The 143,632-nt window shown below is 48.0% G+C and overlaps 1 protein-coding gene across 6 annotated transcripts; it reads right to left on the reverse strand.

Moving 5' to 3' along the window:
* Nucleotides 1–4,498: 4,498 nt before the first annotated feature.
* On the reverse strand, nt 4,499–114,536 carry LOC106563448 (spectrin beta chain, non-erythrocytic 1). 6 transcript variants are annotated; one of them, XM_082958234.1, is made up of 39 exons: nt 114,136–114,536; nt 76,755–76,942; nt 35,838–35,989; nt 35,366–35,539; nt 34,853–34,944; nt 34,593–34,673; nt 33,720–33,835; nt 32,484–32,596; nt 32,179–32,366; nt 31,934–32,051; nt 31,609–31,767; nt 30,884–31,186; nt 24,411–24,564; nt 23,858–24,252; nt 23,442–23,705; nt 22,947–23,158; nt 22,513–22,650; nt 22,169–22,388; nt 21,438–21,974; nt 21,053–21,346; nt 20,746–20,892; nt 20,370–20,633; nt 19,981–20,211; nt 19,776–19,865; nt 19,385–19,675; nt 19,083–19,213; nt 17,394–17,598; nt 15,766–16,140; nt 15,268–15,512; nt 14,974–15,112; nt 14,686–14,770; nt 13,018–13,214; nt 11,892–12,007; nt 11,705–11,780; nt 7,929–8,018; nt 6,779–6,954; nt 6,287–6,460; nt 6,113–6,155; nt 4,499–6,022 (listed from the first exon to the last, which is right to left on the reverse strand). In XM_082958234.1, exons 2-39 carry the CDS (start codon nt 76,909–76,911, stop codon nt 5,804–5,806), a joined length of 7,161 nt encoding a protein of 2,386 aa, XP_082814360.1. In that variant the 5' UTR covers nt 76,912–76,942; nt 114,136–114,536; the 3' UTR covers nt 4,499–5,803. The 6 variants fall into 6 exon arrangements, with proteins under 6 accessions (XP_082814360.1, XP_082814359.1, XP_045546007.1 ...); XM_082958233.1 differs by having other exon boundaries at nt 6,287–6,481; XM_045690051.2 differs by lacking the exon at nt 7,929–8,018.
* Between the last annotated feature and the right edge of the window lie 29,096 nt (nt 114,537–143,632).

The raw sequence follows: 143,632 nt of genomic DNA on the forward strand, positions 1-143,632 counted from the left end.
TGTGGCTTTTACTGAGGTGTTGCTTCTGTCTGGCTACTCTACCATAAATGCCTGATTGGTGGAGTGCTGCAGAGATGGTTGTCTTTCTGGAAGGTTCCCCCATCTCCACAGAGGAACTCTGGAGCTCTGTCAGAGTGACCATCGGATTCTTGGTTACCTCCCTGACCAATGCCCTTCTCCCCTGATTGCTCAGTTTGGCCGGGCGGCCAGCTCTAGGAAGAGTCTTGGTGGTTCCAAACCTCTTCCATTTAAGAATGATGGAGGTCACTGTGTTCTTGGGGACCTTCAATGCTGCAGAATTTTTTTGGTACCCTTCCCCAGATCTGTGCCTCAACACAATCCTCTCTCGGAGTTCCACGGCAATTCCTTTGACCTCATGGCTTGGTTTTTGCTCTGACATGCACTGTCAACTGTGGGACCTTTATATAGACAGGTGTGTGGCTTTCCAAATCATGTCCAATAAATGTAATATACCACAGGTGGACTCCAATCAAATTGTAGAAACAACAAGGATGATCAATGGAAACAGGATGCACCTGAGCTCAATTGAGTGTCATAGCAAAGGGTCTGAATACTTATGCAAATAAGGTGTTTTTATTTTGAATAAATGTGTAAGAATTTATAAAAACCTGTTCTCGCTTTGTCATTATGGGGTACTATCTGTAGATTGATGAGGAAAATGTTTAATTTAATCAATTTTAGAATAATGCTATAACGTTACAAAATGTGGAAAAAGGGAAGGGGTCTGAATACTTTCTGAATGCACTGTATGTTTGATGTGTTTGATATTGTTCCATATATTCCATTCCAGCCACTACAATGAGCATGTCCTCCTATAGGTCCTGCCACCAGCCTCCTCTGCACATTGACCTGGTACTGTTACTCCCTGTATATAACTCCACATTGACCTGGTACTGTTACTCCCTGTATATAGCTCCACATTGATCTGGTACTGATACTCCCTGTATATAGCTCCACATTGATCTGGTACTGGTACTCCCTGTATATAGCTCCACATTGATCTGGTACTGGTACTCCCTGTATATAGCTCCACATTGATCTGGTACTGGTACTCCCTGTATATAGCTCCACATTGATCTGGTACTGGTTCTCCCTGTATATAGCTCCACATTGATCTGGTACTGGTACTCCCTGTATATAGCTCCACATTGATCTGGTACTGGTACTCCCTGTATATAGCTCCACATTGATCTGGTACTGGTACTCCCTGTATATAACTCCACATTAATCTGGTACTGGTACTCCCTGTATATAGCTCCATTCTTGTTCATTTTATTCCTCGTGTTACTATTGTATTTTAATTTAAAGCAAGCGTTTCAAGATAAACTCTACACCAGTTGTATTTGGTGCATGTGACAAATTTGATTTGATTAATAATGAAAGTCCTGTAAGGTAACCTGGGCCTCTGACATGCATTAAAATTGATCTGAGTGCCTAAGACACCACTTTAAGAGTACAGAGAGCAGGGCAAGTACAGCCAAGTAAAAAAATAAAAAAATTAAGAACAAGAAGTGTGTTTGTTCCAGGCCAGCCAACGTGAGACAGGATATATCGAAAATCCCTTTCCTCCATCAGCTCTCTGCGTCAGCATGCTGTGAACTTGAGGATATGACTGTATTTTCCCAAGTCTGCACCTTGAAAGTACATGGACAACTTTGCTTTTACCAGTGCTCAATCAGGAAGGATTCTGTATGCAGGAATGGTCTAAGATCCCTCGCAGTGTGTTCTCCAACTCATAAATCATTTTAGAAAAAGGCTCAGTATCCTCGCAAGTTGAGGTATTGAAAGGTATTGAAAAGTGGGTTGTTAATCATTTTGACCGCTACCTTTCTGACAAATATAATTAATACTTGTTAAACAAAATCTCCTTCGGACATCAACAGTAAAGTATAAAGCACAGAATGCACACATCAAAAAGTACTAGTGTTTCAGTGATGAAAGTTCATCCTCGCCTGGACAAGTTCATCCTCGTTAGACATGCTCGCCACTGATGTCAGGACTTAACCTCCAGGAACATACACACCCTGATAAATGCTTTAGTGATAACACAGTTCTTGTTTTCCTTTAAACCATGTTTTATTATTCCTAATATTAGATGTAGATACACAAGTCAACAAACATTTTCGATCTGTAATGAAAATGCTCCACAGCACACTGACATCTTGTGGAAGGGTCTGGTATTACAGACACATACCTGAAAATGGACAGCAGTTATAGTTGTAGTAACAAGTATGTTGCAGTAGTAACAGTAGTAGTAGTAACAGTAGCAATAATAATAATTAATCATAGTAGTGGTATTCACAACTCGCAATTAGTTAAGTCACAGAAGATGGAAGTGACATTATTAAAAAAAAGGAAATGGCAGTCGGTGGAAAGGTTTATCAAATGCTGCAAAACAGATCAGACCACTGGATGAGAAAATACAAGAACCCCGTGAGACAGCACATCTCCTGTCTAACTCTAGAAAATGGAAGCTCAAATTTGCCATCAGTCCTCTGGATAATGTATACTGTGTTTCTTTTTCCTCTTCACATAAGAGACCAAGAAACCTTTTTAGGTGTTCAACTTTAACTTTTTAAACCAAAATGCTCAAAACCCTCTTTGGCTCTCTCTCACCATCAATAATACAGTCTACCCTTTTACGGTCAACGCTCACCAGTAGCACACAGACTGAACAACATCAACCCAAATCTGGCACCAAATCTTTCTGCTTGACTGGAAGGCCAGGGTCATTCCACCTTGGTATATCTGTGTGTGGATATGTGTGAGTGTGTGAGAGTGAGAGAGAGTGAAAGAGAGAGAGGAGAAAGCAAGAGAGAGGTAGTGTGCAGGTGAAATATGTGAAATACTGTCTCCAAGTAACACGTATGTCCATCACATGACCAATTTGTCCAACCCATCTTAAGAGCCGTTAACATGAATAAGAATTCATAGTGGAGTGGGCCTGAGGATCCTGCTCATGTCTGTGTATAACCTGCCCAGGACTTGAACTGGGTCACTGTGGGAGCAGTTCAGCCAGTAGAGGACAACACAAGCTACTTTTAGAAGTGCTATGGCCGATCTGGCACCAACTGCCCCTGATAGTAGTTTTTCACAGTGAATACCACAGAGCGAGGCTCGCTCAGCTCTACTCTTGAGCATCGCAGACTTTGTTGCCTCATTTAACAGGTCAGTGGGGTTCGAACTGTGACTTGGGAGCCGAGGGTCAGCTCAGTACATTAGGCTGAGATCAGGCTCACAGCTGGGATACAAACCACGGCAGACAAAGTAGTCTACAGCCTCTTGTATGGCTTTACTGCTGCTTATTTACCCCAAATCATATGAACTGAACTGAAAGGGCAATAGTCCAATAGTCTTGCCTGTTGAAAAGCTGCACATTTCTGACATTTATTCACTGTGGTTCTTTCCCTCTCTGGTTTAGGGTGAGCCATCTCAGTCAAACAATAACCTAACTGGGCTTTGATATGCCACACCCTTGCCCCAGATAAGCCTACCACCGAGTAACAGATACCATTGGCTACAAGAAATTAGGATTTTTCTGTGTTTTGAGCAGTTTCTTGTACAGAAACCTTCCACTCATCTCGGACACTAAAATAAATCACTCACTGTGCCAGGACCCAACGTCGGTATCAATGTCATCTTTACTTTACTATTATTTGATATAATTTAATCATTTTCTTTTTGCCCAATGTGAATTCTTTCCAAACTGCTAAAGGGGTACTAATGATACACCTGGGCATTCTGGTGTAATACACCACCTTCCACAGCATGGGCCTCATGGTATCATGGGCTTCATGGTATCATGGGTTCATGGTATCATGGGCTTCATGGTATCATGCCATGCTGTACATCGCGTACGGGTGAATCTCATGTACCAAGAACATCAAAGTAGAAGAGAATTGGCAACAACAACGAGACACATACAAGTACAATCCTACATGAAGTCATGCCACATATGGAGGAGCTCAAAGCCCTCCAGAAAAACAATTTAAGACTATTCTCTCGGTCACTATCAAGTGAGGAAAGCTCTCCATGGTTACGCCTCTTCCAATCCAACACAGCTATGCTAGCATTTCACTTCCTTCAACTGCTGATGCGGGTGAGCCTGTCCGTATGTGCTCAATGGAACCTGGGTACAGAATCCATATACATACACTGAGTCACTGCCAAGGGGCACATATTAAACATTCTTCTGAGATTTGTTTTGTGAGTGATAAAGCCTCCTTTGTGATTAAGCACTATTCAAATAGATAGAATCCCAGCCCTCAGCGTCCAACCATCCCCCATCTGAAATTAACCCTCCACCCTCCTCTTCCTACTAGCCAACCTCTGCAACCCCATGCCACATGGATGTGCTTCTGCTTACAATCCTCACTAGTGTTTGGCAATGGCAGTGGTAACCAACAGTGTTAACCTGCCCCAGCCTTCCCATTACAAAACAACAGAGGACCAGGAGGAAGTATGTGAAGTCTGAAGATCATCTAGGAGGAATGTTTAATTCATTAATTAGCATTGTCATCTACATATTCAAAACAAAAAACAAAAAAAAAATAATCCTTAAAGAAAGCCATCCCAACAACTTCTTTGAGCGTGTGTGTGTGTGTGTGTGTGTGTGTGTGTGTGTATGTATGTATATATGGTGAGTGTGTGCGTGTAAGTTAAGTCAGAAATGCAGCATCCAACTGGACGCTTCGGATTTAGAATAAAAAAAAAAAACACATGCAAAACCCACATCACCATAACTCCCACTCTCACCCTTACTAGAAAGCAAACTCTCTCTGGTTTGAAAAGAAACAACAAAATTCTAAATCAGAAATAATCCCTCAGAAGAACGAAATCAAATACAGGCAAGATCCAAGTTAAAATAAAACCACTTTAAATATATATAATTTCCCACTGGTGAAAATCACTTACTGCACACTGCTCAAATTTACTGAGCTTTCTTTTTTTAAACACCTCAATAATGGTCTTTCCTCAACAAAAGAAACAGCAACATGGTCCCGTAGATCAAACTCTTGTTTTGCTCTGCAACATGACTCAAGAAATCTACTGACATACTCTTTAAATCATTTATTTTAATCCCCCCCCCTCAAAACCTGCAACAGCAAAAAGATAAATAATAATAACACCAATACCAAAAAAAAGGAAAAGATATGGGGCTTCCCAAGGAGCACGATAGAGAAAAGGAGAGACTGGAAGAGGGGACCTGGGGACAGCACTCTTTATAACAGTTTCTCTGTTATTGGTAAAACAGCATTCAAATATTTTGCTTGTCTAAAGATTGGTTGAGCCAGGACTAATTTAAACCAACAAATTATCCAGTGTGGGTGAATGAAAGAGAATTGACTGAGGGTCCTCTTAGCCTCTCAGTTCTGCTAATGCTAACCACCCCCTGCCCTCTCCTCTCCCAACAAACCCCTTGGTTTCCCCCGATGATGAGGTCAAAGAGAGTTCTTATTAGTGACTCTGATCAACAAACCCTGCGTATCGGCTGAAAATGCAACTAAAGCTATGGACAAGGGCTTACATTGGTAGGATGAAGCCAAACGTGAGAGATGGAGAAGGCAAGAGAGATACGAAAGAGAAAGAGATGACAAATTAAAAAAGAGAGGAGAGCGAGAAAGAGCAAGCTCTGTGTGAGCCAGAAATTAGACAAACCACTCAGGACCCCGGCCAACAGCGATGCGTTTATGCGACAAGAGTGCTTTCATTTCTGCCTGTTTCAGTTTGTTGGAATTTTGAGGAATATAATTTTCCTTGATGTTGTTGTTTTACAAATGTTTTATTTCTTCTTTCCAAAGAAGCTGAACCTCTTCTCACGGTCCCTCTCCTTGCCCTCCTTGTTGCGCATGGTGACTCCGGCAGCGTCTGCTGAGCTGGGGGAGATGGGGGGCATAGTCATGGCTCGGCTCAGGGCCCTGGGGCCTCCGGGGGAGAGGTCTCCTGACCCCCCTGCTGGGATGGAGCTATGAATGGAGTGGATCCACGAGGCCATCTCCGTCTGGGACAGACAACGCAGGGTTAGTCCTCAGTAGACCACATGCATCAGAGGAGCATCAGAATCTTGTTTGGTTTGAAATGTGACACTCACCTCATCTTTAGCTTGGAACAGGAACTCCTTACCGTCACCTAGCCTGCAGACACACAATGTAGAACAGACAACCTGGGTCAGTATAGATGCACATCACACTCCCTTGCTTTTTAGTTAAGTTTACAAGACTATTCTCTATTCAAACCGTCCAGTTCCCCCTCCCTCTCCTCTCACCGTAACTTGAAGACGTGTTTCCTCTTCTTGTAGTCGTGTGCCACCTCACACACAGCCTCTCCCAGGCTGATGGGGACTTCTCCGTGGTAGGGGATCCCGCTGGAGGCGCTCTTCTGGTCCTTGTAGAAGCCAAGGCTGCCCTTACGCAGAACACAGTACACATTCTGCCAGGACCTATGGGAAGAGAGAGAGAAGCTGTTGGCGGAAGGCATGCAGGCATGCGCCTGAAAAGGTTAGGGACATCACCAAAGAGTTCATGGCGACACACCACATACAAAATGTAATTTTCTGAAACAAAAGCATGTACATTTCATAAATTCTATTTCCATTTAACTTAATCTTAAACTGATATTGCATTTGCTTAAATTAATCCCATCCTTCAACAGAAGTCTATATGAACTAGGGCTCTCCATTTACCCTTCAGGGAACTCCCACTCTCCCTCCAAGACGGCCCTCTATGCCCCCGGCCCCACTCCCCTCCTGATGTCTTACCTGCTAGCTGCCTTCTTGGCGTGGGACTCCATCTCCTGCTTGCGGTAGAGCATGCCCTCCATGGCATCTGTGCCAGGGTCAGCTCTCTTGCTGGGTAGTGTGGCAGACGGGTCGAGGCGTGAAGACGCCAGCCCGCTGTCTCTCCCCGGACCATTCACAGAGTCAGAGTCAGAACCCTGTTGTCCAAGATGGAAGACACATGGCAGTCAGAACAAAACCATTCCAAACTATAAGCCTGTAATTCCAGTCATTAACTGTCGGTCTGTAGTTGACAAAATTATCAATGCTTTAGGGACACCAGCAAAATGGCCATATTCATATGGTAGCTTTGAACATGGTGTAGAAAACATACAGGACTACACAAAGACTGACAGAAACACACCAACAGACACATGGAGAACAGAACAGCTACAAGCCCACAGATGGAGGTCAACCTTCATCTGGACGTCATATCCTGCCTTACAGGGCAACTGAGAAAAATGTTGAAATATATGTTTACATTTTTACAATCCAGACTTGGAACATGACAAAGGCAGCACAACGTGTTCCAATAGTGTTGCTATGATATGCTCAAATGTTTAAAGGGGGTGTGGCATTGTTATCTTCATTTCCTGGCACACAACATCAAATTCATTTTGAAAGGAAATCAACATTTCCTCTCGTCAAAAAACCTTTTCCTACTAACACCGCTTTCAAAAACACCCAACCAAGCTAGGCCCACACCACCCAAGGACCTGTTATGTAGGAAACAGCATATGGTTTCCAATTTAGGACAACACGCATCACATCGTACTAACAATAGCTTGGTGCTGAAACTACTACAGCAACTAACTGCTCTTACAAACACTCATGTCCTGGTCCTTTTGAAGATGGGCACAAACGGAACAGCACCCAGAAAGGCTTGAGAGCCTAAGATTCCTTCATTGAGACATAATGACATCATTATTATAATCTGTGTAAGGCATGGAGGCCTGAACAGCAATGGGACTGTGTGCTTGTTCACAATCAAATAAAGCAAAATGGTACAGCAGTGACAGACTGATGGCGCCCTCTATTCGGCCATGCTGAGGTACTGCAGTAGACCAGGAGCTGAGTGAAGGCAGTGATGGGGGGATGAGGAAGCTTGGCTAGGGCTAGGATAGGTACTCACACGCGGCGGATGCTTTGGCTTAGACACAGGTTTAGAGACAGGTTCACATTTCTCTTTCTTTCCCACTGACACTGATGATACTGATAAAGACTGCAGGTAAAGATGCAACAAGACATTGTTAAGAAGTCCTTGTGCTTGAAAATAGCATGCTACACTATGCTAACGTGTTTGAAAGAGACCCTGACACACACACATACACACACAAATAGATATTACAATGTGACGCACACTTATATGATAAATAGACAAACAGTGACTCACGTCTAACGTACAGTACCTGTCAAAGGTTTGGACACACCTACTCATTCAAAGGTTTTGCTTGATTTTTACAATTTTCTACATTGTAGAATAACATCAAAACTATGAAATAACACATATGGAGTCATGTAGTAACCCAAAAACGTGTTAAACAAATCAAAATATATTTTATATTTGCGATTCTTCAAAGTAGCCACCCTTTCCCTTGATGACAGCTTTGCTCCCTCTTGGCATTCTCTAAACCAGCTTCACCTGGAATGCTTTTCCAACAGCCTTGGGGCCCCAAGCGGCAGTCTGCCCACACAGCCTGAAGGTGCGTTAGGTCATTGTCCTGTTGAAAAACAAATGATAGTCCCACTAAGCGCAAACCACATGGGATGGTGTATCGCTGCAGAATGCTGTGGTAGCCATGCTGGTTAAGTTGTGCCTTGAATTGTAAATAAAATTGGCAGCAGTGTCACCAGCAAAGCACCCCCACACATCACACCTCCTCCTCCATGCTTCACGGTGGGAACCACACCTGCGGAGATCATCCGTTCACCTACTCTGCGTCTCACAAAGACACTGCGGTTCGAACCAAAAATCTAATTTGGACTCATCAGACCAAAGACAGATTTCCAGGGGTCTAATGTTCATTGCTCGTGTTTCTTGGCCCAAGCAATTCTCTTCTTCTTATTGGTGTCCATAATTATTGGTGTCCTTAAGTAGTGGTTTCTTTGCAGAAATTCAACCATGAAGGCCTGATTCACGCATTCTCCTTTGAACAGTTGATGTTGAGATGTGTCTGTTACTTGAACTCTGTGACGCATTTATTTGGGCTGCAATTTCTGAGGCTGGTAACTCTAATGAACTTATCCTCTGCAGCAGAGGTAACTCTGGGTCTTCCTTTTATGTGGCGGTCCTCAAAAGAGCCAGGTAATGACGTAGGCAGTGATATCACTAAGGCTGGACTTCGGGCTTAATAAAATAACTTGGACCCTTTACTATTTTGCAGAACTTACTAGGAAACATGTGTGCTATGTTGCCGTTGTCAACTTCTATCTGCAATTCCATTAATAAGTGAATAATTCATTTACTTAAAGATATTGTCTGAATGCTAATTTCCCCAATAAGCAAATGATTGACAAGGAACAAGGAACGAACCCCAACAATGGTTTTTGTAACTGCACGTGAAGAAACTTTCAATGTTCTTGACATTTTCCAGATTGACTGACCTTCATGTTTCTCTTTGCTTATTTGAGCTGTTCTTGCCATAATATGGACTTGGTCTTTTACCAAATAGGACTATCTTCTGTATACCACCCCTACCTTGTCACAACACAACTGATTGGCTCAAACGCATTAAGAAATGCGGACACCTCACAGGTAAGGAAAGAAATTGCACAAATTAACTTTTAAAGAGGCACACCTGTTAATTGAAATGCATTCCAAGTGACTACCTCATGAAGCTGGTTGAGAGAATGCCAAGTGTGTGCAATGCTGTCATCAAGGCAAAGGGCGGGTACTTTGAGAAATCTCAAATATAATATATTTTTTGGTTACTACATGATTCCATATGTGTTATTTCATAGTTTTGATGTCTTCACTATTATTCTACAATGTAGAAAATAGTAATAAAAAATAAAAAAAAACCTTGACTGAGTAGGTGTGGCCAAACTTTTGACTGGTACTGTATACTTAAAGGTTTGGATCCAGTTATCCACATGAGTTATACTAAATACATTCTCTCACACACAGACCATAAAAAAATCTTTCATTCAATTTTTTTTCAAAACATATGGACCAGACAATATGAAGAGGAACAAGACATAAAACAACACTTTATGGACTTACAGTGCATTCGGAAAGTATTCAGAACCCTTGAATCTTTCCACATTTTATTATGCTAAAGCCTTATTCTAAAATGGATTAAATAGTTTTCCCCCCCCCACATCAACCTACACACAATACCCCATAATGACAAAGCAAAAACTGTTTTTTGTAAATGTTTGCAAATGTATTAAAATAAAAAAAACAGAAATATCACATTTACATAAGTATTCAGACCCTTTCTTAATACTTTGTTGAAGCACCTTTGGCAGCGATTACAGCCTCGAGTCTTCTTGGGTATGACGCTACAAGCTTGGCACACCTGTATTTGGAGAATTTCTCCATTCTTCTCTGCAGATCCCCTCAAGCTCTGTGAGGTTGGATGGGGAGCGTCGCTGCATAGCTATTTTCAGGTCTCTCCAGACATGTTTGATCAGGCTCAAGTCTAGGTTCTGGCTGGGTCACTCAAGGACATTCAGAAACTTGTCCTGAAGCCACTCCTGCGTTGTCTTGGCTGAGTGCTTACGGTCATTGTCCTGTTGGAAGGTGAACCTTCTCCCCAGTCGGATGCCTGTGCGCTCTGGAGCAGGTTTCCATCAAGGATCTCTCTGTACTTTGCTCTGTTCATCTTTCCATTCATCTTTCCCTCGAAAAAATATTACCACAGCATGATGCTGCCACCACCATGCTTCACCGTAGGGATGGTGCCAGGTTTCTTCCAGATGTGACGCTTGGCATTCAGGACAAAGAGTTCAATCTTGGTTTCATCAGACCAGAGAATCTTGTTTCTCAGGGTCTGAGAGTCCTTTAGGCGCCTTTTGGCAAACTCCAAGCGGGCTGTTATGGGCCTTTTACTGAGGAGTGGCTTCCGTCTGGCCACTCTACCATAAAGGACTGATTGGTGGAGTGCTGGAGAGATGGTTGTCCTTCTGGAAGGTTCTCTCATCTCCACAGAGGAACTCTGGAGCTCTGTCAGACTGACCATCAGGTTCTTGGTCTCCTCCCTGACCAAGGCCCTTCACCCCCGATTGCTCAGTTTGGCCGGGCGGCCAGCTCTAGGAAGAGTCTTGGTGGTTCTAATCTTCTTCCATTTATGAATGATGCAAGCCACTGTGTCCTTGGGGACCTTCAATGCTGCAGAAATGTTTTGGTACGCTTCCCCAGATCTGTGCCTCGACACAAGCCTCTCTCGGACCTCATGGCTTGGTTTTTGCTCTGACATGTACTGTCAACTGTGGGTCCTTATTTATATAGACAGGTGTGTGCCTTTCCAAATCATGTCCAATCAATTGAATTTACCACAGGTGGACTCCAATCAAGTTGTAGAAACATCTCAAGGATGCACCTGAGCTCAATTTCACGTCTCATAGCAAAGGGTCTGAACTTATGTAAATAATGTATTTCTGTTATTTAAAAAAAATTGTGTTTACAAGATGTCAAAAAACTGTTTTCGCTTTGTCATTATGGGGTATTGAGTGTAGACTGATGAGGACATTTTTTTATTTAATCCATTTTAGAATTAGGCTGTAACGTAACAAATCGTGGAAAAGGGGAATGGGTCTGAATACTTTCTGTATGCACTGTATAATGTGGTGAAAATCTGGAATATTTAAATATGGAGTTTAATGGGGGGCTTTTAATTGTTTAATTTGAGTATATTAAACAGGAGGTAAGAATCTTTGTCTAGATTTCTCAATGTACTCTCTCACCTGTGAGGTGTCCTGGTCGCTGTGGATTCCATTCACTGATACTGACTGGTTCAGTGTGGTCTGGTCCAGGCTGGTCCTGGGTTACACAGGAGGAGGAAAGGGAGTGAGAACGTCATCTAGCAGGAAAATATGAAGAAGTAAAAAAGCATCAAATATCTCTGGTTACTAGGAGTTCCTCCGGTCTTACCTGGCATCATGTGTTTCAGCCTCAGACGGGGCCACCTCTTCTGTAGGTGGTGGTGTAGGGGGTCGCCTCGCCCTCTCCTCCTCCTCTCTCTGCCTCTGGATCTCCTGCTCCTCTAGCTGAAAGAGAAGCCCAGGTTAATGGCTGTTAGAGAAGACACTACACTACCTTCCTAACAATGCCAAGCCCATGAATCCTCCCAACTCCTGCCCTGGTCCACCTCACCATCATCCCATTTACCACCTCTTAATTAACCTTGACCCATTTTCTCCTGCCCCCTGTCCCCCTCTTCCCTCCAATCCTGCCCCCTGTTCCCCTCCTCCCTCCAATCCTGCCCCTTGTCCTCCTCCTCCCTCCAATCCTGTCCCTTGTCCCCCTCCTCCTTCCAGTCCTGCCCCGTCCCCCTCCTCCCTCCAATCCTGCCCCCCTTCCCCCTCCTCCTTCCAGTCCTGCCCCATCCCCCTCCTCCCTCCAATCCTGCCCCCTGTCCCCCTCCTCCCTCTAATCCTGCTCCCTGTCCCCCTCCTCCCTCCAATCCTGCCCCCTGTCCCCCTCCCCCCTCCAGTCCTGCCCCCACCCCGTCCCCCTCCTCCCTCCAGTCCTGCCCCCCGTCCCCCTCCTCCCTCCAGTCCTGCCCCCCCGTCCCCCTCCTCCCTCCAGTCCTGCCCCCCGTCCCCCTCCTCCCTCCAGTCCTGACCCCCGTCCCCCTCCAGTCCTGCCCCCCGTCCCCCTCCAGTCCTGCCCCCCGTCCCCCTCCTCCCTCCAGTCCTGCCCCCCTGTCCCCCTCCTCCCTCCAATCCTGCCCCTTGTCCTCCTCCTCCCTCCAATCCCGCCCCCCTGTCCTCCTCCTCCCTCCAGTCCTGCCCCCTGTCCCCCTCCTCCCTCCAATCCTGTCCCTTGTCCCCCTCCTCCTTCCAGTCCTGCCCCGTCCCCCTCCTCCCTCCAATCCTGCCCCCTGTCCCCCTCCTCCTTCCAGTCCTGCCCCCCTCCAGTCCTGCCCCCCGCCCCCCTCCAGTCCTGCCCCCCATCCCCCTCCTCCCTCCAGTCCTGTCCCCCTCCTCCCTCCAGTCCTGCCCCCTGTCCCCCTCCTCCCTCCAGTCCTGCCCCCACCCCATCCCCCTCCTCTCACCGTAGTAAGTTTCTCCAGCAGGGTGAAGCGCTCCTCCCAGCCGGCGGCTAGCTTCTCAAAGGCCTCGTGGCGTTTGATCAGGCTCTCCACCTCGTCCACGTTAGAGCCCAGCTCGGCCCCCCGCACCAGGGGCTCCTGGCCTGCCAGCCAAGTCTCTGCCACATATGCATCCCGGCCAAACTGCAGCACCTCCAGAACTGAGACAGAGGGACAGGAGAAAAAAATGAGTAAGCATGAAAGGACCTCTCCCTCTCTCCCCACAAACACAGCTGAAACACAAACATGCAAACACACGCACTAACACACACGCGCTAACACACATGCACTAACACACACCCAAACACACACGCGCTAACACACATGCACTAACACACACCCAAACACACACGCGCTAACACACATGCACTAACACACACCCCAAACACACACCCAAACACACACACACTAACACACACGCGCTAACACACATGCACTAACACATGCACTAACACACACGCGCTAACACACATGCACTAACACACACCCAAACACACATGCACTAACACACACCCAAACACACACGCACTAACACACACGCACTAACACACACCCAAACACACACGCGCTAACACACATGCACTAACACACACCCAAACACACACGCGCTAACACACATGCACTAACACACACCCAAACACACACGCGCTAACACACACGCACTAACACACATGCGCTAACACACATGCGCTAACACACACGCGCTAACACACACGCGCTAACACACACGCGCTACACACACGCACTAACACACGCACTAACACACGCACTAACACACACACTAACACACACACACACACACACACACACACACGCACTAACACACACGCACTAACACACACCCAAACACACACGCGCTAACACACATGCACTAACACACACCCAAACACACACGCGCTAACACACATGCACTAACACACACCCAAACACACACCCAAACACACACCCAAACACACACCCAAACACACACCCAAACACACACCCAAACACACACCCAAACACACACGCGCTAACACACATGCACTAACACACACCCAAACACACACGCGCTAACACACATGCACTAACACACACCCAAACACACACCCAAACACACATGCACTAACACACACCCAAACACACACCCAAACACACATGCACTAACACACACCCAAACACACATGCACTAACACACACCCAAACACACACGCACTAACACACACGCACTAACACACACGCACTAACACACACCCAAACACACACCCAAACACACACCCAAACACACACCCAAACACACACGCACTAACACACACGCACTAACACACACGCACTAACACACACCCAAACACACACCCAAACACACACCCAAACACACACCCAAACACACACCCAAACACACACCCAAACACACACCCAAACACACACGCACTAACACACACGCACTAACACACACGCACTAACACACACCCAAACACACACCCAAACACACACCCAAACACACACCCAAACACACACCCAAACACACACCCAAACACACACCCAAACACACTTGTAAGTCACATCTGCTAAATGACTAAAATTCAAACATTTAAAATGGAATACAAACACAAACAAATGAAGAAACACCAGCACCACAGCCTGACGTACACATACCTATCTGAAGGTGGTCCATCTTGTCCTGCCACTTGTTGTTGATCTCATCCCTCTTGCCTTGGAGCTGGTCCAGTTTCTCCCGGATCTGAATTGAGGCAGGTCAATAACACCACATGAACAAGCTGCACAATACACACAGGTACAATACAAACCCCACTCACACATTGCATAAACACACCTTTGACATTGGATTTTGTCCTAATCCCTTGACTAAATTCTAGTGTGTGAATTGATGGTAGTGTGTACTGTAGTGTATGTGGTGTAATGGTGACATGCCCAGGCCCATACCTCATCAGCTGCATAGTGGTTGTTGTTGATGAGAGAGTGTCCCATCTCATTGCAGGCGGTGAAGCTGTCTGCCCGGGTCTCGATCTCAGACTTGATGTCCTGATGGTTGGCTATAACCAGCCCTGCAGAGGACACGTCCCTGAGAGAGAGAGAGGATGGGAGGGTGGGGCGGGGAGCGGGGAGCGGAATACATTGGTGAAAGGGATTTTACATCGGGGCCCTAACCATTGACCTTAATAAAACCAACATTGGAGAACAACAATGACACACAACAGAGAGATGATCAGGTCTGACCTGGGGCTGTCGTGGGCGTCGATCTGCAGGTTTACCCCGTCCATCCACAGCATGAGGTCACGCACCATGTTGAAGAAGCGGAACTTCTCCACGGTGTCCAGCAGGAGGTGACGGCGAGCCTGGCCGGCCCCCAGCAGACCCTCCCAGGCCTCAGTGACAGAGCGCTCACTCCGGTGGATCTCCTCAGCCTTCTCCCCAGCGTAGGCCTTCTGCAGCCGCGCTGCGTCGTCCTGCACCTGGTTCACCTGGGGACAGAGAGGGACGGGGCAGACGGGAGCTTAAAAACCATGAACCTTTTTCTCTGACAAATTTCTAATATCATGTAGTGTCTGCATTAAATCTAATATTTTAGTGTGTTCAGAGTGTGTGTAATGACTTGTGTTCCTGTAAGTATCCCTGTACTCCCGTTGTATGGTGCCAAATTAATTCAATGCAACTTCTTTATTGTCCCTGAAGGGAAATTCATGGTGCAGTCAACAGTTAAAAGCAGCAGCCTACCTGTCCACTGAGGGCCTGGATGTCGTGCTCATAGGCATTGTGCTGTCGGTGGAGGTGCTGGACGGTGTTGAGGTCACGGCCCAGGTCAGAGGGCAGCGCCTCCTTCTTCTCCCGGACCCTCCCCATGGCCTCGCGGGCGTCCTGGTGGAAGCGGTGCAGCTCGTAGGAGGCGGCCAGCATCTGGGTGCGCGTGTCGATCAGCTCCAGCAGGTCGGCCCATGCCTCGTTCAGCCCGTCCTTCCACTCTGCCACGCTGGCGTTCTCAGGGTGACCCGACTCAATGAGGTCATCGGCCTGAGCGTTAACGGCGTCCACGCGCTCTTGGCCAATGGTGCTGGTGTCCCGAGCAAACTCCCGGAACTTGTCCCGCAGCATCTAAGGAGAGAGGGGGATTACATACGGATGAACATCATACTGACAAAGAACAAAAGGTTGTTGGTGAGCAATCAGTGCCTGTGTGTGTTGTGTTCCTGGGTGTGTGTTGTGTTCCTGGGTGTGTGTTGTGTTCCTGGGTGTGTGTTGTGTTCCTGGGTGTGTGTTGTGTTCCTGGGTGTGTGTTGTGTTCCTGGGTGTGTGTTGTGTTCCTGGGTGTGTGTTGTGTTCCTGGGTGTGTGTTGTGTTCCTGGGTGTGTGTTGTGTTCCTAGGTGTGTGTTGTGTTCCTAGGTGTGTGTTGTGTTCCTAGGTGTGTGTTGTGTTCCTGGGTGTGTGTTGTGTTCCTGGGTGTGTGTTGTGTTCCTGGGTGTGTGTTGTGTTCCTGGGTGTGTGTTGTGTTCCTGGGTGTGTGTTGTGTTCCTGGGTGTGTGTTGTGTTCCTGGGTGTGTGTTGTGTTCCTGGGTGTGTGTTGTGTTCCTAGGTGTGTGTTGTGTTCCTAGGTGTGTGTTGTGTTCCTGGGTGTGTGTTGTGTTCCTGGGTGTGTGTTGTGTTCCTGGGTGTGTGTTGTGTTCCTGGGTGTGTGTTGTGTTCCTGGGTGTGTGTTGTGTTCCTGGGTGTGTGTTGTGTTCCTGGGTGTGTGTTGTGTTCCTAGGTGTGTGTTGTGTTCCTAGGTGTGTGTTGTGTTCCTAGGTGTGTGTTGTGTTCCTAGGTGTGTGTTGTGTTCCTAGGTGTGTGTTGTGTTCCTGGGTGTGTGTTGTGTTCCTGGGTGTGTGTTGTGTTCCTGGGTGTGTGTTGTGTTCCTGGGTGTGTGTTGTGTTCCTGGGTGTGTGTTGTGTTCCTGGGTGTGTGTTGTGTTCCTGGGTGTGTGTTGTGTTCCTGGGTGTGTGTTGTGTTCCTGGGTGTGTGTTGTGTTCCTAAGTGTGTGTTGTGTTCCTAGGTGTGTGTTGTGTTCCTAGGTGTGTGTTGTGTTCCTAGGTGTGTGTTGTGTTCCTAGGTGTGTGTGTGTACTAAGTAATTGAAGGTCACACGTTATTTGGACAGTCAGGATAGTCCGGATAGATGCTCTACAGATGGTCATACTAACAAACTATCAGTTGATAAGAAGCTTCTTGCTAAGGTTACAGTTAGGGTTAGAATAAGGGTTAAGGTTAGTGCTGGGGTTAGGATAAAGGTTAAGTTCAGGGTTAGGGCTAGTAGATAGTTGAAATGTTACTGATAGTCTGTAGAGCATCTACAGTAGAAAAGTGTTACTCACGGTGACATGTTCGTAGTCCTGTCCCAGCTCATGGGATCCAGCCACCACCTCCCTCTCAGCGATCCACTGCTCCAGGTCGTCCACCTCTCTCTTCAGCTGGGTCAGCCTCAGCCTCTCCTGCAGACGCCCACGACGCTCCTCAGCCAGGTCCTTCAGCCCTGCGTACAGCTTGTCCACCTGGGCTTGCCGTAGGTTGATACGCTCGCTAATAGTAGTGGCGAATAAGAGAGAGAGTCAGGCCAGTTGTCATGAGAGAGTCAGGCCAGTTGTCATGAGAGAGTCAGGCCAGTTGTCATGAGAGAGTCAGGCCAGTTGTCATGAGAGAGTCAGGCCAGTTGTCATGAGAGAGTCAGGCCAGTTGTCATGAGAGAGTCAGGCCAGTTGTCATGAGAGAGTCAGGCCAGTTGTAATGAGAGTCAGGCCAGTTGTAATGAGAGAGTCAGGCCAGTTGTAATGAGAGAGTCAGGCCAGTTGTAATGAGAGAGTCAGGCCAGTTGTAATGAGAGAGTCAGGCCAGTTGTAATGAGAGAGTCAGGCCAGTTGTAATGAGAGAGTCAGGCCAGTTGTAATGAGAGAGTCAGGCCAGTTGTAATGAGAGAGTCAGGCCAGTTGTAATGAGAGAGTCAGGCCAGTTGTCATGAGAGAGTCAGGCCAGTTGTCATGAGAGAGTCAGGCCAGTTGTCATGAGAGAGTCAGGCCAGTTGTCATGAGAGAGTCAGGCCAGTTGTCATGAGAGAGTCAGGCCAGTTGTCATGAGAGAGTCAGGCCAGTTGTCATGAGAGAGTCAGGCCAGTTGTCATGAGAGAGTCAGGCCAGTTGTCATGAGAGAGTCAGGCCAGTTGTCATGAGAGAGTCAGGCCAGTTGTCATGAGAGAGTCAGGCCAGTTGTCATGAGAGAGTCAGGCCAGTTGTCATGAGAGAGTCAGGCCAGTTGTCATGAGAGAGTCAGGCCAGTTGTCATGAGAGAGTCAGGCCAGTTGTCATGAGAGAGTCAGGCCAGTTGTCATGAGAGAGTCAGGCCAGTTGTCATGAGAGAGTCAGGCCAGTTGTCATGAGAGAGTCAGGCCAGTTGTCATGAGAGAGTCAGGCCAGTTGTCATGAGAGAGTCAGGCCAGTTGTAATGAGAGTCAGGCCAGTTGTAATGAGAGAGTCAGGCCAGTTGTAATGAGAGTCAGGCCAGTTGTAATGACAGGGACATTGTGACTGTAGTTAAATCATATTGTAAACTTTTAGCTCTACGTATTGAGCTATTAAAGCAGTTTTTTTTAATTGTCACACAGACCGTATATGTGCAGTGAAATGCATTGTTTTACAAGGTCAGCCATAGGCGCAAATTAGGATTAAGTGTCTTGCTCAAGGGCACAGACAGATTTTTCACCGTGTCGGCTCAGGTATTTGTACTAGCAACCTGCCGGTTACTGGCCCAATGCTTACTTGGCTACTGGCCCAACGCTTACTTGGCTACTGGCCCAACGCTTACTTGGCTACTGGCCCAACGCTTACTTGGCTACTGGCCCAACGCTTACTTGGCTACTGGCCCAACGCTTACTTGGCTACTGGCCCAACGCTTACTTGGCTACTGGCCCAACGCTTACTTGGCTACTGGCCCAACGCTTACTTGGCTACTGGCCCAACGCTTACTTGGTTACTGGCCCAACCCCACATTATTAACCTGTTGTGTTCTCTCACCTCTCTGGGTGTTCGCTGGTCATCATGGTGCGACTGCTGTTGGCCAGCTGGTGGATGGTCTGGGCGTAGTCCTCCAGGGCCTGTTCTAGTGTCTGGTGCTTCTTCACCATCACCAGAGCACTCTGCTCATCCTGGGTCACACACATCACAGACACACACATCACAGATATGGAGTCAGCATCATTAAGCAAAGGATAAACAAAGCAATCGAGTGTGCAGAATGGACATCATTAGCATCATCATTAACACAGAAAGCTCTTTAACTACAGCCCGTCTTTGCTACAGCCCGTCTCTCCACTCACCTTGGCCTTGTCCTCTGACATCATGTGTAGCTCCTGCTCTCCCATCCAGGCCTCGGCCTCGGCAGCGTCTGTGTAGAACTGCTGGGCGCGGTTAGCTTCCACTAGCCGGGCGTGGCGCTCATCTGTCTCAGCGATGAGCTGGGCCCAGGAGTCCCGGAGCTCCACCAGACGTTGCTCCAGAGCAGACTGCCACTCCCCATCCACCTCCTCCTTCCCTGGGGACATACCCCGGTGGTGGGTCTGGATGTCATCAATACGGGGCTGGTGGCCCTGGATCTCCTTCTGCAAAGTCTGGGAGACAAAACAAAGGTTTAGCCAAATGCAACATCTCCTCTCCAACACTGTCCTTTCACTCTGATAGAAGTCCAGACTTCCTCCCTCATCGGTGCACCTGGTTCTTCTTGATGAGCAGCTGTACACTGGGCAGGTCCTTGCCATGGTCTGTGGAGGTGGCCAGGGGCATCCTCTCCTTCACCCACAGCTAAGTGACGGAAGAAAGTAAACAAGAATTACAAACAGGAGAAAACTGTGCAAACAACACCCATGATGATTCAGTATTAAAATCTCTGAATTTAGAGTTAGGTGGTCCCACTCACAATCTCATCCTCCAGGTCTCTGTTGAACTGGTGGGCCTCCTTGGATGCCAGCAGTTGCTGCCTCCTCTGGTTGAGGGGGTCCTGGAGCTGGGAGAAGCTGTCAGTGACTCTCCTCTGCTGGCTGTCCACCTCCACCACCGCCACACCAGCATCGTCCTGGGAGAGCGCCAGCGCCTGGGACTGCAGCGACTGCACCTCCTTCTCACGCACCTCCATCTGGTGCTCTAGCATCTACACAGAGACACGGGGAGAAGGAGAGCATGTTTGTTATTACCCTCTTTTATATTGAAGTGACACTTATCCATTCAAATGGTCACAAAGGAGTATGACAACGGAGGACTTGAAGTGGTAAAGATGATGCTTGCATTGGACAGTATAATGTCACCCACCTGGTGCTTCTTGAGCAGGATGTTGACGGATGTCAGATCCTTTCCGAAGTCGTCACTCTGCAGCTGTCCTGACAGGTTCTTCAGCCAAATGTCCAGGGCAGAGCAGCTCTGGGTGAAAAGCTCCGCCCTGTTGGCATCGAAGAGGCACTGTGCCTTGGCGCGCGTAGTGCTCTCTAGTTCCTCCCACTGGCTCTGCAGGCCTTCAAGAGTCTGTTGGACAACAGGCTGCAGCTCCGGCTTCTCTGTCACCAGCACTTGGCCCTCCTAACGGGGGAGAGGGGGTCAGACAGTAAAATACTGGCACACACACCTTTTCTGATTTATTTTTTCCACTTTTCCTCTCTTGAATATTCAATCCTTCATAGTCATACTGTACCTTGTCGATCTTGTCCAGCCAGTCCTTGTTGGAGGCCAGCTCAGCCATGAAGGCCTGGTGTTTCTGCCACTTGCTGTGGAGGTTCCTGGCCTCGTCATATGACATGTCCTGAGCTGTCAGCATCTTCTCATTGATCCACAGAGTCAGCTGCAGAGGGAAAGGAGAATGATATTACTCAATGACCTGTACTTCAGGTTAATTACTTTGACTACTGATTTGTCAGATTTCTGAATACAGGACAAACAGCATCTCAATAAAATGTATCACACCACCGAGATTATAGTAAGAGTTAGATGATGGTTTGTACCTCCTGTCCGTCCTGCAGGAAGTGCTGAAGTTCGCGGTTGTCCTTCAGTTTAGAAAGGAGTTCATTTGCAGCTTCCCTATTCTTCTGATGTCTCTCCTGGATGGAGTCGGCCTTCTCCTGGATCTTGTCGGAGTTGGCGTTGAGGTCATTGACCAGGCGGCGTCCAGCCTCCACCACGCCCGTGATCTTCTCCTCGCTGGCCTCCATGGTGGTCAGGAAGTCCTCGTGCTTCTTGATGGCCTCCTCTGCTCCCTGCAGGCTGGAGGGCATCTCAGTGTGGGACAGCACATACTCCTACAGAGGGAGAGAGAACTATTAGTAACTTCACCAAGATAAACACTAAATTTGTATGTTTCTTCTCCTTCCCTGGTGTCCCGGTCCTCACCTGGCTGTTGAGGAAGCCCTCAGCCTGCTTGACGTCTCTCAGGAAGGTCTGGAAGTCAAAAGCTTGGGCCAGCAGGCTGTGGCGGTTCTCCCACATGCGGCGCAGATCTTGCCAGCCGGTGTCCAGAGCCTGCAGCCTCTGGGCCAGGAACATGTACTGGGCGTCCGTCTGGCCCTGGGTCACTTCGTCACCCACCGCCCGCATCTTCTCATAGTCCTCCTTGTAGTTGTCCCATTCATTCTTGATGCTCTCGTGCTGGGAGAGCAGGCGCTCAGCCTCTGGCAGCGAGGTGGGGATGTCCTCGGACGCCACGGCGGTCTGCGTGCGGGACAGCCAGGACTGGAAGTCATCCAGGTCCCGGAGGAATCCCTGCAGCTTACTGGCTTCGCCCAGAGACTCCTCACGACGCTTCATGGTGGCGTTGAGCTCCTCCCACACCTCCTGGATCCCCCCCAGGTGGGCATGGATCTCCTCGGCCTGGTCCGGGTGCTCCTCAGCCAGCTTCTCTGCCTCATTTCTCAGGTCGTCCAACTTACCCTGAAAAGATATGGAAAATATACCTGGTTGTCACCAACATCATCTGACATAAAATTATACAAAGTATTGATGATCTCATTAACAGTTAATGACTCAACAATACTGATCATCTCTTTAAAATGATCTGTTGCTGTGGTTTCATTAGGTTTACCCTAAGTCTTTGTCCACCTCCATAACCGTTGACCCTGCCGTACCTGAATGGCCTCCAGGTCTCTCTCCATGCCGGTGAGTTTGCGCTGCAGGGCCATGACACCAGCCAGGTCGTTGCCCAGGCTCTCGGTGGACTCGATCACCTTGGTCTTCTCTCTCATCCAGCTCTGGATCTCGTTACACTCCAGGTGATAGTTCTGGATGTTGAGGGCCGACTCCAGGGCATGTTTCCTCTGGTCTGCCAGACGCTGGAACTCCTTCCACCTGGGGACCAGAGCAAGGGGAAGTCTCAATACCTGTTCCCAGTGCTAACTTTATACAGAGTATTGGCTGTGTATCAGATGGTATGTGTGTTTTTCATGTCTGAGACATGTCGTGTACCACTAACCTGTTGTTAAGCCGGTCTTGTGTCTGGTGGATCTGCTCTTTGCTGCGGTTGTCTGATCCCAGGAGCTGCTGGGCCACCTGGTTGACATCAGAGATACGAGTCCCCAGGTTGTTCATCTCAGGCTCCAGGGTCTCGAACCTGCGGACACACAGATACATCAGACAGTCTCATTTCGCGTCACTCATATTTCCATTGCTTTGTCTCTACAATGGAGACTAAAGGTGAAATATTATCATACTCAAATGTTGTTTTGATGTTAAAAAGAAGAAACAGATTCAGTTTGATATCCGCTTCATTTACAGGAGCACAGTGATCAGTATGCAGATCGATATCGATCAAGGAAAGGCCATTTAAATCATTGCCTACAGATAATTACTTCCTTCTTATAACATCATTCTAACACTCTTCCCTTATTCCTCCCTTCCCCAGCTCACCTCTGCTGCACCACCTCCAGGTCTTCCAGTTTAGTGGGGATCATTATGCCGTCCAGCCACTGTTCCTTCTCCCCCACCCACAGCTGGCAGGCGCCCGCCTCGCTGTACATGCGGTAGAGGGCCAGTGCCCCCTCCAGGGCCTGACGCCGCGATGCAGACAGAGACTCCAGCTCCTCATAGCGCTGCTCAATAGCAGGCAGACGCCCCTCCACCTACACAGACAGCAACAATCAGTCAGCTAGAAGATGCTCCTCTTACCAGTGTCAATAACAACCAGAAGACGCTCCTTTGACCAGAGTCAATAACAAGTCAAGGAATACAGAATGGGAACGATAAATAAAATATGTCTCACTTAAGCGGAGACATTGAGAGTCTGTATGTAATATGTATGGGCCAGTGTCTGTATATATCAGAGAGAGAGCGAAACAGCGGGAGAGTGTGCAGTAGTGTAGAAAGTGTGAGTTGGTTTGGTATACTGTTCCAGGGGTAACTGACCTGAGGGGAGTTTGCATGGACCGGGGGCAGGCCGAGGGCCTGCTCATGCAGGGAGTCGATGAGGGTGCGGTGGCTCTGGATCTCCTCCTCCACCTCTCTCTGCTTGCGGGCTAGGGTCTGGGTGGAGAACTCGTCGTGGCCCACCTCCTGGCTGGACACCTGGCGCAGCGTCTCCAAGATCCAGGCCTCCATGTCATTGGCGTCAGTCTGGAACTGGTGCAGGGCCACCGCCTCCTTCAGCTGCACTTCCCTCAGCTGGGATGTCTGGGGACGCAGGGAGAGAGAAGGAATCAGAATACAAACAGAGGAAATACATCAACTTCTGAAATACTATATAGTCTATATATTCATTTCGCTAGTGGACTGACTACTCTCCAGACTTGTCCATCTCCTTTTCCTTTCCCCTGCCCACTGACCTCCTCCAGGTGTGCCCACTGAGCACGTACGTCCCTGATCCTCTCAGTGCACTCTGGGGCTCCAAAGTGTCCCTCCTCCACCAGGGTCTGTCCGGCGGCGATGCTGTGGCCCAGAGGACCGTAGCGGGCTGCCATCTCGTCCCTGAAGGCCTCGTGCTTACTGAGGAGGTGCAGGGCGGAGGTGAGGTCGCGGCCACAGTCTCCTCCTGACAGGATCTGCTCCTGCTCTCTGATCCAGGCCGCCTCTTCTCCCATCTCCCACAGGAACTGCCAGAGGCGCCGTGAGGCCTCCAGGCGCTCCCTCCGCTCCCCAGCCAGCTGGCCCAGATCCTCATAGGCCCGGCCCAGCAGAGACACCTTCTCTCCCACCAGTGCCGGCTCACACGGCTTGTAGACTGAGAGAGAAAGATGGAGGAAAAATAGCTAGTTATTTAGTTAGCAGTGGAGGGGCATCCAAACAAATGTTGCATAGTAGTCGAATGTTATCTTTATCATAATTACTCAAACAGTAACAATGTGTGTATAAAACTTGTGTGCATGTCTGTAGTCTCACCCTGTTGGTCGGAGGTGAAGCGCTGAGCAGCTCTCTGGACCCCGCGGACCCTCTCTGCCTGGGCTGAGATGTCTGCCTCCACCAGGTTGTGAGTCTGCAGCAGGTCCTCCACATCATGCAGATGCTTCCCACTGTCCTGGGACTGCAGACGACCCTGGGAGAGCACATGGCAGGAAGACATGTTAGAAACACAGTCATTCACCATGTCTGGACTATGTAGGCCTATAGTATAGTTCTGTCTGTTATCTCAGTACAGAACCTTTATATTATCATTTACATGCATGTAGCTCTGTCCTTGAGCTGTTCTTGTCTATCAATGTTCTGTGTGGACCGCAGGAAGAGTAGCTACTGCATTAGAAGCAGCTAATGGGGATCCAAATAAAATACTAAATTCTCTACATAGTGAAGACATGCTCCTAATAAGATGGTAATGGGAGAGAGAATTGGTAAGACATTATGGTTCCAGCAGTCACTGAGAGTTATAGATTAAGCAAAGCTGTCAATATCGTAAATGAGGGGCCAGCTTTCTTGGTGACTGATAAGCGAGACTTTATCTTGAGAAAACAGAGTGCTCATTAGGTATTGACGAGGCAAGGCTCCCTGAATCACAATATAATCACAATAACATGAATCTGTTAAAGGGCAATTCTACCACTTTTCAATTTCATTATCTCTAGCACAATACCAGTGTCTACATATGTGAAAACTGCACATTTCTAAAAAAAATAAAAATGAAATGAAATAAATATAAAGTTAAAAAGTTCTACCTGACGACATCATCAAAAATTAACCCTTTCCACTCACAGTCCCTGTAATCCCATATAAGGGTTGAAAATGGCACATTTTGTCATTGATACAGTAAGTGCCTAAATTGGACCAGAGTGGCTATACAGTAACATGCTATACATGATGTCAGAGCTCAGGTTCTCTGCTTCACTACGCTGTATGGCTTTTGACTGACAGTCATTATAAACTTGAGCACCGCGTGCGACAGGAAGATGTCCCCATCCCTTCCGCTACTTTTGTACATTTGTTGTCTGAGTGAGGGAAATGCTGTGAATCGAAAGGACTTAATGTGTTCTGAAAGACGAGACATTGAAGATTATAATGAATACCGCTTTGACGTCGTACAAGGAAACCACACAGCCATGAGTCCAAATGTGCACTTCACATTTCCATATTATAATATATATATTTTTTTAAATGTACAGTATCAACGTTTATGATCGCTATGTTAGATCCACAGTTAGAAGGCTGACATGAGTTATATCCTGCGTTGTCCTGAAAAGAATGAGCCTGTTTGTCGAATTGTGAAGAAAATGATTGCAACAGAACACTCACTTGGATGACTCCATTCTATGCATAACAATATTACGATCTGATTGTCTGAAGTGTCTTTTGAAAGCCTAACACTAAGATTTGTATAACTTAGCTAGCCACGTTGGTACTAGAATAATCTTCCAAAATGATGCACACCTAACCCAGATTGCAATTTATAATGGAACATTTTTGGATTGCGTGTGAGGGCTGTGCTTGCTTCAGTTCCTCAATGGCAAAGCTAGGAGAGCTCAAATAGCACTTTATAGTTCTTTCCTTGAGTCATAAAAGTGCATTGAAATGACTTAGGAACTGGAGAGGTGTGGCCACTTGGAGACACCAGTTAGTCCTCTCACTCACTCAATCTTTTTTATTATCTTGCACCTACTCCAAATTTCAATTAATATTCTTATTATGTTACTGAATGTATCCAGAGTATTTTCAGATTTCGGTATTGACAAATGAAAAGTACAGTAAATGAAATGCACATAAAATCAAGAGTGTCATGTTTAGATTCAGTCTTGTGTCAGGTGAACTGTTGTCCTCCCCTTTGTTCTGATAATTTCCCCATAAATCTCCAAAGTGTTCTTCAATTGCTACCATGGTCATGCATATGCTTTTTGTAGTTCTGTTAGAAGCATATCCATTTGGCCCTATGCATATAAGCCAATTTCCACAAGTGTAAGGGATTAAAACATTTTAAAAACAGTTCTTTTCAAACACTGAGATTCACGGTGACGTGGGGAGCAAGAAAATACCCTCACCCTGGCTAGAAACTCATTGCAGGTTTTGAAAATCACTGGTTTTCTTATTTTTAATCCTGCCCTGTGATGTCACAGAGAAACATTTTTTTAGGACCTTTCTTCTTATCTTTTTAACCACAGGTCATACAAACACGCCATGTTCTTCAAGGGATGCGCATCTTTACCTTTCAAAATGATTGGATACGTATCTAGATACATGGGATCCGATACAGGAACAATACGTTTTAGTTTGAAATGATTCGGTGTGATTTGGTTTGATATCAGAATGAATCAATGCGTTTCGGTGCGATTCCATGCACTAACATTTATCGCATAAACACATTTTCTATTCTAAATTCAAATCTGCTGCTGATGGAACTCATGAGCTGGGCCTCTTGGAGCTGGATCTGTCTGAGCCGACTTCTGGGTTTGTGTGTGTGTAAATGATTCATGGCTATGGTGTATGTACTATGTAGGCACCTGAGCTGAGCCATAAGGGAGACTAGGCATCTAGGCATCTACCAATATCAGATAAAGGAGGGGCGATGTAGCGTATGTTTTTTTGTCCCAGACTTTGCTTCTGAAATCACCATCACCCACTAATTAACCTCTCTGGGGTATGTGGGACGCTAGCGTCATAATTCTAATTTCTCAAACATGCAACTATTATATCCCATTTTAAAGATACACTTCTCGTTAATCCAACCACATTGTCCGATTTCAAAAAGGCTTTACGGCGAAAGCATAACATTAGATTATGTTAGGACAGCGCCGAGACAAGAAAAACCACACAGCCATTTTCCAAGCAAGGAGAGGCGTCACAAAAAACAGAAATACAGCTAAAATGAATCACTAACCTTTGATGATCTTCATCAGATGGCACTCATAAGACTTCATGTTACACAATACATGTATGTTTTGCTCGATAAAGTTCATATTTATATCCAAAAACCCCATTTTACATTGGCGTGTAACGTTCAGAAATGTTTTGCCTCCCAAAACTTCCGGTGAATGAGCACACCAATTTACAGAAATACTCCTCATAAACGTTGATAAAATATTCAACAGTTATTCAAAGAATTATAGATACACTTCTCCTTAATGCAACCGCTGTGTCAGATTTCAAAAAAGCTTTACGGCGAAAGCAAATATTGCAATAATCTGAGTACAGCGCTCAGATATCAAAACAAGCCATACAGATACCCGCCATTTTGGAGTCAACAGAAATGACAAAAATTACATTATAAATATTCACTTACCTTTGATGATCTTCATCGGAATGCACTCCCAGGAATCCCAGTTCCAGAATAAATGTTTGTTTTGTTCGATAAAGTTAATCTTTATGTCCAAATACCTTCATTTTGTTCACGCGTTAGGTTCACTATTCCAAATGTAAGGCACGCGCTTACTAAGTCCAGACGAAAAGTCAAAAAAGTTATACTACAGTTTGAAGAAACATGTCAAACGATGTATAGAATCAATCTTTAGGATGTTTTTATCATAAATCTTCCATAATATTCCAACCGGACGATTCCTTTGTCTTCAAAAAAGAAAAGGAACACAGCTAACGCTCAGTGAGCGCGCGCCACTGAGCTCATGTCATTTTCTCACTCATCTACTTCCAAGAGCTCTTATTCTCTCCCTATTCACAGTAGAAGCATGAAACAATGTTCTAACGACTGTTGACATCTAGTGGAAGCCTTAGGAAGTGCAAAATGAACCCTAAGTCACTGTATACTGTATAGGCAATCACTTCAAAAACTACAAACCTCAGATTTCCACACTTCCTGGTTGGATTTTTCTCAGGTTTTTGCTGCCATATGAGTTCTGTTATACTCACAGACATCATTCAAACAGTTTTAGAAACTTCAGAGTGTTTGCTATCCAAATCTACTAATAATATTCATATCCTACCTTCTGAGCCTGAGTAGCAGGCAGTTTACTACGGGCAGGCCTTTCATCCGGACGTCAAAATACTGCCCCCTACCCTAGAGAAGTTAACTTGATATTTTTGCAGATGAAGTGTTTGTGCTAGTAATGTATCAATATTTGTGGTTTACAAATCAGCGGACAGTTTATTAGGTACACCATCCCATTCACAGAAATGGTTGCTCCTACAGACAGTGGGTCATGTGGCTGTGGCTTGCTATATAAAACAGTCAGACAGGCATTGAGTTAAAGTTCGATTGAATGTTAGAATGGGCAAAACAAATGGCCTAAGTGACATTGAGCGTGGTATGATCGTTGGCGCCAGGTGCGCCAGTTCCAGCATCTCAGAAACGTCCGGCTTCCTGGGCTTTTCATGCAAGACAGTGTCTGGGGTTTACAGAGAATGGTGTGACAAACAAAACAAAAAACATCCAGTCAGCAGCAGTCCTGTGGGTGAAAACAACTCGTTGATGAGAGGTCAAAGGAGAATGGCCAAAATCGTGCAAGCTAACAGGCGGCCACAAACAGGCACATAACACCACAGTACAACAGTGGTGTGCAGAACGCCATCTCGGAACACACAACTCGTCGGTCCTGGTCACAGATGGGCTATTGCAGCAGACGACCACACCGGGTTCCACTCCTATCAGCTAAAAACAACAAGAAGCAGCTCACCAACACTGGACAATTGAAGAATAGAAAAACATTGCCTGATCCGACGAATCCGGTTCCTGTTTCATCATCCTAATGGCAGAGTCAGGATTTGGAGTAAGCAGCAGGAGTCCATGGCCCCATCCTGCCTGGTGTCAACAGTATAGGCAGGTGGCAATGGTGTAATGGTGTGGGGAAAGTTTTCCTCGAACACGTTAGGTCCCTTGATACCAATTGCACAATGTTTCCATGCCACAAATAAGTCTGTTCTGGAGGCAAAGAGGGGTCTGACCCGGTACTAGATGAGTGTACCTAATAAACTGGCCATGCGTGTATAGCACAACTTTGTATTTCACCCTCATCTCTAAATCATTTTTTACATTTTAGTCATTTAGCAGACGCTCTTATCCAGAGCGACTTACAGTAGTGAATGCATACATTTCATTTCATGCATTTTCTTTTTGTTTTTGTACTGGCCCCCCGTGGGAATCGAACCCACAACCCTGGCGTTGCACACACCATGCTGGCGTTGCAAACAATCAAAATCCAATCAAAAGCCAATCAAAATCAAATGGTTTTGACCGGTTGGAAGTTTTTACGGAGTGATCATCTCTTCTCCTCTCGATTCGGCCATGCCGTGCGCCTCGCAAAAGTGATTGCTGTCCTCGTTATGAAATTATCAACTTTACCATGTATATAAAAAAATTACTATATATATATACACATTGACTATTTAAAGAAAAACTACCAAAACTACTGCTGATGGTGATCCTGAACAATCTAAATGAAATCTATTGTAAGCAGGTATAGCAGATGAGAGTTGTCTCCAATAGCTTACTTTTATTCCGCTATAACACCATCTTCAACAGCGCAGAGATAACAATAACCTAGCAAATTACATAGGTTATCACTCAACTAATAAAGCCTACTATCACACAATACATATCTGAAGGTGCTGCGCAGATGTGCAAGGTCAGGAACAGGCTGTATACCTCACATTTGTCAACGCACTAAGCTGGGCATAGTGTGCAGTCCGTCAAGGCCTGGGGTTTTTTCGGCATGCAAAATGACTTGCAGATCAATGACTGTGAACACAGTTACATGCAGTTGGACACTGAAAGAGAGGACACGAGCTGTCACAAAAGATGAGGTCTTTTCGGAAGGTAGAAAGAATGTACTAGGAGCAAGACATTTTTGGGAACCGGCGATTCGTAACGTTTGAATTGATTTTCTGACCGATGCATGCTACATTTGGATCGGTTTGGGGTCCGCGGACCGATGCATGCTACATTTGGATCGGTTTGGGGTCCGCGGACCGATGCATGCTACATTTGGATCGGTTTGGGGTCCGCGGACCGATGCATGCTACATTTGGATCGGTTTGGGGTCCGCGGACCGATGCATGCTACATTTGGATCGGTTTGGGGTCCGCGGACCGATGCACTTGTATCTTAAACATCTGAATCAGCGACAGACGTGTATCGGTGAATTGTTACATCCCTAATTTTCACCTAAATGTATATACACTGGTATGGTGCTGGAGATAATGAATACAGGGTTGAAAAGTGGCGGATTTTAAGGTAGTCAGGGGAAAAGGAATCAGCTGAGGCCAAGAGCTAAGAATACACTCAGACAGACGCATTTCACCCAGTCAACCTCTGTAAACCCATTACACCCAGGAGTAGTAACCATTTTGAAAGGAGTACTAGCATGCAGGGTTGATACTGTGAAATGTACAGGATTACAGAAGGTTGTTAATGACCAAGAGTACATATTCTACACTGGGAGAATATATAGTGTGTGCAGAGTTGACATGTTGATATGTTCCAGTACCTTCATATCTCCCATCCAGTCCATGATGTATCTCATCTCCTCCAGCAGTCTCTGCAGGTCTCGGTGTGCGTGGAGTCTCTCCCTGCGAGCGGCTAACAGCTCCTTCAGATACTCCCACAGCCGCAGCACGTTGTCCCTCCTCGCCAGCACGCGACGCACGTCATGGTAGTTCTCTGCCTCCAGCTCCCTGGCCACCGCCTCCACGGCCGCCACACGCTCCCCGTACGCCCCGATGTCCGTCTCGATGGCCTCGTGTTTACGGGTGGCGGCCTCCACCGCTCCCAGGTCCACGCCAAAGTTGTCCTGAGGGACAAGAGGACAGATTGAGGTTAGAAGCGGGAGAGGTCAGTCTGTACATTGGTCATAAACGTATATGTGATAGAAAGAGTAAATGTGTTCAAATGCATACAAGGGTATTAAATTGTCTATTAAATTGCTAAATCCACTCTCACTTCTAGAAATGACAGTGATAGCAAATTATAGTTGTAAATGCCATTAAAATGGAGATCAGCTAGCTACAGTGTGTCTGTAGTCATTTATCACTCCCCTCCACCTTACTAGATAATTAGATTGGCTGGTCTGCAGTAAACATGTCTCGTCAAAATAATGTAATCACAACCATCACTTATGATTACTGTTATCTCTGGTCTGTGGACACCTGGGAGACAAATATAACCGCCCTCCTCCTCATTGTGAATACATTACCAGGTCTCGGCCGGTGTTACCTGAGAGACGAGCCGCTGGTTCTCGCTCAGCCAGGTCTCCCTCATGGCGGCCTTGCGGTCGAAGCGAGCCGCAAGCATCTCCAGCTTCTCCTGTCGAATCAGCTCGTTCCTCAGCGCCAGCTCCCGCTCGTGCTCTGCCTTCTCCAGACGCTCCCACGCCTGCAGAGCCAATCAGAACACAGCTAGTCAGAGAGGTCCCTTAATTAAACCAGGGGTGTTATTCACGATCTTAAACACCTGCAGGGTTAACTGTTGTTTATTGAAGCTCTACTCAGGACAAGTAATGCATTTAAACAGCGAGTAACTGGAGCCCTGTGGGTGATACCTTGTTGATGTCAGAGATGAGCTTTCCCTCCCTGGGAATGTACACCTTCTGGTTGTTGGCTCTCATCTTGCTCTGGATGGTGAACAGCAGCACCTCCAGGTTGCCTTTCTCTGTGAACCTGAGGAACACCAACACAGCCAGGTCAGACACCTAACATGGAATATGTGAAGTTATGATTCCAACCTGCTAGAACATCACTCGTTCTTAAATTCTAAATTTCCCCCCAGCGTGTCTCCCCATCTTACTTTGGGGGTTTCTCCACTGTGCGGTAGGTGTTGAAGGCCTGCAGCTGGTTCTGCACACCGTTTAGGGAGTTGGCCAGCTGCCGGTCATTCAGAGTGAGGATGGTCTGCTCAATCCACTGCAGCAGCTCTGAAGCCAGGCTCTCATAGTTCCCTACCAGCTGGTCAGCCTCAATGGCATAGTCCAACACCTGGGTGGATGGGAGGGAGAAAGAGAGGGGTTAGACAAGCTCCAAAGACAGTGACAGGAAGAGACGCACACACGCACACACACACAAACAAATAGTTAAACAGCCATTGCACCCCACCTTGCCAACCCTCTTGCCCTCCACAGCCAGGGCCTTCATCTTGGAGAAGTAGTGGTAGTAGGTGGCCACATAGGTGATGATGGACTTCTCATCTGGCTGGTCAACGTTGACATCTGGAAAGAGAGACATTTGATCCACATCTCCTCTCCACACACAATCACACACATACTGAGACACATACCCACACAATCACACACATACTGAGACACATACCCACACAGTCAGACACACACTGAGACACATACCCACAGTCAGACACGTACTGAGACACATACCCACACAGTCAGACACACACTGAGACACATACCCACACAATCACACACATACTGAGACACACACCCACACAGTCAGACACATACTGAGACACATACCCACACAGTCACACACATACTGAGACACATACCCACACAGTCAGACACACACTGAGACACATACCCACACAGTCACACACATACTGAGACACATACCCACACAGTCACACACATACTGAGACACATACCCACACAATCACACACATACCCACACACATCACACACATACTGAGACACATACCCACACAGTCAGACACATACTGAGACACATACCCACACAGTCACACACATACTGAGACACATACCCACACAGTCACACACATACTGAGACACATACCCACACAGTCACACACATACTGAGACACATACCCACACAGTCACACACATACTGAGACACATACCCACACATACTGAGACACATACCCACACAGTCAGACACACACTGACACAAACATGCACACACACAAACTTCCAATCCCAGTCGCACACACACACACACTTCCACACACAGTCGCACACACACACTTCCACACACAGTCGCACACACACACTTCCACACACAGTCGAACACACACGCCCACAGAAACTGTCTCCCATCTTAACCCAGTCAATTCAACTTAAACACACATGGTGCTCGTCTCTAAATGTGCCCTGATTGATGGCCCCAGAGCGTTGCCAACCCCTCACCATGTATGGACTTCCTCTGTGATGTCAGAGGGCATCATTAAGCCCTGCCCCATGGCCACATAGGCCCTATTCTCACTTAAGTTGTAATTCATTCCAGTAATCCTCCTCCCACACCCCATCCAGCTCGCCTGGTACAGGACAGGAGCACTGTGTTGGTGACAACTAGCCAGAGGGCAAGGGCAGAGGCCACATACAATCCAACACTCGTCCAGTCTGAGCTCTGACCTCCCTGACTCACCTTCTGGGTCGAGGAGTTTGGTGAGGCCTAGCTTATTCTCTGCTGTGTTGAAGGCATTCTGGAGGTTATAGTGGGCGTTGGACCGCTTCAGGGTGTCAAATTCAATCACATCCGGTCTGGATGGGGAAAACAGGTGTTGCTTTTAATGAAAGGAATCTCATGTATAAGGCGTAAAGACAGCATCCTAACCACTACAGGTTGAGTTTATCAACACGTCACCATGATTTGTACATTCTAAGATGTGTAGGCAAAGTCAACTTCAACATTGTTCCACTTATTCAGAGCGACCCCATTCTAATCAGATAAGGAAAATGGCAGTGACAGAATGTACATGATTGCCTTGTAGCTCATTCAGTCCACATTTCAAACTACTCGTACTTTGAGTCTCAAGTGAGCAATATACACTAGTTGCAGGCATACATTCAAATGTGCCAGTATTTGACTGATGAGCATCATCCATGGGCTTCCATTTGTTACAGTTGTTGTCATGTTAAAAATCAGACACTCTAGGTGTCTGAGTCCCACCGTAATGCAGTAGGAGTCACCAGCAGAGGGAAATGGTGAGTCACCAGGCATGGCCTTGCATGCAAAACGAGTTGGTTTTATTCATTATCTAGGTCAACTAACTCCCATTTTATTTTCATCAATTTATGGGGATACAGACCCCCCCCCGTCAACAGGCCTATTCCTCAACGGCACTGCAAGGACAACAGGCCAAGGTACTGGACATCTAGTCACGGACAGAATGAATATATCACTTCACACGGACAGAGTGCCAGGTGAAGGACAATGTCAGGGCCTACAGTTAACATGAGTGACTAACACATTTCATAGTGTGACAGGCAACATGGACAAAGGGGGAAGGTCATTGACCTGTGTTTGTGCACGATGGCGTTGAATGCCAGGCCATCTCTCCAGCTGGTGGTAAAGTTGTGAACGTTGACGTTGGGGTACCTGCAGAGTCAAGATAACAGCTCATTAATCATCAACTCAGTACCCAGGCTCTTTTGGTGTTGACAGACACTGGAAATTATTAAAATAAAATAACTCATCATTTCACATATCTTCATCATACATTCACATGACTGGACACATCCTAGAATCTCTCCCTCTCTCCCTCTCCCCCTTCTCACCCAGCGGTCTTCATCTGGCACCAGAGCAGCAGAGCCTCTTTGGCTGACTTCTTCTCCTTGTTATCCTCAGTCTCCACACTGATGTCCTGGATCTGTTAAGCAGAGCAGCCTCTCAGTCAGACACACTGCCTACATAATCTCTCTCTCTCATTAAGACCTCCCTGAAATCATCGGTCTTACATACAGCTCTTTGTTAAGTTTGATGATGAAGCACATCCGTCTAACAGGAGAGCAGAGATTTGCTTGTCATGAAAATATGTAATTGTCATGAAAAGAAGATGGGAAAAAAGAACACTGAAATCTCATTAGAATATTAACATTCTCTGAAAAGAAAATGGCCCCAGAAAACCATTCCCATTAGTTTTGAACTAGGCAGGGTGGGGTTGACCCAGGTGAGGGTGGTGAATGGGACACAAGTGGGCTGGGATGTGTAATATTCACTTGCGCCCTCTACTCTCTAGGAAGGCCCATAGAAAGACATTGTACAGAACATTACAAGGAGTCACACGGTACCTGGAAGCGAAGGATGATGGTCCAGATGAGACCCAGGGTGAGGCGGTGGTTCCCGTCCACGATGTCGTGGGAGCCCATGTTCTCCAGGTGGACCTTCTGCTCCTTGAGGAACTGCAGGGCCTTGTCCACGTTCTCCAGGCAGTGGATACGCATACGCCCCTTAGTGGGCTTCGGCTGGACAGAGACAAGAGAGAGAAGGGGGAGAGAAGGGGGAAATTCAGGATTGTGTGTGATCGTGATGGAAAGTGGCAAAGAAAACAGAAAGGGAGAGGAAGAGGGTATAAGAATGAAAATAGATTTCATGTTAAGCAGAATGGAGCACAGTGAGAGAAAAATAACGAGAGGACAAGAGAATACAGGAATGAGAGAGGGTTAGTTCAGGACAAACAAGGTGAGCCATGAGTGATTGGTCAGGGTTAAGGTTAGGGTCAGGGTTAGGAGGACAGATAAAGAGGGATTGTGAGTTACTGACCAGCTGTTCTCCTGACAGCACCTCCAGCAGGCGGATGAGCATGCGTCCATCTCTCAGGTCAGTGTACAGGTCCCCGATGCGGCACGTCACACGGCCCAGGTGAGAGTTCACCCACTTAGTAAAGGTCTTCTTCTGCACTGCTTCACGCTCATCTGGAGAGGGGAGGGGAGGAGGGTGGGTTGATGTTAAACCAATCATCTGGAGAGCAGAGGAGGGCGGGTTGATGCGAGGGTAAACCAATCAGAAACCAGCTCATAGGGACTGTCAAAAAGTGTGAAGTCATTCATTGCTTTGTAATAACCTATCCCATGTCCAATACTCCAATACTGTCAACAAAATAAATATTTTGAGGGGGATGCAATTTTGTTGGAGAAAAACACTTATGTAGTCTTATACAGCCATTAAAATGCCTGAATCACCCCTCAGACTGAGACTGATGCCAGTGAATCATGGGGACCTGAGCTCCGCTACGCAGCACTTCATTTCACAGATGAGCTGCGCCATTAGGTCGTTGGGATTACTGCGTTGACAGACAGCTTAGTAGAGGGTTCTTTAGGCCTCTAACTTAACCTAAGTGACTGGGCTGCTGACGGGGCGTCCGCCAGTCGCCTGAGACTGCACCATCTGAATAGAAGGCCAGTCTTGAATAGCGACGCTAACGGTTCACAATGACGCTAACCAACACATAAGTGAAGGACCGAGAAATCAATGATGCAGTATTGCAGGAACGAGCACAGAATTGTGTTGGGGTCTGAAGAGAACAGTTCCCTATAATGTTACAGGAAGATAAAGGGGACACAATGAATTAAACAGTAGCAGAGGCAGCACAGACATATGCAGCAGAGTAAGATACTAAACATGCCTCCAAACAAGGTGACCTCAATTCTAGGTCACATGGTCTTGGTCTCTGTGAGTTAGATCTAGAGCAGAAAATAGCATTACAGTCTAGTAGCTAGAGGCCCACACATAAGAAATTAACTGTGAAAATAAACTACAATTGTAATACAATGGAATTAAAATCAGATGAGCTATGAGGTAAGAAAGCAGTGAGGTAAAAGAGCAGATCATTTGTGAAACTGTGTGATGTTAACTGTAGTAAAGATCAGAGCATCTCCAAATCCTATCAGAAAAAGGTCATGGCTTCAATCTTTAAATTCCTGGTTGGTTTCATTGTGTTAAGGAAAGCTTCCTGCTATCTCTAAGACACAGTGAAATGGTTCTCCATGTGAGAGAGAATTAGTGTGTGTGAGATCCATGGAACTCCTGGTGAGATGTGCCATGTGACACAGACGGTGATGGACAGGAGCAATAGGTCATGCTCTGCTTGAAAGAAACACAGCTATTTAGTAGCTGTACTGTGACATACAGCTAAGTTTACATACACCTTAGCCAAATACATTTAAACTCCGTTTTTCACAATTCCTGACATTTAATCCAAGTAAAAATTCCCTGTCTTAGGTCAGTTAGGATCACCACTTTATTTTAAGAATGTGAAAAGTCAGAATAATAGTATTATTTATTTCAGCTTTCATTTCTTTCATCACATTCCCAGTGGGTCAGAAGCTTACATACACTCAATTAGTATTTGGTAGCATTGCCTTTAAATTGTTTAACTTGGGTCAAACGTTTCGGGTTGCCTTCCACAAGCTTCCCACAATAAGGGGGAATCAATAGTTACATATCGGGATATTATCTGACGATATGTTGTATCATATTGTATCGTTTTGACAATATCACCAAATTATTTTTCAGCACTTCTATTTCCATGACTGATCAAAACTCTCATGGCTCACTCTGCAGCAGACATATGGGGAACCATACGTTTGGAACATTGAAACACAAAATCACAGTATCGAATCACAATACATGTAGAATCGTGAGAATCACAATACATGTAGAATCGTGAGAATCACAATACATGTAGAATCGTGAGAATCACAATACATATAGAATCGTGAGAATCACAATACATATAGAATCGTGAGAATCACAATACATGTAGAATCGTGAGAATCACAATACATGTAGAATCGTGAGAATCACAATACATATAGAATTGTGAGAATCACAATACATATAGAATCATGAGAATCACAATACAAATGTATTTCTCATGATTCTATATGTATTGTATTTCTCATGATTCTAATACATATAGAATCATGAGTACCACAATACATATCGGCACCTAAGTATAGTGATAATATTGTATCGTGACGTCCCTGGCAATTCCCAGCCCTAGCTAACAGATCCCATGCTGGGGCAGGGGACAGGGACAGAGACAGGCAGCACCCCACCCCACCCGGTGCCCTGTCCGATGACAGGCCCGGGGAGCAGCTGGCTGGGTAGCAGAACGGTGGTAATCCTGAGGTGATTTATGGCAGAACTTGAAGGATTAGGGGGCCACTTTACAAGGTTTAAAGAAGCCCATTCTCCATGCTGAGGATCATTTCAATCAAACACTAATGGGTTTGTTCAGGAGAAGAGAGAGGTAGAGGGGGAGGGACAGTGACGGGCAGGCAGCCAGGTCAGGCAGGCAGGCGGTCAGCCAGAGAGGTCTCAGAGGTCTGGAGAGGGCCAGCAGCAGCTCACTCCGAGATCACCGCCTGCAGACTTCCCAGCTCTCTTTGGGTGACACTAGGATGGAGTGAGGCATGAGGAGGAATAGTATTGGTGTGCATCCCTTGCTTTAACATGGGTGTAACCTATCAGGGAGGGAGGAGGGTTTTCAACTTCAAACACTCCACAGTGCATTCCAAAAGTATTCAGACACAATGAATTTCACATTTTGTTACGTTACAGCCTTATTCGAAAATTGATTAAATTGTGTTTTTTAATCGTCAATCTACACACAATACCACATAATGACGAAGCAAAAACAGGTTTTTAGAAATTTGTGCAGATTTATTGAAAAATAAACTGAAATATTAAATTGACATAAGTATTCAGACCCTTTACTCAGTACTTTGTTGAAGCACCTTTGGCAGTGATTACAGCCTCAAGTCTTCTTGGGCATGACACTACAAGCTTGGCACACCTGTATTTGGGGAGTTTCTCCCATTCTTCTCAGCAGATCCTCTCAAGCTCTGTCAGGTTGCTGGTCATTGTCCTGTTGGAGGGTGAACCTTCGCCGTAGGTTTTCATCAAGGATCTCTCTGTACTTTGCTCCGTTCATTTTTCCCTCGATCCTAACTAGTCTCCCAGTCAATGCCGCTGAAAAACATCCCCACAGCATGATGCTGCCACCACCATGCTTCACCGTAGGGATGGAGCCAGGTTTCCTCCAGATTTGCCAAAGAATTCAAACTTGGTTTCATCAGACCAGAGAATCTTGTTTCTCATGGTCTGATAGTCTTTAGGTGCCTTATGGCAAACTCCAAGCGGGCTGTCATGTGCCTTTTACTGAGGAGTGGCTTCTGTCTGGCCACTGCACAATAAAGGCCTGATTGAAGGAGTGCTGCAGAGATGGTTGTCCTTCTGGAAGGTTCTCCCATCTCCACAGAGAAACTCTGAAGCTCTGTTAGAGTGACCATCCGGTTCTTGACCACCTCCAATGCCCTTCGCCCTTGATTGCTCAGTTTGGTCGGGCGGCCAGTTCTAGGAAGAGTCTCGGTGGTTCCAAACTTCTTCCATTTAAGAATGATGGAGGCCACTGTTCTTGGGGACCCTAAATGCTGCAAACATTTTTGGATACCCTTCCCCAGATCTGTGCCTCAACACAATCCTATCTCGGAGCTCTGCGGAAAATTCCTTTGACCTCATGACTTGGTTTTTGCTCTGACATGCACTGTCAACTGTGGGACCTTTATACAGACATTTTATTTAACTAGGCAAGTCAAATCAGAACTAATTCTTATTTACAAATGACGGCTTACCAGAAGGCAAAAGGTCCCCTGTGGGGATGGGGGCTGGGAAATAAAAAATTAAATACAGCGGAAGTTGGAAGTTTACATACACTTAGGTTGGGGTCATTAAAACTAGTTTTTAAACCACTCTACAAATGTCCTGTTAACAAACTATAGTTTTGGCAAGTCGGTTAGGACATCTACTTTGTGAATGACAAGTAATTTTTCCAACAATTGTTTACAGACAGGTTATTTCACTTATAATTCACTGTATCACAATTCCAGTGGGTCAGAAGTTTACATACACTAAATTGACTGTGCCTTTAAACAGCTTGGAATATTCCAGAAAATTATGTCATGGCTTTAGAAGCTTCTGATAGGCTAATTGACATAATTTTGAGTCAATTGGAGGTGTACCTCTGGATGTATTTCAAGTGCCTCTTTGCTTGACATCATGGGAAAATCAAAAGAAATCAGCCAAGACCTCAGAAAAACAATTGTAGACCTCCACAAGTCTGGTTCATCCTTGGGAGCAATTTCCAAACGCCTGAAGGTACCACGTTAATCTGTACAAACAATAGTACGCAAGTATAAAAACACCATGGGACCACGCAGCCGTCATACCACTCAGGAAGGAGACGCGTTCTGTCTCCTAGAGATGAACGTACTTTGGTGCGAAAAGTGCAAATCAATCCCAGAACAACAGCAAAGGACCTTGTGAAGATGCTGGAAGAAACAGGTACAAAACTATCTATATTCGCAGTAAAACGAGTTTGATATCGACATAACCTGAAAGGCCGCTCAGCAAGGAAGAAGCCACTGCTCCAAAACTGCCAGAAAAAAGTCAGACTACGGTTTGCAACTGCACATGGGGACAAAGATCGTACTTTTTGGAGAAATGTCTCTGGTCTGATGAAGAAGAAAAAAAAATAGAACTGTTTGGCCATAATGACCATTGTTATGTTTGTATGCTTGCAAGCCGAAGAACACCCTCCCAACCGTGAAGCACGGGGGTGGCAGCATCATGTTGTGGGGGTGCTTTGCTGCAGGAGGGACTGGTGTACTTCACAAAATAGATGGCATCATGAGGGAAGAACATGATGTGGATATATTGAAGCAACATCTCAAGACATCAGTCAGGAAGTTAAATCTTGGTCGCACATGGGTCTTCCAAATGGACAATGACCCCAAGCATACTTCCAAAGTTGTGGCAAAATGGCTTAAGGACAACAAAGTCAAGGTATTGGAGTGGCCATCACAAAGCCCTGACCTCAATCTCATAGAAAATTTGTGAGCAGAACTGAAAAAGCATGTGCGAGCAAGGAGGCCTACAAACCTGACTCAGTTACACCAACTCTGTCAGGAGGAATGGGTCAACATTTCCCCAACTTATTGTGGGAAGCTTGTGGAAGGCTACCCAAAACGTTTGATCCAAGTTAAACAATTTAAAGGCAATGATACCAAATACTAATTGAGTGTATGTAAGCTTCTGACCCACTGGGAATGTGATGAAAGAAATGAAAGCTGAAATAAATAATTCTCTCTACTATTATTCTGACATTTCACATTCTTAAAATAAAGTGGTGATCCTAACTGAAATAAAACAGATAATTTTTACTATGATTAAATGTCGGGAATTGTGAAAAAACTGAGTTTAAATGTATTTGGCTAAGGTGTATGTAAACTTCCGACTTCAACTGTATAGAACAAAACACACATCACGACAAGAGACACCACAACACTAGATAAAGAGAGACCTAAGACAACAATAGAGCATGGCAGCAACACATGACAACACAGCATGGTAGCAACACAACATGACAACAACATGGTAGCAACACAACATGGCAGCAGCACAACATGGTAGAGCACAAAACATGGTACGAACATTATTGGCCACACACAACAGCACAAAGGGCAATAAGGTAGACAACAATATAGACTGGTGTGTGCCTTTCCAAATCATGTCCAATCAATTGAATTTACCAAAGGTGGACTCTAATCAAGTTGTAGAAACATCTCAAGGATGATCAATGGAAACAAGATGCACCTGAGCTCAATTTCGAGTCTTATAGCAAAGGGTCTGAATACTTATGAAAATAAGGTATTTCTGTTTTATTTTTAATATATTTGTAAAAAAAATTCAAAAAAGTTGTTGCTTTGCCATTATGGGGTATTTATTGTGTGTAGATTAAAGAGGATTAAAAATAATGTGGAAAAAGTCAAGGGGTCTGAATACTTTTCGAATGCATTGTATAATAGTATAAACTCAGAATACCTCTTCCATAATGCAACTTTGTGTACAGTATAAGAACAACTACTCATGGCGTGGAACAACTACTCATGGCGTGGAACAACTACTCATGGCGTGGAACAACTAACTACTCATGGCGTGGAACAACTAACTACTCATGGCGTGGAACAACTAACTACTCATGGCGTGGAACAACTAACTACTCATGGCGTGGAACAACTAACTACTCATGGCGTGGAACAACTAACTACTCATGGCGTGGAACAACTAACTACTCATGGCGTGGAACAACTAACTACTCATGGCGTGGCAACAACTACTCATGGCGTGGAACAACTAACTACTCATGGCGTGGAACAACTAACTACTCATGGCGTGGAACAACTACTCATGGCGTGGAACAACTACTCATGGCGTGGAACAACTACTCATAGCGTGGAACAACTACTCATAGCGTGGAACAACTACTCATAGCGTGGAACAACTACTCATGGCATGGAACAACTACTCATGGTATGGAACAACTACTCATAGCGTGGAACAACTACTCATGGCATGGAACAACTAACTACTCATGGCGTGGAACAACTAACTACTCATGGCGTGGAACAACTAACTACTCATGCGCGTGGAACAACTACTCATGGTGTGGAACAACTACTCATGGTATGGAACAACTACTCATGGTATGGAACAACTACTCATGGTATGGAACAACTACTCATGGTATGGAACAACTACTCATAGCATGTAATAACTAAATAAAATAAAATGGATCCTTCAATTCATTTCCATCTAGTTATCTAAAAGGGATTGGACAGGTTTAAGCAAGCTTACCATTCACTGAGTGCGTGGTAGGTTGGGTTTTGTAATAACTACTCATAGCATGTAATAACTACTCATAGCATGTAATAACTACTCATAGCATGCAATAACTTCTCATAAGTGTCATCTTATCCCTTCACAAATTGTGCATAAAAAAAATATTTTATCAATTTAAGAATAAGGCTGTAATGTAACAAAATGTGGAAAAGGTGAAGGGGTCTGAATACTTTCCCAAGGCACTGTATATGTATTCATCAAAGACCAAGTCAGAGACTGGCTGTGGCAGGTGTTTTATTTGAAGTGTGGGGTCTGGGAGGACCCTTCATAATGAGTTAGGCTCGGCTAACTATGTTAACTCTATACACATCTTTTTATTGCAGGGCCTCTACTGCTAGACCAGAACAGACAACACACAAACTCACACCAGAAAAGTCCACACATCCCAAACGTTTCTTTTAAACCATGTTACAGTAGCGCTATATAGTTACTGTGTATGATGCCTGAAGGCTCTATTGTGGAGCATATAAGCTCCTTGCAGGCCTTCACAAACTATTGTTGTAAAGCAGGATTACTTCGAATGAGATAACCTCAGTCTATCAGACCAGATACAGAAATGCACAGAAGATAATGGAGGACCATTAAATCTAACTGAACCCCTATTTACTGAGCACGTCCCATGACGACATGCTAAATGTCTTATCTGATAGCTCAGACAGAAACCAGTTCAGCGAGTTGTCGCCCTGTAGTCAAGCTCGTATGGCAACCCAAATGACTGAAACGTCTGCTGTCCCATAAACAACTTTAACCCAGATACCAAATAAAAATGTACTCATTCTGGATAATCAGAAACCACCAGCGTGACTACTCTGCTTGTTGGTTGTTGGCGAGAAAATCTGCTCAAGCCCATCCCAATTAAATCCCCCCCAAACTGTGCTTGACCCTTTGAAGCAGCTCTGACAACTCCTATACCCCACAACTACGACCCCTGACTGGGAGGACTGGAATGTTATTTATCCCTCTAGAAACTGTGCTAAGGGGTACAAGGGATGCACTGTAGTTGGTCACTATTTGGCAGGCTGGGATTATAATGGGATGTTTGACATCCATATAAATTCTTAAACATTAAATAAAGATAGCAATGAACAAATAAATGGAATTCAATGGCTGTGAATCTGGCTGCTCATGCATGGGGTTTAGCAACAGAATACTTGACCCGGTTATCTGGGATTCATGGAGGTCTTAGGGAGGTGGTGGGCTCGAGTGTGTTCTTGTGTGTGTTCTTGTGGGTGTGTGTGTGTGTGTGCCATCATAACCTCACCCCTCCTGGACAGAGTCTAGGCCTGGATCTGGCAACCTTGACTAGTGGAGTGGAGTGGAGTGGAGTGGAGTGGAGTGGAGTGGACAGGACAGGACAGGACAAGACAAGACAAGACAAGACAAGACAAGACAAGACAAGACAAGACAAGACAAGACAAGACAAGACAAGACAAGACAAGACAAGACAAGACAAGACAAGACAAGACAAGACAAGACAAGACAAGACAAGACAAGACAAGACAAGACAAGACAAGACAAGACAAGACAAGACAAGACAAGACAAGACAAGACAAGACAAGACCAGACAAGACCAGACCGACAGACAGACAGACAGACAGACAGACAGACAGACAGACAGACAAGCAGACAAGCAGACAAGCAGACAAGCAGACAAGCAGACAAGCAGAGTGGCCTGAACTTCACCTCTGTACATCATCAGCTGTTCCAAGTGCCATTCCTATTAGTCTCTATGATATGTTTTGATAGCGCCAACAATCCACAGCTCAGCAGTTGAAAACTTGGCTGGGGGAAACGAATGCACCCTGCAGAGAGATCTAGACAGAAACAGGTCACTGTGAAATGCAACGGTCAGATGGGCCACAGAAAACAGTCAAGAGTCAGAGCACAGATAGAGAGAAGGGCCAAGTGTGCGGTGCAGTGGTGACCCATTTTATCAGGACAGGGCTGCTTTGCCATGCAAATGGTGTGTGACTGTCAGCAGCTAGAAACTGGGACAGTACTACTCACAGTCAGACGGACCAATCAGTCAAAAGAAATGGTCCTCGTTTGCCAATAACCTCCAAACAAAGGTCGGAAGAGAGATTTTTCACAGTTTAATCAGTTATTCACAGGAGTGTTCCAGTAGAATGGTCATCGTAAGTTAATATGTTCCATGGTTAGGGTAGGTAATATACTACTGTCTAACTGTAATAAATATGTCATATTCAAACTTGTTAAAAAAGTAAATGTGCTGTCCTGAGGTGTGCTGCAGTGAAGTGAGGTGGTAACTGAATGTTCTAAAGTGTTCTAGAACATTCTGACCACAGCGGGGGGGAAAGCCGACACATTCTGCCCCACAGAATTCCAGCTCTGCTCAGGGGGATGGATGGGGGGGGGGGGGGGGGGGGTCTGGGACAATGACTGTCTGAATAACAGGCAACACAACACAAAGGACGGTCACTCCATCTGGCCTTCAGTACACTGCAGGGCTATTATTAATTACACAGCAAACATACCTAGAGACACACCTGTATACAAACATTTGTGGACATACAGCTACATCTGTGCCATGATCCTAGGGATTACTAGATGCAGCCCTATTCTCGTTCCTAACCTAAAAGGGACCTCTTGCTGTCACCAATTAGGTTCTTCACAAGGCTCTGTGCTGAATGAACCATGGGCAGCAGCAGAAACCGTTGCTGTTGCAGAGGAAATTGCACTTCTTCTTGCGTTACAGACTTTGCATTAAAAAAGGGACAACGACAGAAATCATGTGTCATCATCATCTCCCAACAAACAGTAGTTTCCTCCAGTTTACACAATACAGACACTTAAAATAAATAGCCAGACAGTACAGAGCATAAACACACATGCAAATAAGGGACTCTGTTGCTTCAGTGACAGCCACACCCTTTAGCCTAGATTGCAATGAAAAATTATAGGTGTTTCACGGTGTTGAGCACATCCCCCCCCTAAAAAAATATTTGGTGGTGAATGCATCTCTACACTTTAAGTATTATACAGTATCCAGACAGAACAACTACGATGAGTAACAGGAGTCTAGATGAAAAGCTTTTTTTTAATACAGGTCATCACATCCCAAGCCTCCCTATCTCCCTGGGCACACGAAGCAGAGGAAAAGACAGAGGAACGACATGCAGGCAGACAGACAGCAGGCAGACAGGCACGCACGCAGGCAGGCACACAGACAGGCAGGTACACAGACAGGCAGGCACACAGACAGGCAGGCACACAGACAGGCAGGCACACAGACAGGCAGGCAGGCAGACAGGCAGGCAGGCAGGCAGACAGCAGGCAGACAGGCACGCACGCAGGCAAGCACACAGACAGGCAGGCAGACAGGCAGACAGATTGGCAGCAGGCAGGCACAGGCACAAAGACAGCCGGCAGGCAGACTGAGACAAGTCCACGGCTACACGGTAGTCTATAACCCGGTCGTCACTAGTTACCACCGCCAAAAAGTCATAATGGCGAAGGTGCATAAAGATGGCAGCCTCCATGTACTTATCACAAACGCCTCATCTGCTAAGTCTGCCAAATTGTGAAGTGCTCTGTTACACTTTTTGGGGGATTGGCATTAGCACAGTATACAGGATCCCAATTCTAGCTCCAAGACAGCGTCAATTTGAAAAAAAGAAATAGTCAATTGTGCCGATTTATACTGTAGGCATATTGGAACATGTTGTGCGCCGTAGTTTAAAAAGTCTGGATAGTGCTCAAAAGGAAAATGTTATATCTGAATTCCTCCATCTTTATGCACCATTATGTTTAAACCACGGCTATTTCAACTATTTCTCATCTTAAATTCCCATTTTAAACCTAACCCTAAACACACTGCTAACCTTATATTTTTGTCTTGATGAATTTTTACTATATAGCCAATGTTGACTCTGCGGCTGTGGTAACTAGCGACAAGCCTATTATAGGTGTTTCACGGTGTTGAGCACATCCCCCCCTAAAAAAATATTTGGTGGTGAATGCATCTCTACACTTTAAGTATTATACAGTATCCAGACAGAACAACTACGATGAGTAACAGGAGTCTAGATGAAAAGCTTTTTTTTAATACAGGTCATCACATCCCAAGCCTCCCTATCTCCCTGGGCACACGAAGCAGAGGAAAAGACAGAGGAACGACATGCAGGCAGACAGACAGCAGGCAGACAGGCACGCACGCAGGCAGGCAGCCAGGCAGACACACAGACAGCAGGCACGCAGACAGTGGCGGCTGTACCTCACTGTAATTCAAGTGTGAATCATGACATTTCGAGGTGACCTTTTCAAGCAGCAAAAGCGTTTGTCTTTCCTTTTTTTAACCCTTAAGTCCCTCCCTCTCCCTCTTATTTGTGCGTTTGCCTCAAGGCTTGGCCAGAGAGGAGTAGGACAGGTAGGCTCACAGCAGCAGTACATCAAAACACAGATGATTATCTGCAGCTTAAGGATTGTTATCAGGGGCATCATGCACCCCCAAAATCTGAGGGGGGCACAAAGTATGTGAGGATGGCTGGGCGGGTGGTCTGGACGGGGGCTATGCCCCCTTGTCTATAAGTTGGAGAATTTTCATTTTTAATACACCTGAAACAGCTTTTTCTGCAATCTAGAGCCATAATCATTATGCTTAATTCTATGTAAAAAAATAAATATATATTTTTCTGGATATCAAAGCTTACCTCTTGAGCCATCTGTATCCCCCTGACTGGGGGTTATTTTCTTAACCTGTTGGGGATAGGGGGCAGTATTTGCACGGCCGGATAAAAAACGTACCCGATTTAACCTGGTTACTACTCCTGCCCAGTAACTAGAATATGCATATAATTGTTTGATTTGGATAGAAAACACCCTAAAGTTTCTAAAACTGTTTGAATGGTGTCTGTGAGTATAACAGAACTCATTTGGCAGGCCAAAACCTGAGAAGATTCCAAACAGGAAGCGCTCTCTGACTATTTCTTGGCCTTCTTGATCATCTCTATCCAAAACAGGGGATCTCTGGCATAACGTGACATTTTCTAACGCTACCATAGGCTCTCAGAAGGCGCCAGAACGTTGAATGATGACTTTGCAGGCCATGGCTGAAAAACAGTAGCGCATTTGGTTAGTGGTCGATCTGAGAACAATGAGACTGGGGGCGCGTGCACGAGACGACTCATGTTTTTATTTTTTCGTCTTTGAACGAAAACAGGGTTTCCCGGTCGGAATATTATCGCTTTTTTACGAGAAAAATCGCATAAAAATTGATTTTAAACAGCGTTTGACATGCTTCGAAGTACGGTAATGGAATATTTTGATTTGTTTTGTCACGAAACGCGCCGGGCGCGTCACCCTTCGTCACCCTTTGGATAGTGTCTTGAACGCACGAACAAAACGCCGCTATTTGGATATAACTATGGATTATTTGGAACCAAACCAACATTTGTTATTGAAGTAGAAGTCCTGGGAGTGCGTTCTGACGAAGAACAGCAAAGGTAATCCAATTTTTCTTATAGTAAATCTGAGTTTGGTGAGTACCACACTTGGTGGGTGTCAAAATAGCTAGCCTGTGATGGCCGGGCTATCTACTCAGAATATTGCAAAATGTGCTTTCACCGAAAAGCTATTTTAAAATCGGACACCGCGATTGCATAAAGGAGTTCTGTATCTATAATTCTTAAAATAATTATGTTTTTTGTGAACGTTTATCGTGAGTAATTTAGTAAATTCACCGGAAGTGTTCGGTGGGAATGCTAGTCACATGCTAATGTAAAAAGCTGGTTTTTGATATAAATATGAACTTGATTGAACAAAACATGCATGTATTGTATAACATAATGTCCTAGGAGTGTCATCTGATGAAGATCGTCAAAGGTTAGTGCTGCATTTAGCTGTGGTTTTGGTTTTTGTGACATTATATGCTAGCTTGAAAAATGGGTGTCTGATTATTTCTGTCTGGGTACTCTGCTGACATAATCTAATGTTTTGCTTTCGTTGTAAAGCCTTTTTGAAATCGGACAGTGTGGTTAGATTAACGAGAGTCTTGTCTTTAAAATGGTGTAAAATAGTCATATGTTTGAGAAATTGAAGTAATAGCATTTCTAAGGTATTTGAATATCGCGCCACGGGATTCCACTGGCTGTTGAGTACCTAGCCCATAGAGGTTAAAATAAACTAAATATGCTTCTCTGCATCTCTGGGTAAAAGATTGAAAGGAATGTGAGTCTTATTCAGTACATTTAGTAATTGCTTTTTCGTCTACCAACCTTGCCAGCAGGCATGCCAGCTAAGTTAGTTAGACAAGCTAGCTACCCTAACTTGATCGATAGCCTGAAATGACTTCTTGGTAGCTAGTTATGAGGTTGAGAAATGTTAAACCTATTATTATTATCTTTTTTTTACAGGACAAATCTGATGGGGCATGAAGCCAATGACTGCTATGACTTGACTTGACACAAAAGTACACACAAACACGGAACTTGAATTGAATAGAGAAACACTAAAAGACCCACCCATGTACTTTATCTCACTGTTCTCTGACCACAGACAGCTAGGGTCAAACTCAAGGAAACAGATAAGGTTGATTAGATACTAGCCGTACTTGGAGACTTGGGACAGAAAGCTGTGGGGCCTGGTATCAGAGCACAGGAGTCAGGAATAGTGAAGTCTTCTCAAGGCCCTGCCACAAGGTTCGTAGCCGCCACCGTTGTCATAGACACACAGACTTACTCTTGCCTGTCCTGCTCTCAAGGTAGACACTGTGATAGGATGGAATAATATGCTACTGAGATACAATAATGGATGCAGAGGCCAGGGAGGTTGTGTGTACTACACAAGGCGGAGGGCACTGTTGTTGTTTGTCCTGGGTCTTTGTTAGAACATCTGCCATGTCACACATAGGGTTGCAAAGGGTCGGAAACGTTCCAGTAAATTTCCTGAATTTTCCATGGGAAGTTAAGCCCCGAAATTTGGGGAATTTTGCTAAAATTCATCAAAAAAAGTTAGCTTATAACAGTGAACCTTTTTTGTGGGACACACAAGGCAATTCTAGGTCTTGTGGCATATTTTGGTTAAACTATCCTCAATTCAATGGAATCGCAACCCTCTGCATGCACAGTGCATTTTTCCATCACATGTGCAATGCACTCTTCGATCACATGTACAGCTGATTCTCAAGATCTTGCACACTAATGAGATGCTATTGAGCTCACACTACTACACTGTCTGAGCCAAGGACTACATGTTTTCTGGTAAGTTTTGATTACAATACTGGGTGGGGTGAATATATTTTATATGACATACATTACTTTTTGTTAACTAGTAAATAGTAGCCTACAGCAAAGTGTGTTTAAATCATTTCTAACATGTTAATTTCTGCTAGTTAGTTTTTGCTACCATGTGAGTTTTAGCTTGCTAGAGCATGCTAACTGATGAGTGTTAATTCACCTGTTTCCATACATGTTTCATTTTAAAACATTTGTCTTACAAAGGAGTTGTTTAATCTAACTGCTTAACTATTTATCTGTACATGGAATTGTATTTGTTGGTTTTTTTACTCATTTTTTCTAATCTTTACAGGAAAATGCCACGGGCACTATCTGATGTGTGGAGACATTTCACTGCAGCTAATATAGAAGAAAAAGCTGAGTACATTTGCAAATACTGTCCCAAATCATATGTGAAGAATGCAACAAAGATGCAGAATCATCTGGCCAAGTGCATAAAGTTCCTTCAGCACTCACAAAAAGCAACCTCTGACAAAAGTCCCTCTACTTCTATTCGAGGTGAAAATGTTGAATCAGACACCTTATCGATAGCAACAGCTCATGGTCCTCCTGGAATCCGAAGTTTTTTTGGACTCAATGGAGGAACGTGTCCGAGAAATTCTGATGAATGTCTTGCTCGAGCTGTGTGTGCGCAACTGGTTCACCTCTGATGCTCACAGGCAATGTGTATTGGAAGAGATTTCTGAATGTTCTTCGCCCAGCATACACCCCTCCAACCAGACATGCTTTATCTACTAATTTGCTGGATGCAGAGTTCAACAGAGTTCAAGTGAAGGTCAAGCAGGTCCATCTCTGATGGGGGTTGAATGTTCGAGGGCAAGGAATAATTAACTACATCATCTCCACACCTCAACCAGTATTCTACAAGAGCACAGACACAAGGGACAACAGACACACCGGTCTCTACATTGCAGATGAGCTGAAGGCAGTCATCAATGACCTTGGACCACAGAAGGAATTTGCACTGGTGACGGACAATGCTGTGAACATGACGGCTGCTTGGTCTAAAGTGGAGGAGTCCTACCCTCACATCACACCCATTGGCTGTGCTGCTCAAGCATTGAATCTGCTCCTCAAGGACAACATGGCACTGAAAACAATGGATACACTCTACAAGAGAGCCAAGGAAATGCTTAGGTATGTGAAGGATCATCAAGTTATAGCAGCAATCTACCTCATCAAGCAAAATGAGAAGAATAAGAGCACCACATTGAAGCTGCCCAGCAACACCCCTTGGGGTGGTGTCATCATGTTTGACAGTCTCCCGGAGGGGAAGGAGTCTCTCCAAGAAATGGCCATATCTGCCGATATGGACAGCCCCATCAAGAGAATCCTCCTGGATTATGTATTTTGGGAGAGAGTGGTAAGCAGCCTGAAACCTATAGCAGTAGCCATTGCACGGATTCAGGAGACAATGCCATCCTGTCTGATGTTCAGAGTCTGCCCATTTCACTGTTGCTCCAAGCAGAGGAAATTGCAGTTCTGAAATACATCAAAAAGTGAAGACTTCTGCCTGAAGCCCATACATGTCCCAGTGTACATGTTGGACCCCAAGTATGCTGGCAAGAGCATCCTATCTGGTGCAGAGATCAACAAGGCCTATGGTGTCAACACTACCGTGTCTCGCCACCTTGGCCTGGATGAGGGCAAGGTTCTTGGCAGTCTGAAGAAGTACACTTCCAAGCAAGGGCTTTGGGATGGAGATGCAATATGGCAGTCGTGCCAACATATCTCATCAGCCACCTGGTGGAAGGGACTTTGTGGATCTGAGGCTCTTTCCCCTGTTGCCTCCATCATCCTCCAAATCCCACCAACATCAGCCGCCTCAGAGCGCAACTGGTCCTTGTTTGGGCCCCCCCCCCCCCCCCCCCCCACACACCACACACACACACACACACACACACACACACACACACACACACACACACACACACACACACACACACACACACACAAAAGCACGCAACAGGCTGACCAATACAAGGGTTGAAAAATTGGTGGCCATCCTCAACAAGGTTGGAAAGTGACATTTAAGATGAGGCCTCAGAATCTGATGTTCAAGAAGTGGACATTGATGAGGTCCAGGAAGAAGACATGGAAGCCTGAGAGGAAGACAACCAAAGCTTTAGTTTCTAGACTAATCATTTTACAGATGTATGTTGAAAATGTTTTTGGCAGATGCGATGGATCATTGGGGATCATTCAATATTCCCTTTATTTTGTTGTTCAGTGAAATCATCCCATGTGAAGAGTCAACTCACTTAATTAAAGTTCAATTCGTAACTAAACAGTTTTTTTTTTTAATTCTATTGGAAGGATTTAACCATTTGCAATTATATTACATATGATAAGGCAAAAGGTATATGTTTCTGTCTCTATATGAAATGGTAAATATAGCCAATGCAAAAAAACATCTACATTTAAATGGTATCAATATTAGTTTGCATATATTCCCATTAATTCCCACAGAAAGTTTCCAGCTCTGAATATTCCCCAAAATGTGCAACCCTAGTCACACACCTAGGAGTTCTGGGAAACCAGGGAATTTATTGAAAGTTCCCAGAATTTTGCAACTCTACACACACCTAGCCCCTCCCCTCGGCATCATACCTGCCCTGGCGCTCCCAAAAAGTGCTCTGGTAATAATAGCTTCTCTCTCACACAATAAGCGTCACACAATAGCATGTGGGTTTCCGTCTGAGCTGAGCGTGCGGTTACCTTTTCAGAAGTAGGGTGGGGAGCTGTAGGTGCAACCTTGTCAATGAGCCACTGGAGGTGGATTACACTGCTGCTGAGAGGCTGTGGGGTGGAGGGGGATTACACTGCTGCTGGGAGGCTGTGGGGTGGAGGGGGATTACACTGCTGCTGGGAGGCTGTGGGGTGGAGGTGGATTACACTGCTGCTGGGAGGCTGTGGGGCGGAGGGGGATTACACTGCTGCTGGGAGGCTGTGGGGTGGAGGTGGATTACAGTGCTGCTGGGAGGCTGTGGGGTGGAGGGGGATTACACTGCGAGGGATTACACTGCTGCTGGGTGGCTGTGGGGTGGAGGGGGATTACACTGCTGCTGGGAGGCTGCGGGATTACACTGCTGCTGGGAGGCTGTGGGGTGGAGGTGGATTACAGTGCTGCTGGGAGGCTGTGGGGTGGAGGGGAATTACACTGCTGCTGGGAGGCTGTGGGGTGGAGGTGGATTACACTGCTGCTGGGAGGCTGTGGGGTGGAGGTGCTGCTGGGAGGCTGTGGGCACATTCCTCCAGACACCGGTCATGTTGTGACAGCACCCAGAGGAGGTGGTGGCGGTAGTATCAGGGGGCTAACAGAAACCAGGCCAATTGTCTAGCTGCTCCACTTCTCCTAATAATAGGACCAGTCATAGAGGATACACACATACCACATATCTCTGTTGCATTTTCCATTTTTTTTTACCTTTATTGAACTAGGCAAGTTAATTAAGAACAAATTCTTATTTTCCATGACGGCCTAGGAACAGTGGGTTAACTGCCTTGTTCAGGGGGCAGAACAACAGATGTTTTACCTTGTCAGCTCAGGGATTCGATCTTGCAACCTTTCGTTTACTAGTCCAACGCTCTAACCACTAGTCTACCTGCTGCCTCATATCACTAAGAACACACAAACCCTTCATCAGCTGTGTTTTAGAACAAACTGTACCACTGTCATGTCATAATGACTCAAAATCACCTGTTTTCAAAGGGTATTTGTGCGACGTGTGTGTGGTATTCACATGCATTCTAGGGTGTGTATGTATAGGCTAGAGGTCGACCGATTATGATTTTAACGCCGATACCGATTATTGGAGGACCCGAAAAAGCCGATACCAATTAATCGGCCGATTTTTTAGATGTATTTATTTATTTGTAATAATAACAATTACAACAATACTGAATGAACACTTTTATTTTAACTTAATATAATACATCAATAAAATCAATTTAGCCTCAAATAAATAATGAAACATGTTCAAGTTGGTTTAAATGCAAAAACAAAGTGTTGGAGAAGCAAGTAAAAGTGCAATATGTGCCATGTAAGAAAGCTAACGTTTAAGTTCCTTGCTCAGAACATTAGAACATATGAAAGCTGGTGGTTCCTTTTAACATGAGTCTTCAATATTCCCAGGTAAGAAGTTTTAGGTTGTAGTTATTATAGGAATTATAGGACTATTTCTCTATACGATTTGTATTTCATATACCTTTGACTATTGGATGTTCTTATAGGCACTTTAGTATTGCCAGTGTAACAATATAGCTTCCGTCCCTCTCCTCGCCCCTACCTGGGCTCGAACCAGAAACACATCGATAACAGCCACTCTCGAAGCATCGTTACCCATCGCTCCACAAAAGCCACAGTCCTTGCAGAGTAAGGGGAACAACTACTTCAAGGTCTCAGAGCGAGTGACGTTACCGACTGAAACGCTATTAGCGTGTACCCCGCTAACTAGCTAGCCATTTCACATCGGTTACACCAGCCTAATCTCGGGAGTTGATAGGCTTGAAGTCATAAACAGCTCAATGCTTGAAACACAGCGAAGAGCTGCTGGCAAACGCACGAAAGTGCTGTTTGAATGAATGCTTACGAGCCTGCTGCCGCCTACCACCACAGTCAGACTGCTCTATCAAATCATAGACTTAATTCTAACATAACACACAGAAATATGAGCCTTAGGTCATTAATATGGTCAAATCCGAAAACTATCATTTCGAAAATAAAACGTTTATTCTTTCAGTGAAATACAGAACCGTTCCGTATTTTATCTAAAGGGTGGCATCCCTAAGTCTAAATATTGCTGTTACATTGCACAACCGTCAATGTTATGTCATGATTATGCACAATTCTGGTCTTTGTTAGGAATAAATGGTCTTCACACAGTTCGCAACGAGCCAGGCGGCCCAAACTGCTGTATATATCCTAACTCTGTTGCACGGAACGCAAGAGAAGTGACACAATTTCCCTAGTTAAAAGAAATTCATGTTAGCAGACAATATTAACTAAATATGCAGGTTTAAAAATATATACTTGTGTATTGATTTTAAAGAAAGGAATTGATGTTTGTGGTTAGGTACACATTGGTGCAACGACAGTGCTTTTTTCGCGAATGCGCTTGTTAAATCATCACCCGTTTGGCGAAGTAGGCTGTGATTCGATGAGAAATTAACAGGCACTGCATCGATTATATGCAACGCAGGACAAGCTAGATAAACTAGTAATATCATCAACCATATGTAGTTAACTAGTGATTATGTTAAGATTGATTGTTTTTATAAGATAAGTTTAATGCTAGCTAGCAACTTACCTTGGCTTCTTGCTGCACCCACGTAACAGGTGGTCAGCCTGCCACGCAGTCTCCTCGTGGAGTGCAACGTAATCGGCCACAATCGGTGTCCAAAAAATGGCGATTACCGATTGTTATGAAAACTTGAATTCGGCCCTAATTAATCGGCCATTCCGATTAATCGGTCGATCTCAAGTATAGGCACCTTGGTGGTGTTTGTGTCAGGCAGGCAGATATAAGTATTTGCCCTCGCTCCAGGCTATAAATGTTACACAATGGTACCTTGTGTGGTGTCCACTGCATAGTAATACTGCCTGAGTCAGACTTGCTACCCTCATAATTTAACTCCCCAAAAAACTGATGGTATCTGTATTGCAATACTGATGATAATAATAATGGTGATCCGGAGATAATCCAGGCAGAAATGCCGCCAATATTAATCCTGTGTCTGTGAGGCCCATACAGCCTGAGCCTGGAGCCTAGGCTGGAGCCTTCAGTTCAGATGGGCAGATAATGAACCTCCCTGGTAGGTAGCTACAGTAGTACATTGTAACATGTAGTCCACATAATACAGTTTGACTCCTTTGACTATACCCTGAAATCTGACTACTGTATGCCATCTACTGTCAGAGCAATGGTGGAAGAATAATGACAAGCCGTAAAATAATAATAAATAATAATTTGTTGGGTGCTTATATTTGTCCTGTTTCAAATAGAAATTAGTTTCTGTGTATCCCAACTCCCCGAGACACCCTTGGAGAGTGGAGTCACGACCATTGTCAGCCATTATCAACCGTGTGGACGATTATAGATGAAGGCAAAGGGGACCTTCATCATCTGAAGTTGAGGAAGTGAGTCCACTTGAAAAAAACATGATGCTTGACTGCCCTGATATGGTTTATAATTTCAGAGATCACTTCCCTGCCCTTAATAAGTCCTCTGCTACCTGGTTCCTTGGCATGGTCTCAACAGGGTATTACTTGTTCAGAACACAAAGATGTCTGTCTTTAGGAACGCCTCCACTTGGCTTCATGGAGCCTGACATGTTAGATCTCGCTGCTTGACAGCAGCTTTAGTAACTAACTCATCTCTAGAATCTTCATAACCTTAAAGCCTGCTACACCGTCGTATACGGTCAGTTCCAAAAATTCAGTGCCACAAAAGTACATAGAACTACACTGAACAAAAATTTAAATGCAACATGCAACAATTTCAAAGATTTTTGTTACAGTTCATATAAGGAAATCAGTCGATTGAAATAAATTCATTAGGTCCTAGTCTATGGATTTCACGACTGGGAATACAGATATGCATTTGTTGGTCACAGAGGACATGGATCAGAAAACCAGTCAGTATGTGGTGTGACCACCATTTGCCTCATGCAGCGCGACATCTTCGCATAGAGTTGATCAGGCTGTTGATTGAGGCCTGTGGATTCTTTTTTTTCCACCTTTATTTAACCAGGTAGGCCAGTTGAGAACAAGTTCTCATTTACAACTGCAACCTGGCCAAGATAAAGCAAAGCAGTGTGACAAACACAGAGTTACACATGTGATAAACAAATGTACAGTCAATAACACAATAGCAAAATCTATATACAGTGTGTGCAAATGTAGTAAGATTTGGGAGGTAAGGCAATAAATAGGCCATAGTGGCAAAATAACTACAATTTAGCAAATAAACACTGGAGTGATAGATGTGTAGAAGATGAATGTGCAAGTAGAGATACTGGGGTGCAAAGGAGAAAAAAAAGAACAATATGGGGATGAGGTAGTTAGGTGGTCCAATTACAGATGGGCTGTGTACGGGTGCAATGATCAGTAAGCTGCTCTTACAACTAATGCTTAAAGCTAGAGAGGGAGATATAAGACTGCAGCTTCAGTGATTTTTGCAATTCGTTCCAGTCATTTGCAGCAGAGAACTGGAAGGAAAGGCGGCCAAAGGAGGAGTTGGCTTTGGGGATGACCAGTTAAATATACCTGGAGCGCGTGCTACAGGTGGGTGCTGCTATGGTGACCAGTGAGCTGAGATAAGGCGGGGCTTTACCTAGCAAAGACTTATAGATGACCTGGAGCCAGTGGGTTTGGCGACGAATATGAAGCGAGGTCCAGCAAGTTATTTTGTAAATGACATCGCCGAAGTCAAGGATCGGTAGGATAGTCAGTTTTACGAGGGTATGTTTGGCAACATGAGTGAAGGATGCTTTGTTACGAAATAGGAAGCCGATTCTAGATTTCATTTTGGATTGGAGTTGCTTAAAATGGTGTAAAATAGTCATATGTTTGAAAAATTGAAGTTTTTGCATTTTTGAGGAATTTGAATAACGCGCCACGGGATTACACTGGCTGTTGAGTAGGTGGAACGCAAGCATCCCACCTAGCCCATAGAGGTTAATGTGAGTCTGGAAGGAGAGTTTACAGTCTAACCAGACACCTAGGTATTTGTAGTGTCCACATATTCTAAGTCAGAACCGTCCAGAGTAGTGATGCTAGACGGGCGGGTGGGTGCGGGCAACGATCGGAAGAAAAGTATGCATTTAGTTTTACTTGCATTGAAGAACAGTTGGAGGCCACGGAAGGAGTGTTGTATGGCATTGAAGCTCGTCTGGAAGTTTGTTAACACAGTGTCCAAAGAAGGGCCAGAAGTTTACAGAATGGTGTCGTATGCGTAGAGGTGGATCAGAGAATCACCAGCAGCAAGAGCAACATCATTGATGTATACAGAGAAAAGTCAGCTACAGGATGAAAAAGCTAGCCTTTGCTTTCCTAACTACCTGTGTATATTGGTTCCTAACTTCCCTGAAAAGCTGGGCTATTCGATGCTAATGCAGTATGCCACAGGGTGTTTTTGTGCTGGTCAAGGGCAGTCAAGTCTGGAGTGAACCAAGGGCTATATCTATTCTTAGTTCAAATTTTTTTGAATGGGGAATGCTTACTTAAGATGGCGAGGAAAGCACTTTTAAAGAATAACCAGGTATCCTCTACTGACGGAATGAGGTCAATAGCCTTCCAGGATACCCGGGCCAGGTCGATTAGAAAGGCCTGCTCGCTGAAGTGTTTTAGGGAGCGTTTGACAGTGATGAGGGGTGGTCGTTTGACCGCAGACCCATTACGGACAATGAGGCAGTGATCGCTGAGATCCTGGTTGAAGACAGCAGAGGTGTATTTAGAGGGCAGGTTGGTCAGGATGATATCTATGAGGGTGTCCATGTTTACGGATTTAGGGTTGTACCTGGTAGGTTCCTTGATCATTTGTGTGAGATTGAGGGCATCTAGCTTAGATTGTAGGATGGCCGGGGTGTTAAACATATCCCAGTTTAGGTCACCTAACAGTACAAACTCTGAAGATAAATCGGAGGCAATTAATTCACATATGGTGTCCAGGGCACAGCTGGGGGCTGAGGGGGGTCTATAACAAGCGACAACAGTGAGAGACTTATTTCTGGAAAGGTGGATTTTTAAAAGTAGAAGCTCAAACTGTTTGGGCACAGACCTGGATAGCAAGACAGAACTCTGCAGGCTGTATCTGCAGTAGATTGAAACTCCACCCCCTTTGGCAGTTCTATCTTGACGGAAAATGTTGTAGTTGGGGATGGAAATTTCAGAATTGTTGGTGGCCTTCCTAAGCCAGGATTCAGACACGGCTAGGACATCAGGGTTGGTGGAGCGTGCTAAAGCAGTGAATAAAACAAACAGAGAGGAGGCTTCTGATGTTAACATGCATGAAACCAAGGCTTTTACGGTTACAGAAGTCAACAAATTATAGCGCCTGGGGAATAGGAGTGGAACTGGGGGCTACAGGGCCTGGGTTAACCTCTACATCACCAGAGGAACAGAGGAGGAGTAGGATAAGGGTATAAGAACTGGTCGTCTAGTCCGTTGGGGAGAGAGAATGAAAGGAGCAGATTTCTGGGCGTGGTAGAATATATTCAGGGCATAATGTACAGACAATGGCATGGTAGGATGTGAGTACAGTGGAGGTAAACCTAGGCGTTGAGTGACGATGTGAGAGGTTTCGTCTCTGGAGGCACCAGTTAAGCCAGGTGAGGTCTCCATATGTGTGTGGGGTGGGACATACGAGCTATCTAAGGCATTGTGAGCGGGACTGAGGGCTCTACAGTGAAATAAAACAATAAGAACTAGCCAAGACAGCAGTAGACATGGCATAATGACATTAGAGAGAGGCATAAAGCAATCACAGGTGTTGATCAGGAGAGCTAAGACAACGGGTAAATGCCGATGAATGGGCTGAGCGGGTCAGTTCGGTACATACAGGACCTGAGTTCAAGGTTGGGGCCGACGGGTAAACAAAATTAGGTACTGTGTTATTGAAACAGTCCAGGGGGAATCAGCTGTGTAGCCGAGTGATCATAGGGTCGAAAGAGCAGCAATAGGGGAGTCAGGGTGCTGTTCGGTAGTCACTACTATGCTAGGCGAGCTGGGGACACAGCGTTCAGAAAAGCTAGCGGGCCGGGGCTAGTAGATGGTTCTTTGGCGACATCGTAACAGAATAGCCTGTTGAGACCACGTTGGGCGATCACGTCGGCAGTCCAGTCGTGATGGATCAGTTGGGCTCCGTGTACCAATTGGCAAAGGAGGTATTGTAGCCCTAGAATTAGCTGGCATATGTTCCTAATTCAAGGCTAGGTCAAAGCTAGCTGTTGCTTGCTTTGGGACAGAGGCGTTAGCTAACAGTAGCCACTTGTTTGCAGCTAGCTAGCTGCGATGATCCTGTGTAATGATCCAGAGCGGAAGGAATCCGGTGATGTGGTAGAGAGAAGCAGTCCGATATGCTCTGGGTTGATATCACGATGTGCAGACTGGCAGGTGTTGTCCGAGCTAAGGCTGGCTGGTGAACAAGAAAAAGGTGAAGACCGCTAGCCGTGGCTAACAAAGACTAGTAGCTAGTTAGCTGGCGAGCTCCTGATGGAAGTTCAAGTTATAAGGAATATAAAAGCAGATCCCTACCACATTGGGTGAGGTGGGTTGCAGGAAAGTATATTTAGTTTGTAGATAGAAAGTGAGATGAAGATAAATACAAAAAAAGACTGGCTATTTACACGGGATAAGACAAAGACAAACACACGTCCTACTGCTACGCCATCTTGAATGTTGTCCCGCTTCTCTTCAATGGCTGTGTGAAGTTGCTGGATATTGGCGGGAACTGGAACACACTGTGGTACATGTCAATCCATAGCATCCCAAACATGCTCAATGGGTGACATGTCTGGTGAGTATGCATGATGAAACATGAGGTGATGGCGATGGATGAATGGCATGACAATGGGCATCAGGATCTCGTCACAGTATCTCTGTGCATTCAAAATAAAACGCAATTGTGTTTGTTGTTCGTAGCTTATGCCTGCCCACACCATAACCCCACCATGAGGCACTCTGTTCACAACGTTGACATCAGCAAACCACTCACCCACACAACGCCATACACGCTGTCTGCCATCTGCCCGGTACAGTTGAAACTGGGATTCATCCATGAAGAGCACACTTCTCCAGTGTGTCAGTGGCCATCGAAAGCGAGCATTTGCCCACTGAAGTCAGTTACGATGCCGAACTGCAGTCAGGTCAAGACCCTGATGAGGACGACGAGTACTCAGATGAGGTTGCCTGAGATGGTTTCTGACAGTTTGTGCAGAAATTCTTTGGTTGTGCAAACCAACAGTTATATCAGCTGTCCGGGTGGCTGGTCTCAGACGATCCCGCAGGTGAAGAAGCCGGATGTGGAGGTCCAGCGCTGGTGTGGTTACACGTGGTCTTTGGTTGTGAGGGCGGTTGGACGTACTACCATTGGAGGCGGCTTATGGTAGAGAAATTAACATTCAATTCTCTGGCAACAGCAGTGATGGACATTCCTGCAGTTGGCATGCCATTTGCAAACTGTGGCATTGTGTTGTGTGACAACTGCACATTTTAGAGTGGCCTGTTATTGTCCCCACCACAAGGTGCACCTGTGTAATGATCATGCTGTTTAATCGGGTTCCTGATATGCCACACCTGTTAGGTGGATGGATTTTCTTGGCAAAGCAGAAATGCTGACTAATAGGGATGTAAACAAATTTGTTTACAACATTTGAGAGAAATACGCTTTTTGTGTGTATGGAACATTTCTGGGATCTTTTATTTTAGCTCATGAAACATGGGACCAACACTTTACATGTTGCGTTTATATTTTTGATCAGTATACGTAGAACTACGCTCCGTCGCTCAGTTCGCGTAGTGTCTAGAGCCCTTTAGGGTCTGTTATTCTCATGACTGTCTAAGACGAATGGTGTCATTTTGAAATGGTCTTCTTTACACCATATTGACAACCAACTTGTTGATGCGCTGTACAGACAACACGCTCTCTGTGGCCCAACACAATATGTCAGAACAGTCCTTCAGCCATGTGCCAGTACTGATGAGTACATCATGTCTACCAGAGACACAGCGAGAGATGATTGATGGGTTTTATTCCCTCCAACAGTCAGAAAGTCTAGTGCCTCTAATTGAACATTTACATCTTTGCCACTTCTTACAGCTTCTACAGTATTCTACAGTCAGCTCCATGTCATGGCTTATCAGTTGTATTCTGTCCAGCCCGTCTGTCATGCCGTGGCAGGTGCAACAGAACCTATAGTGGTGCTGGTGCTGTAACCATCCCGTACGGTGCCAGGTGGCTCTGCTGACTGATCTAAACAAGCAGGAGGGCATCCCTCAGCGCTCCAGGCCTGGCACCTCTCACCAGTCCAATGGTCCCACAGGGCTGCCTTGAGGACAGAGGACAGGGCACACAGTGGACTTAGTAATCTTACCCCTCCCTCAGTCCTAAGGCAGTGCAATAGATATCTAGGTACAATTGATATTAGGAGCAATTGATTAGAACTCAACACGTCCTGTGTGTGTGTTTCCTTAGTACTGTTTTCCTACTACCACTGACCAGTGAATTGGTTCACAACATTACCCAGCACACATAATCACAACAAGCATCTAGCCAGCCTGCCTGGTATTGGCTCTCTGCTAATCATTAATCTCCTGAGTCCTCTCCTTCTCCTTTCATCTCTCTATCACCCTTCAGTGTTCCTTCCTACCCAGTACTTCATCCCTACTGCCAAAACCGGCACGCAAGTGATTCAAAATATATAATAATAATAATAATAATAATAATAAAGATTGGATTTTTTGGTTATATAAATAAATTCTGGAAATCTGTTCCCAAGTATTCCTACAAATAAAGAGAGATACATATGTGATCGTGTCTCAATGTAATCAAGGTATGAAATTATTGTTATTTTCAAATACAATCTCGTTGGGTTAATTTGTGTTCAATTTGATAGGTACAAATTTGTATAAGTATGTTCCCGGCCTCCCTCCGCTCAGACAGAAATTGGACCGTGGTTGAATCTAGTTGCCTAACCCTGCCCTACCTCCCTCGTATTACTACTACTGGGCTGCCTGCTTGTTTAACCAGTACCAGCACCTCCGGTCAAAAGGAAACTACCAGCATCAATCAGTCAGTCAGCTTTTACGGCCATCTGTCACACACTCCACACTGATATTATGGGGATTCTGCCTAAGGCCCAAGGGCACTACGGAGGCCCTCGCCCCCAGCCCTAGTCTGACAGCCCTCGCTGACCCTGGCCTTATAAATTCCTCTCTAGTGCCTGGAGAGAAAGAATCTGGCTATTATTTATGGAGACAGGTAAGACCACATCATTACGTTAGACTGAAGACATCTGTTTACTACAGGCTTTATTCTGGCGGCATTCATTTGAATTCTAATAAATGATTTCAATTCTGTTCATTGTAATTCTGTTCTGTGTAGTGACATTTAGCTTTCTGATGTGTTTGCTTGTTATTCTGTATTCATGTGAATGTGAATGTGAATGTTCTGGAAAAAAGGGTGCCTTGACTTGTAATCCTTGGTAAATTTAAATGGGGTATAAAAGTGATGAATGCTGGGCTAGAAGTATGCATGTGTTAGAGGAATATGCAGCGTGCTGATAGGCCTACTGTATGATCATTTGTTTATTAGTGTCAAATCAAATCAAATTGTATTGGTCACATACACATATTTAGCGAAATGCCTGTGTGTGTGTGTGTGTGTGTGTGTAGGTACCCCCCCCATCAGAAGAGCAGAATTAGTGCAGTCAGATGCTGATCCTCCAGCTCTGTAATTGAACCCTTAACTGGGCTGAAGGATCCATTTTTCAGCCAGCTCCCTCCAGCTGCTGCCATGCAGCCTGTGATTAGAGGCTAGAGCCAGGGTACTCATTAAACACACACACACACACACACACACACACACACACACACACACACACACACACACACACACACACACACACACACACACACACACACACAAGATATGATCAAACATAAAACAGATACACATATAGAAATCCGTCATGTATGATGGCACCAACACACTAGGTTCTGGGAGGAATTTTATTTTGTCTCTCACTACCTTATATAACAGAGGACGTAACAAATGCTTTTTTTGTCATTATAATGATGCACCTATAAAAACATGGAAAGTAAACATGGGAAGGAGAAAAAAAAAAGGGAAAAAAAAGACTGAAGTGGAAAACACGTTTGAAAATGCAGTTAGGTCGAGCAACGGTTTGATTCACATAACCAGTTTAGGCAATAAAGGCATCACAGGAAATGTTGCATCCAACCAGGTCCCTCTATGTATGATACCTGGGTTGTAGAAAAATCGATGGAGACAAACCCACCTAGAGGAAGTGAGGGAAAAGCAGGCAACCACCACACCCTCATGTCAGCACTAACCGCTTCAACTGTCACTACCCAAGCAGATATCTGAGATCAAAGGCAGCCTAAACCACACACACACACCACTTCCTCACACACACACACACACACACACACACACACACACACACACACACACACACACACACACACACACACACACACACACACACACACACAGCTTCCTCACACAGGCTCCACCAAAACACTGAGTCTCTGAGCAAGACTAATGTGGCAACAGCTGTGGTTGTAACATATCCAAAAGCCTTAGAATTGGTACAGGGATCAATTTAACTGATGGCATTTTTCTTCAGCAACCATTTATAGTCCCCTGATAGTACAATGCTACATCTTTGTTAGCCACGGCTCACCTGTCCTCTGTGGGTTAGCCAAGGACAGTACAGCAAGATGGCTGGATGAACAGGCACAGTGTGCTACTGTCATATTCACTGTACTAGCGCCAGGGCAAGGACTTCTCCTGAAATTCACATTATAGCATGACAGCAGACTAAAGATGTCTGTAAAAGGATAGCATGCTGAAGGACAAACGCAGAAGGACACAAAAACACACCTCCTCCCTTCTACAATAACATAACCGCCCATAGTGCTGAAGACTTCAGAGAGTAGGGCTGCTCCACCACAGACTAGCCACGTGTGACGGCGGTTATTTTTAATCCTTTACAGTTTGTGAGCACAGGCATAAAAACAAATGGAGCGTGTCGCCTGATCTGGTGCCAGCTCTGTCCACGTAAACCCCAATAAAACACTGAATGCGAGAAACAGAGAGGGCAATTTAGAGTAAGAGGTAAAATCTTTCTTGACTTAGTAGGCCAGTCTTATGGTGACTGGGGAAGGTGGAGCTATGGACCATGCCCAGGTCAAGGCTTCTCTCTCTGCCATGTGCAGCTGTTCCTGATAGTGGGGAGAGAAGGGGCAGCTAGTGGGGAGAGAAGGGGCTGCTAGTGGGGAGAGAAGGGGCTGCTAGTGGGGAGAGAAGGGGCTGCTAGTGGGGAGAGAAGGGGCTGCTAGTGGGGAGAGAAGGGGCTGCTAGTGGGGAGAGATGGGGCAGCTAGTGGGGAGAGAAGGGGCAGCTAGTGGGGAGAGAAGGGGCAGCTAGTGGGGAGAGAAGGGGCTGCTAGTGGGGAGAGAAGGGGCTGCTAGTGGGGAGAGAAGGGGCTGCTAGTGGGGAGAGAAGGGGCTGCTAGTGGGGAGAGAAGGGGCTGCTAGTGGGGAGAGAAGGGGCTGCTAGTGGGGAGAGAAGGGGCTGCTAGTGGGGAGAGAAGGGGCTGCTAGTGGGGAGAGAAGGGGCTGCTAGTGGGGAGAGAAGGGGCTGCTAGTGGGGAGAGAAGGGGCTGCTAGTGGGGAGAGAAGGGGCTGCTAGTGGGGAGAGATGGGGCAGCTAGTGGGGAGAGAAGGGGCAGCTAGTGGGGAGAGAAGGGGCTGCTAGTGGGGAGAGAAGGGGCTGCTAGTGGGGAGAGAAGGGGCTGCTAGTAGGGAGAGAAGGGGCTGCTAGTGGGGAGAGAAGGGGCTGCTAGTGGGGAGAGAAGGGGCTGCTAGTGGGGAGAGAAGGGGCTGCTAGTGGGGAGAGAAGGGGCTGCTAGTGGGGAGAGAAGGGGCTGCTAGTGGGGAGAGAAGGGGCTGCTAGAGGGGAGAGAAGGGGCTGCTAGTGGGGAGAGAAGGGGCTGCTAGTGGGGAGAGAAGGGGCTGCTAGTGGGGAGAGAAGGGGCTGCTAGTGGGGAGAGAAGGGGCGGCCAAGGCCAGTCCCGTAGGATGAAGGCAGAGCAGAGGCATCCCTCAGTCATAACAACATCTGGACACAAAATGGGCATCAACCAGCAGGCAGGGAGCAGCTAAATGCCCTCAAGCCCCACAAAACGTCATTCTTCTACTTTCTCAAGTAGGAAACAGTAAATAAAAATACAACTGTGTCAACAAAAGCGTTCTTGTCGATAAGGTATCATGTGTGTGTAGGGTATATCCTAACCTTGGAAATGTGACTGTGAGCTGGAGGCCTCTAGCTGGAGCTGCCTTCACTAGGAGGTTTAGTCATCTAGAGTTACTATAGAGTCTATGGATGGCCTGCTACTACATCTGTAATGTGACCCTAGTATGGGACATGGATCTCCTTAAGTGCCTATTCACTTCTTAAATAAAGTAAAGGAACAAAATGCTGAGAAAATGGAGCCTAAGCGTGCCAATGGCCTGAGGAAGTCTCATAATCCCTTAACATTTACGTAGACTCCACAGGGCTTAAATGCTCCAAATGGGCACAATCGCGATTAGGTGACAAGAACTTAATCTGTATCTACATAAGTAGCCTACACTACTACAGTGCATCAGGTTGCCTGAGACCAAAGTTAGCCACAATGATGGCCTCTCTCTGCTCGACCAACTCCAGTCACACTAACACAGCCAATCTGGTCTGAAGAGGATTCAAAAAGCCCCTGTGCTGTGACCCTTGGTTTGACAGCTCTTTTCACTTAGTCAAATATCTCTATGGACCATGCTATCAGTTTAACCATTACATTCTATCCTACAGGAACTAGCATTCCACTGTTATCACATAGATCACACTCCAACCTCACACTTATGTAAGATGTGACAGTGCAAGATCATTCTTTTCAAATCAATTCCACAAGGTGCGTAATGACTGTTGGAATGACCCTTATCCCCAGTCAAAGAAACGGACATTCTCTGACCTCTTATCTGGTCAACAGCAGGATTGAATCAATGCTTTTATGGTCCTAAGTGTGTTTCAATCAGGTAGACCAGCTCCACCCTTTAGTTGTACGTGTTGAAGGTACGATCGGCAGACGAACGCGAGATCCACATTTGGTGCGATGTGTGCGAGCCTTTAGTGACACTGGACTAAAACATTGTTCCCTGGACTAAAACATTCCTGAAAACGTTGGTACCAAATTATATATCCTTTGACAAGCTCCCGAACACAACAACTGTGTTTTGCTCTGTAAAAATGAGTGTATCTATTCCTGTCCTTTCGTTCTGTTTGAATAGAGCCACACTCCTACCGGCTACTGAGCTGTCCCTCCTGAAGCCCACGTCAGAGTTTACTCAGACAGTGGTGGAGGCAGAGGTGACTGGCACCAGAGATAGTGACCCTTTACATCATGACACACTATCGAACCAAATTCACCATGCCTATCACCTTGGCACTCAATATCTTTAACGCTTTATTAAAACCAACATTGGGTCGGTTAAAGTGAAGATTGTATCACTTACTGTAGCAGGTGTGTTGTCTGTGTTGAGGCACTAGGTCACCAGACTGGTATGGGTTGGTTTTGTTTACCATGTTAAACAAGAAGTGTTTTTCATGTAAAACAACCAGGGCTCCTTTCTCATCTTATTATGATGAACACACAGCTGATATGATCTGTACTGTGGTGCTGGGGGCAGCATTCTCCCAAGAAACAACAAACACTCCTCAACAATACTTTCAACCGTTACACATTCACCCAGTGTTGGTGGTTAATTCTTTACCATGTTGAGTATGTTTTGCCAATGGGAAAAATGTATTTCACATTCTTGACGGTCAAGATTGACATGTCATTGATCTCAAGACAGTCATTGTGGGTAGAGGGCTGCATTCCCGCAGGATGCCCGAGGGACCAGCGGGTCACAACAGAGATTATTGCAGCGCGGTCTGCATTTTTCATGCTGCGGGAGGGAGCGGGTGGTCAGACAGACAACTTGGGGATGAAAATATTTGTTGGTCCCGCAGATGATTTGGAAACAGTCATCGTTCTGCTTTGCCATTTTATCTCCACCTAAGCCATCGTGTAGCCCCTGTCTGTAACTACAGCTACGCATGGGTACATCAGCCCCTATCAGGAGATGGAATGGGTGTGTCACTCACACACACACACACAAATGTTGACTTTCTATTGAATACATGGGAAGTGACAGATAGGATCTCAAGTGAGGGGTTTATCACGGAGAAAGATCATGCTGACTGGTAAAGGGGAGGGGATCTCACACACAGACACACAGGACTGAACTGTGGTCAGAGGAGGGGGAGTCAAGGCGGTTATACAACTTTGGGAATTTAAAGGAGTAAATCAATCCCGAACTCCATCTTAGGGCTCAGAAACACCAATAGAGTTTGCTGGCCGAGAGTACTTAGCACCTTGAACGTAATTTGCGAACCAATTTTCCATGTAGAATCGTGTGAAAAATGTCAGACGTCTATATCCAATCATAAGTTATTTGTCACATGCTTGGTAAACAACAGGTGTAGACTAACAGTGAAATGCTGACTTACGGGTGCTTTTCCAACAACGTAGAGTTAAAGATAAATATAAAATAAAAATACAAAATAGTAACGAGGAATAAATAATGAATTACAATAACGACTAAAGTGGGTGGTCCCTAAAACACAGTGTGCTGAGCGATCGGCAGAAGAACGCTAGATCCACATTCGGTGCCATGTGTTTGAGCCTTTAGTGACACTGGACTGATTGCCCAATCCAGGAGGTGAAATATCATTAGAGCACACAAAGAATGTCAAACATAGGGTGTGTGTTGACTTGCCCTACAAGTCAACTCTTTGAACACGCTCAATTCCAGAAGACATTTCTTAAATCTTTACGACAACGAGAGAGGAGGCAGAGAAAACTGGCACAATGTTGTGATCTTCAGTGATTGCTTCATTGATTGACTGCATAACACTCTAAACCTGCCAATCTAAACCTGCCTAATGGCCCATGACTAGGGAGTAGTGCAGCTCATAGGAACCAGGCACACCTGGTCACACACAACCCAGATAGACGAATTAAACACAACAACACACACCTACACTACACTGTTCCTTACTGCTAGTCTGCTATAGCACCTCAACCCTATTATGGCCATCTTGAAAAAGGGGATTACCATATTTGCATAAGGGGATAAGCCCTAAATGAATCACCAAGTGCATGGGTAAATCTACCCCTTTGCCACAAAATATGGCAAAACCTTAGCCTCCAAGGCTAGATGTTAGTCAGCTATTGACTTGTATTCGTCTGACGGTGTGCCTGCGTTACTACAGTCACGGGGATGGCGTAGGCCAGGGCTGTAATTGGATATGGAAGGCCAGGTGGCCTGGTGATCAGGTGGAGCTGATCTGTCGGCCAGCCAGTCAGTGTCTCTAACTGACCTGAAGACGCTAGACCTGGGACAGGAACCTGGAACTACCCTCTGAAACACAGCCCACAAAAACAGGGACACTCTCCAGGAGTGGGGCAGTGGTTACCACGCACACCAGGAATAAAGGAGACACATTGGGGACACATTTCTTCACTCTCCATCTCTCTGAACTGGTGAATATTGGATGGACTTTCTGCACTCTAGCCCGGCATAATATATAATACATCAGGAGCCAAAAAGCTCTTAACATCTTTCTTTCATTTCTTATTCAAGCAGGTTTAGGAGATTCCAGAATAGGTGTTAATCCAGCCTAGTATAGCAGTTGGCTCTTACCTTGCAGCTGTTTAAACCTCCCCTCCAGGATGTTGGAGTACTGCACCTGGTTAACAAACGCTGCCGGGGAGAGACAGGGCTCCTTTGCTCTCTGGTGGTCCAGCTCCATGTTGGAGCTCTCCCTTGCTCTTTCTCAGCCTAAATCACCTCCTCAGGTATGGAGCTCTGTAGCGTGCCTGGGCCAGTGGGCTCTCCAGCATAGCACAAGGCCAGCAGGGCTGTCCCCAGGACAGGAGCTAGCTATCTACCCGTAGATTCTAGTCAATAATCTATAGGTTTCAGTTGAAGAAAATGATGTGAAATCCCAAACCAACTTTTTATGGACACAGTTTTCCCTCCTAAAATCCCAGTCCTTCTTCTCTACCAGAGTGTAAAGGCAGAGCACGCCATCCTATCTTCCACTTTCAAAATATTATTCCTCCTTTGTTTTCTTCCCCCTCTCACTTCTTCACTGAAAAAGCAGTAGCATGTGCAAGGGTGGAGAAGTTGTATTTACTAAGAACAAAATGTTCTCTTCTCTTCTTTTCACCTCCTGTTCTGAAGTCTTTGCCACACTCCTCTCAGCAAAGTAGAAACCTTTAGGGCAGCACAGGTTCTCTTCACATTCACACTAACACACACTGGCTCTGCGGTTCCTCCTAACTTTGAGCGCGCATTCAGCCTCACACACACACCTTGTTTTCAGCACAGCAGGAGAACCGGCTGCTGTCGGACGGCTGTGTAAACACAGCCTGCTGCTCTCTGAAAGCTGGGGCATTAGCATAAGGTGTGTTTTAGGGAGGAGCCTGAAGGAAGAGCAGGCAGAAGGCTGGATCAGTGGAGGAGGGGCGACAGGAGGAGTGGAGAGGTGGATTAAACCATTCTGCAATGTACAATAGGGTGAGGCAGAAGGTATATCATTCCAATCCTTTTAAATACCAAGTAGGTAGTGTAGGAGGTGTGGTCAGCCAGTGAGGTGTATCACAGTAGCCATACCTGTGTTGTTCTCTCATTCTCTCCATCTCTGTTTTACATCTGATCTCTCTAGTCCTCTTTCTGCTCCACTGCATGGGACTAAAATAAGGTGTTAAGACAGGAAGGAAGTAGTTGAGAAACTGTCAGCAGCAGCAACAATCTCTTTCCTGCCCGAGCAGGGGAGAGAGAGAGAATGTATGTGTTTGTATACGCGTGTGTGGTTTCTCTGAGCAATCACAGTCCACTGAGACCCACCTAATCAAAACCTCTCAGCATTGATTTCCAACATGTCTTTTTACACAAACAATGATTTAATGCTACTAAAATAAAAATGTCAATACACTCCTCAGAAATAATAGTCTAGATAACAGGTGTGTGCATTGCTCTCATTTTGCTGCAGCAGCAGAATGTCCTCTAGTGATCTGGATATGACACACCAGAGCCGTGTTGTTCAGTAGAAACAAACAGGACAAAATTAAATGAGCTTTCTTACAGCAAAGGTTTGGGTAAACCTGTTTCGCAGAGGTCAGAGCCAGTGTCTGTGCTATTCATACAGGAGCCCCTAGGGTGTAGGCCTACAGCCTGCCCTGCCCTATCCAGGGAGCACTGGTCTTCAGATCCGTTGTTTTATAGGCTGTGTTTGGCCTGCTTTGTGTTAAGTCTGTTAAGACGGTAGAGTACAGGGGACATGTGGACTGCAGAAGATCTAGGGGCCAGGGACTTCAGAGTGACCAGGACTTTATAGAAGGAAGTGGCCTAATGAGTCCCAGAGAACAGACGCAGGGCTCTCACTGGGGGGTGAGGGGTTCTGTCACAGTCGCCAGGGGTGATGAGAAGAGCACAGAGCTCAGTGACGGACGCATCGCAGCCCAGACCATATATCAAACATCCCTGTTAACATGCAGGCCTGTAATGAGGAGGGCAGGTCTCTCTGTGTGTGTGTGTGTGTGCGTGCTCATGCCTTGGGATAAAGAGGCTTCCTTCCTCTATAAACAGCTTGTCCGCTTGCTGTGCAGATGGCTGGATAAACAACCAGGGATAAACAACAATTTTCTGCAACTTTTGAAAACAAAGGGGGGAAAAGTATTCAAGCAACCATTTGGCAGGAGCTCCTGTATGAAGCACACTGCAATTACAGATAATGATCTGGCCTACGGATATGAGTGAGACAGTGGAGCAGAGAACAGGAGGGGAGAGAAGTGAACCATATGACAGGGGAACAGAGGAGAGGAGGGATCCACCCCCAGGAGCGAAGATATTGGAGGAGGATCTACATAGTGTCTCTCACATAGGCCTCTACTGTACACTGTGATGCTGTTAGGGCCTCTACTGTACACTGTGATGCTGTTAGGGCCTCTACTGTACACTGTGATGCTGTTAGGGCCTCTACTGTACACTGTGATGCTGTTAGGGCCTCTACTGTACACTCTGATGCTGTTAGGGCCTCTACTCGATTAGTCTTCTGCACATTCCTCTCAGCCCAAGAACACAGAACAGACTGAACACTTAGGGATTCCAGTCAGTGAGGAGATGTGGAGAGAAAGAGAGAGAGATAAAGATGTCTGTTACGGCCACCACAGGAGTGAAACAACCACACTCTGCAGGTCAATAAGAGGCATCATGGTCGAGTTGAGGCTGTCAGTGTTCAGGCTCCACACTGAGGGCCATTACCTGCACTTTCATACCCTCCACGTTTTCCTCTCCCCGTCCCTCCGATGGCTCTCTCTGCCCGAGTCTCTCAGTCTGTCATGTTTTACCTTGGCCCTTACCTGCCATGTTACCTTCCAGGCATTTCACACTCCACAGCTTCCCCATGGCCAAGATACACCAGTCAGGTGTGTGAAGACATCCCGGGACGTCAGATATTATTAGGCCACGCACACAGTTGGATGAATCACACCAACACACACACAAACAGAAGCCGGAAGCATTTAAATGAACACCTGAGGGAAGGAGGCACAACTAGGTCATGACAGGAAAAAAGGCAGGTAACCAGGGAGCTTCTGATCGAAGTCACAGTTCTAATAGCTCGTAGAGTAATGAACCTTAGAGGCTATACATAATATATAGGGATCTGTCCTCAGACTACAGAAGTCTAGATAGGACATTTAGAGATAGCTGTGCATAGAGAGTCCACAAATTGAGAGCCAAATCCATGCAAATGAGCCTGGGCCCAGAAGATGATATTAGCTCCTTCACTGTGTAGGGCGAGCAGAGGATGAAAAGAGAGTTGAGACAGATGGACTGAGCATAGATCCTGTGACCGATAGACTGATCATAGATCCCGTGACCGATGGACTGATCATATATCCTGTGACCGATAGACTGATCATAGATCCCGTAACAGATGGACTGATCATAGATCCCGTGACCGATGGACTGATCATAGATCCCGTGACCGATGGACTGATCATAGATCCCGTGACCGATGGACTGATCATAGATCCCGTGACCGATGGACTGATCATAGATCCCGTGACCGATGGACTGATCATAGATCCCGTGACCGATGGACTGATCATAGATCCCGTGACCGATGGACTGATCATAGATCCCGTAACAGATGGACTGATCATAGATCCCGTAACAGATGGACTGATCATAGATCCCGTAACAGATGGACTGATCATATATCCTGTGACCGATAGACTGATCATAGATCCCGTGACCGATGGACTGATCATAGATCCCGTGACCGATGGACTGATCATATATCCTGTGACCGATAGACTGATCATAGATCCCGTAACAGATGGACTGATCATAGATCCCGTAACAGATGGACTGATCATATATCCTGTGACCGATAGACTGATCATAGATCCTGTGACCGATAGACTGATCATAGATCCAGTAACAGATGGACTGATCATAGATCCCGTAACAGATGGACTGATCATATATCCTGTGACCGATAGACTGATCATAGATCCGGTGACCGATAGACTGATCATAGATCCCGTAACAGATGGACTGATCATAGATCCCGTGACCGATGGACTGATCATATATCCTGTGACCGATAGACTGATCATAGATCCCGTAACAGATGGACTGATCATAGATCCCGTAACAGATGGACTGATCATATATCCTGTGACCGATAGACTGATCATAGATCCTGTGACCGATAGACTGATCATAGATCCCGTAACAGATGGACTGATCATAGATCCCATGACCGATGGACTGATCATAGATCCCGTAACGGATGGACTGATCATAGATCCCGTAACAGATGGACTGATCATAGATCTTGTGGGCTAAGGCTGTTTCTCCTAGGACTGTCCCCAACAACAACAAAAATATTAGTCAATCGATTCATCTCAATGTATTTTTCATATATAGACACACCCTATGTGTTTTAATAAAATCAACTATGTGTACTGAAATTGTCTGATGCTTTAAGCACGCTGTTTGATTAAATAAGACTATTTTCGTGGAACAGTTTCATTTATAATAATCTTTACCTCAAAATCATTGTCTGTGGTTATCATTCTATTTAAATTAAAATGATACAAATCTAAAAGTAACTTTTATTGCCATTGACAACTATGTAAAAATAGCCTACAGTAGCCAACAAATAAAAACATTGCAGCCTGCAGGTAGAAAATATCCCGATTAAAAAATAAACATGCTATAAAATCACATTGGCTATGCATGGCCAGTCTACAACGAAATTGAAACATTGTATCAACTATCAACTGGGTCGGCCCGAAACGCACACTAGCTAACTTGCAACATTGCATAAAATATCTGTGCCAGTGAATTCTGGACAGACACAGCTGTAGGCTATTGGTGCAAGGGATAAGAGGTAATCAGGTATTTTATGAAGTCTCCACTGGATCAGAGCATTACATTTTTCCCTTTCATGCCGAGTGGTTATCGAAAGGGAGAGAGTTGGAAATATTTTTCTAATACTTTGAGGAACTATTGTCATTCTCAATTGATTCTAAAAACAGACTTTGTTTACTTGCTGTTTGTGGTGAAGAAAAAATTATTTTGATAAGCTCCACAGCTAATTAGTGGTGGTGAGTTAAGACAATCAGAAATAGTAATCAGACATCCTCAAATAGGCACATTTATAGGCCTACATTTGCATTCAGGCCAGGTAGACTCGTCCTACTTCTGTATGAGTAATCTGGTGCGCGTCCTTACTCAACACTGACAGGAGCATTTCAAACAAGACGATTAATAAATTGACAAAACTCATAAATGGAATTACATTTTAAAAAACTTGTTTCTCACAAGTGTAGCATAGGTTGTGAGTTCTGCAAACAACGTGTCCACTCCGACAATGACAACGGTAAACAACTGTAATAATATATTGAATGCATTAACAGAAATGACCGTAACCAAACAAACATTGTAGATTAGAAATTATGGGAACTAATGGTAAATGTAGGTTACTACTGGTGATATATGTAAAAGGGAATTGATAGACAGCAAACAATGCACACAATGAACTTATGAAACAATGAATATGCACGAAATAGCGGGAGAGAGTGCATTCTGAAGAGTGACGTGCCTTGTGCAGCTTAGCCACACTCCACTTTTTCTTGGACCGTGGCACCCCCGTGGCCTCCTCAATGGATTAGTCCACTGAGACAGGCGCAAATCAGACAGGTCTCTTGTGTGCCACGAAAAATAATAATCTATTTGCCACTGCTCGACTAAAAAAGATCTTGGTCAACCAACAACCTATCGACCAGTCGACTAAACGGGGCCAGCCCTAGTTTCCCCTATATGGATTTAGTGGCGGCTGGGGGGGGGGGGGTGGTAAAACGGTTTCAGTGTAAACTTAAACTAAAACCAGATATAAAGTACGTATGTAAAAAAGATAATGGAGCTATATATTTTTTAAATAAGATCATCATGGAGAAGTAACAAGCACCAGAATAAAAACTAGACAGTCAGGGAGAATGTAAAATTCAAATTCACCAAATTAGCTTTGAAACTGCAATTTTTCTCTCAGACCCATGACAAAATGTGTAGAATTGCAGGGAACTAGTTTTAAAACTACAACATTTTCTCCACCCCATGGCAAAATGTGTAGAATTGCAGGGAACTAGTTTTAAAACTACAACATTTTCTCCACCCCATGGCAAAATGTGTAGAATTGCAGGGAACTAGTTTTAAAACTACAACATTTTCTCCACCCCATGGCAAAATGTGTAGAATTGCAGGGAACTAGTTTTGAAACTACAACATTTTCTCCACCCCATGGCAAAATGTGTAGAATTGCATGAAACTTGCTTTAAAACAGCAAGAGAAGGGCCTCTAAAACTGCGCCATTTGCCACACCCACCCAAGCTAACCTTGCAACCGCACCATTGGCCACACCCTCCCCACCCTGCCAACTTTGCCACCGCTGCCCAAAAAAATCCTAGGGGAAACACTGAAAAAGTGTAGAAGAAATGCAGGGTGCTGTGGGGAGGGGGAGCTACTGTAGCTGTTGCAAAGTGTCAAAGAATGTGCACATCAAGCCCCTACTTGTCAAAAGGAGACATGTCAGCAGCATTTCCAGGGAGTAAAGAGCACACACACACACACACACACACACACACACACACACACACACACACACACACACACACACACACACACACACACACACACACACACACACACACACACACACACACACACACACACACAGCTCCTCTAACCACACACCCACACAACACACTATTACAGCTCTGTTCTCCTTTCCATAACCGATCCATAAGGCATTTGGTTAGTGGTTAAACATCTACATACATTAACATACATATGACATTATGATGGTGACAGGGTCTGAACGGGTCTGTTACCACAGAGAGAGTGGTTGCTTTTCAATGTGTGATGAGGCTAACCTTTTAACAGTATACTAGTATCAGTGTACTATCATGTACTCACAGTCTGGAGTTGTGGTGTCAGTTGTTTTTCCTCCAGTGTGGTGTGTCTGTGAAGGGTGGGTGTGTTTGAGACTGTGACTACCACAGAGAGATCAGTATTTTGCAAAACAGAGGTGCCTGATGCTGCTGCCTCTGGTTGCCTGTTGCTCCCTCTGCTGGGCCCTCCACACTACTGCAACCTGCATGGCTGGTCATGTTCCAGCACAGGAGGGTGTACTAGGAACACACATCTGGTCCTATACCTTGACACACATCACATGTATGCACAATACACACGCGCTAACACATTGGGTTGTCCCACCTGCCAGAGCTTTGATGCGCGAGCGCTCAAAGAGGCGTGCCGAGCTGTTCTCATTGTCCCAGTTGGTCTCTGCGGCCAGGTCCCAGCGGTTGTTGATGTCATTGTACTGCTGCTGGATCTCCAGGCTGTCGAAATCGGTGGGAGAGATGGTGCTCATGGTGACCGGGGCTGGGGGAAAACCATCCAACCTGCAGGGGAACAGAGAGAGATGGTAATCATGGTGACCGGGGCTGGGGGAAAACCATCCAACCTGCAGGGGAACAGAGAGAGATGGTAATCATGGTGACCGGGGCTGGGGGAAAACCATCCAACCTGCAGGGGAACAGAGAGAGATGGTAATCATGGTGACCGGGGCTGGGGGAAAACCATCCAACCTGCAGGGGAACATAGAGAGATGGTAATCATGGTGACCGGGGCTGGGGCTGGGGGAAAACCATCCAACCTGCAGGGGAACAGAGAGAGATGGTAATCATGGTGACCGGGGCTGGGGGAAAACCATCCAACCTGCAGGGGAACAGAGAGAGATGGTAATCATGGTGACCGGGGCTGGGGGAAAACCATCCAACCTGCAGGGGAACAGAGAGAGATGGTAATCATGGTGACCGGGGCTGGGGGAAAACCATCCAACCTGCAGGGGAACAGAGAGAGATGGTAATCATGGTGACCGGGGCTGGGGCTGGGGGAAAACCATCCAACCTGCAGGGGAACAGAGAGAGATGGTAATCATGGTGACCGGGGCTGGGGCTGGGGGAAAACCATCCAACCTGCAGGGGAACAGAGAGAGATGGTAATCATGGTGACCGGGGCTGGGGGAAAACCATCCAACCTGCAGGGGAACAGAGAGAGATGGTAATCATGGTGACCGGGGCTGGGGCTGGGGGAAAACCATCCAACCTGCAGGGGAACAGAGAGAGATGGTAATCATGGTGACCGGGGCTGGGGGAAAACCATCCAACCTGCAGGGGAACAGAGAGAGATGGTAATCATGGTGACCGGGGCTGGGGGGAAAACCATCCAACCTGCAGGGGAACAGAGAGAGATGGTAATCATGGTGACCGGGGCTGGGGGAAAACCATCCAACCTGCAGGGGAACAGAGAGAGATGGTAATCATGGTGACCGGGGCTGGGGCTGGGGGAAAACCATCCAACCTGCAGGGGAACAGAGAGCGACGCCAGCGGTGAGAGTGTGAGTTTTTAAACCGTGTGGAGTTACTTTCAGAGCCTAACAAATGCTTTTTAGATGTGTTCTTTCCTAATAGCCCAAAGATGACTTTGGAGAACCCCACATTCTATTTCTAACATCTCCCGCAGTCTAATAGGCTCACACTTTAACTTGGCACATTTTCTAGCATGATATGACAAGGTCGATGCAAATACTAGCACGAACAGATATGGTCGGTACAAATGAGGCTGAGGCTGAGAGTGGGAGGGAGAAAGGTGAGGGAGGGAATGGTACAATACCTGTAGTTTAGCTTCTCTAGTATACGAGTGTAATATTTAGCTTAGTAAACGGCCAGTTGCATGGCAATTCATTTCATTCATATGCAAACTTGGCAAGGGGAGTAGACCTATGGTTTCAATTGCACACGAAAGTTAACACACACCCACACACGTACGCAAATGGATGACGTGAGCAGCAGATACTTATATAACCATAACGTCTCACGGTAAAATCTGTTTGAAGGACGCAGGCAAAACTGCTTCATTAAAGGACGCACACGCCTCGCAAACAAACACACACATCAATTTCTCAATCCACTCTGGCCTGGTGCCTGGGGTCAATGTCACCTGACCTGACCTGTCCAATCTTCCTCCACAGAACATAAATATCTGGCCATCACCAACAGCTTTTGAACCTGACCCCTGTGGAAAAACTGCTCTTAACTTCCTGGATCATGTCCCTTGCTGTTTTTGAATGGGATTCAAGAGTATATCATCAAATTCATGAAAACGCGGTCATTTAAGATACACTACCATTCAAAAGTTTGGGGTCACTTAGAAATGTCCTTGTTTCTGAAAGAAAAGCACATTTTTTGTCCATTAAAATAACATGAAATTGATCAGAAATACAGTGTAGAAATTGTTAATGTTGTGAATGACTATTGTAGCTGGCTGATTTTTAATGGAATATCTACGTAAGCGTACAGAGGCCCATTATCAGCAACCATCACTCCTGTGTTCCAATGGCACATTGTGTTAGCTAAACCAAGTTTATCGTTTTAAAAGGCGAATTTATCATTAAAAAAATATTTTGTAATTATGTTAGCACAGCTGAAAACTGTTGTCCTGATTAAAGAAGCAATAAAACTGGCCTTCTTTAGACTAGTTGAGTATCTGGAGCATCAGCATTTGTCGGTTCGATAACAGGCTCAAACTAGCCAGAAACAAATAACTTTCTTCTGAAACTCGTCAGTCTATTCTTGATTTGAGAAATGAAGGCTATTCAATGCGAGAAATTGCCAAGAAACTGAAGATCTCATACAACGCTGTGTACTACTCCCTTCACAGAACAGCGCAAACTGTCGCTAAACAGAATAGAAAGAGGAGTGGGAGGCCCCGGTGCACAACTGAGCAAGAGGACAAGTACATTAGAGTGTCTAGTTTGAGAAACAGATGCCTCACAAGTTCTCAACTGGCAGCTTCATTAAATAGTACCCGCTAAACACCAGTCTCAACGTCAACAGTGAAGAGGCGACTCCGGGATGCTGGCCTTCTAGGCAGAGTTGCAAAGAAAAAGCCATATCTCAGACTGGCCAATAAAAAGAAAAGATTAAGATGGGCAAAAGAACACAGACACTGTACAGTGGAACTCTGCCTAGACAGCATTTAGCCGTGGTATTGGCCATATACCACACCCCCTCGGGCCTTATTGCTTAAATATGTATTCAATGACTGCATTTTCATGAATTTGATGATATACTCTTGAATCCTATTCAAAAACCGCATCGGACATGATCCAGGCAGTAGGCAAGACTTTCATAGCATCTAGAGGGATTTGAAATCTAGACATCAAATCCTGCTGTTTAATACATGGAGATGGGTGTGGGTCTGGGGAGGGGTGTTGGTGTGTGGTGGGGAGGGGTGTTGGTATTGGGTGGGGTGTGGGGTGTGGGGAGGGGAGAGGGTGTTGGTGTGGGGTGGGGAGGGGAGGGGGTGTTGGTGTTGGGTGGGGTGTGGGTGTGGGTGTTGGTGTGGGGTGGGGAGGGGAGGGGTGTTGGTGTGGGGTGGGGAGGGGAGGGGTGTTGGGTGGGGGTGTGGGGTGGGGAGAGGTGTTGGTGTTGGGTGGGGTGTGGGTGTGGGTGTTGGTGTGGGTGTGGGGAGGTGGGGAGAGGTGTTGGTGTGGGGTGGGGTGTGGGTGTTGGTGTGGGGAGGTGGGGTGGGGAGAGGTGTTGGTGTGGGGTGTGGGTGTGGGTGTTGGTGTGGGTGTGGGGAGGTGGGGAGGTGGGTGTTGGTGTGGGGTGGGGTGTGGGTGTGGGGAGAGGTGTTGGGGTGGGGTGGGGTGTGGGTGTAGGTGTTGGTGTGGGGAGGTGGGGTGGGGAGGTGGGTGTTGGTGTGGGGTGTGGGTGTGGGTGTTGGTGTGGGTGTGGGGAGGTGGGGTGTGGGTGTTGGTGTGGGTGTGGGGAGGTGGGGTGTGGGTGTTGGGAGGTGGGGTGGGGAGAGGTGTTGCTGTGGGGTGTGGGTGTGGGGAGGTGGGGTGGGGAGAGGTGTTGGTGTGGGGTGGGGTGTGGGTGTTGGTGTGGGTGTGGGGTGGGGTACCCTAGACTAACTCCTCAATGTCGTCCTGGCCAGAGACAGATCCCAGGGGAAAAGACTGAACTCCGATCAGGAGAGACTGCTGATGAATATTTCAGAGCAGAGCAGCCAGGAGAGGAGACAGACACACCATGGCCATGCACTGCTCCTGTCCAGAACCTCTTCCCATCCACTCCCCTGTGGTCTGACTGAGCTGTGGCATGGTCAGAGTTAAGGCCCTAGCACCATGGGGAAGGTGGTCCCTCTCACCTCCCCTCCCGTAAGGGATCTATCCAGATTAAAACCCCCAGGCAGTCAGTTAACTAAAAGGCCCATTAGCTGACAGAGCATGTTTGTTTAAGGGGTCAGATAACAGATTGGATCTGTCTATTGTCTGTTGATCAGGCCTGTTTATTTGTTTGTTCTATTGTGTCTGTCGTAAGTCTCTCAGTGGGATCCGGGGGTGGGGGTGGTGTGATAGGGCTGCTGGGGGTCTTTAGGGCAGAGCGACGGTGAGGCTGCTCCCCCTGTCCTCCTGCTGCAGGCTCCATGCTCTCTCTTCCTGCCCTGCGGGAAACTGTCTTAATCCAGAGGATTGGGCCAGAGTATGCTGCCTCCCTCTCTCCACCAGGATAGACAGCTCCATCAGTCACTGTTCTGCTACTCCATGTTCTGCTATAGGACACCACTCGTCCCCTAAGCTAGTGGCAGCACTACTCTACCACATCTACTAGGAAACATGGAAGAGGTGACATGCCAGGGGACAGTTTACCTGCTACCAGAGCCATTTTAAAATACTGGTAAATATGCATGGAGGTAAGTACGCACACACATTGACTCATCCCCTAATTCAGACATAAAAATTAGGACTAGCTAAATCCGTACTCCAACAATGAGTCCCCTTTAATACACAGACGCCGAGATGCACAGGCGGATCTGTGTCTGAGCAACCGTGAGGGGAAAAACAGAGGAACTTCAGGCTCATATACTCGGCAGATACAGCAGAATGTGAAGCCTTGCAGACAGTGAGCATCCACCGTCTCACATTGAGTATTCACAGTCTCTTCTCCTGGGTCTGTCTTCCCCCAGCTCAATTCCCTCTAATATAAGCAGGAAGCATAATGGTGAGAAATGTGGGCATTATTCCAATGAAAGAACATTTGTCCTTCCCAGTCCCTCCTCTAAATGAACTGACAACAGACAAAGGCCACGGGTGATGGGGAGAACGGAGAGTTCATGAGGGGACACCGTGGAGGATGACGGGAGGATAGCGGGAGGATGGAGTGTTAAAACTAGTCTGGAGGGGGTGAGAGGTGTGGAAGGAGTCTGTGACAGGGAGAGCCAGGAAAGCTTCAGACAAAACTCCTAGTGAGGTGGCGAAGGAACAAATTGTGTCCGAGAGCAGTGGTTCACAAACTGTAGCTCGGCAGGGGGGGCGGGGATCCCTCCCACCGAAAAAATAAGATTGATGTAATGTCAGTGCATACAGGGCCTAAAAATGTACAGATTTTGGCATTGCCGGGTAAGATTTTTATTTCACCAGCCACGGTTGGTGTGGTCAGGACTCCACATTGCAAGCATTTCACTCGCATTTGTGAATAGAAATTGGCAAGTATGATCACATTTAAAGTAAAATAAATGCTGCAGTAGCTGTTTTCAAAGTATTTCCACTGTTTTGTTTTATAGATGGTAAATTAAATCGCACAAAGTCAGGGCTGTGCGCATGTGAAGAGCTGAGTGAAAAATACATTTTCAGAAGCACTGCACACAGGCATAAAAGTTGGTCTAATTTACTTGAAACTTGAGACTTTGTCCTTGTGTTTCTTGGCTATTTACATTGTTTTGTTCACAAGCTAGTTTGTTTTTCAATGTTTGAGTTTAAACTGCTAGGAAGAGAAGACTACGCTTCTACTAGTCAGACTCAATCTCACAGGCACAAACACGACTCAAGTCCAGCTACCACAGGTAGCCTTAAATGGACAGGTGAACATTTTTGTCTCATTTGTGATATTTTGGTTAAAAGACTCAGGTAATTAAACAATATACCACATTACTTGTTACTAGTATTGTTTTAGAAACATAAAGCATGCTCATCTGTTTTTTGTCTGTGTAATTTTTGTGTGAAAAAATATTTTGGGCTGGTAATTTTTTTTAAGTGGCTAGTAGATATTTTTACATCTACCTGCCACAGTGGCTGGTGGACCAAAACATTAATTTGATGCCCTGACTGCATACCTTAGAGAGTTATTTATAACTTGACAAAAATGTCCAGATCAACTAGCCCATGTCAGCTCACATTTATTTAGCTAGGTTTTTAAGCCCTTAGATTTTGTTGTAATGTTCAAGTCACTCAAATATCACATCAATACACATTAGACATGACAAAATGTGTAGAATTGCAGGAAATACGCTTTAAACCTGCAACATTTTCTCTCCACCAACAAGAGGGGTGTGAACAGTTTGTGTCATGAACAGTGCCTGTGACCATAGAAATAGACATGGAGTGCATGCGCGGGGGGGGGGGCAGGATGTTCCCCAATGCTGGAAGGGGGGCCTGAGTGAAAAAGTGTGGGAACCCCTGTCCTAGAGGGCCAGACAATACAGTCCATGGATTCATTTGATAGGACTGTAGCTAGCTACCTGGTGATGCCATATAATAGGGTTGTCACGATACCAGTATCGTGATACTCTGAAGTATCGTGACAAGGAAACAATTACAAAACATGCAGAGAAAAACGTTGAGAAAAACGTTCTGATGTTGCCAACACACAGCCTTCTGCTGTCTTCCAGAGTTTTTGTCCCTCCCCCACAAAATATATATCACACAATATTTTACATACAGCAGGTTTTTAAAGGACCACAGAGTTCATTCTGCTTCGTGTTTATTTTTTTTCCTGGAAAATAGAGTTTCGTGGTGTCACAATACTGATATCATGACAACTCACAGGACCATCTACTCTACCGCCGATGTGCCTCATCTCAATGGCCTTATGCTGAAATCACATTTCTAAATCCAATGGGGAAATCAATGTGTCAGCCTAGCAGTAGATAGAACACAAATCATGCTGCAACACATAATGTAACAAGCGTGGACGCCGCACCGCTCCTCACACATGTAAACATCCAAACAAAGAGAAGGAAGCAGGGTAAATCCCATTAGGGTCAGATTAGGAAGTGGCTCAGAATAGAAACCCAGCAGAGAGTCATTATCCTCAAAGAAAGACAGGAGGAACAGTCAGCAATGCTTCCATTCCTTCCCTCCCTCCCTCCCTCCCTCCAGTCCACTCTGCCCCAGAACCCCATAACCCCCCTACAGACACCCATGATGGACCCTCTGGGGCTGACTGATTTACCAGGACACTACAGTCCACTCTGTCCCAGCAACTAGCCGACCCCATAACCTCCCTACAGACAGGCACCCATAATGGACCTTCTGTGGCTGACTGACAGACTAGGACACTGCTAGAGCCTGAAGGCTGGAGCCTGAGGGAGCTTTGGGTCCTCTGAGGCAGTGTGAACAGACAGATGGCTCATAGCTCAACACCAGGCCCGAGACAAAATTATTTCCTGAGACCCCAATTAATTGTAGCAGTGAATGACAAAAGTAAAGCTAAACATTGAATGAAAGGGGACCAGCAAATGGGGTACTTAACTAACTGATTAGGCACAACTATTATTAATTATTATACAATATTCTTGCCAAAAACAGAATGTTATATAACAATCTCAGCTCTGCAGATTTTTCTGTGAAGAAACAGAATCATGAGATCATTTATTCTGGTATCGTCCCCATGTAGCTTGTTTCTGGTCACAGGTTCTCTCAACCAACTTCCCCTGGAATGCTTTTCCTTCACTCTGCGTCCAACTCATCCCAAACCATCTCAATTGGGTTGAGGTCAGGTGATTGTGGAGGCCAGGTCATCTGATGCAGCACTCCATCACTCTCCTTCTTGGTCAAATAGCCCTTACACAGCCTGGAGGTGTGTTGGGTCATTGTCCTGTTAAAAAACAAATGATAGTCCCACTACGCGCAAACCAGATGGGGTATAGCGTTTCGCTGCAGAATGCTGTGGTAGCCATGCTGGTTAAGTATTCCTTGAATTCTAAATAAATCACTGACAGTGCCACCAGCAAAGCACCCCCACACCATCATACCTCCTCCTCCATGCTTCACGGTGGGAACCACACATGCGGAGATCATCCGTTCACCTACACAGCGTCTCACAAAGACACAGTGGTTAGAACCAAAAATCTAAAGATTTCCAGGGGTCTAATGTCCATTGTTCATGTTTCTTGGCCCAAGCAAGTCTCTTCTTCTTATTGGTGTCCTTTGGTAGTGGTTTCTTTGCAGCAATTTGACCATGAAGGCCTGATTCACGGATTCTCCTCTGAACAGTTGATGTTGAGATGTGTCTGTTACTTGAACTCTGTGAAACATTTAATTGGGCTGCAATTTCTGAGGCTGGTAACTCTAATGAACGTATCCTCTGCAGCAGAGGTAACTCTGTGAATATTATTTTCCTGTGGCGGTCCTCATGGGAGTCAGTTTCATCATAGCGCTTGATGGTTTTGGCGACTGCACTTGAAAAAACCTTCAAAGTTGTTGACATTTTCCAGATTGACTGACCTTCATGTCTTAAAGTAATGATGGACTGTCGTTTCTCTTTGCTTATTTGAGCTGTTCTTGCCATAATATGGACTTTGTGTTTTACCAAATAGGGCTATCTTCTGTATACCACCCCTACCATGTCACAACACAACTGATTGGCTCAAACACATTAAGGAGAGAAATTCCACAAATTACTTTTAACAAAGCACACCTGTTAATTGAAATGCATTCCAGGTAACTACCTCATGAAGCTGGTTGAGTGAATAACAAGAGTGTGCAAAGCTGTCATCAAGGCAAAGGGTGGCTACTTTGAAGAATCTCAAATATATTTTGATTTGTTTAAAACTTTTTTGGTTACTACATGATTCCATATGTGTTATTTCATAGTTTTGATGTCTTCACTATTATTCTACAATGTAGAAATAGTACAAATAATGAAAAACCCTGGAATGAGTAGGTGTGTCCACTTTTGACTGGTACTGTATACACAGTACCAGTACCATATATTTATATATGTGTGTCTTTGTTATGTAACTATGTACAGTGAGGGAAAAAAGTATTTGATCCCCTGCTGATTTTGTATGTTTGCCCACTGACAAAGAAATGATCAGTCTATAATTTTAATGGTAGGTTTATTTGAACAGTGAGAGACAGAATAACAACAAAAAAACCAAGAAAAACGCATGTCAAAAATGTTATAAACTGATTTGCATTTTAATGAGGGAAATAAGTATTTGACCCCCTCTCAATCAAAAAGATTTCTGGCTCCCAGGTGTCTTTTATACAGGTAACAAGCTGAGATTAGGAGCACACTCTTAAAGGGAGTGCTCCTAATCTCATTTTGTTACCTGTATAAAAGACACCTGTCCACAGAAGCAATCAATCAATCAGATTCCAAACTCTCCACCATGGCCAAGACCAAAGAGCTCTCCAAGGATGTCAGGGACAAGATTGTAGACCTACACAAGGCTGGAATGGGCTACAAGACCATCGCCAGGCAGCTTGTTGAGAAGTTGACAACAGTTGGTGCGATTATTCGCAAATGGAAGAAACACAAAAGAACCGTCAATCTCCCTCGGCCTGGCTCCATAAAAGATCTCACCTCATGGAGTTGCAATGACCATGAGAATGGTGAGGAATCACCCCAGAACTACACGGGAGGATCTTGTCAATGATCTCAAGGCAGCTGGGACCATAGTCACCAAGAAAACAATTGGTAACACACTACGCCGTGAAGGACTGAAATCCTGCAGCGCCCGCAAGGTCCCCCTGCTCAAGAAAGCACATATACATGCCCGTCTGAATTTTGCCAATGAACATCTGAATGATTCAGAGGACAACTGGGTGAAAGTGTTGTGGTCAGATGAGACCAAAATGGAGCCCTTTGGCATCAATTCAACTCGCCGTGTTTGGAGGAGGAGGAATGCTGCCTATGACCACAAGAACACCATCCCCACCGTCAAACATGGAGGTGGAAATATTATGCTTTGGGGGTGTTTTTCTGCTAAGAGGACAGGACAACTTCACCGCATCAAAGGGACAATGGACGGGGCCATGTACCGTCAAATCTTGGGTGGGAACCTCCTTCCCTCAGCCAGGGCATTGAAAATGGGTCGTGGATGGGTATTCCAGCATGACAATGACCCAAAACACACGGCCAAGGCAACAAAGGAGTGGCTCAAGAAGAAGCACATTAAGGTCCTGGAGTGACCTAGCCAGTCTCCAGACCTTAATCCCATAGAAAATCTGTGGAGGGAGCTGAAGGTTCGAGTTGCCAAACGTCAGCTTCGAAACCTTAATGACTTGGGATGTGAGATGTATGCAAACCTGGTGGCCAACTACAAGAAACATCTGACCTCTGTAATTGCCAACAAGGGTTTTGCCACCAAGTACTAAGTCATGTTTTGCAGAGGGGTGAAATACTTATTTCCCTCATTAAAATGCTAATACTTTTGTAACATTTTTGACATGCGTTTTTCTGGATTTTTGTTGTTGTTATTCTGTCTCTCACTGTTCAAATAAACCTACCATTAAAATTATAGACTGATCATTTCTTTGTCAGTGGACAAATGTACAAAATCAGCAGGGGATCAAATACTTTTTTCCCTCACTGTAAAAAAAAAAGTACCATGTATGTAAAATGTATATGTAACAAAAAAATATAAAAAAATATATAAAAAAGATATATATACACACAGTTGAAGTTAAGACTTTACATACACCTTAGCCAAATACATTTAAACTCAGTTTTTCACAATTCCTGTCATTTTATCCTAGTAAAAAGTCCCTGTCTTAGGGCAGTTAGGATCACCACTTTATTTTAAGAATGTGAAATGTCAGAATAATAGTGGAGAGAATTATTTATGAGCTTTTATTTATTTCATCACATTCCCAGTGGGTCAGAAGTTTACATACACTCAATTAGTATTTGGTAGCATTGCCTTTAAATTATTTAACTTGGGTCAAAAATTTCCGGTTAGCCTTCCACAAGCTTCCCACAATAAGTTGGGGAAATGTTGGCCCATTCTTCCTAACAGAGCTGGTTTAACTGAGTCAGGTTCGTAGGCATCCTTGCTCGCACACGCTTTTCAGTTCTGCCCACAAATTTTCTATGGGATTGAGGTCAGGGCTTTGTGATGGCCACTCCAATACCTTGACTTTGTTGTCCTTAACCTGTTTGGGATAGGGGGCAGTATTTTCACATCCGGATGAATAGCGTGCCCAAAATAAACTGCCTGCTACTCAGGCCCAGAAGCTAGGATATGCATATAATTGGTAGATTTGGATAGAAAACACTCTACAGTTTCTAAAACTGTTAAAATAACGTATGTGAATATAACAGAGCTTATTTGGCAGGCGAAACACCGAGGACAAACCATCCAGGAATTCTTTTTTTTTAGTTCACTGTGTTTTCAATTGGATTTCTATGGGAACCTAGATTTCTGTGGCACTTGGTTGCAGTTCCTATTGCTTCCAATGGATGTCAACAGTCTTTAGAAATTGGTTGATGTTTTTCTTTAGAGAAATGAAGAAGTACGGCTATTCAGAACGAGGGTCCAGCCTAGTGTACTCTTTTGTTTGGGGCGCGCGACCTGAAGCTCGCTCCACTTTCATTTTAGCCGCAATTGAACACAGTGTATTGTCTTAAATTTTACCGATTATTTAAAATTTAAAATATCTAAAGTTGGATTAGGAAAGTTGTTTGAAATGTTTCGACAAAGTTTACAGGTAACTTATTAGATATTTTGTAGTCATGTTGGGCGAGCTGGATCTGGTGTTTTTCTGAATCAAACGCGCCAAATAAATGGACATTTTGGAGATATAACGAAGGAATTAATCGAACAAAAGGACCATTTATGATGTTTATGGGACATATTGGAGTGCCAACAGAAGAAGCTCTTCAAAGGTAAGGCATGAATTATATCGTTATTTCTGAGTTTTGCGGGTTGAAATACGATTGTCATGTGTTTGTTTGATGGGGTGCTGTCCTCAGATAATCGCATGGTTTGCTTTCGCCGTAAAGCCTTTTTGAAATCTGACACGGTGGCTAGATTAACCTGTTAGGGCTAGGGGGCAGTATTGACACGGCTGGATAAAAAAACGTACCCGATTTAATCTGGTTACTACTCCTGCCCAGTAACTAGAATATGCATATAATTATTGGCTTTGGATAGAAAACACCCTAAAGTTACTAAAACTGTTTGAATGGTGTCTGTGTATATGTCACGCTTGTCGTTGGAAATGGAGGACCAAAACGCAGCAGGTATGTGTATGCTCATCTTGCTTTTTAATAAATACAAAATGAACACCAAAATAACAAAGAACGAACGATCGACAAAAAACAGTCTGGTAAGGCACAAGGCTAAACACAGAATAATCACCCACAAATAACAAACACAAACACACCCTCATATATGGGACTCTCAATCAAAGGCAGATAGACAACACCTGCCTTCAACTGAGAGTCCCAACCCCAATTAACCAAACATAGAAACAGACATACTAGACAAAATCATAGAATACCTGAAAACCAAACAGTGCCCAAAAAACCCCGGAATACTTAAACCAAATGCCCCTTCAACAAAACACACCACCCCGAACCACATAAAACGAATACCCTCTGCCACGTCCTGACCAAACTACAATACCAATTAACCTTATACTGGTCAGGACGTGACAGTATAACAGAACTCATATGGCAGGCCAAAACCTGAGAAGATTCCATGCAGGAAGTGGCCTGTCTGACAATTTCTTGCCCTTTCTTATTATCTCTATCCATTACAGAGGATCTCTGCTGTTACGTGACACTTCCTACGGCTCCCATGGGCTCTCAGAAGGCGGCAAAAAGCTGAATCGTGGCTTTGCAGGCTCAGGTTGAAAAAAAGTAGCGCGTTTGGGTAGTGGCTGGTTACAGTACTGTGAGACTCAGGCGCGTGCCCGCGTCGACCCCATGCTATGTTTTCTTTTGTCTGTTTACCTAAACGCAGATTCCCGGTCGGAATATTATCGCTTTTTTACGAGAAAAATGGCATAAAAATGGATTTTAAACAGCGGTTGACATGCTTCGAAGTACGGTAATGGAATATTTAGAAAAAAAATTGTCACGAATTGCGCCATGCTCGTGACCCTTATTTACACTTCGGATAGTGTCTTGAACGCACGAACAAAACGCCGCTATTTGGATATAACGATGGATTATTTTGGACCAAACCAACATTTGTTATTGAAGTAGCAGTCCTGGGAGTGCATTCTGACGAAGAACATCAAAGGTAATCAAACTTTTGTAATAGTAAATCGGAGTTTGGTCAGGGCTAAACTTGGTGGGTGTCTAAATAGCTAGCCGTGATGGCTGGGCTATGTACTCAGAATATTGCAAAATGTGCTTTCACCGAAAAGCTATTTTAAAATCGGACACCTCGATTGCACAAAGGAGTTCTGTATCTATAATTCTTAAAATAATTGTTATGTTTTTTGTGAACGTTTATCGTGAGTAATTTAGTAAATTCACCGGAGGTTTGCGGGGGGTATGCTAGTTCTGAATGTAACATGCTAATGTAAAAAGCTGGTTTTTGATATAAATATGAACTTGATTGAACAAAACATGCATGTATTGTATAACATAATGTCCTAGGTGTGTCATCTGATGAAGATCATCAAAGGTTAGTGCTGCATTTAGCTGTCTTCTGGGTTTTTGTGACATTATATGCTAGCTTGAAAAATGGGTGTCTGATTATTTCTGGCTGGGTACTCTGCTGACATAATCTAATGTTTTGCTTTCGTTGTAAAGCCTTTTTGAAATCGGACAGTGTGGTTAGATTAACGAGAGTCTTGTCTTTAAAATGGTGTAAAATAGTCATATGTTTGAGAAATTGAAGTAATAGCATTTCTAAGGTATTTGAAAATCGCGCCACGGGATTACACGATTTCGTCCCGCCTAGCCCAGAGAGGTTAACAAGAAGTTAAGCTTTAATTTGGTGTATTGCACTTGTGAATGTATGAAAGGTAAAAATTTCAAATCATCTTTTTTGAATTTCACGCTCTGCAATTTCACCGGATGTTGTCGAAACGTTCCGCTGGCGGAACCCCTAGCCATATTAAGCCATTTTGCAACAACTTTGGAAGAATGCTTGGGGTCACTGTCCATTTGGAAGACCCATTTGTGACCAAGCTTTAACTTCCTGACTGATGTCTTGAGATGTTGCTTCAATATATCTACATAATTGTCCTTCCTCATGATGCCATCTATATTGTGAAGTGCACCAGTCCCTCCTGCAGCAAAGCACCCCCACAACATGATGCTGACACCCACGTGCTTTACAGTTGGGATGGTGTTCTTCAGCTTGCAAGCTTCCCCCGTTTTCCTCCAAACATAACAATGGTCATTATAGCCAAACAGTTCTATTTTTGTTTCATCAGACCAGAGGACATTTCTCCAAAAAGTACGATCTTTGACCCCATGTGCAGTTGCAAACCGTAGTCTGGCTTTTTTAATGGCGGTTTTGGAGCAGTGGCTTCTTCCTTGCTGAGTGGCCTTTCAGGTTATATCAATATAGGACTTGTTTTACTGTGGATATAAATACTTTTGTACCTGTTTCCTCCAGCATCTTCACAAGGTCCTTTGCTGTTGTTCTCGGATTGATTTGCACTTTTCACACCAAATACGTTCATCTCTAGGAGACAGAACACGTCTCCTTCCTGAGCGGTATGATGGCTGCGTGGTCCCATGGTGTTTATACTTGTGTACTATTGTTTGTACAGATGAACGTGGTACCTTCAGGCATTTGGAAATTGCTCCCAAGGATGAACCAGACTTGTGGAGGTCTACAATTTTTTTTCCTGAGGTCTTGGCTGATTTCTTTTGATTTTCCCATGGTGTCAAGCAAAGAGGCACTGAGTTTGAAGGTAGGCCTTGAAATACATCCACAGGTACACCTCCAATTGACTCAAATGATGTCATTTAGCCTATCAGAAGCTTCTAAAGCCATGACATCACTTTCTTGAAATTTAGTGTATGTAAACTTCTGACCCACTGGAATTGTGATACAGTAAATTATAAGTGAAATAATCTGTCTGTAAACAATTGTTGTAAATATTACTTGTGTCATGCACAAAGTGCATGTCCTAACCGACTTGCCAAAACTATAGTCTGTTAACAAGAAATTTGTGGAGTGGTTGAAAAACAAGTTTTAATGACTCCAACCTAAGTGTATGTAAACTTCAACTGTATAGAAATAAATAAATAAAAGGAGAGGACAGTGTTTCCTGGACGGATGGGTGGCCATGACGACCACAACTTCCTGTACGTGGACCAGGGGTATGGCGGGAATGGTGATTGAGGGTGGAAAGGGGACTAGGCGAGTAAGGGGGGAAGGAAAGAGGACTGGGGGAGTAGGAGAAGGAAAGGGGACTAGGGGAGTAGGAGAAGGAAAGGGGACTGTTGCAGTAGGGGATTAAGGGGGACGGAGAGGGGAATGGGGAGTAGGGGACGGAGAGGGGACTGAGAGAGTAGGGGACTAGGGGAGTGGGGGATGGAGAAGGGATTTGGGGATTAGGGGAAGTAGAGGGGAATGGGGGAGTAGGGGGAAGGAGAGGGGACTTGGAAAGTAGGGGACAGAGAAGGGACTGGGGGAGTAGGGGAAGGAAAGGGGATTGGGGGATTAGGGGACTAGAGGAGTAGGGGGAAGGAGAGGGGACTACGGGAGAAGGAGGAAGGAGAAGGGCCGCCCCCAGGTGGTGAGGGTAGGAAACAACATCTCCATCCGGCTGATCCTCAACACTGGGGCCCCACAAGGGTGCGTTCTCAGCCCTCTCCTGTTCACCCATGACAGAATGGCCATGCACGCCTCCAACTCAATCATCATGTTTACAGAGGAACCTACAGTGGTAGACTTGATTAACAACAATGATGAGACGGCTTACAGGGAGGAGGTGAGGGCTCTTGGAGTGTGGTGTCAGGAAAATAACCTCACACTCAACGTCAACAAAACAAAGGAGATGATCGTGGACTGCAGGAAACAGCAGAGGGAGCCCCCCCCCCCCCATCCACATTGACGGGACAGTAGTGGAGAAGGTGGAGAGTTTTAAGTTCCTCGGCGTACACATCACGCACAAACTGAAATGGTCCACCCCCACAGACAGCGTGGTGAAGAAGGCGCAACATTGCCTCTTCAACCTCAGGAGGCTGAAGAAATTTGGCTTGTCACCAAAAACACTCAAACTTTTACAGATGCACAATCGAGAGCATCCTGTCGGGCTGTATCACCGCCTGGTAGGGCAACTGCTCCGTCCACAACCGCAAGGCTCTCCAGAGGGTAGAGGTCTGCACAACGCATCACTGGGGGCAAACTACCTGCCCTCCAGGACACCTACACTACCCGATGTCACAGGAAGGCCAAAAAGATCATCAAGGACAACAACCACCCGAGCCACTGCCTGTTCACCCCGCTATCATCCAGAAGGCGAGGTCAGTACAGGTGCATCAAAGCTGGAACCGAGAGACTGAAAAACAGCTTCTATCTCAAGGCCATCAGACTGTTAAACAGCGATCACTAACATTGAGTGGCTGCTGCCAACATACTGACTCAAATCTCTAGCTACTTTAATAATTAAAAATTGGATGTAATAAATGTATCACTTGTCACTTTAAACAATGCCACTTTATATAATGTTTACATACCCTACATTACTCATCTCATATGTATATACTGTACTCTATACCATCTACTGCATTTTGCCTATGCCGTTTGGCCATTCATATATTTATATGTACATATTCTTATTCATTCCTTTACACTTGTGTGTATAAGGTAGTTTGTTGTGAAATTGTTAGATTACTTGTTAGATCTTACTGCATGGTCGGAACTAGAAGCACAACCATTTCGCTACACTCGCATTAACATCTGCTAACCATGTGTATGTGACCAATAAAATTTGATTTGAGTAGGAGAAGGAGAGGGGACTGGGGCAGTAGGGGGCTAGGGGAGTAGGGGGAAGGAGAGGGGACTAGGAGAGGGGACTAGGGGTGTAGGGGAAGGAGAGGGGACTGGGGGTGTAGGAGAGGGGACTGGGGCAGTAGGGGACTGAGAGGGGACTGGGGCAGTAGGGGACGGAGAGGGGACTGGGGGTGTACGGGAAGGAGACGGGACTGGGGGTGTAAGGGACTAGGGGGGAAGGAGAGGGGACTGGGGGTGTAGGGGACTGGGGCAGTAGGGGACGGAGAGGGGACTGGGGGTGTACGGGAAGGAGACGGGACTGGGGGTGTAGGGGACTAGGGGGGAAGGAGAGGGGACTAGGGGTGTAGGGGACTGGGGCAGTAGGGGACAGAGAGGGGACTGGGGCAGTAGGGGACGGAGAGGGGACTAGGGGAGTACGGGAAGGAGACGGGACTGGGGGTGTAAGGGACAAGGAGAGGGGACTAGGGGGAGTAGGGGACTGGGGCAGTAGGGGACTAGGGGGGACATATAGAGGACTGGGGGAGTAGGGGGAAGGAGAGGGGAATAGGAGAGTATGGAAAGGAGACGGGACTGGGGGTGTAATGGACAGGGAGAGGGGACTAGGGGGAGTAGGGGACTGGGGGAGTAGGGGGAAGGAGAGGGGACTGGGGCAGTAAGGGAAGGAGATGGGACTAGGGCAGTAGAGGACTGAGATGGGACTGGGGCAGTAGGGGAAGGAGATGGGACTGGGGCAGTAGGGGAAGGAGATGGGACTGGGGCAGTAGAGGACTGAGATGGGACTGGGGCAGTAGGGGAAGGAGATGGGACTGGGGCAGTAGGGGAAGGAGATGGGACTGGGGCAGTAGAGGACTGAGATGGGACTGGGGCAGTAGGGGAAGGAGATGGGACTGGGGCAGTAGAGGACTGAGATGGGACTGCGGCAGTAGGGGAAGGAGACGGGACTGGGGCAGTAGGGGAAGGAGACGGGACTGGGGCAGTAGGGGAAGGAGATGGGACTGGGGCAGTAGGGGACTGAGATGGGACTGGGGCAGTAGGGGAAGGAGACGGGACTGGGGGAGTAGAGGACTGAGATGGGACTGGGGCAGTAGGGGAAGGAGACGGGACTGGGGCAGTAGGGGACTGAGATGGGACTGGGGCAGTAGGGGAAGGAGACGGGACTGGGGCAGTAGGGGAAGGAGATGGGACTGGGACAGTAGAGGACTGAGATGGGACTGGGGCAGTAGAGGACTGAGATGGGACTGGGGCAGTAGAGGACTGAGATGGGACTGGGGCAGTAGGGGAAGGAGACGGGACTGGGGGAGTAGAGGACTGAGATGGGACTGGGGCAGTAGAGGACTGAGATGGGACTGGGGCAGTAGGGGAAGGAGACGGGACTGGGGGAGTAGAGGACTGAGATGGGACTGGGGGAGTAGAGGACTGAGATGGGACTGGGGCAGTAGAGGACTGAGATGGGACTGGGGCAGTAGGAGAAGGAGACGGGACTGGGGCAGTAGGGGAAGGAGACGGGACTGGGGCAGTAGAGGACTGAGATGGGACTGGGGCAGTAGGGGAAGGAGACGGGACTGGGGCAGTAGGGGAAGGAGATGGGACTGGGGCAGTAGGGGACTGAGATGGGACTGGTGCAGTAGGGGAAGGAGATGGGACTGGGGCAGTAGAGGACTGAGATGGGACTGGGGCAGTAGAGGACTGAGATGGGACTGGGGCAGTAGAGGACTGAGATGGGACTGGGGCAGTAGGGGAAGGAGACGGGACTGGGGCAGTAGGGGAAGGAGACGGGACTGGGGGAGTAGGGGACTAGGGGGAAGGAGAGGGGATGGAGAGGGGACGGAGAGCGCAATGGAAGGGAAGGACAGCGGACTAGGGGCAAGGAGAGCGGACTAGGGGCAAGGAGAGCAAACTAGGGGGAAGGAGAGCGGACTGGGGCAAGGAGAGCGGACTAGGGGCAAGGAGAGCGGACTAGGGGCAAGGAGAGCGGACTAGGGGGAAGGAGAGCGGACTAGGGACAAGGAGAGCGGACTAGGGGCAAGGAGAGCGGACTAGGGGCAAGGAGAGCGGACTAGGGGCAAGGAGAGCGGACTAGGGACAAGGAGAGCGGACTAGGGGGAAGGAGAGCGGACTAGGGACAAGGAGAGCGGACTAGGGGGAAGGAGAGCGGACTAGGGGCAAGGAGAGCGGACTAGGGGCAAGGAGAGCGGACTAGGGGCAAGGAGAGCGGACTAGGGGCAAGGAGAGCAAACTAGGGGGAAGGAGAGCGGACTGGGGCAAGGAGAGCGGACTAGGGGCAAGGAGAGCGGACTAGGGGCAAGGAGAACGGACTAGGGGGAAGGAGAGCGGACTAGGGACAAGGAGAGCGGACTAGGGGCAAGGAGAGCGGACTAGGGGCAAGGAGAGCGGACTAGGGACAAGGAGAGCGGACTAGGGGGAAGGAGAGCGGACTAGGGACAAGGAGAGCGGACTAGGGACAAGGAGAGCGGACTAGGGGCAAGGAGAGCAGACTAGGGGCAAGGAGAGCGGACTAGGGGCAAGGAGAGCGGACTAGGGGCAAGGAGAGCGGACTAGGGGGAAGGAGAGCGGACTAGGGGGAAGGAGAGCGGACTAGGGGCAAGGAGAGCGGACTAGGGGGAAGGAGAGCGGACTAGGGACAAGGAGAGCGGACTAGGGGGAAGGAGAGCGGACTAGGGGCAAGGAGAGCGGACTAGGGGCAAGGAGAGCGGACTAGGGGCAAGGAGAGCGGACTAGGGGCAAGGAGAGCAAACTAGGGGGAAGGAGAGCGGACTGGGGCAAGGAGAGCGGACTAGGGGCAAGGAGAGCGGACTAGGGGCAAGGAGAACGGACTAGGGGGAAGGAGAGCGGACTAGGGACAAGGAGAGCGGACTAGGGGCAAGGAGAGCGGACTAGGGGCAAGGAGAGCGGACTAGGGACAAGGAGAGCGGACTAGGGGGAAGGAGAGCGGACTAGGGACAAGGAGAGCAGACTAGGGACAAGGAGAGCGGACTAGGGGCAAGGAGAGCGGACTAGGGGCAAGGAGAGCGGACTAGGGGCAAGGAGAGCGGACTAGGGGCAAGGAGAGCGGACTAGGGGGAAGGAGAGCGGACTAGGGGGAAGGAGAGCGGACTAGGGGCAAGGAGAGCGGACTAGGGGCAAGGAGAGCCGACTAGGGGCAAGGAGAGCGGACTAGGGGCAAGGAGAGCGGACTAGGGGCAAGGAGAGCAAACTAGGGGGAAGGAGAGCGGACTGGGGCAAGGAGAGCGGACTAGGGGCAAGGAGAGCGGACTGGGGCAAGGAGAGCGGACTAGGGGCAAGGAGAGCGGACTAGGGGCAAGGAGAGCGGACTAGGGGGAAGGAGAGCGGACTAGGGACAAGGAGAGCGGACTAGGGGCAAGGAGAGCGGACTAGGGGCAAGGAGAGCGGACTAGGGACAAGGAGAGCGGACTAGGGGGAAGGAGAGCGGACTAGGGACAAGGAGAGCGGACTAGGGGGAAGGAGAGCGGACTAGGGGCAAGGAGAGCGGACTAGGGGCAAGGACAGCGGACTAGGGGCAAGGAGAGCGGACTAGGGGCAAGGAGAGCGGACTAGGGGCAAGGAGAGCGGACTAGGGGCAAGGAGAGCGGACTAGGGGGAAGGAGAGCGGACTAGGGGCAAGGAGAGCGGACTAGGGGCAAGGAGAGCGGACTAGGGGGAAGGACAGCGGACTAGGGGGAAGGAGAGCGGACTCGGGGCAAGGAGAGCGGACTAGGGGCAAGGAGAGCAGACTAGGGGGAAGGAGAGGGGACTAAGGGACTGGGGGAGTAATCCCCATTGTGGCTAGGAGGAGTTGGGGCTCAGTGTCTGTCCTAATCACCCCTAATCCAGACACACAATCCCCTGAGCCACTATGACACTGACTCCCATACAGGACAGAGCCTACAATACATACACCACCCATCCTACAACACAGGCTATGATGTAGGCTACGACACACAGCCTCCGTCTGACACAGGCTCCGACACAGCCAGCCTCCCACTCTCAGCCTAGAATAGATACAACCTCAGAACACAGCCTCCGACACACACAGCCTCCTCCGACACAGCCAGCCTCCCACTCTCAGCCTAGAATAGATACAACCTCAGAACACAGCCTCCGACACACACAGCCTCCTCCGACACAACGTCACACACCGGCTCACAACCTCTAAAACAGCATCCCATAAGTTAATGAGGCAAAAAGAAGACATTCCATTCTGCTATTTTTCACCGTGATACCTGGCTGTCACCACTATCCCCCAAAACACATCCTGCGTCAATAAAAAGGCTTTCGGAGCCATCATCGACTCAGTTGGTTTTGTCCAACATGTCTCTGGACCTACTCACTGCCACAGTCATACTCTGGACCTAGTTTTGTCCCATGGAATAAATGTTGTGTATCTAAATGTTTTTCCTCATAATCCTGGACTATCGGACCACCATTTTATTACGTTTGCAATTGCAACAAATAATCTGCTCAGACCCCAACCAAGGAGCATTAAAAGTCGTGCTATAAATTCTCAGACAACCCAAAGATTCCTTGATGCCCTTCCAGACTGCCTCTGCCTACCCAAGGACGTCAGAGGACAAAAATCAGTTTCACCACCTAACCGAGGAACTCAATTTAACCTTGCGCAATACCCTAGATGCAGTTGCACCCCTAAAAACTAAAAACATCTGTCATAAGAAACTAGCTCCCTGGTATACAGAAAATACACGAGCTCTGAAGCAAGCTTCCAGAAAATTGGAACGGAAATGGCGCCACACCAAACTGGAAGTCTTCCGACTAGCTTGGAAAGACAGTACCGTGCAGTATCGAAGAGCCCTCACTGCTGCTCGATCATCCTATTTTTCCAACTTAATTGAGGAAAATAAGAACAATCCGAAATTTCTTTTTGATACTGTCGCAAAGCTAACTAAAAAGCAGCCTTCGCAAATGGAGGATGGCTTTCACTTCAGCAGTAATAAATTTATGAACTTCTTTGAGGAAAAGATCATGATCATTAGAAAGCAAATTACAGACTCCTCTTTAAATCTGGGTATTCCTCCAAAGCTCCATTGCCCTGAGTCTACACAACTCTGCCAGGACCTAGGATCAAGGGAGATACTAAAGTGTTTTAGTACTATATCTCTTGACGCAATGATGAAAATAATCATGGCCTCCAAACCCTCAAGCTGCATACTGGACCCTATTCCAACTAAACTACTGAAAGAGCTGCTTCCTGTGCTTGGCCCTCCTATGTTGAACATAATAAACGGTTCTCTATCCACCGGATGTGTACCAAGCTCACTAAAAGTGGCAGTAATAAAGCCTCTCTTGAAAAAGCCGAATCTTGATCCAGAAATTATAAAAAACTATCGGCCTATATCGAATCTTCCATTCCTCTATAAAATTTTAGAAAAAGCTGTTGCACAGCAACTCACTGCCTTCCTGAAGACAAACAATGTATACGAAACGCTTCAGTCTGGTTTTAGACCCCATCATAGCACTGAGACTGCACTTGTGAAGGTGGTAAATGACCTTTTAATGACGTCAGACCGAGGCTCTGCATCTGTCCTCGTGCTCCTAGATCTTAGTGCCGCTTTTGATACCATCGATCACCACATTCTTTTGGAGAGATTGGAAACCCAAATTGGTCTACATGGACAAGTTCTGGCCTGGTTTAGATCTTATCTGTCGGAAAGATATCAGTTTGTCTCTGTGAATGGTTTGTCCTCTGACAAATCAATTGTAAATTTCGGTGTTCCTCAAGGTTCCGTTTTAGGACCACTATTGTTTTCACTATATATTTTACATCTTGGGGATGTTATTCGAAAACATAATGTTAAATTTCACTGCTATGCGGACGACACACAGCTGTACATTTCAATGAAACATGGTGAAGCCCCAAAATTGCCCTCGCTAGAAGCCTGTGTTTCAGACATAAAGAAGTGGATGGCTGCAAACTTTCTACTTTTAAACTCGGACAAAACAGAGATGCTTGTTCTAGGTCCCAAGAAACAAAGAGATCTTCTGTTGAATCTGACAATTAATCTGGATGGTTGTACAGTTGTCTCAAATAAAACTGTGAAGGACCTCGGCGTTACTCTGGACCCTGATCTCTCTTTTGAAGAACATATCAAGACTGTTTCAAGGACAGCTTTTTTCCATCTACGTAACATTGCAAAAATCAGACATTTTCTGTCCAAAAATGACGCAGAAAAATTAATCCATGCTTTTGTTACTTCTAGGCTGGACTACTGCAATGCTCTACTTTCCGGCTACCCGGATAAAGCACTAAATAAACTTCAGTTAGTGCTAAATACGGCTGCTAGAATCCTGACTAGAACCAAAAAATGTGATCATATTACTCCAGGGCTGATTTCAAGGTTTTACTGCTAACCTACAAAGCATTACATGGGCTTGCTCCTACCTATCTTTCCGATTTGGTCCTGCCGTACATACCTACACGTACGCTACGGTCACAAGACGCAGGCCTCCTAATTGTCCCTAGAATTTCTAAGCAAACGGCTGGAGGTAGGGCTTTCTCCTATAGAGCTCCATTTTTATGGAATGGTCTGCCTACCAATGTGAGAGACGCAGACTCAGTCTCAACCTTTAAGTCTTTACTAAAGACTTATCTCTTCAGTAGGTCCTATGATTAAGTATAGTCTGGCCCAGGAGTGTGAAGGTGAACGGAAAGGCTGGAGCAATGAACCGCCCTTGCTGTCTCTGCCTTGCCGGTTCCCCTCTTTCCACTGGGATTCTCTGCCTCTAACCCTTTTACAGGGGCTGAGTCACTGGCCTACTGGTGTTCTTCCATGCCGTCCATGGGAGGGGTGCGTCACTTGAGTGGGTTGAGTCACTGACGTGGTCTTCCTGTCTGGGTTGGCGCCCCCCCTTGGGTTGTGCCATGGCGGAGATCGTTGTGGGCTATACTCGGCCTTGTCTTAGGACGGTAAGTTGGTGGTTGGAGACATCCCTCTAGTGGTGTGGGGGCTGTGCTTTGGCAAAGTGGGTGGGGTTATATCCTGCCTGTTTGGCCCTGTCCGGGGGTATCATCGGATGGGGCCACAGTGTCTTCTGATCCCTCCTGTCTCAGCCTCCAGTATTTATGCTGCAGTAGTTTATGTGTCGGGGGGCTAGGGTCAGTCTGTTACATCTGGAGTATTTCTCTTGTCTTATCCGGTGTCCTGTGTGTATTTAAACATGCTCTCTCTAATTCTCTCTTTCCCTCTTTCTGTCTTTCTCTCGGAGGACCTGAGCCCTAGGACCATGCCTCAGGACTACCTGGTATGATGACTCCTTGCTGTCCCCAGTCCACCTGGCCGTGCTGCTGCTCCAGTTTCAACTGTTCTGCCTGCGGCTATGGAACCCTGACCTGTTCACCGGACGTGCTTGTTGCACCCTCGACAACTACTATGATTATTATTATTTGACCATGCTGGTCATTTATGAACATTTTAACATTTTAACATCTTGACCATGTTCTGTTATAATATCCACCCTGCACAGCCAGAAGAGGACTGGCCACCCCTCATAGCCTGGTTCCTCTCTAGGTTTCTTCCTAGGTTTTTGGCCTTTCTAGGGAGTTTTTCCTAGGGAGTTTTTCCTAGCCACCGTGCTTCTTTCACATGCTTTGCTTGCTGTTTGGGGTTTTAGGCTGGGTTTCTGTACAGCACTTTGAGAATATCAGCTGATGTACGAAGGGCTATATAAAAATAAATTTGATTTGATTTCATTTTGATTTGATTTGAATACACTAATCATATCAACAGACCGTGCCTCAGATAAGCCCAATTCATAAATGTAAAAAACAACAGTTTAAAATGGCCTTCTCTGCTATCTAATGGTTAATTACAATATTCCCCTGGTCACTGATAAGGTGATGAATTGTAGGGGACATAAATCAATAGGGCTTAGAGCTGGGGAGGGAGGGCCAAACACAGGACCCAGGGGGAGTGTCTGCCTGCCTGCTGGGGATGAGATGACAGGGCTTTGTTAGGACAGTCTGCTCCACACAAACTAGCCAGACTGGGGAGAGTCCACAGCTCTCACACACACTGTCTTTTAATACACAAACTACATACCCAGGAATACCCTCTACTTTACAGTCGTATTCATTCCCATCACACAAATCATCCGACTCACACACCACCAACACCTCTCTTATCAACCTTAATGAGATCGTGACCACCCTTAATGAGACAAGACCTCTCTAATCACCCTTAATGTATGTTGTTCTACAACTAATGTATAACCTTCTCTCTGCTGTGATCAGATCAGCTTTATGCCTCTCCCCCATTCCTTAGCCCCCCTCTCCTTTCAATAGCCCTACCCCGGCCCCCCTCCTCTCCCCTAGCCCTCCTCTCCCCTAGCCCTACCCCGGCCCCCCTCCTCTCCCCTAGCCCTCCTCTCCCCTAGCCCTACCCCCCTCCTCTCCCCTAGCCCTCCTCTCCCCTAGCCCTACCCCGGCCCCCCTCCTCTCCCCTAGTTCTCCTCTCCCCTAGCCCTACCCCGGGCCCCATCCTCTCCCCTAGCCCTCCTCTCCCCTAGCCCTACCCTGGCCCCCCTCCTCTTCCCTAGCCCTCCTCTCCCCTAGCCCTCCTCTCCCCTAGCCCTACCCCCCTCCTCTCCCCTAGCCCTACCCTGGCCCCCCTCCTCTCCCCTAGCCCTACCCCGGCCCCCCTCCTCTCCCCTAGTCCTCCTCTCCCCTAGCCCTACCCCGGCCCCCCTCCTCTCCCCTAGCCCTACCCCGGCCCCCCTCCTCTCCCCTAGCCCTCCTCTCCCCTATCCCTACCCCGGCCCCCCTCCTCTCCCCTAGTCCTCCTCTCCCCTAGCCCTCCTCTCCCCTAGCCCTACCCCGGCCCCCCTCCTCTCCCCTAGCCCTCCTCTCCCCTAGCCCTACCCTGGCCCCCCTCCTCTCCCCTAGCCCTCCTCTCCCCTAGCCCTACCCCGGCCCCCTCCTCTCCCCTAGGCCTCCTCTCCCCTAGTCCTCCTCTCCCCTAGTCCTCCTCTCCCCTAGACCTACCCCGGCCCCCTCCTCTCCCCTAGTCCTCCTCTCCCCTAGCCCTCCTCTCCCCTAGCCCTACCCCGGCCCCCCTCCTCTCCCCTAGCCCTCCTCTCCCCTAGCCCTACCCCGGCCCCCCTCCTCTCCCCTAGTCCTCCTCTCCCCTAGTCCTCCTCTCCCCTAGCCCTACCCCGGCCCCCCCTCCTCTCCCCTAGCCCTACCCCGGCCCCCCTCCTCTCCCCTAGTCCTCCTCTCCCCTAGCCCTACCCCGGCCCCCCTCCTCTCCCCTAGCCCTACACTGGCCCCCCTCCTCTCCCCTAGTCCTCCTCTCCCCTATCCCTACCCCGGCCCCCCTCCTCTCCCCTAGCCCTCCTCTCCCCTAGCCCTACCCTGGCCCCCCTCCTCTCCCCTAGTCCTCCTCTCCCCTAGCCCTCCTCTCCCCTAGCCCTACCACCGCTCCTCTCCCCTAGCCCTACCCTGGCCCCCCTCCTCTCCCCTAGTCCTCCTCTCCCCTAGCCCTCCTCTCCCCTAGCCCTACCCCGGCCCCCCCTCCTCTCCCCTAGCCCTACCCCGGCCCCCCTCCTCTCCCCTAGCCCTACCCCGGCCCCCCTCCTCTCCCCTAGCCCTACACTGGCCCCCCTCCTCTCCCCTAGTCCTCCTCTCCCCTATCCCTACCCCGGCCCCCCTCCTCTCCCCTAGTCCTCCTCTCCCCTAGCCCTACCCCGGCCCCCTCCTCTCCCCTAGTCCTCCTCTCCCCTATCCCTACCCCGGCCCCCCTCCTCTCCCCTAGCCCTCCTCTCTCCTAGCCCTACCCCGGCCCCCCTCCTCTCCCCTAGTCCTCCTCTCCCCTAGCCCTACCCCGGCCCCCCTCCTCTCCCCTAATCCTCCTCTCCCCTAGTCCTCCTCTCCCCTAGCCCTACCCCGGCCCCCCTCCTCTCCCCTAATCCTCCTCTCCCCTAGCCCTCCTCTCCCCTAGCCCTACCCCGGCCCCCCTCCTCTCCCCTAGCCCTCCTCTCCCCTAGCCCTACCCCGGCCCCCCTCCTCTCCCCTAGTCCTCCTCTCCCCTAGCCCTCCTCTCCCCTAGCCCTACCCCGGTCCCCCCTCCTCTCCCCTAGCCCTACCCGGCCCCCCCTCCTCTCCCCTAGCCCTCCTCTCCCCTAGCCCTACCCCGGCCCCCCTCCTCTCCCCTAGTCCTCCTCTCCCCTAGCCCTCCTCTCCCCTAGCCCTACCCCGGCCCCCCCTCCTCTCCCCTAGCCCTACCCGGCCCCCCCTCCTCTCCCCTAGTCCTCCTCTCCCCTAGCTCTACCCCGGGCCCCATCCTCTCTTCTCCTCCTCCCCTTCATTGAGCGCCTGCCTCGTGTTGATAGCCATTATGGTGCCTGAGCATGTTTACGTCTGCCGAGCCGCTGCAGTGGATTTATGGGACAAACCTTTGACCCCTAAACTCAAATAATGGATGATTTACTACATTTGTCATGGTTGTCCTTAATTAAAGGAACATTTCACCCAAAAACTATCTTTTGGTATTTGTTTCAAAGACAGAAATACAGCCAGTAAGATGCATTTTGCATCATATGATGAAAAACATTGCATTATATGAGGCAAAATGCATCATACCGGCTTCGAAAGTTATATATCTTGAAAAGTTGATAGCTGACATGAAAAACATGTTGGGACTATATCAACAATGGACTAATGAAACAGAAAGGATTGTTTTTGGGTGGAGTTTTCCTTTAACGTGCTACAATATGACCTGGATAATCACCTTGTGACCCTTTAATTAACAGAGGCATCAGAGGGCAAACAAACACACACACAGTGTAGTGGTCATAATCAAACCAACAAGATGTCACAGCTGGAATGGGGGGCTAAGATGGTGGAGGACTAGGACACTGAGCCCTGTAGAACTCTCCTATACACCATGAAAAACAGGATATCCTTTTGTAATGGGACTCTGAAAGATGTGAAATTATACAATAATGGCTCTTAGAAATCCTTTATCAATAAGGGTATTATTAAGGGGTAATACGTCTGTAATAAAGCAGGCTACATATTTGGAGATAGAATTGCTAGTGTTGTGACACAGCAGCACTGGAACATGAGAGAAGTAGTCTCTTCCTGCCATGCTGAGCAGAATGAATGAATGAATGAATAATTTGAGACAGGAGAGGGAGGAACGCTCCCAAAGCTCTCATCCTGCTCTGCTGCCCACAAGATAATCCCCAATATAAAAACCCTGCTTTAGGCGTAACAGTTAGTAGGAAACAGGCTATTCTTTCTAGAATTGGAGGAAGGCTGGTGTGTTTGGTGGCAACAAAAACTGTGAAGCTCCTGCCCATTCCCCTGTCAAACACGCGACACATACAACACAAACATAATGTAAGGGGGCATGTCTGTGCGGTGGTTCAGATGAATAGCTCTTTACTAATGCCAAACATGAAAACAAGGCATTCAGAAACACCTCTGGGGTTCTGAGCTGTGCTGCGTTGAGAGGCCCGCCTAGCCTCTGACCAGCCAGACACCAGGAGAGGAGAGGGCATCACTTTCAGGAGAATGATGCGAGCTCCGAGGTAAAGCAGGACAGAGAAAGCAGCATCACTGCCACGTCTCTTTGTCTCAATCACTACTCTCCCCCCTTCCCTTCTCCCCCCTTCCCTTCTCCCCTCCCTGACCTGCTTTCCTCCTTAGCTGGTCTGTTTTCCCAGATAATCAGGGAGAGGGAGAAATGGAGCCCATCACAGTCGCCTGGATGGAATTAGCCCAGTGCACAACATGCCAGACGGGCACGCAGGCAACCCTACACCAGGGGGATGGAGCCACACTCCCTCACCAAGACAGACAGGAGCTAGAAGCTCCAGCACAACAATTCTTTAGCTCCCTTTTTCAAGACAGGCAGAGAGAATACAGGGAGTCTTAAGCCTTTAGCATGCTTTGGTTTGGCTGGCGCCTAGCCGAACTCGACTGGTCAAACCAAATGAGTGTATTCGCATACTCCCTTAAAAGACCTTCGCTTGTATAGTACTGTTTGTCCATCTTGAGACGCCGTAGCCACTTCCCCAAGATAGTCAAAATTAATCGAAGATAACTCAATACATTTTTGCAGAGATCTTACTCGCGCAATTTTACATCAAACGAAGACGTTTGGTGAACGTATTTCTCATGTGGAAAAATGTGCATAAAAACACGTCAATAGTTTAATGACAAACACTTAATTGAAGAATCCCTAGGTTAACCAATGACGAAGGGGCGTAGACTTCGGCTACCGAAATGTGGCTTTTTTTGCCGAAAACCAAAATTAACAAAAATATCACAAAATGAACTGTTACGAACTTTTTGGGATGGGAAGCATGTGGACGCCTTTAATAACACACACACTGCTGATCAAATCATTTAGTTCTACCAGTCCCGGAGCTGCATGGCCGCCCAGACCAACCCCCCACTGCACTGGATGATAGAATTTCTCTATGACTATATGCTAATCAACAGGAATGTTAATCACTGCAGCAACCCCCCCTCTACACACTTCACATCAGCTGATGGCCTTTCCTCTCCTGGGGGGGTAACCCCTCTCTGGCTCCATGTCCTCCTGTCAGTCAGGCTCAGATGGGGTAGAACAGAGATGGGGGTGAGATCCCCAAAAAGCCCAGCACAAAGCCTATTCCGCCACAGTGGCCCCACACAATGGAGGAGTCAGCAGAGACAGGGGCCAGAAGCTTGCGCCTTTCCTGTTTGCAGAAATGAGGCGGCCTGAGACAGACATGTATCACAGGGCCATCACAGAGAGGCTGATCCAGGCCTGAATGCTCTGTTGAATAGGGTAGCGGTGGCCTATTGTCAACCTGTAACATCACATTCATCAAACACTCCAGCGCCCAGCGCCTGCATCCCCCCCCGCAGCCTGCTCACCAACACGGAGTCCTCCGCACGCACACACACACACACACACACACACACACACACACACACACACACACACACACACACACACACACACACACACACACACACACACACACACACACACACACACACACACACACACACACACACACACACACATCAGAGATCACCCTCTCCATGACATACTCTCCTATTCAACTCAATCACTTCAGCACCTCTAACACCCAAACTCATCTCTCCATCAAATATCTGTTTCATTTTCCCATCAGTGACCATTCAAAACCCTCTCTCATTAGCCAGATTGATTCACTCATTCAACGACAGTGATCATGCCATTGCTGCTCACCCACGTCATGCGTTCACCCATGGAACACACACACATACCTTCTTCTATATAGAACGCCCACCTCCTCTACAGGAATAATATACTACAAGCTCAATACACTGGAACAGAGATTCAGACATAGCCACACAAACGACAGTTCCTATACATGTCATGTAATGTGACCATGACTCACCGGAGACTCACTCTCACTCATCAGGCCTATTTTCCCATTTGTGATTAGCTCCAAGTCATTTGTGTTTAATATGGAACACCTTTTAGCAAAAAGTTGCAAGACCATGACGGCTACAACCACAGAATGTCAACTGAAATGTATGAAATGCCCAGAGAACGGAGCAGATCAATATTGTAGAGGACGGACCTGGATAATCATGGACAATCGCTCAAGACATTTCTCCACATGGGACAAGCAATAACTGAAGCTACAGTAGGGCTGGGCGATATGACCTAAAAATCAAATCTCAATTTTATTTCTAACTTACGAGCAATTCACAACATACAGTACCAGTCAAAAGTATGGACACACCTACTCATTCAAAGATTTTTCTTTAATTGTATTATTTTCTACAATGTAGAATAACAGTGAAGATATCAAAACTATGAAATAACACATATGGCATCAAATAGTAACCAAAAAAATTGTTAAACAAATCTAAATATATTTTATATTTGAGGTGTCCAAACTTTTGATTGGTACTGTATATGTCGTTTTTTTTATGTTTTCTCTAAATATGCGTTGTTATACAATTAAAGGTCAAATACACTACATTTGAAACAGTCAGCAATAATCTAATGAATTCAGGGCTTGTGAAGTTATATCTAGGCTAAATATAAGCCTTCCACAACCATAACCTTTATTTAACTAGGCAAGTCAGTTAAGAACAAATTCTTATTTACAATGACGGCCTACCCCGGATGATGCTGGCCCAATTGTGCGCAGCCCTGTGGGACTCCAAATCACAGCCGGTTAGGATACAGCCTGAATTCGAACCATAGACCCACTAATAATTAAATGATTTTATCAAAATAGTTCAACCTGTTTTTTTTTGCAATAGTCACTGATCTGGCTTTCAAGTCTATTAAATGCCATTTTTTGTTACAAATGTAACCAGAACCATGCATAATGCACATTCACTAATAATGACTAACTTCTTGTAACATGCATTAGGATATAGAAAATGAACACAGGTCTCATCAACAATCTCTCAAGCCCAGGTACGAGTGATTAGCCAGCTAATCTTTATATTTCAAGTTTAGCCAACTTGGATCTATTTACTAGCTAACAAGGTAGAACAGTTGAATTGTTATTAACATACCCCTCTGTCGGTCTCCAACGGTTTGAACAGCCTGTTAGCCTGTCCACTTTGTTCAGATGTTGAAATCAAGTGGCCTACCTTATTTTTCAAAATGAGAATGAGTTGCTAATAATTGTGTTTTATGTTTATTGGACATGTATAAAACACAGACTAGACAGCTAGTATAACAGTCTTTGAATAAAATGATGCTAGCGGTACCCCAATGCAGCGCACCACAAACTGAGCATTCATTTTGCAGAGTCAATGTTCATTGATTCTCCTGTTTTAGTAGTGTCTGTTCTGTGTGGAATGTGAGTAGTTGAGACATAAAAAGGGTAGAGTTCGAAAAGGTAACTTCTCTTTTACAGTAAAATAATCTCTGTGTTTCAGTGTCCATATGACCCATTCTGTTGGACCAAACCTCAAATTGAAATAGCGAGTTGAGACCACTTGTCAGAGAGGAAGATGTGTTGGTGTGAGAGGCAGGGGGAGGGGCTTGGTGTGTGAACCCTAGGTATCACTCTCACTAAAATCTGTCCAAAATAAGCCCAATGCGTTTCTACAGGCTTATTTTGGACCTAAGCTTGTCGCCTGCCTTCCAGGCGTTGGGACAACGACTCCCATCGACAGGTCGGAGATGCATCTCTTCATTATATACAGATCTCTGGTGTAAATGGGGAGGTGCATCTCTTCATTTTATACAGATCTCTGGTGTAAATGGGGAGGTGCATCTCTTCATTATATACAGATCTCTGGTGTAAATGGGGAGGTGCATCTCTTCATTATATACAGATCTCTGGTGTAAATGGGGAGGTGCATCTCTTCATTATATACAGATCTCTGGTGTAAATGGGGAGGTGCATCTCTTCATTATATACAGATCTCTGGTGTAAATGGGGAGGTGCATCTCTTCATTATATACAGATCTCTGGTGTAAATGGGGAGGTGCATCTCTTCATTATATACAGATCTCTGGTGTAAATGGGGAGGTGCATCTCTTCATTATATACAGATCTCTGGTGTAAATGGGGAGGTGCATCTCTTCATTATTTACAGATCTCTGGTGTAAATGGGGAGGTGCATCTCTTCATTATTTACAGATCTCTGGTGTAAATGGGGAGGTGCATCTCTTCATTATATACAGATCTCTGGTGTAAATGGGGAGGTGCATCTCTTCATTATATACAGATCTCTGGTGTAAATGGGGAGGTGCATCTCTTCATTATTTACAGATCTCTGGTGTAAATGGGGAGGTGCATCTCTTCATTATATACAGATCTCTGGTGTAAATGGGGAGGTGCATCTCTTCATTATATACAGATCTCTGGTGTAAATGGGGAGGTGCATCTCTTCATTATTTACAGATCTCTGGTGTAAATGGGGAGGTGCATCTCTTCATTATATACAGATCTCTGGTGTAAATGGGGAGGTGCATCTCTTCATTATATACAGATCTCTGGTGTAAATGGGGAGGTGCATCTCTTCATTATTTACAGATCTCTGGTGTAAATGGGGAGGTGCACACAGCACCAAAAGAGACTAGACAAAAAATACAACACGAGACCAAGCAGACAAACGCTCATAAAAACGATAAACAGCAAAACATTGTTTCTTGTGATACAGGCATTTGGAATATCGCGTGAAAACATATATCAAATTCTATTAATTGGAATTTATCGCCCAGCCCGAACTGAAGCTATCATTCATTGCTCTACAGTGGGTAACAGAAATGACATGACTGTGCAATAGGCTAATTATATAGTGACTGGCCAGGAGTTGGGCATTTAGGCTACATTCCAATACAGGAGTCAAGTTTAGTGTGAAGCTATTTGTTTGATCTTGACTTCAGTATTTTTCATATAGGCCAATCAGTGCCAATTTCTTTGTGGCCTGACCCACCACAATGCAATTACAAACCTTGAAAGCACCCTCGCTCTTTAATAGACATCTGTTATATGGCCCTATATGGACTGTCACTTTGACAGAACCTATGGTCTTTAAACCAGTGAGCTCACTACTCTCATCCTCTCTATCACCCTCCCTTATTGTACTGTGTTTGAATTAGTAATTTAGCCAAACTGGCAGAAGTCAGTCATGGGATGTGCTCCAATGCACTCCTTCACAGTCTTGTGACCGTCAACACAAATACCACAGGGCCCGGGTCATGAGACCTATAGGGAAGGTCAGGGCCAGGGTTGGCTCTCCACTTGGGTAACAGACCTTTAGCCTAATCACAGTCACTGAGAAACTCACGGATTCTAATATGGGCTCATTCATCAGATTTCCCTACAGTCATTCAGCCTGAGCTCAGGATACACCATGTACCAGCTCTGAACCTCAGGCCATTTTCCATTTAAGGCAATGTGCACCCTATCAGTTGGACAGATTGTTGCTTCTTTACTTGAGATGGCTCAAAGGAGCTCTAACAGACTTCTCCAAGCTACAGTAAAACTGGGAAGGAGGAATTTCACAAGCCCAGCATGGACTCCAGAGACTCCAGAAAAAATAAGGATGTGTCCACAATTTGTAAAATATTCCAACCCCCGTCGCTCACTCACTCTATCCAGAGTAGCAAAACTCCTGCCTGCCTTGGATAACTGGACAGATGATGTGGGAGACAAACACCCAAGAGGCTCCAGTAGATATAAACTCTATGACAGACCATAGAACACCCAAGAGGCTCCAGTAGATATCAACTCTATGACAGACCATAGAACACCCAAGAGGCTCCAGTAGATATCAACTCTATGACAGACCATAGAACACCCAAGAGGCTCCAGTAGATATCAACTCTATGACAGACCATAGAACACCCAAGAGGCTCCAGTAGATATCAACTCTATGACAGACCACGGAACACCCAAGAGGCTCCAGTAGATATCAACTCTATGACAGACCATAGAACACCCAAGAGGCTCCAGTAGATATCAACTCTATGACAGACCATAGAACACCCAAGAGGCTCCAGTAGATATCAACTCTATGACAGACCACGGAACACCCAAGAGGCTCCAGTAGATATCAACTCTATGACAGACCATAGAACACCCAAGAGGCTCCAGTAGATATCAACTCTATGACAGACCACGGAACACCCAAGAGGCTCCAGTAGATATCAACTCTATGACAGACCATAGAACACCCAAGAGGCTCCAGTAGATATCAACTCTATGACAGACCACGGAACACCCAAGAGGCTCCAGTAGATATCAACTCTATGACAGACCATAGAACACCCAAGAGGCTCCAGTAGATATCAACTCTATGACAGACCATAGAACACCCAAGAGGCTCCAGTAGATATCAACTCTATGACAGACCATAGAACACCCAAGAGGCTCCAGTAGATATCAACTCTATGACAGACCATAGAACACCCAAGAGGCTCCAGTAGATATCAACTCTATGACAGACCATAGAACACCCAAGAGGCTCCAGTAGATAGCAACTCTATGACAGACCATGGAACACCCAAGAGGCTCCAGTAGATATCAAGGGTCTTGAAAATGAATCCCTCTAGTCAATGAGCATCATGTAGAGTAGACAAGTAGAGATGAGTAGTGTAAAGTAATTATAAAGGACAATTTATTGAAGCATTATGGAAAGCCCAGTGAACCAATGACTCAATACAAAACCCAACCAGGAGGACATCACTCTGTCCTCAGGTAGTCTACGCCTGCAGGTATTCATGTTTTCTCCATCTCTTAACCTCTTCAATGTGTTTAAATTTGCTGTGATTGTGGACTATTGACCACACATTGGTACATCCACATTCAATCTTTAAAAAAAATAAACTTGAGATGATGTCAGAACAACAATCTTCATTGAGCAGATTATAATGAATCCTGCTGAAGAGGCTGAGAGCAACACTCAAATATCAAGAGGTGCTCGAGTTGATTCAACCACCAAATTCTAAAACCGAAGAATAGGCCGAAACAGAAAGGGAAAACTGTAGGCTATTTGCCTTTTATCTCAATGGCAGACTGAAGTCTGTACTTTGTTTAAAATTAGTAATTGTTGCCTCAAGACCTGCACATTGGTTCCCACTAGTTAACCCAGCCACAAAGTGCCTACATCGTTAAAATTCATGAAAACGTAAATGTGCTTTTTGGTCTTAATTAAAGGTTTGGCATGAGGTTAGCAGTGTAGCAAATGTTTGGATTAAGGTTAGGGTTCTGTTTAAAATCAGATTTTAATGAGAGAAATAGCTGGGATTTATGACTTTCTGGCTGTGTTAACTAATGACGAGTGACGACCCTGCACATCTGATAAGGACAATAACATATGGAAAATGTAGTTGACTGTAGCACAATGATCCTGTGAGTGGCAGGAGTTGAAACAAGCTTGTATAGGAGGGATTTTGAGCATCAGCACTATGGGGGGCCCACAGCTAGTGATTTCCAACCATCCATCCATTCCTCATCCACCCTGGGTAGGCAACAACAGGATGACACTCATCCGTCCAATAGCCTATCAACAGATCTGAAGTAGTCACTAGCTCTCTCAACAAAAGCCTGTAAATGTATTGAATAAACAGGTTACCAACAGCCTACCTACAAGCTAGTTATAAATTCTAAAATGCTATCAAACATAAGAAACATTGGCAATTAGGCTCAGTGATGCACCACGTAAACATTTCATTTCACAAATCTTGAACAAGCCAACACCAACGGCTGGGCTACAGCCATCTAGATTACACAATACTGTACTCATAAAACTGTTAGAGTAGAAAATAGTTGGTCTGTCTAGGCTTGGGACCCCAAAGGTATGCTTCTGAAAGATATAGGATAGCTTTGCTATAAGGTATTTTTTGCTGTTGGTCCATAAAGGTTCACCATAGGTGGTCATACAGTCATAATCATACCTCAAATGGTGACTAGAATTTAGCTGACAAAACACAGGTTTAGTTTCCTACTAAATCATAAATATGGTGTTTTCATAACATTATCTTATTTACGCTACTGCATGCTTCTAAACTGATGCTCTTCATACAGGAAACAATGGCTCTGTCCAGGAAAAAAAACTTGACGGAAGGAGGTGGACATCAATAAACCACTTAAGCATTATACATTGAACAAAAATATAAACGCAACTTGTAAAGTGTTGGTCCCATGTTTCATGAGCTGAAATAAAAGATCCCAGAAATGTTCCATATGCACCAGTATTTGTGTCTGTAATAAAAACCTTTTGTGGGGAAAAACTCATTCAGATTGGCTGGGCCTGGCACCCCTGCCCAGTCATGTGAAATCCATAGTTTAGGGCCTAATGAATTTAATTCAATCGACTAATTTCCTTAAATGAACTGAAACTCGGGAAAATCGTTGCGTTTATATTTTTGTTCAGTATATATATATATATATATATAGACTTAACAAGCAGGCAGGCCAGCTATCTTGCAAATAATGAAATTGTTCATAGTTTATAATATCCACAGGCATATAACAGTGCAATAGTGAGCCAGCAGCAGATACCTGGGTGCCCCCAGATAATAATTATCGTGCTGTTTGTTTGGCCTCATGAGACAAAAGCCAGGGTTACCCATAACTACGAATGACATTTCAAAACTCCTATGAAGCTCGTCCAGCAGAATATTTACAAAGGTGTACACACATTTAATGAAAACGTTTAATATAAGCACCGTATATGAATGTTGAGGGTCAGGTATGAAACGAAACATTTATTGAGAGCGAGTCGGCTACGTTGGCTAATGTCATGTTCACCGGGACATCAGATAGTGACACCCAGGCAGGTCGAGACAGAGAGGACAAGAGGAGCTAGCTAGTCATCAAGCTAACTGGCAGACACCGACTCAAACAAAGCCAGTCAACACACAGCATGGCGAAGTGGCCAATAGAAGATACCTTGTTAGCTAGTCAATTTGAGAGCCAATGTTTTATTACTGTATGGATAATATATTTGTAAATAATGTGCCATTTTAAAAAGGGCATCCCAATAACGTCTTTACCTGAATATTAGGATTTGCCCATGTTTGCTAACTAGCTACCGTTAGCTGGTTGGTGGAGGTGGTGTTGTTGGAGGAAAAATAATCACGCTTACCCGTTCTCGTTGTTTATCTTCGTTAGCGGGAGACTCACTATATTTTTGCCGCGTCACTGATAACGTATAACACTAACATACATATAGTCTCTGGTTACTAGCATTAGTGACTTAATTCAATGTTAATGATAATGTTTAAAATCCCAGTTGACAGCGCATTTCTGTTAAATCCGCATCCTTGAATAAGAGCTGTTCACGCTGATTGTGCAGCACGGCGTGTTACGAAACATAAGCAGCCCTAGCATCTCACATGATAAAGGTAAAGCAATGTTGGTACTCGCAAAGGATCTAAAAAATAATGTATAAATCAGCATCAGAGAGATGTCCTTAGCTTCCTATTCCTCCTAACCTCCGACGGTCGTCCACTACTCCAGTTCGTTCAACAGGGAGAAAGAAAATAATGAATGATGGGGAGGGGGAGGGTGGGGGGCTGAGCCTTCTCAGTCAATCACATTCAAATACTGTATAGACACACTCAAAGGCTCTACACAGTAGCAGCGGTTGCGCGTGGATTCCTTGTCAGCGGAGCTGTCCCTGGTGCTATCACTGGTTCATAATACCAGGCTGATTCCAATCTTACAGATTCCGTTTATTAGTCGAAATATTGGGGTCATTTGTGGGCCCCATGCATACACGGTATCCTTTCTGCAAATGTGAACTTGAGAAACATTACGTTTTTGATGGTGGCGGATGAATATTGTAGCTAGGCCTGCATAATACTGCAAGTGTAGTGAGGTAGGGTACAAGTTGCTCATGTGACTCACGTGTTGGAACCCCAACCGTGTCATTCTGACGAGCCGACATCAATATGATCCTCCTGGCAAGTATGTTTTTTAATCGGAACTTTAGGCAATTTATCCCTCCAACCTCCTTAGAAATAGAAACTGAATAATATAGCTCTATATTAGCGGTACACCTCCATAGACTAGTGTGTGAATGTACAGTATGAGAAACACAAACCGTATTTAAGAACATCTTTCAAGGACAGAACATGACAAAAGAAAGCTAGAAAAACTATTATACAGAGACCTATGTGCAGTATATGCAAGGATATCACTGTATTTAAGAAAATCTTTCAAGTCCAGAACATGAGCAACCAGTTTTTAAATTACTGCAGACAGACAGCAAGGGGCAGAACTTGCTCCAATGTATAAAGTGAAAGATATAAGATATGGCACAACTATGTTTTTGACAAATAGTAGGAGCACACAACTAGGAGCACACCTACTTTCTAGGAGCACACTCTACTAGGAACACACTCTACTAGGAGCACACTGTCATGTCCTGACCAGTAAAAGAGGTTATTTGTTATTGTAGTTTGGTCAGGACGTGACAGGGGTGTGTTTGTTTTGTGTTGTCTGGGTTTTTGGGTTGTGTTCTATGTTTTGTATTTCTATGTTCTATTTTCTAGTTTTTCTATTTCTATGTCTAGTTTATTGTTTTGACCTTCAATTGGAGGCAGCTGTTCCTCGTCCTCGTGTTGGTATGTTGGTCAATGGGACCCTTGTGTATGTCAGTGAACTATCTCCCACTTCTCTCCATTCTAAGCTTATTACAGCCTTATAGTGCAGTGAATAGGAGATGAGGGATGACTCAAACGGTTGTCTGTTGGTGTGTGTTGTGCTGGGCAGGGGGCTGGGGCTGAGATCTAATAGCAGGTGGTGAAGAGTCAAATCTACCAGTCTGTCCAGGCTTTAGAAGATGGGGTGGCAGAAGGGGAAGGCCTCAGGGCTAGACATTCCCCATCTGGATTCTCCCTCTACATCAACAGGACTGACACAGAGTCAGAGAGAGTGACCCACCACTCATCTATCTGAAGGGGTGTGTGTGTGTTTCTTTTTTTTAAAGAGGTAGCATTTCAGATGTTTTCAGAAGATGGGCATGGGCTCCACTGTCCCAACCTTAAACAACCATGCTGTTCTACCTCCAAGGTCTCTCTCTCTCTCTCTCTCTCTCTCTCTCTCTCTCTGCTATAGACTGAAACAAATTAGAGCATTTGACAAGTATTCCATTCCTGCCTCTGTCCCACCCCTACCTGGTCCCCCCCTTTTTACCAGAGGGCCCATCCACAATCCACTGTGACAAAGGGAAAGAGCTGAGTGCAGGATATCAGGGTGCTACTGGCAGCCAGACACTGGTCGGCACAGTGCTTACACAGGGGTGCTTTCTGCAGATTACAGCAGTTTGAGCTAAACCCCCCTCTGTCCACTCACTATGGACAGGACCTAGAGGGGGAGCGGGAGGAGAAGGGCATCATGAGTGTTAGGGATGGGCTGGGGTCTGGGTAGTCAAAATCAATCATTGTTGTTTGTTACTTAGATGGTTTGTTTTACACACCCTTTTCATTTTGCTGTCCATGATCATAGCACATGGTTTGCTCTCATAATTAGTGTGTCTATGTTTTTGTGTGTATGTGTGTGTGCAGTTGATAATCTCATCCTCAGGCAGGGCATTTGAAGCATGTGACTCCAGCCCTGACCGTTGCAGGGCCCACCACGCTGCTTAGGCCCCTCAATCACCTGTGGGCCTAACTGCTGCAGCTAACCCCAGGAGAGGGGGAGGAAATGGATGTAGAGTATATAAAGAGAGTGAGACACAGGAGGAGACAGGGAGGGAGGGAGGGTGGGAGTATACCCTAGAGAGGCTGTGGCAGAAAGCACACAGCCCTCTACTACAATTCCCAACATCAGGCCCACCTCATCTGGCCTTTTCTCACAGCTCTTATCTCAGATGTGTGATTCAGTCACAGGATTCACTCCAGAAGAATACACTTCCTCAAAATGAGGGCTCTCACTCACATGGTTATGGGCTTAACAAAAAGAAGACACCTGTACCATGTCAGATATAGAGTTGAAATGTATTACATTTTGAGTTTGCATCACAATATTACACTTTATGTACATCACTTTAAACTGAAATATAACAAAAAAGGGCTACTTATAGCAATTGAGGTTGAAATTCTACTGCAGTGCTATTGGTATAGATAGAGCTAAGTAACGCACTATCATCTGTCACCCCCAAATCCCCATACCTCTGACCAAAAAGGAGAAACTTGCAAAGTTGCAGTCTCCAGCAAAACCATATCACACAGTATCCAACGGGTTGCTCTCTGGTTGATACGACCTACTTAAAGTTATTTATATTCCTCCCATTGCTTTTTGGAGTAATCTCCCTTGGACGGCCAGCCTATTTCTGGTGTCTTTCTTGCTCATCTTCCCTCTTGCCCTCCCCTCAGCACATCTCCCTGCCTCCCCAAACTAGTTGCTGAAGGTCACCCTGCTGTTCTAGTTTGAACTTTGAGAATAATTAGACAGAATGAAACCAGGACATTGAGGAGGAGAACTATCGCTACGGCAACGTGACTCAGTGAGATCAGGGAGGGCCGCAGGTCGGTTACGTATCAACGTTCCTAAGGAAGGAAGACATCCTGAAGCTCAGTGGGCGACAACACTTATACACACCACGCAGTGAGTTTCAGGCTGTGCATCCTCACCATCTTACCCTATGTGTTTGCTAGTGAGGCAGAAGAGTGAGGGGTTGTGTGGGGTAAAAGAAGTGGATAAATGGAGGTGGTGGCTAAAAATACAAGAAAGAATATAGGAGAAATAGAGACATACATGGACAGTATTTGGGAAGGTTCTCCTCCCGACATCTCTTATGACCCCTCCCTGCATAGACTGCAACTAGGTCACCTTCAATGGGGTCTGGGCTGTGTGGGCAGGATTCAGCTGCTTGTTTACCATCTTTAGTGATCTGATGTGGATATGTCACAGATACTTTCTTTATAAAGTACACAAAAAATTGCAACAAACACTATCTTCACCACATTGGGGCAGCAGGTAGTCTAGTGGTTAGAGTGTTGGACTTGTAACTGAAAGGTTTCAAGATCGAATCCCCGAGCTGACAAGGTAAAACATTTGTTGTTCTGCCCCTGAACAAGGCAGTTAACCCACTGTTCCTAGGCTGTCATGGAAAATAAGAATTTGTTCTTAACTGACTTGCCTAGTTAAATAAAGGGAGAAAAATGTTTTTATTCACTTCATTTAACTCCCTAATTGCCAATATGGCTCAATAGGCAGCTTAATCCGAGAGGTGCATGATGGGTATTTGGGTGCAATCATGTGATCAGTCAGGTGTGTGTGTATAGCTGACAACTGAAGGAGACAGAACAGACCTTTACTCTCAGTTTACCTTTTGAGGCCAGTGTGACTTTCATCCTGGTTTATGACAGAACTAAGGATTTAGCTCCAGGACCAAAACATTTAAATATAAAAATATAAAGTAAAAAAAGATACAGGGCCCAAAATTTGCCTGAATCCTAGTTTCCTGTGCCATGAAACAATTACATTTGACCAAGAACTGAGATGACTAAGCAAGCTTTCCAACAAACAATGCATGCTCTCGTTTTAGTCCATATACCGGTTGCAATCACATAATTAACCTGATTGCTCTCCTTTTGGGCTCAGCAGTGAAATAAAGTGCCCGGAGAGAGATCCCATTTCAGAGTGAGGATGTAGTAGAGATCTTGCCAGGATATGATCTGATTTGAGAGCATTGTTACACTTGTGGGTGGAGGGAGGCAATGATTAAATCAGGCCACAGGAGAATCAGCCCGTCGTAGAATAGAACTTGATAAACTGAAACGATCCATTCGTCTCCACGCACCCTCTGCAAGCTCTTGCTTCCAGGACAACTCCCACAATGAACATCTGATGTGTTCTTATGCCAGGACATGTTTTTGAGATACAGTAGAATAGAGCGCAACAAGTTGTTGCTGCCTTCCTATGTTATCTTCCAGTCTGAAATTCACCATCCCAACCATTCATCACTATTCACTGCACCTTTGTGTATGTTCCACTTGTGTAGGAGTGGTGGGTGTAGCTGAGTACAGACAGTGTGTTTGTGTAGGAGTGGTGGGTGTAGCTGAGTACAGACAGTGTGTTTGTGTAGGAGTGGTGGGTGTAGCTGAGTACAGACAGTGTGTTTGTGTAGGAGTGGTGGGTGTAGCTGAGTATTAGTGTACTGTAAGTGTGACCCCGTGTAAAGAGTGTATAATAGTGTGACAATAGTACCGCCCCACATATTTAACGCCCCCTTCCCTCCCTCCCTCCCTGGGCCCTGCAGACTGGGATCTGCTACCTCCTCCTCATTAGCAAACCTCACTAATTATACCCTAACGAGGTGCCGTGCCTGTGGGGCCTTGATCACGTCAATATTTAAAGAAAGTAGTCTCCATGGCTTATTTCTACGGCCACGTTCCCCTGCTCAGACGTTGCATGCATCAACCAATGGTTGCGTGCCACGTCATCGATTGTGTCATCAACTGACAGATTGCTATAACATATGATGTGGTTACCTGATACTTAAAATATCTATCCAGGCGTTGTAAGATCTGGCAGGCGTCAGCCACGCCTGGGCAGAGGAACACACCCTTTATTTGGTCCGTGAGATGGTGGGATGGAAGACAGGAAGGTGGGATGGAAGACAAGAAGTGAGACAGTATGGAGGCAAACCCACCACCTCTGGCCTGGTCTCCATACTGTTAGGAATAGTCTTTCTCACTCCCCATTGGGCACAGACGTCAATTCAACGTCCATTCCACGTTGGTTCAACTTCTTTTTATTGAAATGATGTGGAAACAACGTTGATTCAACCAGTGTGTGCCCAGTTGGTCATTACCGTCCAACATTACTTTCATCCCTGCAGTTTGACTGAGAACCAGTCATGGATCCTGTTGCTATGCAACTACAGTATCATTCTCGTTTTTACCACTGTGCCAGTAGAACATGGAGCTCATAGCAGATCATATGAGAAAGCAAATCAATACAAGTCAACATGTATGTGATGTAAGAGCTAGGAAAGATGAGGCACTGCTGCTCGTCGGTTTGAGTGGCACACAGAAAAAGGTTACGCTTTTGAGTAGCCAATTACTACCACAATATTATTGTAAGTATTTAGTTAGTAAATAGTGATCAGGACGGCAGACTCTAAACCTGATCCTCCTAGAATAGTCTTGTCGTTCATTGACTCCGCCCCAGCCAAGCACTAACCTATGTCTCCCTCCATCCTCACCCTCTTCACCGTCACCTAAACCGGAGTGATCCAGAATTTTCTATCACAGGAGGCCACTGAAATAACTGCTTCACACTTACACCTCATCTGACCTCCAGGGCCAGGCGATTAGCGATAATCTCAGGTTCCCAGACCTTTAGACTGAGCTGGAGGGAGATCTGAGAGTGGATAGGCAATCCTTGAACTTCAGTCAATTATTATTCTGAAGACTGTGTTTGTTTTCTGTGATTGTGTTTTGCTTTTCATGTATTGATGTGTATAATGAATATTGATGTGTATAGTGTATATTGATGTGTTTGATATGTAATGGTGTGTGTAAAAGCGACCTTGGTCTCAGCATGACTCCCTGTCAAAATAAAGATTCAATAATAAATACAATAAAAAACCAAGTGCTGATCCATCTGTGGCTGTGTGAGGATAACAGAGTTATTTTAATTTGTCTAATTCTATGTGTAATCCTGACACACCCCACCCTGACACACTTCACCACCACCACCCTGACACACTTCACCACCACCACCACCACCACCCTGACATACCTCACACCACCACCACCCCATCCTGACACACCTCACCCTGACACACCTCACCACCACCACCTCACCCTGACACACCTCACCACCACCACCCCACCCTGACACACTTCACCACCACCACCACCCTGACACACTTCACCACCACCACCCTGACACACCACCACCACCCCATCCTGACACACCTCACCCTGACACACCTCACCACCACCACCTCACCCTGACACACCTCACCACCACCACCCCACCCTGACACACTTCACCACCACCACCACCCTGACACACTTCACCACCACCACCATCACCACCCTGACACACCTCACACCACCACCACCACCACCCTGACACACTTCACCACCACCACCACCACCACCCTGACACACCTCACACCACCACCACCCCATCCTGACACACCTCACCCTGACACACCTCACCAACACCACCTCTAACCTGACACACCTCACCACCACCACCTCACCCTGACACACTTCACCATCACCTCACCCCCACCACCACCCCACCCTGACACACCTCACCATCACCACCCCACCCTGACACACCTCACACCACAACCCCACCCTGACACACTTCACCATCACCACCCCACCCTGACACACCTCACCTCACCACCCTACCCTGACACACCTCACCATCACCACCCCACCCTGACACACCTCACACCACCACCCCACCCTGACACACTTCACCATCACCACCCCACCCTGACACACCTCACACCACCACCACCACCACCCTGACACACCTCACCACCCCACCCTGACACACTTCACCATCACCACCCCACCCTGACACACCTCACATCACCACCACCACCACCCTGACACACCTCACCACCCCACCCTGACACACCACCACCACCCCACCCTGACACACCTCACCACCCTGACACATCTCACCACCACCCCGACACACCTCACCACCACCACCCCACCCCCCCACCCCCGGCACCTCTCACCACCACCCCACCCTGACACACCTCACACCACCACACCACCATCACCACCCCACCCCGACACACCTCACCACCACCACCCCAACCTGACACACCTCACCACCACCACCCCACCCCTACACACCTCACCACCCCACCCTGACACACCTCACCACCACCACCCCACCCCGACACACCTCACCACCCCACCCTGACACACCTCACCACCCCACCCTGACACACCTCACCACCACCACCCCGACACACCTCAACACCACCACCCCACCCCGCCACACCTCACCCCCACCACCACCTCACCCTGACACACTTCACCATCACCTCACCCCCACCACCACCCCACCCTGACACACCTCACCATCACCACCCCACCCTGACACACCTCACACCACCACCCCACCCTGACACACTTCACCATCACCACCCCACCCTGACACACCTCACACCACCACCCCACCCTGACACACTTCACCATCACCACCCCACCCTGACACACCTCACACCACCACCACCACCACCCTGACACACCTCACCACCCCACGCTGACACACTTCACCATCACCACCCCACCCTGACACACCTCACACCACCACCACCACCACCCTGACACACCACACCACCCCACCCTGACACACCACCACCACCCCACCCTGACACACCTCACCACCCTGACACACCTCACCACCACCCCGACACACCTCACCACCACCACCCCACCCCCCCACCCCCGGCACCTCTCACCACCACCCCACCCTGACACACCTCACACCACCACCACCCCACCCCCCACCCCCGACACCTCTCACCACCCCGACACACCTCACCACCACCACCTTACCCTGACACACTTCACCATCACCTCACCCCCACCACCACCCCACCCTGACACACCTCACCATCACCACCCCACCCTGACACACCTCACACCACAACCCCCCCCTGACACACTTCACCATCACCACCCCACCCTGACACACCTCACCACCCTACCCTGACACACCTCACCATCACCACCCCACCCTGACACACCTCACACCACCACCCCACCCTGACACACCTCACACCACCACCACCACCACCCTGACACACCTCACCACCCCACCCTGACACACTTCACCATCACCACCCCACCCTGACACACCTCACATCACCACCACCACCACCCTGACACACCTCACCAACCCACCCTGACACACCACCACCACCCCACCCTGACACACCTCACCACCCTGACACATCTCACCACCACCCCGACACACCTCACCACCACCACCCCACCCCCCCACCCCCGGCACCTCTCACCACCACCCCACCCTGACACACCTCACACCACCACACCACCATCACCACCCCACCCCGACACACCTCACCACCACCACCCCAACCTGACACACCTCACCACCACCACCCCACCCCTACACACCTCACCACCCCACCCTGACACACCTCACCACCACCACCCCACCCCGACACACCTCACCACCCCACCCTGACACACCTCACCACCCCACCCTGACACACCTCACCACCACCACCCCGACACACCTCAACACCACCACCCCACCCCGCCACACCTCACCCCCACCACCACCTCACCCTGACACACTTCACCATCACCTCACCCCCACCACCACCCCACCCTGACACACCTCACCATCACCACCCCACCCTGACACACCTCACACCACCACCCCACCCTGACACACTTCACCATCACCACCCCACCCTGACACACCTCACACCACCACCACCACCACCCTGACACACCTCACCACCCCACCCTGACACACTTCACCACCACCACCCCACCCTGACACACCTCACACCACCACCACCACCACCCTGACACACCACACCACCCCACCCTGACACACCACCACCACCCCACCCTGACACACCTCACCACCCTGACACACCTCACCACCACCCCGACACACCTCACCACCACCACCCCACCCCCCCACCCCCGGCACCTCTCACCACCACCCCACCCTGACACACCTCACACCACCACCACCCCAGCCCCCACCCCCGACACCTCTCACCACCCCGACACACCTCACCACCACCACCTTACCCCGACACACCTCACCACCCCACCCCTACACACCTCACCACCCCACCCTGACACACCTCACCACCACCACCCCACCCCGACACACCTCACCACCCCACCCTGACACACCTCACCACCCCACCCTGACACACCTCACCACCACCACCCCGACACACCTCAACACCACCACCCCACCCCGCCACACCTCACCCCCACCACCACCCCACCCCACCCCGACACCTCACCACCCCACCCTGACACACCTCACCACCCCACCCTGACACACCTCACCACCACCACCCCGACACACCTCAACACCACCACCCCGCCACACCTCACCCCCACCACCACCCCACCCCACCCCGACACACCACCACCCCACCCTGACACACCTCACACCACCACCCCGCCACACCTCACCACCACCACCCCTCCCAGACACACCTCACCACCACCACCCCACCCCGACACACCACCACCCCACCCTGACACACCTCACACCACCACCACCACCCCGCCACACCTCACCCCCACCACCACCCCACCCCGACACACCACCACCCCTCCCAGACACACCTCACCGCCACCACCCCACCCCGACACACCACCACCCCACCCTGACACACCTCACACCACCACCACCACCCCGCCACACCTCACCACCACCACCACCCCTCCCAGACACACCTCACCACCACCACCCCACCCTGACACACCTCACCACCCCACCCTGACACACCTCACCACCACCACCCCGACACACCTCAACACCACCACCCCACCCCGCCACACCTCACCCCCACCACCACCCCACCCCACCCCGACACCTCACCACCCCACCCTGACACACCTCACCACCCCACCCTGACACACCTCACCACCACCACCCCGACACACCTCAACACCACCACCCCGCCACACCTCACCCCCACCACCACCCCACCCCACCCCGACACACCACCACCCCACCCTGACACACCTCACACCACCACCCCGCCACACCTCACCACCACCACCCCTCCCAGACACACCTCACCACCACCACCCCACCCCGACACACCACCACCCCACCCTGACACACCTCACACCACCACCACCACCCCGCCACACCTCACCCCCACCACCACCCCACCCCGACACACCACCACCCCTCCCAGACACACCTCACCGCCACCACCCCACCCCGACACACCACCACCCCACCCTGACACACCTCACACCACCACCACCACCCCGCCACACCTCACCACCACCACCACCCCTCCCAGACACACCTCACCACCACTACCCCACCCAGACACACCTCACAACCACTACCCCACCCCGACACACCTCACCACCACCCCACCCCGACACACCTCACACCACCACCACCCCACCCTGACACACCTCACACCACCTCACACCACCCCACCCCCCACCCCCGACACCTCTCACCACCACCACCACCCCGACACACCTCAACACCACCACCCCACCCCGACACACCTCAACACCACCACCCCACCCCGACACACCTCACCACCACCACCCCGACACACCTCAACACCACCACCACCCCGACACAGCTCACCACCACCAACCTGACACACCTCACCACCCCACCCTGACACACCTCACCACCACCACCACCCCACCCCGACACACCTCACCACCCCACCCTGACACACCTCACCACCACCCCACCCTGACACACCTCACCACCACCACTCCGACACACCTCACCACCACCACCCCGACACAATTCACCACCACCACCCCGACACACTTCACCACCCCACCCCGACACACCTCACCACCCCACCCTGACACACCTCACCACCACCACCCCATCCCGACACACCTCACCACCACCACCCCACCCCGACACACTTCACCACCCCACCCCGACACACCTCACCACCCCACCCTGACACACCTCACCACCACCACCCCATCCCGACACACCTCACCACCACCACCCCACCCTGACACACCACCCCACCCCGACACACTCGCCACCACCACCCCGACACACCTCACCACCCCACCCCGACACACCTCACACCACCACCCCGACACACCTCACCACCCCACCCCGACACACCTCACCACCACCACCCCACCCTGACACACGTCACCACCACCACCCTGACACACCTCACCACCACCACCCCACCCTGACACACGTCACCACCACCACCCTGACACACCTCACCACCACCACCCCGACACATCTCACCACCACCACCCCGACACACCTCACCACCACCACCCCGACACACCTCACCACCACCACCCTGACACACCTCACCACCACCACCCCGACACACCTCACCACCACCACCACCACCCTGACACACCTCACCACCACCACCACCCCGACACACCTCACCACCACCACCCCGACACACCTCACCACCACCACCCCACCCTGACACACCTCACACCACCACCCCGCCACACCTCACCACCACCACCCCTCCCAGACACACCTCACCACCACCACCCCACCCCGACACACCACCACCCCACCCTGACACCCCTCACACCACCACCACCACCCCGCCACACCTCACCCCCACCACCACCCCACCCCGACACACCACCACCCCTCCCAGACACACCTCACCGCCACCACCCCACCCCGACACACCACCACCCCACCCTGACACACCTCACACCACAACCACCACCCCGCCACACCTCACCACCACCACCACCCCTCCCAGACACACCTCACCACCACTACCCCACCCAGACACACCTCACAACCACTACCCCACCCCGACACACCTCACCACCACCCCACCCCGACACACCTCACACCACCACCACCCCACCCTGACATACCTCACACCACCACCACCCCACCCCCCACCTCTCACCACCACCACCACCCCGACACACCTCAACACCACCACCCCACCCCGACACACCTCAACACCACCACCCCACCCCGACACACCTCACCACCACCACCCCGACACACCTCAACACCACCACCACCCCGACACAGCTCACCACCACCAACCTGACACACCTCACCACCCCACCCTGACACACCTCACCACCACCACCACCCCACCCCGACACACCTCACCACCCCACCCTGACACACCTCACCACCACCCCACCCTGACACACCTCACCACCACCACTCCGACACACCTCACCACCACCACCCCGACACATCTCACCACCACCACCCCGACACACTTCACCACCCCACCCCGACACACCTCACCACCCCACCCTGACACACCTCACCACCACCACCCCATCCCGACACACCTCACCACCCCACCCCGACACACCTCACACCACCACCCCGACACACCTCACCACCCCACCCCGACACACCTCACCACCACCACCCCACCCTGACACACGTCACCACCACCACCCTGACACACCTCACCACCACCACCCCACCCTGACACACGTCACCACCACCACCCTGACACACCTCACCACCACCACCCCGACACATCTCACCACCACCACCCCGACACACCTCACCACCACCACCCTGACACACCTCACCACCACCACCCCGACACACCTCACCACCACCACCACCACCCTGACACACCTCACCACCACCACCACCACCCTGACACACTTCACCACCACCACCACCACCACCCTGACACACCTCACACCACCACCACCCCATCCTGACACACCTCACCCTGACACACCTCACCAACACCACCTCTAACCTGACACACCTCACCACCACCACCTCACCCTGACACACTTCACCATCACCTCACCCCCACCACCACCCCACCCTGACACACCTCACCATCACCACCCCACCCTGACACACCTCACACCACAACCCCACCCTGACACACTTCACCATCACCACCCCACCCTGACACACCTCACCTCACCACCCTACCCTGACACACCTCACCATCACCACCCCACCCTGACACACCTCACACCACCACCCCACCCTGACACACTTCACCATCACCACCCCACCCTGACACACCTCACACCACCACCACCACCACCCTGACACACCTCACCACCCCACCCTGACACACTTCACCATCACCACCCCACCCTGACACACCTCACATCACCACCACCACCACCCTGACACACCTCACCACCCCACCCTGACACACCACCACCACCCCACCCTGACACACCTCACCACCCTGACACATCTCACCACCACCCCGACACACCTCACCACCACCACCCCACCCCCCCACCCCCGGCACCTCTCACCACCACCCCACCCTGACACACCTCACACCACCACACCACCATCACCACCCCACCCCGACACACCTCACCACCACCACCCCAACCTGACACACCTCACCACCACCACCCCACCCCTACACACCTCACCACCCCACCCTGACACACCTCACCACCACCACCCCACCCCGACACACCTCACCACCCCACCCTGACACACCTCACCACCCCACCCTGACACACCTCACCACCACCACCCCGACACACCTCAACACCACCACCCCACCCCGCCACACCTCACCCCCACCACCACCTCACCCTGACACACTTCACCATCACCTCACCCCCACCACCACCCCACCCTGACACACCTCACACCACCACCCCCACCCTGACACACTTCACCATCACCACCCCACCCTGACACACCTCACACCACCACCCCACCCTGACACACTTCACCATCACCACCCCACCCTGACACACCTCACACCACCACCACCACCACCCTGACACACCTCACCACCCCACGCTGACACACTTCACCATCACCACCCCACCCTGACACACCTCACACCACCACCACCACCACCCTGACACACCACACCACCCCACCCTGACACACCACCACCACCCCACCCTGACACACCTCACCACCCTGACACACCTCACCACCACCCCGACACACCTCACCACCACCACCCCACCCCCCCACCCCCGGCACCTCTCACCACCACCCCACCCTGACACACCTCACACCACCACCACCCCACCCCCCACCCCCGACACCTCTCACCACCCCGACACACCTCACCACCACCACCTTACCCTGACACACTTCACCATCACCTCACCCCCACCACCACCCCACCCTGACACACCTCACCATCACCACCCCACCCTGACACACCTCACACCACAACCCCCCCCTGACACACTTCACCATCACCACCCCACCCTGACACACCTCACCACCCTACCCTGACACACCTCACCATCACCACCCCACCCTGACACACCTCACACCACCACCCCACCCTGACACACCTCACACCACCACCACCACCACCCTGACACACCTCACCACCCCACCCTGACACACTTCACCATCACCACCCCACCCTGACACACCTCACATCACCACCACCACCACCCTGACACACCTCACCAACCCACCCTGACACACCACCACCACCCCACCCTGACACACCTCACCACCCTGACACATCTCACCACCACCCCGACACACCTCACCACCACCACCCCACCCCCCCACCCCCGGCACCTCTCACCACCACCCCACCCTGACACACCTCACACCACCACACCACCATCACCACCCCACCCCGACAACCCTCACCACCACCACCCCAACCTGACACACCTCACCACCACCACCCCACCCCTACACACCTCACCACCCCACCCTGACACACCTCACCACCACCACCCCACCCCGACACACCTCACCACCCCACCCTGACACACCTCACCACCCCACCCTGACACACCTCACCACCACCACCCCGACACACCTCAACACCACCACCCCACCCCGCCACACCTCACCCCCACCACCACCTCACCCTGACACACTTCACCATCACCTCACCCCCACCACCACCCCACCCTGACACACCTCACCATCACCACCCCACCCTGACACACCTCACACCACCACCCCACCCTGACACACTTCACCATCACCACCCCACCCTGACACACCTCACACCACCACCACCACCACCCTGACACACCTCACCACCCCACCCTGACACACTTCACCACCACCACCCCACCCTGACACACCTCACACCACCACCACCACCACCCTGACACACCACACCACCCCACCCTGACACACCACCACCACCCCACCCTGACACACCTCACCACCCTGACACACCTCACCACCACCCCGACACACCTCACCACCACCACCCCACCCCCCCACCCCCGGCACCTCTCACCACCACCCCACCCTGACACACCTCACACCACCACCACCCCAGCCCCCACCCCCGACACCTCTCACCACCCCGACACACCTCACCACCACCACCTTACCCCGACACACCTCACCACCCCACCCCTACACACCTCACCACCCCACCCTGACACACCTCACCACCACCACCCCACCCCGACACACCTCACCACCCCACCCTGACACACCTCACCACCCCACCCTGACACACCTCACCACCACCACCCCGACACACCTCAACACCACCACCCCACCCCGCCACACCTCACCCCCACCACCACCCCACCCCACCCCGACACCTCACCACCCCACCCTGACACACCTCACCACCCCACCCTGACACACCTCACCACCACCACCCCGACACACCTCACCCCACCACCACCCCACCCCCCCCGCCCCCCCCCCCCCGCACACCTCCCCCCACCCCGCCCACCCACCACCACCACCCCTCCCAGACACACCTCACCACCACCACCCCACCCCGACACACCACCACCCCACCCTGACACACCTCACACCACCACCACCACCCCGCCACACCTCACCCCCACCACCACCCCACCCCGACACACCACCACCCCTCCCAGACACACCTCACCGCCACCACCCCACCCCGACACACCACCACCCCACCCTGACACACCTCACACCACCACCACCACCCCGCCACACCTCACCACCACCACCACCCCTCCCAGACACACCTCACCACCACTACCCCACCCAGACACACCTCACAACCACTACCCCACCCCGACACACCTCACCACCACCCCACCCCGACACACCTCACACCACCACCACCCCACCCTGACACACCTCACACCACCTCACACCACCCCACCCCCCACCCCCGACACCTCTCACCACCACCACCACCCCGACACACCTCAACACCACCACCCCACCCCGACACACCTCAACACCACCACCCCACCCCGACACACCTCACCACCACCACCCCGACACACCTCAACACCACCACCACCCCGACACAGCTCACCACCACCAACCTGACACACCTCACCACCCCACCCTGACACACCTCACCACCACCACCACCCCACCCCGACACACCTCACCACCCCACCCTGACACACCTCACCACCACCCCACCCTGACACACCTCACCACCACCACTCCGACACACCTCACCACCACCACCCCGACACAATTCACCACCACCACCCCGACACACTTCACCACCCCACCCCGACACACCTCACCACCCCACCCTGACACACCTCACCACCACCACCCCATCCCGACACACCTCACCACCACCACCCCACCCCGACACACTTCACCACCCCACCCCGACACACCTCACCACCCCACCCTGACACACCTCACCACCACCACCCCATCCCGACACACCTCACCACCACCACCCCACCCTGACACACCACCCCACCCCGACACACTCGCCACCACCACCCCGACACACCTCACCACCCCACCCCGACACACCTCACACCACCACCCCGACACACCTCACCACCCCACCCCGACACACCTCACCACCACCACCCCACCCTGACACACGTCACCACCACCACCCTGACACACCTCACCACCACCACCCCACCCTGACACACGTCACCACCACCACCCTGACACACCTCACCACCACCACCCCGACACATCTCACCACCACCACCCCGACACACCTCACCACCACCACCCCGACACACCTCACCACCACCACCCTGACACACCTCACCACCACCACCCCGACACACCTCACCACCACCACCACCACCCTGACACACCTCACCACCACCACCACCCCGACACACCTCACCACCACCACCCCGACACACCTCACCACCACCACCCCACCCTGACCCTGACACACCTCACACCACCACCCCGCCACACCTCACCACCACCACCCCTCCCAGACACACCTCACCACCACCACCCCACCCCGACACACCACCACCCCACCCTGACACACCTCACACCACCACCACCACCCCGCCACACCTCACCACCACCACCACCCCTCCCAGACACACCTCACCACCACTACCCCACCCAGACACACCTCACAACCACTACCCCACCCCGACACACCTCACCACCACCCCACCCCGACACACCTCACACCACCACCACCCCACCCTGACATACCTCACACCACCACCACCCCACCCCCCACCTCTCACCACCACCACCACCCCGACACACCTCAACACCACCACCCCACCCCGACACACCTCAACACCACCACCCCACCCCGACACACCTCACCACCACCACCCCGACACACCTCAACACCGCCACCCCGACACACCTCACCACCACCACCCTGACACACCTCACCACCACCACCCCGACACACCTCACCACCACCACCACCACCCTGACACACCTCACCACCACCACCACCCCGACACACCTCACCACCACCACCCCGACACACCTCACCACCACCACCCCACCCTGACCCTGACACACACCACCACCCCACCCCGACACATCTCACCACCACCACCCCGACACACCTCACCACCACCACCCCGACACACCTCACCACCACCACCCTGACACACCTCACCACCACCACCCCGACACACCTCACCACCACCACCACCACCCTGACACACCTCACCACCACCACCACCCCGACACACCTCACCACCACCACCCCGACACACCTCACCACCACCACCCCACCCTGACCCTGACACACCTCACACCACCACCCCGCCACACCTCACCACCACCACCCCTCCCAGACACACCTCACCACCACCACCCCACCCCGACACACCACCACCCCACCCTGACACACCTCACACCACCACCACCACCCCGCCACACCTCACCCCCACCACCACCCCACCCCGACACACCACCACCCCTCCCAGACACACCTCACCGCCACCACCCCACCCCGACACACCACCACCCCACCCTGACACACCTCACACCACCACCACCACCCCGCCACACCTCACCACCACCACCACCCCTCCCAGACACACCTCACCACCACTACCCCACCCAGACACACCTCACAACCACTACCCCACCCCGACACACCTCACCACCACCCCACCCCGACACACCTCACACCACCACCACCCCACCCTGACATACCTCACACCACCACCACCCCACCCCCCACCTCTCACCACCACCACCACCCCGACACACCTCAACACCACCACCCCACCCCGACACACCTCAACACCACCACCCCACCCCGACACACCTCACCACCACCACCCCGACACACCTCAACACCACCACCACCCCGACACAGCTCACCACCACCAACCTGACACACCTCACCACCCCACCCTGACACACCTCACCACCACCACCACCCCACCCCGACACACCTCACCACCCCACCCTGACACACCTCACCACCACCCCACCCTGACACACCTCACCACCACCACTCCGACACACCTCACCACCACCACCCCGACACATCTCACCACCACCACCCCGACACACTTCACCACCCCACCCCGACACACCTTCACCACCCCACCCTGACACACCTCACCACCACCACCCCGACACATCTCACCGCCACCACCCCAACACACCTCACCACCCCACCCCGACACACCTCACCACCACCACCCCGACACACCTCACCACCACCACCCCTCCCCGACACACCTCACCACCACCACCCCACCCTGACACACGTCACCACCACCACCCCGACACACCTCACCACCACCACCCTGACACACCTCACCACCACCACACCGACACATCTCACCACCACCACCACCCTGACACACCTCACCACCACCACCCCTCCCCGACACACCTCACCACCCCACCCTGACACACGTCACCACCACCACCCCACCCTGACACACCTCACCACCCCACCCTGACACACGTCACCACCACCACCCTGACACACCTCACCACCACCACCCTGACACACCTCACCACCACCACCCCGACACACCTCAACACCACCACCCCACCCCGCCACACCTCACCCCCACCACCACCCCACCCCGACACCTCACCACCCCACCCTGACACACCTCACCACCCCACCCTGACACACCTCACCACCACCACCCCGACACACCTCAACACCACCACCCCGCCACACCTCACCCCCACCACCACCCCACCCAGACACAACTCACCACCATCACCCCACCCCGACACACCACCACCCCACCCTGACACACCTCACCACCACCACCCCGACACACCTCAACACCACCACCCCGCCACACCTCACCCCCACCACCACCCCACCCCACCCCGACACACCACCACCCCACCCTGACACACCTCACACCACCACCCCGACACACCTCACCACCACCCCACCCTGACACACGTCACCACCACCACCCCGACACACCTCACCACCACCACCCTGACACACCTCACCACCACCACCCCGACACACCTCACCACCACCACCACCCTGACACACCTCACCACCACCACCCCTCCCCGACACACCTCACCACCCCACCCTGACACACATCACCACCACCACCCCACCCTGACTCACCTCACCACCACCACCCCGACACATCTCACCACCACCACCCTGACACACCTCACCACCACCACCCCGACACACCTCACCACCACCACCACCCTGACACACCTCACCACCACCACCCCTCCCCGACACACCTCACCACCCCACCCTGACACACATCACCACCACCACCCCACCCTGACACACCTCACCACCACCACCCCGACACACCTCACCACCACCACCCCGACACACCTCACCACCACCACCACCCCACCCTGACACACGTCACCACCACCACCCTGACACACCTCACCACCACCACCCTGACACACCTCACCACCACCACCCCGACACATCTCCACCACCACCACCCCGACACACCTCACCACCACCACCACCACACCTCACCACCACCACCCCGACACACCTCACCACCACCACCACCCTGACACACCTCACCACCACCACCCCTCCCCGACACACCTCACCACCCCACCCTGACACACGTCACCACCACCACCCCACCCTGACTCACCTCACCACCACCACCCCTCCCCGACACACCTCACCACCCCACCCTGACACACCTCACCACCACCACCCCTCCCCGACACCCTTCACCACCCCACCCTGACACACCTCACCACCACCACCCCGACACATCTCACCACCACCACCCCGACACACCTCAGCACCACCCCGACACTCCTCACCACCACCACCCCGACACACCTCACCACCACCACCCCTCCCCGACACACCTCACCACTACCACCCCACCCTGACACACGTCACCACCACCACCCCGACACACCTCACCACCACCACCCTGACACACCTCACCACCACCACACCGACACATCTCACCACCACCACCACCCTGACACACCTCACCACCACCACCCCTCCCCGACACACCTCACCACCCCACCCTGACACACGTCACCACCACCACCCCACCCTGACACACCTCACCACCCCACCCTGACACACGTCACCACCACCACCCTGACACACCTCACCACCACCACCCTGACACACCTCACCACCACCACCCCGACACACCTCAACACCACCACCCCACCCCGCCACACCTCACCCCCACCACCACCCCACCCCGACACCTCACCACCCCACCCTGACACACCTCACCACCCCACCCTTACACACCTCACCACCACCACCCCGACACACCTCAACACCACCACCCCGCCACACCTCACCCCCACCACCACCCCACCCAGACACAACTCACCACCATCACCCCACCCCGACACACCACCACCCCACCCTGACACACCTCACCACCACCACCCCGACACACCTCAACACCACCACCCCGCCACACCTCACCCCCACCACCACCCCACCCCACCCCGACACACCACCACCCCACCCTGACACACCTCACACCACCACCCCGACACACCTCACCACCACCCCACCCTGACACACGTCACCACCACCACCCCGACACACCTCACCACCACCACCCTGACACACCTCACCACCACCACCCCGACACACCTCACCACCACCACCACCCTGACACACCTCACCACCACCACCCCTCCCCGACACACCTCACCACCCCACCCTGACACACATCACCACCACCACCCCACCCTGACTCACCTCACCACCACCACCCCGACACATCTCACCACCACCACCCCGACACACCTCACCACCACCACCCCACCCCCGACACAAATCACCACCACCACCCTAACACACCTTACCAGCACCACCCCTCCCCCAACACATCTCACCACCACCACCCTGACACACCTGACCACCACCTTCACTTTTCTCACAAAAACATATTGAAAAAGTAGATACTTCTTCATGTTACAGTCACTAACAGTATGCCATAATTATAACTAACATATTTAACTTAATTATAAATGTACAGATCAAAATAAATGTACAGATCACAGGAGGCTGCTGAGGAGAGGACGACTCATAATAATGTCTGGAATTGAGTAAATGGAATAGTATCAACCACATAGAAACCACATGTTTGATGTGTTTAATATCATTCCATTTATTCCATTCCAGCCCATCCTCCCCAATGAAGGTACCACCAGCCGCCTGTGGTACAGACATATTCCCTGAAGCTCTTGGCATTTTCAAGCAAGGGTTCCACCTAGTGGATGGACAATCAATAAACCATCTACAACTGCAGCAGTCTCATAATTGAATGAGCTTCTTTTGAGACGTGTAGTCTAATTTGCACAATGTATAAAGATGAGGAATAAGGATGTCTTAGTTGTACTTTGCATAGTTAACCATTAATCACTGTGCTTGACACCTTGTGTTTGGCATTTTCACTACTAAGATGGGAATTGTTCAAACCATGTTGTTCTTTCTGGTTTTGCCAAAGTAACAATCAGATGCTGCTGAAAGTATTAACATAATCCTACATTTTGGCATGTGAGAATGTTGTCCTGCATTTGATCTACATTTTACATTGACATTTTAGTCATTTAGCAGACGCTCTTATCCAGAGCGACTTACAGTAGTGAATGCATACATTACATACATACATCTCCAATCCAAAGTTAAATCTAGAATCGGCTAGATCTCAGATCTGGATATGCTTATGAAAGCTTTTAGGCCATGGATCCCAAGGCAGGTTGGTTTCAAGTAACCTGCTGCAATTTGCCTGTGCAGTGCATTCGGAAAGTATTCAGACCCTTGACTTTTTCCACATTTTATTACGTTACAGCCTTATTCTAAAATGTATTAAATAAAACATTTTCCTAATTTTCCTCACCTGATAGAGTTCAGTGTGTCAAATCGGAGGGCCTGTTGTTCGGGCCTCTGGCAGTCTCTCTGGGGGTGCCACAGGGTTCAATTCTTGGGCCGACTCTTTTCTCTGTATACATCAATGATGTCGCTCTTGCTGTTGGTGATTCTCTGATCCACCTCTACGCAGACGACACCATTCTGTATACTTCTGGCCCTTCTTTGGACACTGTGTTAACTACCCTCCAGACGAGCTTCAATGCCATACAACTCTCCTTCCGTGGCCTCCAACTGCTCTTAAATACAAGTAAAACCAAATGTATGCTCTTCAACTGATCGCTGCCTGCACCTGCCTGCACGTCCAGCATCACTACTCTGGACGGTTCTGACTTAGAATATGTGGACAACTACAAATACCTAGGTGTCTGGTTAGACTGTAAACTCTCCTTCCAGACTTACATCAAACATCTCCAATCTAAAGTTAAATCTAGAATCGGCTTCCTATTTCGAAACAAAGCATCTTTCACTCATGCTGCCAAACATACCCTCGTAAAACTGACCATCCTACCGATCCTCGACTTCGGCGACGTCATTTACAAAATAGCCTCCAATACCCTACTCAATAAATTGGATGCAGTCTATCACAGTGCCATCCGTTTTGTCACCAAAGCCCCATATACTACCCACCACTGCGACCTGTACGCTCTCGTTGGCTGGCCCTCGCTTCATACTCGTCGCCAAACCCACTGGCTCCAGGTCATCTACAAGACCCTGCTAGGTAAAGTTCCCCCTTATCCGAGCTCGCTGGTCACCATAGCAGCACCCACCTGTAGCACGCGCTCCAGCGGGTATATCTCTCTGGTCACCCCCAAAGCCAATTCCTCCTTCGGCCGCCTCTCCTTCCAGTTCTCTGCTGCCAATGACTGGAACGAACTACAAAAATCTCTACAACTGGAAACACTTATCTCCCTCACTAGCTTTAAGCACCAGCTGTCAGAGCAGCTCACAGATTACTGCACCTGTACATAGCCCATCTATCATTTAGCCCAAACAACTACCTCTTCCCCAACTGTGTTTATTTATTTTGCTCCTTTGCACCCCATTATTTCTATTTCTACTTTACACTTTCTTCCACTGCAAATCTACCATTCCAGTGTTTTACTTTGTATATAGACTTATTTTTCTACTATATTATTGACTGTAAGTTTGTTTTACTCCATGTGTAACTCTGTGTTGTTGTATGTGTCAAACTGCTTTGCTTTATCTTGGCCAGGTCGCAATTGTAAATGAGAACTTGTTCTCAACTTGCCTACCTGGTTAAATAAAGGTGAAATAAAATAAATAAATAAAATCAATCTACACACAATACCCCATAATGACAAAGTGAAAACTGTTTTTTAGAAATGTTTGCAAATGTATAAAAATTTAAAACAGAAATACCTTATTTACATAAGTACTAAGACCTTTTGAAATGAAACTCAAAATTGAGCTCAGGTGCATCCTGTTTCCATTGATCATCCTTGATTGGAGTCCACCTGTGGTAAATTCAAATGATTGGACATGATTTGGAAAGGCACACACTTGCCTATATAAGGCCCCACAGTTGTCTTAAAGTAATGTCTTGTCTTGTCTTGTCATGTCTTAAAGTAATGATGCACGTCAGAGCAAAATCCAAGCCATGAAGTCGAAGTAATTGTCCGTAGAGTTCCGAGACAGGATTGTGTCAAGGCACAGATCTGGGGAAGGGTACCAAAAAATTTCTGCAGCATTGAAGGTCCACAAGAACACAGTGGCCTCCATCATTCTTAAATGGAAGATGTTTGGAATCACCAAGACTCTTCCTAGAGCTCGCCGCCCGGCCAAACTGAGCAATTGGGTGAGAAGGGCCTTGGTCAGGGAGGTGACCAAGAACCCGATGGTCACTCTGACAGAGCTTAAGATGTCCTCTATGGAGATTGGAGAACCTTCCAGAAGGACAACCATCTCTGCAGCACTCCACCAATCAGGCTTTTATGGTAGAGCGGCCAGACGGAAGCCACTTCTCAGTAAATGGCCCATGACAGCCCGCTTGGAGTTTGCCAAAAGGCACCTAAAAGACTCTCAGACCATGAGAAACAAGATTCTCTGGTCTGATGAAACCAAGATTGAAGTCTTTGTCCTGAATGCCAAGCGTCACGTCTGGAGTAAACCTGATACCATCACTACGGTGAAGCATGGTGGTAGCAGCATCATGCTGTGGGGATGTTTTTCAGTGGCAGGTACTGGGAGACTAGTCAGGATCGAGGAAAAGATGAACGGAGCAAAGTACAGAGAGACCCTTGATGAAAACCTGCTCCAGTTCGCTCAGGGCTTCAGACTGGGCGCGAAGGTTCACCTTCCAACAGGACAATGACCCTAAGCACACAGCAAAGACAACGCAGGAGTAGCTTTGGGACTACATGTAGTCTCTGAATGTAGTCTCTGAACTCCCCAAATACAGGTGTGCAAAGCTTAAAGCGTCATACCCAAGAAGACTCAAGGCTGTAATTGTTGCCAACGGTGCTTCAACAAAGTACTGAATAAAGGGTCTGAATACTTACAGTACCAGTCAAAGGTTTGGACAACCCTACTCATTCTAGGGGTTTTCTTCATTTTTTCTACTTTCTACATTGTAGGATAACAGTGAAGACATCAAAACTATGAAATAACACATGTAGATGTAGTAACCAAAAAAGTGTTAAACAACTCAAAATATATTTGAGATTTTTCAAAGTAGCCACCCTTTGCCTTGATGACAGCTTTGCACACGCTTGGCATTCTCTCAACTAGCTTCACCTGGGATGCTTTTCCAACAGTCTTGAAGGAGTTCACACATATGCAGAGCACTCGTTGGCTGCTTTTCCTTCACTCTGCAGTCCAACTCATCCTAAACCATCTCAATTGGGTTGATGTCGAGTGATTGTGGAGGCCAGGTCATCTGATGCAGCACTCCATCACTCTCCTTCTTGGTCAAATAGCCCTTACACAGCCTGGAGGTGTGTTGGGTCATTGTCCTGTTAAAAAACAAATGATAGACCCACTAAGCGCAAACCAGATGGGATGGCGTATCGCTGCAGAATGCTGTGGTAGCCATGCTGGTTAAGTGTGCCTTGAACTCGAAATAAATCACCAATCACCAGCAGAGCACCCCCACACCATCACACCTCTTCCTCCATGCTTCACGGTGGGAACCACACATGCGGAGATCATCCGTTCACTTACTCTGCATCTCACAAAGACACGGACAGACCAAAGGACAGATTTCCACTGGTCTAATGTCCATTGCTCGTGTTTCTTGGCCCAAGCAAGTCTCTTCTTCTTATTGGTGTCCTTTAGTAGTGGTTTATTTGCATCAATTCGACCATGAAGGCCTGATTTTCCTCTGACCAGTTGATTTTTGAGATGTGTCTGTTACTTGAACTCTGTGAAGCATTTATTTGGGCTGCAATCTGAGGTGCAGTTAACTCTAATGAACTTATCCTCTGCAGCAGAGGTAACTCTGGGTATTCTTTTCCTTTGGCGGTCCGCATGAGAGCCAGTTTCTTCATAGCGTTTGATGTTTTTTGCAACTGCACTTGAAGAAACTTTTAAAGTTCTTGAAATGTTCAGGATTGACTGGCCTTCATGTCTTAATAAAGTAATGATGTACTGTCATTTCTCTTTGCTTATCTGAGCTGTTCTTGCCATAATATGGACTTGGTCTTTTACCAAATAGGACTATCTTCTGTACGTAAATGTGACTGGCACTGTACGTAAATGTGATATTTCAGTTTTGGGTTTTTAATACATTTGCAAAAATTTCTTAAAACCTGTTTTTGCTTTGTCATTTTGAGGTATTGTGTGTAGATTGATGAGGGGGGAAAAACAATTTAATCGATTTTAAAATAAGGCTGTAATGTAACAAAATGTGGAAAAGTCAAGGCGTCTGAATACTTTCCGAATGCACTGTACAGATTAAAATAATCCTGAAACTTCAGCTGCAACTTCATATGGAACAACTGATATAAACATACTTGAAACATCATCCACAACCACAGATACAAAAAACCTATCAACCAAATCTGAAAAGTCATCCACCACCACGTTTAGAACATCCCCATCAACCAAACCTGAAACATAATCCAAATATACAAAATTCCCATCAACTGCACCTGAAAAATCGGTGAAGGTCAGTTCTGATTCTTCAACCTTTACAACAGATGGAACCATAGCCACTATTTCATTAGAAAAACTATCAACAGCCTACATTCAAACATCTGAAACCACTGCTACAACTGATACATCAACTATAACTACAAGTGACTCTTCAACTATTGCTGTATCTGCAACACGGTTGACAGTTACATAAGAAATGATAACCTGAAGCATCATCCACAGCCACATACACAACATCCCTCTCAACCGAAACTGAAACATCATCCACAACTACAAATACAACATCCCCATCAACCAAACCTGAAACATCATCCACAGCCACATACACAACATTCCCATAAACCGGAACTGAAACATCATCCACAACTACAACATTCCCATCAACCAAACCTGAAACATCATCCAGAACCACATACACAACATCCCCATCAACCAAACCTGAAACATCATCCACAATTACAACTGAAACATCCACGACTACAACATCCCTATCAACCCAAATTGAAAAATCATCCACAACTACAACATCCCCATCAACCAAACCTGAAATATCATCCACAATTTAAACTGAAACATCATCCATAAAAACAGCATCCCTATCAACCAAAACTGAAACATCATCCACAGCTACAACATCCCTATCAACCGAAACTGAAACATCATCCACAACTACAGATACAACATCCCCATCAACCAAACTTGAAACATCATCCACAGCCACATACACAACATTCCCATAAACCGGACCTTAAACATCATGCACAACTACAACATTCCCATCAACCAAACCTGAAACATCATCCACAATTACAACATCCCTATCAGCCAAAACTGAAAAATCATCCACAACTACAGATAGAACATCCCCATCAATCAAAACTGAAACATCATGGCTCCTGAGTGGCGCAGCGGTCTAAGGCACTGCATCTCAGTGCAGGAGGCGTCACTACAGACACACTGGTTTGAATCTAGGCTATATCACAACCGGCCGTGATTGGGAGTCCCACAGGGCGGCGCACAATTGGCCCAGCATCGTCTGGGTTTGGCCGGTGTAGGCCATCATTGTAAATAAGAATTTGTTCTAAACTGACTTGCCTAGTTAAATAAAGGATAAATAAAATAAACAAATAAAAATCATCCACAGCCATATAAACAACATCATCAACCAAACTTGAAACATCATCCACAGCTACAACATCCCCATCAACTGAAACATTATCCACAACTACAACATCCCCATCAACTGAAACATTATCCACAACTACAACATCCCCATCAACTGAAACATTGTCCACAACTACAACATCCCCATCAACCAAACTTGAAACATCATCCACAGCTACAACATCCCCATCAACTGAAACATTATCCACAACTACAACATCCCCATCAACCAAACTTGAAACATCATCCACAGCTACAACATCCCCATCAACTGAAACATCATCCACAGCTACAACATCCCCATCAACTGAAACATTATCCACAACTACAACATCCCCATCAACCAAACTTGAAACATCATCCACAGCTACAACATCCCCATCAACTGAAACATTATCCACAACTACAGCATCCCCATCAACCAAACTTGAAACATCATCCACAGCTACAACATCCCCATCAACTGAAACATTATCCACAACTACAACATCCCCATCAACCAAACTTGAAACATCATCCACAGCTACAACATCCCCATCAACTGAAACATTATCCACAACTACAACATCCCCATCAACCAAACTTGAAACATCATCCACAGCTACAACATCCCCATCAACCAAACTTGAAACATCATCCACAGCTACAACATCCCCATCAACTGAAACATTATCCACAACTACAGCATCCCCATCAACCAAACTTGAAACATCATCCACAGCTACAACATCCCCATCAACCAAACTTGAAACATCATCCACAGCTACAACATCCCCATCAACTGAAACATTATCCACAACTACAGCATCCCCATCAACCAAACTTGAAACATCATCCACAGCTACAACATCCCCATCAACCAAACTTGAAACATCATCCACAGCTACAACATCCCCATCAACTGAAACATTATCCACAACTACAGCATCCCCATCAACCAAACCTGAAACATTTACCACAACCAGAATCTCAGCAGAAAAGCTGTCAACAGCCTCCCTTCAAACATTTACAACCACAAATGCAACTGAGACATCAACTATAACTCCTCTTGAAACTACAACAAGTGACTATTTAACTATTACTGTGC

This window comes from Salmo salar, chromosome 11 (genome assembly GCF_965601325.2).
Source record: "Salmo salar chromosome 11, fSalSal1, whole genome shotgun sequence".
NCBI lineage: Eukaryota > Metazoa > Chordata > Actinopteri > Salmoniformes > Salmonidae > Salmo > Salmo salar.

Bases quoted from the DNA above. Each gene is read 5' to 3' on its own strand.
- LOC106563448 (XM_082958233.1), bottom strand. From the start codon at position 76,911: ATGAGCACCATCTCTCCCACCGATTTCGACAGCCTGGAGATCCAGCAG. The intron at 20,634-20,745 runs GTACAGTATGAC...CTCCCCCGTTAG, and splicing joins GGCTGGACAAGATCGACAAG to GAGGGCCAAGTGCTGGTGAC. The intron at 15,113-15,267 runs GTCAGACCTGAT...TCTCTCTCTCAG, and splicing joins GACGCCCACGACAGCCCCAG to GGACGTGTCCTCTGCAGGGC.